The 144179-nt window shown below is 38.2% G+C and overlaps 3 protein-coding genes, 1 long non-coding RNA gene and 1 pseudogene across 4 annotated transcripts; 2 read left to right on the forward strand and 3 right to left on the reverse strand.

Annotated features, from left to right (window-relative positions):
- Positions 1 to 1475: 1475 nt before the first annotated feature.
- Positions 1476 to 48455, reverse strand: RPF2 (ribosome production factor 2 homolog). Its single transcript, XM_021008086.2, has 10 exons — positions 48314 to 48455; positions 45848 to 45980; positions 45372 to 45409; positions 41158 to 41197; positions 38880 to 38961; positions 38156 to 38232; positions 29975 to 30074; positions 15081 to 15183; positions 3867 to 4011; positions 1476 to 2006 (listed from the first exon to the last, which is right to left on the reverse strand). Exons 1-10 carry the CDS (start codon positions 48334 to 48336, stop codon positions 1812 to 1814), a joined length of 936 nt encoding a protein of 311 aa, XP_020863745.1. The 5' UTR covers positions 48337 to 48455; the 3' UTR covers positions 1476 to 1811.
- LOC144457559 (large ribosomal subunit protein eL33 pseudogene) lies at positions 10500 to 10887 on the forward strand (annotated as a pseudogene).
- A 3258-nt stretch (positions 48456 to 51713) lies between the features above and the next one.
- Positions 51714 to 63440, reverse strand: GTF3C6 (general transcription factor IIIC subunit 6). The gene is made up of 6 exons (XM_021008085.2): positions 62988 to 63440; positions 58389 to 58469; positions 56188 to 56251; positions 56049 to 56093; positions 55832 to 55945; positions 51714 to 52373 (listed from the first exon to the last, which is right to left on the reverse strand). The coding sequence occupies exons 1-6, from the start codon at positions 63438 to 63440 to the stop codon at positions 52072 to 52074; spliced, it is 1059 nt and encodes a 352-aa protein (XP_020863744.1). The 3' UTR covers positions 51714 to 52071.
- Positions 63409 to 82185, forward strand: LOC110222873 (uncharacterized). Its single transcript, XR_002328514.2, has 3 exons — positions 63409 to 63498; positions 79714 to 79812; positions 81471 to 82185. It is a non-coding gene; the product is annotated as an uncharacterized LOC110222873 (long non-coding RNA).
- Positions 82186 to 114798: 32613 nt separating this feature from the next.
- On the reverse strand, positions 114799 to 140060 carry AMD1 (adenosylmethionine decarboxylase 1). The gene is given in 10 exon segments (XM_021008084.2): positions 114799 to 117072; positions 117717 to 117781; positions 117784 to 117871; positions 117964 to 118056; positions 118158 to 118302; positions 118390 to 118432; positions 120828 to 120930; positions 122203 to 122329; positions 123480 to 123566; positions 139569 to 140060. Coding segments are annotated over 10 exon segments (1002 nt in total). The 5' UTR covers positions 139679 to 140060; the 3' UTR covers positions 114799 to 116931.
- Positions 140061 to 144179: the final 4119 nt, after the last annotated feature.

The following is a 144179-nucleotide window of genomic DNA, read 5'->3' on the forward strand; positions in this document are numbered from 1 at the left end:
TCATTCATTCATTCTTCCATTTATTAGTGGCCCTTTTAACCTGGTCTGCCATATTATTGTTTTCAGTCGTGTCTGATTCTTCATGACCCCATTTGGGGTTTTCTTGGCAAAGATACTGGAGTGGTTTACCATTTCCTTCTCCATATGGTCCCCACAAGAAATGACAAGAGGGATACTTTTCAGAGAAACCTGGAAATACTTGTGTAAATTGATGCAGAGTGAAGTAAACAAAACCAGAAGAATTTTACACTAAGAATAACACTGTGAAGACAAACAACTTTGAAAGACTTAAGAACTCTGGTCAATGCAATGACTAACCATGATTCCAGAAGACCAATGATGAAGCATGCTACCTACCTCCTGACAGAGAGATGATAGACTCAGTGCACAATGAATGAGACATGTTGTTTGGACATGGCAATGTGGGAATTTGTTTTGCTTGACTATGCATATTTGTTATAAGGGTTTTCTTTTTCTTTTTTCAGTGGCAGGGGTAAGAGGTGAGAGGAAAGGAGAAAGAAAAGAAGCAATTTGTTAATTAAAAAAAAAACAACCTAATTTGGAAATCATGTATGCTCAATACTAGCCTAACTACCTTACACAGCCCGTCCTCCATTTTCCTTTACCGTGAATTACTTCATCCTCCAAAATTACCTACTTCTACCTCATGCTTTTCTCCTCAATCAAAACTTACTTTTCATAAGTCTAGATCACAGCAAAAAGACAGAAAATAATGCCACCAAATTATACTGTGAATTAACTTTCAAAATTTTATTTTTTAAAATTAACAAAAATTCACTTTCTATCCCTCCCACCTCCCCTCCGCCCCAGTGAGGGAAAAATAAAACCAAAACCCCATGAACAAATGTGTAGTCAAGTAAAACAAATTCCCACAGTACATGGTTCTGTCCAAAAAACATATGTCTCTTTCTGATCCTCCAGTCTATCACTTTTCTGACAAGAGGATTGGTCCTTTTCCTCTTTGTTTGATCTTTTTGGGGCACTGGTTTAACAGCAATATTGGTGTGTCAAAAGGTACATACATAAATGGCAACTTTTTGAGTGTAGTTTCAAATTGCTTTCCAAAATGGACAAATTGTGAATTAACTCAACCCTTCTGCCAGAGATAGCAGATTTTTAGAAGAAGTTGCTTGTTAAATCAAATTGATTTGTTGGACTGTTGGATAACTGCTGGACTTTCAGGTGGTATAACAACTAAAATGAAAAAACAAACACAAACAATTCAGTATGAGAGCAATATTTTGGAGTGGGGGGCAACCATTAAGCAGATGCCTGAGATGTCCTGGCCCACAGTCAGCTTTCTTTTCTTTTTTCCACCTTGCACATCTTCCCTCCCAATTTTGAGTCTACAGATTCTCTCTTTATATATACATTTAAACGTGCACATATTTACATATGGGCAGATCCTGCAGAGGCTTAAGTAGTATAGATGACAAATAGAGCAAGAGTACACATTTATCCAAAAAAATATAAAGCAAACTGCATTTATTTTAAGCCCTTACACCATCATGTTCTTTTCATATCAATAGTTATAAGAATGATCATAAAATTTTATTTGGCAAACATTTATTAAGTGCCTTACTATTACAAGGCACTACATAGGCACTTGAGATACAAAGATAAAATAAGACAGGTCCTGCCTCAAGGAGTTTACAATACATTAATGTAAATTATACATTCACCATTTAATAAAAAAGCCACACACATATAATAGATCCATGTAATAATGTTTATAGTATTGTTTACATCTGACAATTCTTTCCTGTAAAATATAATAACAGCCAACTAGACTAAATTGAATCGATTTTTCTCCTCTTAATTTTCTTAGGTTTATTTTCTTGCTTATCAGTTAACTTTTCTGCAGGTCTTTTCTTCAACCCCTTCATTTTTCTTGTTTGCAATTTACTCAGATCTTGTTTCTGCATGTGAATTCTTCCGTAAGTTGTACCAAAAGTATCACGGGAGACATTTTTCTTCTTCTTTGGCTGCAAAATAAAAAAAAATTTCCTTTTACAATTTCTACTGGCATTAAATAGTAAAGACTTGGTCTTTGGCAGGACACCTTAGCAGGGTTTCCATTAATGAACATTTATTGAGCATACTTTGGGTGCTACAGGGTGTCCAAGTCATTCACAAATATAGAGAACCTTAACTAAAGAGGTTCAAGAAACCTATCAATATCCCTGCCCTTACAGGGACAGCAAATATCCAATTTATTTTTAAGCTTGAAAGATAAATCTACAAACGAGGTTGTCCACGCCCTCTGGTCCACATGTACAACTGCCTACAATTCCTAGTCTCCATGGGTCCCAAAACGATCTCCGCTGCAGTATTTGATTACTCACTCACGAAAACACACAAAAATACCCTCTTCTCTCATATCACACAGGCAATTTTTATTCTATTCTATTGAGAGCCCAAAGAAATTGGGCATATCGCATGGTAGGAATACTACTCATGATAGGTAGTAAAATGTGGTTGGACATGTGGCTCTATCAGCCTAAAATAAAAATGACCTTTTAGTCAGTTTTCATTTATGTCTGAGGCAGGCAAAAATATGGGGTTTGCAGTTTAGTGGAGAGACAGCTGGATCTGGAATCACAGGATCTGCATTCAAAAGTCAACTCTGCCACTTAGTTCTTGGGCAATTTTACTTCTGGGGGCCTGAGTTTTCCTCATTTCTAAAGTTAGGAGGTTGGCTGAGATGACCTCTAAGGTCCTCTCCAGATCTAAATCTTAGCTCTATATCTAAGATCCACAATGTCAAAAACAGTTTGGAAATGTTATGCCTAAAGAAGATTATGATGTTTTATAACTTCTTAAGATTACAAACTGCTCAGCTGGGAAGGACTCTAACAACAATCACCCAGTACAACTCCTTCATTTCAGAATATAGGAAACTTGAGATTAGAGGGGTTATGTGATTCACTTGGGTCATACAACTAACTAACTAATCAGGAAGAAAACTGGCCCCAGAAGTCAGGACAATTGACTTCCAGCTCTTTCCACCAATAGTGACCACACTCGTGTTTTCAAAATTATTCTGAAAGCTAAGTAAACTCTCAAAAAAATGCCCTGAACAAATTCATGCACAGGAGCTGGAACCACAAGATTTGTCAACCCCACAAACAAAGTTGAGCTCAGACTTTACAATTAAGTGGCTACCCAACTTGGTCAAAGAAAATTCAAGAAGTTTATAGGAATCAATTAATTATTTATTAAACACCTACTAGGCCTTAACAACTGTCAAGATACAAGAGTCATCAAATCAAGAGGGCTTTTCCAGTCATTAGATAAAAACCAAATTATTTATCTTCTCTGTTCCTTTTAAAAAAAATTACACCATCTTTCCAAATATTCATTAGTTTATACTGTGCCTCTATAACTTCTATATTACAACAAAACAGTTATGATAGAAGGTATATAGCTGGAAATTAGTATTCCACAAACACAGTGACCACAAGATGAAGCCTTCTCATAATCTGGCACATGGCAAGAAACTTGTCCAAAGGCCTTCTCTCCTCCTCAGAAGCCCTCCATTGTTCTCCTTATGGGTCTTACTCTTTATTTATGAATCTAGAGACCAAACCTTGAAAAGATATGTGGGTGGCTATAAAGCAATGAGGTCTGTTCTGTGCTCCTTATGATAATCAGCCCCCTAGCTGTTCCACTACCCACCACAAAATGCCATTCCTGCTGTTATACTTTTCAGTGTAAAGATACCATCAACATTATGGGATTCCAACCACATTCTTTTTCTAAAGTTTATTTTACAAAACCCAAAAAAACAGAGGCCATATTTTGCAAGAATCTGAAGCACTTTTTTTTTTTGGCAAGTTACATACCTTCAGGGCTTTAGGCAATTTCATAGATAACTTATAAAGATCATCTGATGCCAAATAGGTTCTCCTCATAATCAGATCCAGCGATGGTCCCATTTCTTCCAATTCAATTCGTGGTGTTCTACAACCAGATTTCTTCAGCAATAATCTTTATAAAAATGAAAAAATTAAATACTAATGCTTTTTCTCATATAAAACTTTCCAGAAAAAAATGGTCAGAAAATCTAAATTTGGTATCTCACAAGTTTTAGTCAAATGCACTCTTTGATTAACATATAGATTTTTTTTTTAGGGCAGAATACAATTAATTATAACTGGGAAAGAGCAATTCAAACAGAAAAAAACAAACAACAGTTTTCAGGAAGAACTCACCGCCCTTCCATTTCACTTACTCACAGTTCCCCAAATATGAAACATTTAAAGTCCTCATGCATTTATGTATGTATAAAACTCATTCCATATGAGTCTTTGAAATGACGTATTTATATTAAAATGAAACACAGCCTTACAGCTGATGAGTATGAGCACTGATTTATCCTGGGCAGTGTGAGCTTCCCCAGCATAATGCCACGCTGACATATTTTTATCCAGAACGGATTTAAATGTGAAGTTATAGTACAGACATCAGGCTTGTGGAACAGCACTGGACAAGAAAATAAGTGAGAAGTGTCAGGAAGAAACCCACATCTGACCATTTGAGACTCAGAAGTAAATGAATACAGTTTAAAAGACCTAACAGATCACTGAATCACAGGAATATGATGATAATCAAAGAGTTCAAGACAGAAGCCATCTATTCTAGCCCCTTTACTATACAATTGAGTAAGTAAGCTGAGGCTGAGAGAGGTAGGTGACTTGCATGATTCTAAGAACCTGAGGTCTTTCTGACATTCAATACAGCCCTCTATCCACCACACTATGCTGCTTCTCTGAAAAAAAATAATTAAATTAAATTTAAAAGACACCTGTGTGGGTCAGGAATTGAATCTAGTCCTTGCTCATGGTAAGGGAATGCTGCCTCTGAACTGCTCACTGAGACCTGATTGGAATTCTGATTGGCTGGTGAGGTCTACATAAGGCTGACCCTTCTGAGCAAAGGCTAAGAAGAGAAGACAAGAGATAAAAGAAAAATGAAAAGAAGATAAGGATGTCATCACAGAAAGAGCGCCAAACTGTGGATCAGGCAGCCTGGACTCCTCTGGAGCCATTTCTTGCACTGACCCCATTGTGCAATCACCGCCGAATCACTGAAGCTCCCTTCTCCTGTTTTCTCATCTGTAATGCTAGGGGGTTGGATTAAGATGATCATTAAAGTCTCTCACAGTTCTAGGGCTGTGTGATTAGTTGCAAAGGGAAGAAGGGGGGAAGATAAGGGGAGGAGAGGAAAGGGAGGAAGAAAAGGAGGGAGGAACGGAATTTATTAAGCTCCTACTATATGCAAGGCGCTATACTAAGCCCTTCACAAATATTATCTCACCTGATTTGCACAACAACCCTGGGAGGTAGGTGCTATTTTTCTCCTCATTCTACAATTGAGGAAACTGAGGCAGACAAAGGTTAAGTTGACTTGCCTAGGGTCACACAGCTAGTCAGTGTATGAGGCTGGATTTGAACTCAGGTCTTCCTGAATCCAGGCTCAGTGCTCTATACACAGGGTCATCTAGCTGAGGAGACTAACAATGAAGACTTTCGTGGCAGAGAAGACAGCAAACTGCCACTCACACTTTCACAGTATAATTCCTGAAGGATAAGGTATCTTACTACGTGTATGCCAGAGAAATGTGGTGGGAGTGGGGAGGAATAAACAGCTGGCCTGTGCTGGACCTCAAGAACTCCTGAAAGCATCAACATGCCAGACTGAAGCAAACAAGGTGACTGGGGAAGGAGAGATCCGCTGAACATGCCACAATGCCAAGCTGAGCTATAACACAGAACCCAGAGCAACACCACAGCCTGTTTAACAAAGTGAGCATGATCACGGACGAGTCACTGTCTGCAAAGGTCTGACCACGTCACCCCTACCCAAACTCCCGTGTCTCCCTGTTATCTCCAGAAGCAAATCTAAAATCCTGTTTGGCTGTGAAAGCCATCGTTGCATTGCCTGGCCTCTTCCCTACTTTCCCCCAAGTACTCTAACATACACCAACATGGGCCTTCTAGATTCTCCTCACATATGACACTCAATCCCTCCTGAATCTGCCTTTTCCCTGGCTGCCCCCCAGGCCTCCAATACTATCTTTATCATCTCTGCCTCCCGGCTCATGGTTTCCTTCAAGACTAAGCTCAGTCCTCCCTTCTGAAAAGGGCCTTTCCCATTTATTTATAGCTTGTAGGGATGCAGATATCCCCATTAGATTGTGAGCTCCTCAAGGGCAGGGACTATTTTTGCCCTCCTCTGAATTCCCCAGTGCCTAGCACACAGAAAGCACTTAATAAATACTTGCTGACTGACTTCTGCTCTCAAAGCCCCCAGCACTGCTCTAAGGCTCCAAGTTACAGATGAGCTGCTAATCTGCCACCTTAGAGGGGGTTTCCCTACATCAATGAAGTCACAGGTCTGTGCTGGGAAAATATCAGTGTCTGTACATAACTCTGAAAGGGTCAACCAAGGAGTTTTTAATACATCAGTACAATAGTGATCTACCTATCCTAAAAGAATCCAAAAGCGGAAGCTTTTAGAATTCTTTGCAGATTCTAAATCCTAAAGCTACGGACACAGTGCCACATAGCATACCTGCCTAGATTAGACAGTTCTGTAAAAGTGCTTCTCTTAGGGAAAAAATAGGAGGCCTCCCCTCTTCGCCTTGCCACAGGTAACTGACAAGGCCGAAACTATTCCTTAGGAGTAAAGACCCTAGCCTGAGCTGTGTATCTTCAGTGGGGTCTTCACACCAAGACACAAAACTAGAAGGCTGTACTAAACTGGTGAAAAACAGGAGACTGTAATGCTGCAAAAATTTCTGTGTAGTCCATCTCCCACACAGCCTTAGACACCGATGAAAAGAGTGGGTTTTGGCAATGCTAGCCAATGTTGGCATTGGCTGATGAGCCAGGCTTCCAGAAAGCAAAAGTTCCAATTTCACTGTTAGAGGGCTTCTGAAAATATCAAACCATCACCTGTTACTTACACTGCATCAGCTACATAGAATGGAGAGACAGAAAAAATAATTATCAATCCTACCATCTTTCTGTTCCTTCACTGATTAATTCTGGAACCACAGCCTTCCCTGGTGCCTGCAAAACTATTTGACTGCTATCATGCTACTGAACTCACCTTAAGGAAACAGGGCCAAGAAAATATTTCCCCCATGTTCTGGTCTATGAATGTTACTTCATTAACTCAGCCTATGAGCCAGGATGTTATTTAGAATGTAAAAGGTTATTACAGAAGAGTTTTGATGAGAAACCCGAACCCTCATGCAAGTACTATACAAGGCTTTCCATTTCATTACACATTAAAGACATCATTTTAAAAAGTGCTGCTTGCACTTAAAATTCTATTCAATGTCAAACATTAAAAAGAAAAATGTACCATTCTTCTTTGCAGAGATTGGGAGACTGTGGGGGTGGAACATTAAATACACTGTCAGGCACTTAATTGAGTCTTGCTGAACTGCCCCCCCTCCCCCACCTCCTATCTTGTTTAAAATGACTAGTTCTCTGAATAGAAGTGGGAGAGAGATATTTGGAAATTAAAGTGGTATGGGTATAAAAATCAGAAGCTATCAATAAAAATTAGAACATTAAAAGAAACTGTTGTGGCTTGGTATTTCATCTGCAGGAACCTCACCATTAACATGTTATTATGACAAAGAATATGCTGGCATTGTAGTCATTCACTGCCCAAAACACTAGCACAAATTCTCAATATGCTAAGGTATATTCCTCACAGTCACAAATAGTATATGAGAAAAAACACAGGTTCAAGCTGACAAGGAGGTATGTCTAGTTCCTTGGTCGAGTGAGGTAGGAAGTCCACACCTGGAATAGTCTGGACAAGTCCAAGGACTTGCTAGGAACCTGAAGAGGATACAAAGCTTCTAAAGCTTTGGAGGGTTATGTAATCAGTACTACTCCTGTCCAGGCAGCCTTGTTGTTTGTCCTCAAAGAAGACTATGACATAAGGAAGGAGTGTCATGACTTGCAAGTGAACTGGATTTAAGTGAGGCAAGGCTGTGCAAAGTCACCAGCCTCACTCTCTCCTCTGGAGCCACCTGGGCCCAGTGGCAAGATTTAGAGCAGGACAACTGGAGATGACCCCAGATAGAGTGGGAGGCCTTGGCCTTTTTAAATGCTAGCTCAATGCCGGCATTTAGTAAATTGCTGAATCCCATTACAGGCTCCTTTTTGTGCCCCTAGCATCTCCACACTGCTGGTTTTCAAAAGAGTGCCCACTGCACTGACATTAACAAAAATTACTCAGTATGATATTACTGTTAGTCACAGTGACCTGGGGTTCACAAGCTGGTAGCAATGAGGTGCTAACTTGGACCTCTGGACCTACACAAGACACCTTAACAGGGGCAGCTAGGTGGCGCAGTGGATAGAGCACCAACCCTGGAGTCAGGAGGACCCGAGTGTTCAAATCTGGCCTCAGAAATACAACACTCACTAGCTGTGTGACTCTGGGCAAGTCACTTAACCCCAACTGCCTCACCAAAAAAACCATACCTTAACATTCCTAAAACAGATCAGTTATTAAAATTGTAGGATGCTATGAATTGAGAAAAAAGTTAATTGTTTTCTAACCTTTCCTGACGATCACAAGTCAATCTAATCAGTTTCATGACCTCCAGACCATCCTGCAGCCAGATCATGCTTTCTAAAATAGTTTTCTCCGTGTCCTAACACGAGGCCCAAAAACCTTCAATAGTGTTTCACTGCCAACAAGATAGCCAAAATCCTCAGCACAGAATAGTATGGTGGCAAGAACAATGGAACAGTTATCAAGAAACTTAATTTCTAATCGACTGTCACTAACTTGTTGTAGGACTTTAGATAAGCCATTTATGTACTGGCCTCTCTGGAAAACACTGCACAGTAGCTCATGTTTCAGATTGGCATCTCTAATTGCCTACAAAATACTCCAATTGGTATTGTTATGCCGGCATCTTAAACTACTATGTCCAAAACTGGGCTCATCATTTCCCCAGAAAATATTTCTTTCTGTTTCAGCATCTTTGTCTATAACACTAGCACTCATCCCCACCTGAAGCTTTGGCATTTTCTCTGCCTCTTTCCCTCCCCCTATTATTCATATCTGCATGAATCTACAGTCCCTTCATCTTTCCCTCATCTGCTCCTCCCTCATTGTTCTCACTGTCGTCCCCTTGGGCTATCATACAAAGTTCAGAACAAGTCTTCCCACCTTCACTTCCTCTCCCCACCCCTCTAAAAGATTCTTTACATTCCTGCCAGATTTGTATTCCCGGTAAACATACTTGATCCTATCATCCCAATGCTAAAAATGCTATTTCCTACACCAAATTCAAAACCCTTTGTTTAGCATTCCCTTCCAGTCAAACTCCACCATTCCCTCTCTACAGGTCTGTACTTCCCTGGGTCCCTGCCTTTACTTTTGCTGTTCTCTAGGCCGGAAAGAACATCGTCCCCTTCCTCCTTCCAATACAACCTGTGACATTTTTACCTACCCTTAAGCCCAACTTAAATACTACCTTCCCCTGCTGTGTCTCTACTCCCTTGCCCTTTGCTAGATCTCAGACAGAGCACTTTACACTTTTCATGCATTTATCACATATTATTTTGTATTAGAGTTACAAGGGGTGTGTCATATTCTTCCCATCTACCCCCTTACTATACAGTAAATTCCACAGGGGCAGAGGTTAAGTGTTAAACTTTGCTGCCCTCAGTGCCCCACAGTGTATTATACATTGCAGGCACATGATGTTTGTTGAACTGCGTAACATGCTTTAGTCTTTGATTTGCTAATAAATTTTGCAGAAAGGCAGTTATATTACATTGGCTGGGAGGTCAAGCTACATGATTCAATCTGAGAAAAGAAGCAAATGACTAAAAAGTGAGCTGAAATGGAGTTTTTCAAGAGGGCTCAATGAGTACTGCTTTTTTTGTCCTATGTCCCACATCTTTTATATCCTCAGCACATCACAGAAACTGACATATTTAATGATTACCCTGAATCAATCAGAAAATATAAAAAATGTTCAGCATCCTCTATTAATGAGGGCAAGGAAACATTCACTATTATTTTAGAAAGATTTCCATTCTATCCCATAATACAATAATTTATATTTTGAGTATTTGGAGAGCTGAGAGTAATCCTCATTATCTGGAAATCCTGGAGAGATTCATCCACTAAGCAATCTAGATAGATGTGGTCCTATTATATTTAACCAATCCTTTGCTGTAAATTATATTTCCTTGTCCCACCACAAAGCAAGAATACATTTTCCTATACAGACCAGGAATATCTCTTTCCAATAACCTTAAGCAAATTCTATAGCTTGTCACTTTGCCAAGGAATTAAAATATGGATGTGGGTATATATAAATTTATCTCATTTCATTCAATGTCTTTAATAAGTGACTATGGACTTCCTTTTTCTTCCATCTTGGAGCCACGGAGGCCTGCCGGAAACAGGACTTCTAGAAAAGCATAATGTCTGGAAGACTGTGGTCCAAGGCCATTTTTGCTGGCTTGTATACAAGCGAGGCCTATGAAACCAGAGGGAACACACAGCTCTTCTGAAAACTGAAGGAGTCTACGCTAGGGATGAAACGGAATTCTATTTGGGCAAGAGATGTGCTTATGTATACCAAGCCAAAAAACAACACGGTGACTCCTGGTGGGAAACCAAACAGAACAAGAGTTATCCGGCAAAAAGTTACTCGAGCTCATGGACATAGTGGAGTGGTTTGAGCCAAGTTCAGAGGCAATCTTCCCGCCAAGGCCATTGGCCACAGGATCCAAGTGATGCTCTATCCCTCAAGGATCTAGAATATGAAAACTGATTAAATAAAATTACACATTTTTTGCAAATATTAAAAAAAAAGTGACTACGACCAAATAACAGTGGGTAACTTCCCGTGGTTCTTTATACACAAGCTTTATGATCTCTTTAATTAGGCAACTTTGAAACAAAGAAAGCTAGACATTCATTCAAAAGAATGCTGTGAAATACCTCTACATTAGAGGTTAGAATTTCTTCTATAGGTTTAAAATAGTCTGGAAGAAGGCCACCTAAGCACTGCCTTCTAAACATTTTACCTAGTAGGCCTTTGGAGAGGACGCCCTCCAGTCAAACTGCAAACTCTTTTTATCTCTGTGTTGACTATAGCAACCTCAGGTTTCCCCTGTGAACCAAGCAGCTGTTCTGATACAGTATTTGTAATGAACTGAGTTTTCTCTTATAAAATTAAATAAATCCCTCTTTTGTATGGCTTGCTTTGTGCTGGCAAATCTGGCTTCATGACTCAATTAAGCTGATTACAACTACTAATCCTTCTGAGAAAACAAAATTCGTATTTATCTTTCTCTCATAGAAAGGACTTCTCTCTAAAATTCTCAATCACTTTAATCTATTAGTTTCCTCAGGAAAATCCAATCAATAAATAGCTTTTTGGGGGAGGAGGGGAAGGGTTGGAGAGTGAGACTGGGGAGAAACCAAATAGACAGAAAAACAGTCTTAACTGGAAGCAGACATATGTTAGCATAAAACTGTAAAGAAAAAACCCTAGAAACATTAAACACATATACAATTTCCAACAAATCAAAACCAGTTTTCCCAAGGATTTTTCCCAGAGTCTACACCCCCCCCACACACCCCAAACACTTAAATTTTCAATGGTAATTCTAGTATCTACATCCCAAATACTAAATCTTTTTTCTACAATATTAGAAATAAAACACAAAGAGAAGGCTATCTGCTAATGTCCATAATCTTTTTTATTTGCATATTTCTCAAAAACATTAACAGATATGCTTACAATAGTAATCTCTTTATTTCCTCCCTCCCCCTCTTTCTTTGCTATTCCCTACTCTTGCTCTTCTATCTCACCAAGCATGTGCTTTAGCTTTTTCAGTATATTCCCTTTTAAGGTATTCTCCTCATAGCCCTGATGATCACAGGTCTTCTGAAGATTTTTTTTCCTATAAAGTCTCTGAAAGCCACAGCAAACACATTTATTATTATTAAGTAATTAAAGACTTTCTATGTTTCATAACAATGGCTCTCATCCTACAATGAGTAAACTAGTCTCTTGCTGTACAATGTTCATTTATGCATGATGAATTCTTTTATGGTTTACAGGAAGAGGTAATTGACCCTATACACGTAAATAAGGTTACACATCAAGGTCAGACAAGACATTATTAATATCACTTTATATTCAGAGCTCCTTTAATCTAAGCATCTTATAAGACATTAATCCTTACAACTAACAACTAAGTCACAAATGCAGGAAGTGCCATTACCATTTATAGGGAGAAATAGCTTAATAGTTCTGTATGAAGTAACAAGAGACAAAACAAGGAATTTCCAGAATGAGCTTATGAGAATGCCTCCATTTTAGATTTACCCCAGGTACTTCTGTCATCTCCCTGCCTACCCAGTCCTGTCCACACCATCTATTCATTAATGTTATACCATGTTTCCTGTAATTATATTCTATTTTGAATGCTTTCTCCAATTGAATGATGTCCTACTGTTTTTATTCTACAAGTGAACTTTCACAAAAACTACTAAGAGAATACCTTAATAGAGAATATACTGAAAAAGCTAAAGCAGTGCTTGGTAACAAGCTTCCTTTAGGAAGCTTGAAGTATAAACTACAAATCATCTTGGCATCTCACCTGGCTGCTTCACACATTTATTGATTTCCTGCCTGCAGCAGAATTTCTCAGCACTACACTTCCTTTTTTATGTCAAGGTAACAGCATACAGGTATTATAGCCAACACAACAATAGTCTCAGTCTCCTTAGCTGGATCATCAAATGGATCCTTCCCCCAAATGTGGTGTGTCCCAAGGCTCCATGCTGAACTTTGTTCTCTCTATGCTCTTTGTAATCTCTGCTCAATTGGTTTAATTATAATCTCCACGCAGATGACTCCCAGATCTATCTACATAGCCTTAACCTCTCTTCTGAGCTCTAGTACCAAACACCAACTGCCTCCTAGATTTTCCAAAATAGATGTCCTACAGGGACAGGCCTTAGGACTGGATCCAATATTTCATTGGTATAGGCAACTCTTTCTACCAAAGAAGGTCTGCACCTTCTCTGCCACTGAGAGTCTTAAAGAGGTGCCTATGGTACCGAGAGAATAAGGGACACACATACAGTCAGTATGTGTCAGAGACGGGCCACAGACAACTAGGTATCTCTAACTCAATAAGACCAAAACAGAACTCAGCAGCTTTCTGTGAAAGGCCCCCCTCTTCCGAACTTCCTGATTTCTGTTAAGGGGATTACCACCCTCCAGTCATGCAAATGAGCATCCTCAGTGTTGTTTTTTACTCTCCACTCACCCCATGAATTCTACCTCCATAACATCTCTCCCATCTGCCCCTTTATCTCTGCTCACACTGCCACCACCCTAGTCCAGGCCCTCATCCCCTCTCTCACCTGAGCTATTTCAGGAACCACCTAAATTAGTCTCCCTGCTTCAAATTTTTTCCTCTCTTCATTTTCAGGCCTTTGAAGCCCTTCACAACTTAGCTCCTTTGCTCCTCTTCATGCACTTAAAGATTCTGTCAAAATGGCCTTCTGACTGCTTCTTCCATTAGAAACTCTATCTCTCTTCTCCTTGCCTCTGCAAAGACTATCCTCCAGGCCTGGACTCCACTTCCTCCTTACCTCTATCTTTAGGAATCCCTAATTTCCTTCAAATCTCAGCTCAAATGCTACTCCTACATGAAGCTCCTAATTCTTCAGATTTTGCTAGTGCCCCACTTGCCCCAAATTATATTTTGTTATTGTATTATTTATTTCATATATATTATGTTTCTACACAGTGCCTCTTGAGAGAATATAAGTTCCTTGTGCAGTGACTCTTTATTTTTGTCTCTGTCAACCAGTACTGTGATTGATAAAGAGCAGAGACAACTGCTTGCTGATTGATCTAGAATTAGTTCCTTGCAGTAAAACTAAAAAGACTCCAAAAAATTCATATGTAGGATTTTCTGCTCTAGCTTAAACTCAATTACTATTACTTTTAATTAATTTTCTTTAATAGAAACAAGGAGGAGGGAAAGATATGAAGACACATATTGAGGTAGTTACACTTCTACTCAGCTTCCTCTGTGCTCAATATTCCCAATCACCAATTCTTCACTGATTTAACTCCACTCATCCAGAAGCTTGTTTCTTTTCTTTTTAAACAAAGCAAGATATTTTTGCTCAGGATGATTTTTGATACCATTGTGAGAAATGCCTTGATACTGGTTTACCATATATAAACTATGATGAGTTCTTTTAATACTCATTTCTACCTTCTCCACTTCATGATCTTTAACTACCCATTGGCTAGCCCAGAGTCTTTGTATTCAATCTACTCTCCCCCCACCTCAACTTTTCATAAAAAAAAAAAGTATCCATTTTATTTATTTTAGGGATATTCCTTCCTCTTTTCATAATTTTCAGTTTCTATACATTGGTTTTACCCGTTTGTTTTAGAAAGAACAACACAGGAGCTATTTTACAGATGACAACAGAAGCCTACAATAAAACTGTAGTATATCATGAACCTTGGGACCACAGCTTTAAACTAAAATACCTCATGGAAATTTTTGGTCCCTGAGACCGAATGGATGAAAAAAACAACAGCTCTAGTCACTGAGTTATTTTCTAGTTCCTTCAGACCTAACCTTTGGTTAGCTCAGGGTTTGGAGGTTTAGGCTGAGCCCAGAGTTCTCTGACCATCTTTAATTTCAGTTTATAAGGGTGAATGATGAGGCCATACAAAAAACCAGGGTGGCCTTCTGGCTTCACTAAAATTTCAGACTAAGAGATTCTATACTGGGATGTACCCCTCCTACTGGCAATGCTGAAGGGGAACATAAAACATTGTTATTTTTAATGAGTTAAGGCAAGACACAAACAACATAAAGCACAGAGCTGGTACCCCACACATGTTCCACAAAAGCCTGTGGTCACACAATTCTGGATTTGAGTAGTGGAAAATAAGCACAAAATATATTCCCCCTAAAAATAAATAAAAACATGCTGAGACACATACTTACTTATAGGTCCGAAAGTAAATCTTCCCATCCAGTGCAGCGAAATGCAAGACATACTCTAAACCAGCGAGACGAATATTTGGTACCGTAGGGCCTCTGAAGAAATCTAAAAGCAGAATGGGAAAAGGACCCGCATGTACAAAAATATTTGTAGCAGCTCTTTTTGTGGTGGCCAAGAATTGGAAATTGAGGGGATGCCCATCCATTGGGGAATGGCTGAGCAAGTTGTGGTATATGAATGTGATGGAATACTACTGTGCTATAAGAAATGGTGAACAGGCTGACTTCAGAAAAACCTGGAAAGATCTGTATGCTGAGTGAAGTGAGCAGGACCAGGAGAATGTACACACTAACAACCACACTGCACAAAGACTAACGCTGACAGACTTAGCCTTTCTCAGAAATGCAAGGATCTAAGACATCTCCAAAAGTCTAATGGAAAATGCTATCCACATCCACAGAAAGAACTATGGTGTTTGAATGCAGATTGAAGCATACTATTTGCAATTTTTTTTCCTTCTGTTTTGCTTTGTTTTCTCTTTCTTGTGGTTCCTCCTATTGGTTCTAATTCTTCCTTACAATATGACTAATGTGAAAATATATTTAATAGGAATGCATATGTAAAGCCTATATCAGATTGCGCACTATCTTGGAGAGGGAGGGGGAGAAAAAAATTTAAACTTGAAAGTTTATGGAAGTGATTGTTGATAAATCAAAATGAATTAATAAAAATTTTTTTAAAAAAGAAATCTAAAAACATATTTCATGACAGTAAAGAAGAATCTCAAGAATGAAGATTTTTTAAATTCTGCTTCAAATAGAACAAAACCATCAGCATGAAAATGCAATTTATTCTAAACACAAATCTAACAATAACATGAATATCAGAAAGATAACAGGTAGTACAAAGAAAAAAATCCCTGATTAAGCTTCACAAGTGCCCCTTCTAGCTCTTAATCTAATGACTCTCTGTGGTTAGTTCACTGAACCATGTTGCTTTTCAGTTTTAATGCTCTCTGCCAATACTTGGCATGGGGTCGAAAGTCATGTTCATCATGGACATTAGCTTCAAAGAAAAACATACAAAAACACCCAAAATGCAGTTGACAGATGTTTTTCTAGCCTGAGCAGACACACAGGTTAATTTTAAAAAAGTAAAGTGTTATATAAATTGTTGTCTAAACAACAAAAGGATCGACACTAAATGCTGTGTAATCATAATGACCAACACTTGGCCCCAAAAAAGAGAGAAGCCTCCTTTCCCTGCTTCTTTGGAGAAGTGGGTAACCAAGGGTGTAATGCACTGTATATAACACCAGACTTTTTGAGTATGTTGGTTAGTTTTGCTGAACTGTTTTCCCCCTTCTTCTTTTTCTTCTTCCGTATTATAAAGGGATCACTTGCTTGGGAAGGGGTGAGGGAAAAGATACAGTAGGAAATATAGGCAATGTAAAAAACACAAGCTGTAAATTTAAAAGAAAAGCTAGTAACCCAAGGTGACCTTTGTGATAAAGGGGAGGTCTACACTAAAAGTAAACCTTAAAGGAAATCCCCCAAAGGGCTTCCAATTATAGAAGAAAAACTACAATATTTTAGGGAAAACATCTGAACAAGACTAGGACTGAGAAAAATACAATCCTGCCCATATGCAGTCTCTCTTCCCGCACAGAACTCAGGGCAATTAGAATAAAACAATCAATCTGCCAAGAGACCATGGTGCAAATTTCACTAATAAAGAGATGGCATAAGATTTTGCCCCAAATTCACCATACCAGAGCTACCAAATCAATAAAGCTCTGGTAACTCAGTGTAATAGTATCATCACTGAGGTCAGTTTTGTTCTGGGAACAGCAAATATTTCCCTCTACTCTGAGACAGCAGAACCGTTTTCAACACACGTTGTTTTCCTAACTTTTTTAAGAATGAATGATGGATTAAGAAAAATACTTGGGAAAACAGAACCACATTTTCTACCAGGCAAAAGACTTTAGACATCAAATAGCTATGGGTCTGTGTCTCACAAAAGTTAATGCTTATCTTCCCTTCAATGACTGACTGCCCCATGAACTGCTAAACTGAAATTTCATTAGAGTTCTTGGTACTTCAAGATAATAGAAAAATATATTTAAGGGAAAAAAGGGGGAGAGATATTTGGGAAGTACACCAGTAGCATAAGCAGCAAGTCTTAGCAACAGAAATGCAAATTTGCCCAATGTAATATGAAAGTCTGCCCCATCTAGAGGAAAAAGAAACAATTCTTACATATTTGTAGTCTTGATAATTGTTGATTCAACAAATACTCCTCAAGTGTCTGCTCTACAAGGTACGGGGCAGGGGGGATGTTTGTAATAAAAGATGAATCCTCAAAGAGCTAACAAATATACTAAGGGAAGTTAAAACAACAAAGAACCAAAAATAATAATCCAAATAGAAAGAGAGACAGGAACAAAGGTTCCAGGTTGGAAAAATGAGGGACACTTTTTGGAGGAATGAAAAGAGCATAGTTTGGAAGAATAAAAAAAAGAGTGGCAGGAATAGTTGATAATACAGGGAAGGCATGTTGGGAATGAATAGTAAATTCAAGGGACTGATGGTGAAAAGCATGCCTTCTGCCTCTCTTAGCTGAGAGGTCCTAGAATATTAACGTAGAATGACACATACATTTTCAGACAAGGCCAGTATGTTGATTTGCTTTATTTGACTGAATTAATCTATTACAGGTTCCACTGTAGAGAGGGGAGAGTCATTAGGAGATAGCAATAGTGATATTTTTTAAAAGAGTATCAACAAAACTTTTTTTTAAAGTAGGTTTAGAGTCAGATCATAGAAGACCTTGAATACCAAACTAGGGATCATGGACTTCATTTTTTAAGCAATGGGAAGCCACAGAAAGTTTCTGAGTAAGGGAAGTTATATGATCAGAACCATGCTTTAGGAAGACTGACCTTGTCCACAGAGTTGTTTATAAGAAGAGAGAAAATCTGGGGACACAGTAGATAGAGCACCGGCCCTAGAGTCAAGAGGACCTGAGCTCAAATCCAGTCTCAGAGCAGACACTTGATACTGACTAGCTATGTGACACTGGGCAAGTCACTTAACCTCCCAACTGCCTCATTAAAAAAAAAAAAAGAAGAAGAAGAAGAAAAAAATACAGGACTGGAAACTAGGAAAGAGGCCAGGCCTGAATATATGGATTTGAAGCTGCCAACACAGTAATAACAGCAGACATTCAATAGTGCTTTAAGGTTCACAAAGAGCTTAAGGTACGTGATCTCACAAATGAGGTCACTAAGGGTAATGAAGTAAAGAGAGAAGGAGTATGATGACACAGAATACTGAGGAAATCTAACGAGAGGCAAGGATGAAGAAAAGAGAGGCAAAGGGCGTAAGAGAGTAATGAGGGGTAACAAAAGAGTCAAGATGGTGCAGGACCACAGAAACCAAGGAAACAGAAAACTCCAACTAAGAATAATGGACAGAAATGTCAAACGCTTGTGAGAGGTGAAGAAGGATGAGAATTAAGCAAGCAGGTGAGCACTACTACTCCCCGGGAATTTGAGGAGAAGAGGTGGAACAGCAGCACAAAAGAATATGACAGAAGGCAAGGTGTTTACCACTTGGTTTTTAAAAATCCACAGCAAATTACAAATATGAAGAATTAAGAGAAACTTGGAAAGATGTATAGAAGCGATGCGGAGTAAAAAAAGAAAAGCAGAACCAGAAGAATAAACACAATAACTATAACAATGTAAATGAAGACGACAATAATAAAGGGTGACAAAATTCACGCCAAATACCAGACAACACTAGTACCGAATTACTCAACCAAAAGCATACCATCCTTTCTTTCTGTTAAACACTAAAGCATAAAAGTAGAATAAACAACATGTGCTATCAATTGCTAACCACTCTTTTAAGTAGTTTTGCTTAATTTTTAAAGCAATGTGCTTCGTGGAGAATTTGTTTAGGATTGGTTAGTTGAGGGGCAGCTAGGTGGCACAGTGGATAGAGCTCTGGCTTTGAGTTACGAGGACCTGAGTTCAAATCCAGCCCCAGACACTTGATATTTATTAGCTGTGTAACCCTGGGCGAGTCCCTTAAACCCAATTGCCTCACCAAAAAAGCAGGAAAAAAAAGGACTAAGTTGTCATGAAACAAAAAGATATCAATGTAATTTATAACATTTGGTTAAAAAAAGAAAGAGTACATTTCTGTGACAGTTGGTCTGCATGAAGAAAAAGTGCAGTGTTTATCTAATAAGACACCTCTGCCTAATCTTGTCTGCAGAAAGTTAGAGGTAACAGCCTTGCTCAGGGGGTGCTGTTATTTATTTCCCCACAATACAAACATCAAGAAGAGCTCAATCAAATGTAATAGATACATGAGGAAGAGAAGATGTTATCTTAGGGAGCTCCCAAACTATACAGATAACTTTTAAACTGATACAACTGACAATAACAATCACCACAGGGAGTTAGCGAGATATTCTTATGATAAAATTTCAAGAAATGAATCTAAAGATGAATATTTTCATGGCCTGCTATTTTAAAAAAAGTAGCACTCACATACTTTGTGGTACAAAGTTGAACCATATGCTTGCATATTAAGAGTACATAAGCATATTAAGAGTACATATGGTAAACAGATAGAATGCAAGAAGATCCCAGATTGTCTAGCATGAGCATGCACAATAAAGACAGAAGGGATTCTCAGTTTTTCTTTAATATAATCACTAGCTGGGCCAGCTAGGTGGCACAGTAGACGGAGCTCCAGCCTTGGAGTCAGGAGGACCTGAGTTCAAATCTGACCTCAAGACACTTGACACTTACTAGCTCTGTGACCCTGGGCAAGTCACTTAACCCCACTGCCTAGCCAAAAAAAAAAAACATATATACATATAATAATCATCAGCTATAAGTGACTGCCCAGAGGAAAAACTTTATGATCTCCCCTTCCTATCACCATGAGTTCATTTGCACAAATCTGTATAAACTATATATAAACCTACCCTTTTCTTACACTTTTATATTTTAAATTATCATGTGGTATCATGTATCCATATCTAACGCACCTTTTTTTTCCCCTTCTTCCCCACTCCACTCTCTCCTTTTTTCCTTTTGCATCTCCTGGTCCCATCACTACCGAGGGAGGCTCTGCCAGTACTTCCTGGTCAGTTCTGCCATCTGGTGGCTGAATCAAAAATAACAACGTGACACAGAAGAGGCCTTTTAGTTTCAGACAAACTAGCAAACCCCCCCCCCCCAACTAATTTCAACACTGATGACATATGGCACTGATATTCTAGAGTAAGCCTTCAAATATCTGAAAACATAAATATGACCACAAGACCAAGAACCAACAGTCTGACAGCTGCTACAAGCAATGCAATTTTAAACTCCATTAATGCAGAATGTGAGAATAAGAGCAGTGGTAACAGTGCCACTCTGCTCTGCAATGGGCCATAAGTGGAGTAGGCAGTCCTGGACAACACACTTTTAGGACCTACGCTGGCAAACTAAAGAGAATCCAGGAAGGTTCATCCTCTTTCCTGGTCCTTTGCTCTTCTTTTTAGCATACTTCACAAAAGATCTAGACCCTTTTGTATAAAGAATGATCAAAGGAACTGCTGATGTTTAGCCTACAGGGTACAACTAGGTTCGCATACTGGGGATTACAGGGAAATATAGATTTTGGCTGAATATAAAAGGAAGAAATTCCGCTTCTGCACAGTACAAATGTCAAACAAGCTGCCTCAAAAAGTAGTGAGCTTCCCTATCACTGTAAGCACTTCCAACATTCCTGCTGAGGCTGGATGACACTGTTTCAAGGCTATTGTAGAAGGCATTCCTGTAATGACAAAATGGCTAGATCTGACAAATCCTAAAGCACCTTCTCTATCTCTAAAGGGTCTACGATTCCATAAATGGCTCCAAATAATTTTGTTGTATTAATTACATAGTGAAGTAAGGAGTACTACTTCAGATTTTAGCTTTTCTTCATTATAAAGGCAAAAATATATCTGTTCACACTCTGTGGCTTCCTACTGCTTACTAAGTAAAATTCAAACTCCTTTCCTGGGTATTCAAAATCCTTCACAATTCTCATTCACACTCTACTTTTCTGGGCTTATCTCAAATTTCCTCCCTCTATAAACTCATGACTTACCCAAACTACCACTGGCTATTGTGCAAACATGAGCTGTATTCTGCTTTTGCCCACACTGCTCCCTGTGGCTAGGAAGCCCTTTTCATCAGCCTCTTCATGCCTGGAAAGTCCTTCTCCATCAGACTTTCCAAATGTTAAAATCCAGCACAACTCAAACGCTACCTCTTGCACTGAAACTATCTCTGATCCTTCTAGTAAGGTTCTCTCAGTTACAAGACAGGGCTTCATTTTTTAACTCTAAAATCAAATGATATGTTTGTAAAGCAGTTAGCATAGTGCCTGGCACTATCCCTCTAAAATAAAAGATTATATGACGAGTACACTGTAGTACAACACTGGCAGAATACCGGTGATAATAAGACGAGATTTTGTGGCTGTGAGCAGCTTGAGTTCTCTGTAAGTGTAGAAGTTTCCAAATGTAATTCAGACCTAACTCCTCCGCCTATTAAATTCTAAGCTGAACTCAATAGGATTACAAACAAAACAAATTACAATGAAATAATTTTATACACACAAATATATGTGTTAATATATATACACGTTTCATATATACATGTGTGTCTGTGTGTATACACACACTATCTTTCGTTTCTGAAAAAAAAATAATGACATCACAGGGTGATATCTTGATTCCAGTGTGAATACACACATATATACAGATACACTCATATGTAAACACAAGATAATGGAGTTCTAGTTTAAGAAACCCTGCTACAGAATGACTGATTCACAGAGAAAGCCTGAAAACATTCTGGGACTTGATGCAATCATCACAATGTTATCTGCAAACAGAAGCATTTATAGAACTTCCCTGTAAATAAGAAATCCTACTTCCACTTGGATTTTGCACAAGCCATCATCCATGACACTGGTAAATATTTCTTCCTATTTTAAGGGTTGCATTTGAGAACAGTTCAATGACCTGCTATCTCTATGTCTGCATCTGTCATAGAATCTTGTATTCTCTTAATACAGTCACAGCAGAAACCTTTTTTTTTAAAAAAAGAACTTACAAAATTGAATTTTGCTCTCAGTCAAATGCTTTGTTGTAAATCAAATAGAAGGATTTTGTTTTCGCATATAGATCAGTGAGGTGATGTGTCTATAAAGATGTGAACTTCTAGGGAAATCAATCATGAAGGGCTGTTAATTTACTTTTTGTATTTTCATTCTCTTGACATCTTTAAAAATTCATTCTTAAAAATTCTGTAGAGATGAGAAAATTAAAATAGAGTTGATAATTTCTGATTTTTTTAAGCAATCTTTTAAAATTATTTTGGAATCTTCTCAGATATCATGAAAACTGATCCTTAAGTTCCTTTAAAAGTTGTCACCTCCTATACACATTTCTCCTACACTGATCTGGTCTGATCTAAATTCTTTGCCCCTTCATCTTAGAGGTGCCACTGCCACTTCTTCAAAAGGAAGGGGGACCTGAAATGGTGTTCCAGTATCACCAAAAAGAAGAGATCTGAACATCAATGATGAGACTGGATCCGAATAAAAATGACAAAGATTTGTTTCATTTCCCATCTCTTTTGGTCCTTTCAGTTTTATCTACAGATGTTCTTTGGTTGGTCTGGCTTATCTGAGTCTCATATGCAATGCTCTTTACACCTTTCCTCTTTTCAGTGTTGGAATGTAGTTCCTACTTGTTATTTTGTTATCTTCTGCAATAATTTACAAATGAGACTGTAATCCGAACCAACACTGTTCTTGACTGCAATATACTTCTGTTTGGTAAGGATTCAATTCTGTTTTAAATGAATGCCTACTTTGTGCCAGGACACTGTGCTAGGCTCTACAGATATAAAGGACAAAACACAACAGATCTTAATCCCACAGAGCTTACTATTTTCAACTGGGAAGATACAATGTATACCCAGAAAAGTAAATAGATAAAAAGAACGCTAAGGATTCTGTAAGCCAGAGGTGAGGAGGGAGAGCGTTCCAGGCATGGGAATAGTCAATGTAACGACTGTGAAGATAGAGATGGAATGTCACATACAAGGAATAATGCCGAAGGGAAAAAAATAGTAATAATAATACTCCATAACAGTAATAGAAATACTCTGCATTTTAGGCACAAATCTCCCAGAAATAATTTTTATTAACTTATCAGTACTCTTCATGACTTCTGGCCAAGTTGGTTGCCCAGGTCACACATATCTATGCCAGTAAAACACTAATGTTCAAGCCAGACTAAAGAAAAGATCCAGAAATCCAATGACTATATTGATATCTTCTACCCTAGAACTACAACAAACAAAAAAGGCAGCCAAAAGATCATCAAGAGGCCTTATGAGCCCCACAGGAGCAGCATCAATCATCATGGGGCTACTGAACTCAGACAATGACAGCCCAGGCCCAGGGGCTCTTCATTCCCTACACTATGTCCTAAGATATCTGAAGATCTAATGCTTTGATCATGAAAGATCCAGGGAGGCCTAAGCCCAGGTGGTGAAGATCAACTCAGTAATCTATGGAACCCTGAACAAGACCAAGCAGGGCTAATCACGTCCATCCAAGAAGGCAGTAAAAGGAAGTATCTGGATGTAGCACAAAGTCCCAACTCAGGAACTAAAGCTAAATAAATTAGTAAAAAAAAATACCAACCCAGATAAAAAATCATTGCAAATCTAACTCTGTAAAATCTCCAAGCAGAGACCCAAGGGGAGAAAAAATGGATTGTCCACAAGGAATTTCCATATGAATCCCTAGGAGAAACAAAGCAAGACATCAAAAATGCAATGAGAAGTATGGAGGAAAGAAATGGAAGGACAGTATCTTAGAAAAGGTTCGTGTTCAACTCTTCTCAAGAAATGAAATCCCTGAAAATTAGAAGACAATAGACTAAACAAATTCACAATAGCAAGAAAAAATCAAAAGCCTGGAAAAAAAAATGGAAGTAAATATAAGAAATCTAATATAAACAAACGATCTGGAAAACAGGTGAAGAGATTTAAAAATCACTGACACCACCCTCCTCTCCGATAAAAAAAAAAAAATCATGGACTGGACACTCTATTTCAAGAAATAATAAATGAAAACTGCCCAGCTCTAAAACTGTCTTTCTTATGGTCCAGTAATATTCCATTAACATTCATATACCATGATTTGTTTAGCCATTTGTTTAGGACAAAGTTAATGTTAAAAGAAGCCACCAATCCTGAAAGAACACACAAAAAAGGAAAAATCCCTAACCATGGCATAGCCAAAAACTCACAGTTCCCACAACAAAGAAAGATGCTACTAGCAACCATAAAGAAGTAGAGTTCAAGTATCAAGTAACTACAGTCAAGATCACTCAAGATTTGGCAACTTCTACTAAAAACAAGAGATTTTAGAATATTACATACCAAAAGGCAAAAGAGATGGGCTTATAACCAAGAATAACTTACCTGGCAAAGAGAATATCATATGACAGAAGGGGGAAAAAAATGGAATAGAGGACTTTCAAGCATTTCCGATGAAAAGACCAGAGCTGAACAAGAACTCTGAAATAGAAATCAGAGGAATCTAGATTTGAGCTGTTGGAAAGTCTCTGATTCCACAGTACTAATATTCTAATGGGAGAGGGGAAACAAGTGTCTTCAAAACCTTAATGTCTTCAATGGGTACTGAAGGAGATATAAGAAAAACAGGTGGGGGAGGAATAGTCATTCTGTTCTGAGTCTGAAGAGGGGAAAGAGAAGGGAGGGTACAAAGACAGACGATATACCAGTGAAGAAAAAAAAAGGGGGTTGCAATTTGCTGATTTTCATAATCAGGATTTGTGAGAACATACACACATGGAGAAAGGAAAGAGGGAGTGAGCATTAGATGAACCTCATTCTTATCTGGAAAGAGTTTGTAAACACACACATAAGCAGTTCAGTGTAGGAATACATCCAGCCCTGCAGAAAAACAAACAGTGATAGAGATGGGATACGGAAGGAGATTAATAGGGAGGTTAATACTCAGAGGTGGTTTTGCCAGGGTGTGGCTGCTTTGCATGTTATAGCTTCTTGGAGTCACAGGTGAGAGAGCTGAATGACAGGTGGACACCTGTGGATGATCAAAGGTGGATGATCAGCCCCAAAAAGGGTTCAGTAAGCCCCCACCAGAAAGGTGCTAGTTCTCGTTGAATACCCCATACACCCCCTTAAAAAGAAAAGCCCTACGAAGAAGAGTGCTGGAATGGTGGAGCTTGTGGTGGTGGTGCAGAGGAAATGCTTCTCACAGTTCCAAAGCAGAAAAGAGTGCTTGTGGTCACTCACAGACCAGAATATAGGCCAGGATCTTCTTTGATCATACCATCTTGAAAGAACTGAAAATTTACAGATCCGTAGAAGTATCTCTGAAAACAGCTGCACAAAACCCCTGAAACTTGGGGCAGTATATTCTCCACATTGGAAACAGATCCCTACCTTCACAAAGAGTTAAAAGGTAATTGGCTGGGATCATAAGCAAACTTTACAAAAAAAAAAAGTAAAACCACAGAATCTTTCTTTAGGGACAAAGAAGATCAAAACATACAACCAGAAGAAGACAACAAAGTCAAAGCTCCTACATCCAAAGCTTCCAAGAAAAAGATGAACTGGTCCCAGGCCATGGAAGAGCTCAAAAAAGATTTTGAGAAGTAAGAGAAGGAGAGGAAAAACTGGAAAGAGAAATGAGAGTGATGCAAGAAAATCATGAAAAATTAGTCACCAGTTTGCTAAAGGAGACCCCAAAATATACTGAAGAAAATAATACCTTTAAAAATAGCCTAACCCAAATGGCAAAAGAGGTCCAAAAAGCCAAAGAGCTGAGAAGAATGCCTTAAAAATCAAAATTGGCCAAATGGAAAAGGAAATCCAATAGCTTACTGAAGAAAATACTTCCTTAAAAATTAGAATGGAGCAATTGGAAGCTAGTGACTTTATGAGAAATCAAGACACTGTAAAACAAACCCAAAAGAATGAAAAAATAGAAAATAATGTGAAATATCTCATTGGAAAAATAACTGACCTGGAAGATAATTTAAAAATCATTGGACTATTTGAAAGCCATGATCAAAAAAAGAGCCTAAACATCATCTTTCAAGAAATTATCAAGGAAAACTGCCCTGATATTTTAGAACCAGAGGGCTAAATAGAAATAGAAATAATACACCAATCACCTCCTGAAAGAGATCCCCAAAGGAAAACTCCTGGGAATATTGTAGCCAAATTCCAGAATTCACAGGTCAAGGAGAAAATATTACAGGCTGCCAGAAGGAAACAATTCAAGTATTGTGGAAACACAATCAGGATAACACAAGAATTAGCATATTCTACATTAAGGGACTGGAGGGCATGGAGTATGATACTCTGGAAGGCAAAGGAGATAGGATTATAACCAAGAATCACCCACTCAGAAAAACTGAGTAAAATCCTTCAGGGGAAAAAATGGACATTCAGTGAAATAGAAGACTTTCAAGCATTCTTGATGAAAAGACCAGAGCTGAGTAGAAAATTTGACTTTCAAATACAAGACTCAAGAGAAACATAAAGAGATTAACAAGAAAGAGAAATCACAAGGGGACTTATTTGTTGAACTGTTTACATTCCTGCATGGGAAGATATTTGTAACTCATGAGACCTTTGTCAGTATTACAGTAGTTGGAGGGAAAAAATTATATGTATGTATATATATATAAATAGATAGATAAATAGAGGGCACAGGGTGAGTTGAAGATGTCGGGGTGATATCTGGAGAATAAAATTAAGGGGAGAGAGGGGATTATACTGGGAGAAGGAGAAAGGGAGAGGCCAAATGGGGTAAATTATTTCACATAAAACAGATAAGAAAAGGCTTTTATAGTGGAGGAGAAACAGGGGAAGGTTAGAGGAAATGAGTGAATCCTATTCTCATCGGATTTGGCTTAAGGAGGAAATAACATACACACTCAATTGGGTATGGAAATCTATCTTACCCTTCAGAAAAATGGGGGGGGAGGGGAGGGGAAGGGGACAAGAGAGCAGGGGGATAAGAAGGGAGGGCAGATTGGGGAAGGGGGTAATCAGAAGCAAACACTTCTAAGGAAGAACAGGGTCAAAAGGGAGAATAAATAAATGGGGGGTGGGTTAGGATTAAGGGAAATATACTTAGTTTTTCACAACATGACTACCATGGAAGTGTTTTGCATGGCTACACATGTATAACCAGCATTGAGCTGTGCCTTCTCAATGAGGGTAGGTGGGGAGGGAGGAAGGGAGAAAATTTGGAACCCAAAGTTTTAAAAACAAATGTTAAAAAAATTGTTTTCACATGCAACTGGGAAATAAGATATACAGGAAATGAAGTATAGAAATCTACCCTGCCAAAAAAAAAAATCTATCCTGCCCTAAAGGAAAATTGAAGGGGAAGGGGATAAGAGAAGGGGGGCGGGGGAGAAGAATAGAAGGGAAGGGATATTAGGGGAAGGGTATTCAGAATGCATGCCATCTTGGCACAGGGGTAGGGACGAGATGAGGAGAAAATTTGGAACTCAAAATCTTGTGGAAGTGAATGTTGAAAACTATAAATAAATTAACAAGACACAGAGACATATATTTTTGGACACAGTCAATGTGTAGATTCATTTTGCTTGACTAAGCTAAATTTTACAAGGGTTTTTCTTCCTTTCTCTTCCTTAACGGGGTGGGGGAGTTGGGGCAAGGTTGGCAGAAGAGGAAAGGTTAGCTATAGTGATGCCAAAAAAGAGGCAACCACTAAAACATTTTTTAAAATGTGCAGAAGGGAACAGAAGGAAATTCAAAAAGAAGAACAGGGCAGTTTTGAAAGTAACATATACCCTCAGATATAGCTCTAACACAAGAAAATTAGAAATAACATCTCTTGAACAAGGAAAAGATCACAATAGGTCAAAATACAGTTTGGAATTAACATTCTACTCCACTTAGTAGAACAGTATTCACTTAAATCTTCTAAAACTATTCATAAATTCCTTCTTTGAACATTCTCCTTGACTCAAGGGACCTCTTCCCTCTGATCAATACCCTACCTAATCCAGGGGTGGGGAACCTCCAGCCGCAAGGCCACATATGGCCCTCTAGGTCCTCAAGTGTGGCCCTTTGACTGAATCCTAACTTCCCTGAACAAATCTCCTTAATAAGAGGATCTGTTCAGTAAAACTTGGACTCAGTCAAAAGGCCACATCCAAGGACCTAGAAGGCCACATGTGGAGTCACAGGTGCCCTACTCCTACAATCCCTTCAGAATGGGGGAAAAGGGTACTGTCCTTAGGTAGGTCATACCCCTAGTTCCTTTAGGGAATGCCTGCAGACCCTGCAACTGGGGAGGCTAAGACTGGTGGATAACCTGAGCATGGGAGTTCTGAGCTGCAGCAGAGCTAAAACCAGTAAATGTCCACACTAAGTCCAGCACACACAACATGGAGTGCCTGCAGGAGCAGAGAGCCAATAGACTTCCTAAGGTAGGGCGAACAGGCCCAGGCCAGACAAAAGGAGCAACAGATTAAAGCTTCCATGCCGGCAGTAATAGGTTTAGGCCTGTGAGAGAGACTTCAGCACTTCCAGTCTGTGTGATAAAACCCAGTATCAAAAAATAAAATAAAATTTTTAAAAATTAGTCTCTGGAGTCTAGGGTTTTGTCCTTGACCTTTTCACATATCTAAAAGGAAAATTCTTGAAAGAATCTGTGATTAAAAAACACTTGCATCTTAGTATTTTCAGCTGAACTAAAAGGTTTTCTATATGCTTCCACCATAGTAGGTCAGTTTGGCTGGAAAGCAGAATATGTAAATGGAAAACCACACTGCAAGGGATTGTGAAGTGTATGGGTGGTAAGGAAGCGCCCCAAGGCAAGAAGGATGATGTCAAGATCACGGTCCTGACTAGAGGCAAGGATCATACAAACCGCGCACAAAACCTCCTATCTCTAAGCTGATCTTAGACAAACCATGACAAACCATGAAGATGTTTACTGACTGGAAGAAATAAAATAACTGGTTTTGGAAATACTAAACTTGAGATGCCAGCAAGACATCGTGGAAATATCAAGCAGGTAGCTGGAACTGTGTCCAAGTTCAGAGGAAAGGCAAAGACTGTAGGTATAAATCTGGAAGTCACCTACATCAAGGTTATAATTACTGGGAGAGAATAACAAAAAAGGGAATTAGAGATAAAGGTGGACATGAGAATAGAGGACAGACTGTAGAAGACCTTAAACACCTAGTTAAGGTATTTAGACTTTAACCTACAGGCAATGGGGTACAATAAAGTGTATGAGCAGGAAGGGAACTTGTGTTTTAAAATTTCAACAATTTCCTAACAGGTTTTAATTTAGTGATTTAATTTGAAACGATTTTAAATATTCCGAAAATAATGATCCATTCTTTGGAATCTATAGCAGAGGTCAACAACTCTTAGTTCTGGACATCCTATACAAACCTAAGTAACATCCATAGAACACAACAGCAAAAATACTTATTGAGGAGAAGTTATTTTGGAGTGAAAATGTCATGTGAAGCCTGTGGAAGGAAAAGTCTTTACCAATTTGGGAGGATGCTACTGGCAGAGGAGAGTGACAAAAGTAAAATTAAAGGGGAGAGAGGGCAGAGGGAGAGACACAGACAAAAGTGAAGAAAAGCAATAGAAGGAAAAAAAGACAGCAAAGGAAAAAACGGTCTACATGGTTGGAGGTTAGCAGACTATCACCAACCGCTGCCTAAATTTTTGATAATGAAGATTAGAAAAACCACTTACCAATAAGAAGACTTTTCAATCTTCTGTAGTCTTCACTTACATCAAAAGCATCACCAGCAAATATCAACATGGGTTTTGTTCCCTCAGGGCACTTGCTGTTCTAATAGAGAGAATTTTTTTTTTAAGTATACACCATTCCAACCATTGGTTGACCTTTTAAGCTTCCCATCCTTCCACATGATAAATTATAGCTTTTTATTATTACTATTAGCTATTATAACCATTTCTGTGAACATCTGCAAAAACAAATGTCCTCTGTCCTACTACCAGAGTTTATCCTTTCCTCCTTCTTCTTGGCATCCCTATTCTTCCCTCTGGTATTTTAGATCAACACTTCTCATCTGATCAATGCTGGGTATGTATCAGACCCTTCCTAACCAGTTCTGTCTCACTGCTGCCTATGCTGAGGCATGTTATCTGTACTTCTTGTTCAGTAATTTCAGTTATGTCAGACTCTTCATAACCCTATTTGGAGTTTTCTTGGCAAAGATACTGAAGTGATTTGCAATTGCCTTCTTCAGCTCAAAGGAAACTGAAGCAAACAGGGTTAAGTGACTTGCCCAGGGTCATATAGCAAGTAAGTGTCCAAGACTGGATTTGAACTTAGACCTGTCTCACTCCAGGTCCAGCACTCTATCCATGGTGCCACCTAGCTGAAATAAGAGCTTGTATGGATACTTAAATAACTGGAAGGACAGTCAGTGCTCATAGGTGTGCTGGGCCAAAATAACAGTGAGAATGAACCATTTAAATTAATTTACAGATTTAGTGCTATAGCAATCAAACTACAAAAGGACACTTCTACTTTATAGAAACAGACAAAATATAAAAATTCAGGGGAACAATAAGTCTAGAATCTCAAAGGAAATAATGAGTAGAAAAAGTTGGAATGAAAGGGGAATCATAATTCTAGCCCTCAAAATTATATTATAAACAATCATCATCCAAATGAGTAATGTCAAACTCAAAGAGAAATGGATCCCTTTGGATCACACTCTTAGAAAAATACAAATTAACATTTTCTATTTTATATTGTATTTTTATTTATTTTTTAAATTTTCCAATTACATTTTAATCTGGTTCATGTGGTAATTTTGTGGCAGCCAATAAGAGTTTGACAACTTTGATCTAAATTATTTGATACCACTTAAAAAACAGAAAAGTAAATCAATTTAACTCAATAAATCGGTATTCAGTAAACTCAAGAATAAGAATTACTTGGGAAAGAAATCCATATTTGACACTAACTGCTGGAAAAACTGAAAACCAGTGTGGCAGAAATTACATTTAGACCATAATTTTACACTACATACTACAATAAACTTAAAATGGATAAATGACTTAAGTATGAAAGGCTACACCACACAAAAAATTAGAAGAGAACCAGATCACAAAGTTGATGCCCATCAACTGAGGAACAATAAACAAATCATAGTACATGAATGTAATGGAATTATGTGCTATAAGAAATGAAAAAATATGAGAAATACAGAAAACATTCAAAGACTTACATGAACTGATGCAGAGTGATGTAAGCAGAGTCAAGAAAACAACATATTACAATAACTACAACAATGTTAATGGAAAGTACCACCACATAACATTCAAAAATGAATGTTTCCCAATTATAAAGAACAAGCATAGGGGCAGCGAGGTGGCGCAGTGGATAGAGTACCGTCCCTAGAGTCAAGAGGACCTGAGTTCAAATCTGGCTTCAGACATTTGACACTTACTAGCTGTGTGACCCTGGGCAAGTCACTTAACCCCAACTGCCTCACTAAAAAGAAAAGAAAAAAAAAAAGAACAAGTATAGCCTGAAACATAAATATAAAGAGACACTTCCCCTCCTCCTTTTGCAGAGGTGGAAGGTGTACATGCATGAAACACTCATCTTTTTCGGATTTTTTTGATGTATTGATCAGTTTTGATGATTTTTTTCCCCCCTTAGAAAATAGTCTTTATTACATGAGATTGGTTCTCTAGGAGAAGCACAAAAGAGAAGGAGAAACTTAGGACATGTAAACACAAAAGATATCAATTTTTAAAGAAGAGAAGCAGGTCAGGTACATTCTATAGGAAGATCAACAAGTATTTACTGAGCAACTACTATATGCTCAATAGCACAAGTACTGTACAACTACTGGGGATACAAAGAAAGGTAAAAATATCCCATTCCCTCAAGAAGCTCACAATCTAAAGGAAGACAAGGAATAGCAAGGAGGACAGTGTCACTGCTATGGCAAGGGGGAGAATTCTTAATTAAACAAAGGACAGCAGTAGTTAAAAAGATAAAATAGACAATTTGAATTACATGAAATTGAAAAACTTTTGCACAAACAAAATCAAAACTAGGATAAGAAGGTACATAGGGAAAAACTCTTTGCATCAGATATATGATAGAAGAATAAGAATCATTCCCTAACCGATAAGTGATCAAAGGATATGAATAAAGTTTTTGAAAGAAGAATGTCAATTATTAACACATGAAGCACTAATAATATGAGAAATTTGGATGAAAACAATTCTGAGGTTTCACCCCACACCCAGCATATTGGTCAAGATGAACCCCTCCAAAAAAAGGAGATTCAGTTAAAGAAAGACAGGCATACTAATACACTGTTGTAGAACTGTAAATTGGCTCAACCATTCTGGAAAGCAACTTGGAATTATGTGAAAAAAGTGTCTAACATGTCCCTCTGCCTACAAGTAGAGATCCAACTAATAGGCACAGACTCCAAGGAAGCCAGTGATAAAAAGAAAGGTCAGGATCTGTATACATCAAAATATCTACAGCAGCTCACTTAGTAGAAAATAAAGCTTTAGAAACAAAGTGGACAGACACTGACTGAGAGTGGCTCAACAAATTACGGCACATGAATGTAATGGAATACTTCTGTGCCATAAGAAAAATGAAGCTAAAGAATACTGAGAAGCATGAGAAGACTCCTATGATACAAAGTGAAGTAAGCAGAACTAGGAACTGAATATACACCATGACTATGACTATGAAGACGGTGGCAGTGTGACGCTAAGACTGCCAAGCAAGCACTCCTAGACTAATCGCTGAGCATCAAAGATGACTACTCAGCCTCTCCCCGGCACTTCTGCTCCTTGCTGGTTTGGGGAGTCTGATCTCTTCCCCTAGATCAGGCCTGTACAACGTAAGGCCCACAAAAGTGGCTCACAGGTGGTAGGTTGTGCAGGTCCGTCTGACGTCTGTTTTACACCCTCTCCATTTTTCATAGGCTGCCTGAAATCCTCTGGCAGGCTACAAGGGGAGCATAGGCTGTACGTTGTGCAAGCCTGTCCTAGATCCTCAATGACAACTATAAGTTCTGTGTATTTGCTTTAGGGTACCCTGCTACTCCTTGTACTTTGGGTTAGATCCATAATAAAAGGTCAACTGCTGGTCCTAAGTGGAATGCTTCATGACCCAGGGAAAGAGAAATACCTTAACAAAGGTATGATAGTTTCAGTAAATTACTTAGGTGCTACACCTGTACTGAAATATTTATAAAAGGTTAATTAGTTCTATTGGGGTTGTTTGGGAGTTAACTGAGGGAAAGTATAGTCTGAGTGGCTGCTAAGTAGCTCGGTACAATGGAAAGAGTACCTTTATTATCTCAGAATGTTTAAAGCTCAAGCCCTAACCCTGACACAAAGACTATGTAGTCACTCAGTCTTTCTGTGCCCAGTTCCTCACAAGATGCTTTGAAAAAAAAGTGCTTTATAAGCCTTAAAGCAGTATACATGGAAGGCTGCAATAATAACAACCTAGGTAATTATTATTTTATTATTACATAGAACTTCAGGTGAAAGGAATTATTATTTAAATGAAATCATCCCTGCTAAGCAAGAAGTGTGACTGCTAATCTAAATTACTTTGTATATAAATAGAAGTTATGTGATTATAGCAATTCTATGATCTATTTGGGTCAGGTTCAAGTGAGAGAAAGCAGGTAACAGTTAAATGAATAAAAATTAACTAGGGCAGTAAAGTAGAAATATTTACAAACTGCGGACCCCTTCTGAGAAGTCAAACAACTAGAGCTAAGCTGACCTGGCAGGAAGGGCCTCTCCCAACCCAGAAAATAATATGTTCCACTTCATTAACTTCTTGCTGTATTTGCAAGCATTAGGTCATACTCTAATCAGAAGGCTTCATTCAGGGTGTGACAACTTGAACTAGCCCAATAAGGAGAGGCAGGTTCTCAATATCCAATAGAGAAGTCAAGAATGATTGTTAAAATTGAACATTTCTCAAAACTTTTATTTTATTTTATTTTTATTTGGTAATGTCTAGGGGTTTTGTGATGTTTTTCAAATACATTCTGCCACTTGTGGGCTGGTAGGCCTGTACAGGCCACTAATCATAATCAACATCTGGAAGAGAAACTATGAAGTGCCATTAATGGCCTTGTGAACTATCACAACTAAACTAAACGGGCAGTATATCTCTCTTCCACCCATCCCCTGACCACAACACTAAGACAGGCCTCCATTCTTACCTGCCCTGGACTGCTTCCATTCTCTGCCCATTCGGATCCACCCTTCCCACTGCTGCCATATTTATCTTAGGATCACAGACTTAGAGGTAGAAGGGACTTCAGAAGTTAGAGAGTCCAATCTGAGGATCACATAACTCTAAAGCCCAATCTTCCCAACTCCAACTCCAGCATTCTCTATACTTCTTCTTCCTGATACGTAGATCTGGTCATGCCACAATCCTGCTCAAAACCCTTCAATAGCTCCCTGCTCAGTAACTCCTTAATCTGCTATTCATGCCCCTTGATAACACACAAAGAGCCAACAACAACAGTAGATTAACATTTATACAGCACTTCCTACGTACTGTGCTTTACAATTTTTGTTTCCGTTTGATGCTCACAGCAACCCTAAGAGGTAGGTGCTGTTATAATCCTCATTTTACAGTTAAGAAAACTGAGTCAGACAGACATTAAGTGACTTGCCTAGGGTCACAAAGGTTGTGAATGTCTGAGGCTGCATTTGAACTCAGATCTTCCTGACTCTAGGCCTGGTGATCTATTTACTGAGCCCCCAAGCTGACACGTCACATACAACTCCTCTCTTCATATTAAAGTCCAACTCAAATACCACTTCCTCCATAAAGTTTTCACAGCAGCCTCACCATCCTCATCTCTGAAAGGAGAAAAGAATGGTTTTTTTTCCTTTGGACTTCAAAAATGGCTTCTTTTGCACTTCATTAATGTATCTTTTTTTTGTATGGATCTGTGACTTTTCCGGTGTGGGGAGCTACTGTCCATAGCTTCTAGAATTATCTAAGGGCACTGAGAACATAAGTGATGTGCCCAGGGTCACAGAGCCAAAGTGTGTCTGGGGCAGGACTAAAGCCCAAATTTTCCTGCTTTTCATAAGACTAGCATTTAGATAGCACTAGTTTCTAAAGGCTTAATGAGTTATCTTCTCGATCCTCTACAGTGTGCTTTCTCCATCCCCATCCTCTCCATTGAGCCTTACACTGTCACTAATGTTTGATTTTGCACTAGTTTTATTTTTAGTGTGATATGTCTTTCTACTAGACTACCAACTTAATAAGAGTAGGTATGCCCTACTGAAACTTTGTATCGAACCCCTCAGCACCTTGCTTTGTCCCCTGTACACAGTACAGACATATATTCATCTTAATCAGCTGAATCATTAGCAAAAATAAGCAAGATCCCAGGTCTCTATTCAGTGCTGGCACAAGGCCCTGGGAACTTAAGAGTCCAGATTAACTCTCAAACCATAAATGCTTTACAAAATATTCCCTCATTCACCTTACAGGCACCTCAATCCCTAAGATATTTTGAAAAACATCAAATTTTCCTAAGCCTATCCTATAATTAAATTCATTTATAACATAAATTCTAAATACAGATATATTGTTGGTGTTGGTATTCAGTCCTTTTCAGTTGTGTCTGACTCTTCATGACCCCATCTGAGATTTTCTTGGCAAAGATACTAGAGTGGTTTACCATTTCCTCCTCCAGCTCATTTTACAGATGAGGAACTGAGGCAACAGGTTAAGTGACTTGCCCAGGATCACACAGCTAATCAATGTCTGAGATCGGATTTGAACTCATGAACGTGAGGCTTCCTGATTCCAACCCCAGTGCTCTATCTACTAAACCACCTAGCTGCTCCAAATGCAGACATAGCAGTAGTTATCTTCTTGGGCACTACTGCTTCAGGACAAGCAAAATATTTTTTCCCATTTGCAAAATGCTTCCTCTCTCCTCAATTTCTTACTGTTTGAAAATGGCATTTCTTAGTGCTCTAGGAAATGTGACAGATGAAATATAAAATAACTGAGGAAACAAAGGTTTGAGCTTCCAAGCATATCAATTTATTAAGCAATGCATGCCAACTGCATAACAAATCAGGACCAGGCTTCCCTAGCTTGTCACTGGACCCTGAATTCAGAGAGACAGATTTTTATGCACTAAAAGCAAACAATTAACAGGACATAAACCAGGCTACAGGATTAGGCAATCTGATTTCTAATTGGAGGAAAGATTAGGGGCTTTCCAAGTTGGGAGGGGAGAATCAAAGGAACAAAGAAACATTAACTGACTGACCCATACAGGGCCAGTTTTCAGATAAGACACATGGGTTGCTTGAGATGCCTAACTATGAGCAAACTCCTTGCATCAATCTTCAGATTTGACTTGGTTTCCACTCAGCATAACCTAGGTCCTTAGTTAAGGGTCTCTATGCAACAGGTAGAGGTGGCCCAGCTTCCTAGCCACACAGGGCTAGATTCAAACAATGTAAAAAGGTTTTTTCACAAGACAGAAATTAGACTAGATCTATAGTTGAACAGAAAAGGAACTGAGCTAGATCCAGAATTGAGTCACAAGATGGGGTCAGTTTGATTCACATAATTCTCACAATTCCCTCAGCAACTCTCTAAGCCTGTAAATCACAGAAAGGTAATGCCTGGCATTGATAACAGCAAGCTTCCTCATCTGAGGAATTCTCCCTACCAATGAAATCATAGGTCTAATTCCAATCCCTATCCCTTCAAAACAGCATACCCTGGACATGAGCTTTATGGTGGTGAATCAATCAACCCTACAAATAGTCTTGTCTACCTCTATGCTCAATGTCTTGAGCATTATTCTATTTTCTCTCTTCCTGTTGGGAAATAATTATCACCTTCTCAGAGCTAGACTAGGAATGCCTAAAAAAGGATCCCTGAGCAAAGAGTGAAATATCCAATGGTGTTATCTCCTTTGCAAAGCCTCCCAGATCTGGATCATTCACATCAAAGAGGAAAAGTGCCTAGTGAGACAACTCTGATGTACAACTGAGAAGGAGCATGACACTTGACAGCTCATTCAAGTTCCCGGAGTGTCCTTGGGTATTCGATAAACATCAAATGGTCTAGCTTTTAAACTGACACGTGGAGGTTATCCAAAAGAAGTAATGAGCAAAGAATCTTTAAATCAGCTGGATTTGACAGCAGCTGATAGTTCTCAGCCCTTTTTGAAAATCAAATAAGAATGCATATAACTTCTGCATCCTGTAAACTAGATCAATATCAGCTCTTCATACCAATAGTAAATCTTAAGTTAATACTAAAAAACAAACAAACAAACCATAAGACAAAGGAGCTGAGGTAAAAAGTTGCTCAAGATCACCAAGAAAAACAGAATGTAATTTTCAGGATTCTCCACTAGCTACAATATCTGTGTGTCTTCAAGCAAATGAAACAAACAAAACTCTCTTCCTGCCTTGGCTTCCCCATTTATGAAAACCTACACAAGAAACTGAGACATCTATGTGGAGTGAAAGCTGCTCTCCAAAAGACAAGCAATCAAAGAATATATATAAGTTTTTGAAAACTGACAAAATATGATCATTAATTATATGAAAAATCTTCCAAAGCACTAATAAAAAATATAAATTAAAAAACTCTTGAGGTCTCACCTCAGACTTTGAAATCTCTAAGATTTAGAGTCTTTCAACTCTAAATACCCTATGATTCTATAATTATGTAGATATGCCCATTTCTTATGCCTTATAGTATGTTAACAGAAAATAACAAACCTTTCTAGTCAGTTTAGTTTACAAAACTGTAATGTAACTATTCACCAGAAGATGTCACTAGGGCCAAAGCATCAATGTTATAAAAGGAATTTTTAAAAATCATCTTACCTTAATATCTTTAAGTGAGACAAACTTCTCAATACCTAGTTCAATCATATCCAGGATGTGATAATCATACATACGACCTAAAAAGGCAACACAGAAAGTTTCTACTTAAACATTCATTTCCATACATAGCCTTTTGTGTACACCAACTGGTATGCATGCTTAAGGTATCCAATAACAACAGCCTTTCCCACCCCGCTTCATTCCTGAAGGATACACTACCTCTTACTTAACCCTTTACCTCCTCTGTTTATGAGTTACATTATGTGGACAAAACTGCTAAATAACAAGTTAGAAGGATTTTTAAAACAATTACATTATTGCTGACACCTACTAGCTGTGTGACCCTGATTACCTCACCAAAATATATCTATATATATCTATATATCCATATCTATATATATACATATATATTATTGACTTAGCATTTTAGGTGTCTTCGTTTTTGAAAAACATTTTGTTATCATGTACACATGTATACCTAAACTCTTTTGAAATCATATATGCCTGAAAACCACATATACCTACTATACTAGACAATATAAGGGAGATATGTCCATTTTGTAGATGAAAACTGGAAGCTAAGGAATTATATGATTATATTCAATGGCATACAGAATTAGCTTTAGAACATACTATCTACTTCTAAATTTAGAACTTCAGAATACAACCTGAAAGATAGGGCATCATTGAGTGATGATCGTTCTCACATGCAGACGAATCTTACCTACGATGAGATTGTTTGGTCGCTTCTTATTATGAGACCCGAACATGAATAAGGAGCAGTCTGACTTCCTCGAGAAAAATTCCTATAAAGCCAAAAAAAGGAAAATGTTAAAGTTTATACATAACAAGATCACTGCAGCTAGAATAAAAGAGAAGCAACAGATTGTGAGGAAAGTTTGCATAAAGCAGCTCTGATTAAAGTCTGATATGATACCTAAAATCAACAGGCAATTGAGACACATACATAATAAAACCAAGAGCTACTCTCCAATAGATATGTGGTCTTGATCAGTGGTCAAAGCATATGAACAGTTTTCAAAAGACAAAATACGACCTATCAGCAACCATAAGAAAAATGTTCCTAATCACTAATAAAAGAGATACAGGCCAATAAACTTTGAATTTAACCTCATACCCAAATTGGCAAAGACTGAAACAGTTAATGCTTGAGAGTTCGGGGGAAGACAGGTACATGCTGTTATTGGAACTGTAAACTGGCTCTGGAAAACAACATAGAATTTGTTAAAAAACTTCAAGCTGTTCATACCCTATGACCCAGTCATCTCACTACTGGGTACATACACCAAAAAGGTTAATTACAAAAGAAAGGTAGCATATAAAACAAAATATTTACAGTAGCACTTTTTTAAAAAATTGAAACATAATAGCACTGGAACTAAAGCAGATGTCCATCAACAGGAGAATGGCTAAAGATACTGACATATGAATGTTATGGAAGTCCCAAGAACAGATGCAGATTAAAGAAAGTAGAATCAGAACAATATACAAAATGGTATTAAAATGTGAATGAAGAGAAGACTAAGAGGTAACAGAATTCAGATCAAATGCATTGACCAGTGATGCTTCCAGAAGATTGATTTTGGAACACACTTTCTTCTTGGCAGAGAGGTAGCGGCCCAGAATGGAATGGTACATACTATCAATCATCATCACTTTATCTGACAGTCTAGTTTAACATTAAAAAATAATGAGGGTACTAAGTGTTCCAAAAACACAGTGAATCAATAAAACATCTCAAAATAAAATCAAAGAAAGGGCTATTTTTGTTTTGACATCATAGTCATTTTGGAGTATCCCTTCCCTTTATCACATCTAACAGCAATGCAATGTTTCCCGCACACCTCCCTCCTCATTTCTATATATCAAAGAAATCATTATAATCACAGTTTTCAGCTGCAGAACATCACTTTTAGATAATGCACACACACATACATATACACACGTAAGGCCTCTGTGCTTCAGATCCTCTCATCTCACTTCGGGTTCCAGGTCCTCCTTGTCCCACTCCCACTAAATCCCTTTCTGTCTCATTTTCCATCATGCTTGGGGGAAACATACTATTCTCCTCATGGTGGAAAAGCTCACCTTGGCCCCTACATCAAGAACCATTTGCACTTAGATACTATGCTCTCCCACTGCACCTGAGTTAGTGTGAGTTTCTTCCTATTAGTTCATGATTAATTTCCTTTTCTAAACGTGATATCAATGACAATCATAAATACTAAAGCACCTCCCAAAACAGTATTAATACCTGAGCTAAAATATTTTTCATGAACTCCCTGCCCTTAGTGCCTCACAGTGATGTGGATATCAATGTGGACTTTTGAAGGCTAACCCTGCAGAGTACAAGGTCTGGCAGTTCCTATCAAGATGGAAATGGTTGCTTCCACCATAGACTTGGTGATATACCACATCTGTCATCTGAATACCAGCCTGGCCATGTCTGATGAGGCATCATAATGTTGGCTGCATGGTAATGGATTCTTCAGCTGTAGAAACTACCAAGGACTACTTACTAAGTCACATAAGAGCTGCAATGTATATCAGTGGAGGGAGTATAGGAGCAGAAGTGTCAAAAACGTGGCCCATGAAGCCCACAACATTTCCCAGTGTGGGATGAACAGATTAAAATGCAACTGGGCAATTTTTAACAACAGAAGTAAAATTGCAACAGAAAACAATGTTAATATGTGGTTTATTAAGTCAATATCCTACCCAAAGGGATCCTTATGCACAGTTTGGTGGCCCCCATTTCTGAGTTTGACACTGATGTGTCAAAGGTGATGAACTCACAGATCATTTAAATGAAGGAAATGGCTTTTCTCCAAAACAGATAACTACCTGTTCTATACATTCTATATATTTCATATGTAGTATGATTTGTAATTCCCCTAACCACAAATGATGGTGTACTACATTCAGCTATCCCAACAACTGCATCAGGCCCTAATATATTAGAGAAGCTGCTTTATACTTACCAGTGACGTCTGATCCTCAAAAGGTCTAGTAATGTTTTTTCTAAGGATATAAAAATGACCAAAAATATTAACATATTATTATATTTTATGCACCTTATTTTTCAACAATGACACTGAAAATTTATAACAATGAAATATGGTATATTGAATATATTCCCAATAATATATTATTGGGGTAAAAGGTAAGATTATTTGGGTGACTTAGTGTGTATTACTAGACTCCCCTCTAAAAGATATTACTAATTTGTAATTCTTCCAGCAATATACACTGTATGTTTCTCAACAGCCCTTCCAGGATTGAATTTTGTCCTTTTTTTATTATTCTTTCCCAGTTTAATGGCTGTAAACTGATACTTCAAATTACTTAATCAGTAAGTTTAAACATTTGCCCAAGAGAGAGCTTATAATATGTTCATCCTCTTTCTTATTTGTTTGCCTCTATCTTTTCACCATTTATCTAATGCAGGCCTGCGGGTTGCTTACAGGCTGTCAAAGGATTTTGGGTGGCTCATGAAAAATGTAAAGGATGTAAAACAGGCCTGTACAACATATGGGATTCCTTTGAATATACATTTTAGTTTTTAAGTTTTTATCTATTAAGTTTATAACATGTATTCTCCAACATAATTTGTTTAAGCTTTATACTGTTTGTTACGCAGAACTTAAGTGTTATGTAAAGTCAAGCACTATATCACATCATTAATTCTAATAGCTTAAAATGATTATCAATTACAAGGAGCTATAAAAAGGTACACCATTCCCCTTTCTTCTAACTTTTTATAGTTTGCTTTCTTATGCTTAATTATAAAAGCTCTAATATTATTTATAAGCAATTTTACCTGTAGCATTATATTACCATATGGAAAAACAGGTTGAATTATTATTCCTTTCTCCCCCTATGTCATCACTGTACTTAGAGAATATGGAAAATGCTTTGTTCCAAATAATTCAACTCAACACAACAAATATTTATTAAGTGACAGCCATCTCCTCTTGCTGTCTCATCCCTACCCTCTAGAATTCCTCTTGATCCTGGACTTCACTTACAATGCTTCCTATCTATTAATCTTCGGTGAGACCTAGTTCCCCTCTGACAACACTGTATCCCCTGCTATATTCTGCAGCAATGGCTGTATTTTCTCTCCCAACACCCTGGTCCACATTGGAGGGTGAGTCAGAATACTCCCTGCCCCCCCCCCCGTTAATGCCAGACTCCCCTTTTATCTCCTTCAGTCAGCTTCCTCTTCTGAAGCCCACTCAATCAAAATTTTCTACCCAATCCAAATTATAGTGACTGTAGCACATCCACCTCTAGGTCACTGTCCCTCCTGGCTCACTATCTTTCTCTCCTTCCCAACTCTTACCCTTTTACTACAAGGCCTTTAATATCCACATAGATGTTCCCTCAAACCCACCTCATTTCCCAATTCCTCAGGCACCTTAAATTCTATGATCTACTCCTTTACTTCACCTCAAACATATATGGGACAAATACACTCTGAATCTCACCATCACCCACAAGTCTTCCACTTCCTTAATTAGAAACGCCGACATTCCCCTATCTGACCATAACAGCTCTCACTCCACTTCTCCTTATACCTCACACCTCCTAAATTTATTCACCCACTATATCTCCAACGTCTTGATTTCCTCCTTCCCCCCCCAAGAACGTTCTCAGGTCATTACTCCTTAGGCAACTAAGGACTCAGTAGAGAGAGCACTGGGCTTAGGGTCAGGGAGAGCTGTATTCTAATCCAGCCTCAGACACTGGCTATATGGTCCTTTTTTGGAAATGTTAAAAGCTCCTACTGTACTGGTAGGTTCTTAAATTAGGTATCAGGCTTTATCTTCTAAAAGCAATTTACTACTTTACCACGAGGTCTGTGTGAGTAAATAAAATGTCTGCCTGTGGACAAAGTTTTTTTCGTTTGTTTTTAGTTTTTATAAACTTGAAGTAGAGAATATAATGAATTACAAAAACTGAACTCATCTTTCTCCCTAAACCCTACCTACTTCCAGACTCCCCTATTTCTGTCAAAGGCATAGACAGCAACCTTTCATTGTTCCCAGGTTCATAACCCTGACACGAATCTTAATGCCTCACTTGCCTTCACCCCACAGATCCAATCATTTTGCTAAATCTTGCTGTTTCTACCTTCACAACATCTTTTGCACCTGAACCGTTCTCCTCATGTACAAAGATACCACTCTAGTTCAGACCCTAATCACTTCTTGTCTAAATTACTGCAAAAGATTCCTAATTTAATTGGTCTACCTGTCTTGTCTCTCACCACTCCAATCTATCCAACACATTGCTTCCAAAATAATTTTTCCTGAATCTCCTATTCCATCAAATTCTGTGGCTTCCTCCTGCCGTTAGGATAAAATAAATATGAACTCCATTTGCTTTTAAAGCCCTTTATGACTTGGCCCCAATCTATCTTTCAAGCCTCACTGGACATTACTCCCCCTTTACCACTCTACTATCCATCCAAACTGGCCTTCTCTCTGTTCTTCACTGAGGACTCTCCACCTCCCACCTCCTTGTCTTTGTACATGCCTGGTACACAGTTCCTCCTCACCTTTGCCTCAGAGTCCCTCTCTTCCTTTATTTAAGAAGCTCAGTGGATAGAGCTCCAGCCTCGGAGTCAGGAGAACCTGAGTCCAAATCCGGCCTCAGACACTTACTAGATGTGTGACCCTAGGAAGTCACTTAACCCCAATTACCTCAGAAAAAAAAAAAGCAGCTCGAGGACCATCTTTGGCATAAAGCCTTTCTCTGATCCTTGCCAACTCCCAAACTATCCTGTATTTCATGACTTTGTGTATATTTGTCTTTATTCATTTTATAATAACAATAGTAGTTAGCATTTATACTACTTTTAGGGCTTGCAAAGCACTTCCACAAATATCATTTCACTTTATTCTGTCAAGAACTCTGAGAGATGGGTGCTGTTATTATCCCCATTTTATAGGTGAAGAAACTGAAGCAGACAATGGTTAAATGACTTGCCTAGGGTGACAGAGCTAGGAAGTGTCTGAGGCTTGCTCTGAATTTATCTGCCTGACTCTAGGTCTAGAACTCTATTTACTGTGCCACCTAGCTATATATTTAAAATATGGGTATATCCTTGGTGCTATCCCCATTACAGTGCAAATTCTTTGCAATTAAGATGTTGAGTCAAAATTTTCACTTGTATTCCCAATATCTAGCACAGAACAGGGAGCACATGTAGACACCTGCTAAGTACTTACTGAATGATAAAATGTGCCAGCTGTTAAGGATTGTGAAAACAGACAAGTCACGACCTTCAAGGAGCATACAGTTTACTGCGAGATTAGTTAATCAAAAGCTAATAACCATATCCTGGGTTTTTTTTCAAGCGATATAAGTATCAAATTTCAATTTTTTCTTACAGATACCATCTAAGTCTTATATTCCATATTACACCCACAGTTGTCAGACATTTTTTACATTATAAGATTAAATTTCATGAGGGTAAGAGGTCTTCTTAAATCTTTGTAATTCTCTTTCGGTACCCAGCCCAAAGCAGGTGCTTAATAAGCAGCTGCTTCTTTCATTCTCTATTTTACCTGTAAAGAAGTTGAAAGGAAATAAAAGTCAACACAGTAAGAGTGGTCCTTATATGAGGGAACAAAGAAAAAGAATAAGCCTGTAGTAAGAGAGTGAGCTGAAGTGATTCCAGGGAATAGAGGCTAAGATAAAGGAAAATAAAAGAATGGAGAATGCAGGATTAAAATGGCAGGGGGAAGGATGTGTGAGTATGAGAAAGGGGAAAACATTAATGAAGGTGCGGGGAAAAGTTAAAAATGGAGCTGTAATGAGGATTAATATGTAGATCATGTAGAGAGAAACTTAAAAAAAAACCCAACCCTTGCAGGGGATAGAACACTGGCCCTGGAGTCAGGAAGACCTGAGTTCAAATCTGGCCTCAGACCAAACACTTAACACTTACTAGCTGTGTGACCCTGGACAAGTCACTTAACCCCAACTGCCCCCCCCAACCCTCACAAGAAGCTTATTTGGTCTGATCTAGGTCCATTAATCCTCTTTAAGATGTTTTTTATTTGACCTGTCTTAAAGAAACTAGTTCTTTTTACCCTCTAATTCTACTTTCCGCATAAGGCTACTGCACAATATCAGACGCCAAATTGCATACTTGATTTTAAAAAAAAATTAAAACATTACTCACTTTTTATATAAAACACTATAAGGTTTCTTCAAAGCATACTGCAAAAGAGAATTTAGAGGCATGAAAACATCAGAATGATCTGAAATCTCAGCAAAAATTAAATTATTATAGTATTTATTGTTCAAGATTACTCCCATCCTTAGAGCCATGAGTTATTTCTTATCTGGACTACTAAATACTTCTGTCCCCAGATTTGTTTGCTGCTAAGATCAAACACTGCATCAATATTTCTTTCACCTATCACTTTTAAGATGTCATAATTTTTCAAGTATCATCCTTCCTCACATCACTTTGAATTTCCCTTCACTCAAGGTTTCAATATTCTTCAACAGTCCATCTAGTATAAATATGCCCTTTTATTTCTTGAAAGTAAAACCTTATTCTAATGAGAAATTTTAAAGAGCGATGTTGAAAACGTTCTCAATTACTTTCAGTAACTACAGAAATAAAGTTTTAGGTTTTTAAAATGCGCTCACCATATCTCTGAGTACTTGAGTAATTGTTGCATTTGCATTTCCTCCTTTAATAAGCATGGCATTTTTAACATTTTCATTGAGTTTAGGCTCTCTCTTCTCAAGGAATCTCTTCGCCCGTTTTGTTTTGGGCTTTCTGTAAAAAGAAATTGGACAATTTAGAAATCATTCTTGAATATAAGCACCATTTTTCACATTTAGGTCAAAATAATCATTTAACTAATGTGCATACGATTTCAAAAATTACATGAAGGTTAAAACATATGCTTACATTGATATTTACCAATCATGAATTACATTAATATGAAAAAATGTTTTTAAGGCAGATCAACTCTTATAAAATTGTGAAGGAGACAAATTCTCCTAAAATCCTATAATGATGATACATTGTGGAGTGGATATGCTCCAAGCCATCAAAGTCTATGAGGCAGAGAGGTCAGGAGGCAGTGCTTTCAAGACATGGGAGACAGCAAAGAGACAGAAACAAAAGATGAAGTGCAATGTATGAAAATAATGGTTCTTATGAATATGGGAAAGGGAATAATGTATAATGAGGCTGGAAAGATAGGTTGGAGCCAGGTCCTCTCACTCCAAATACTCTTCCCATTGTACCACATATTGTCTCTTTTTAACAGACACAAGTAGAGCAACAAGAAAATGACATAAGTATACTTTACCTAGATTTTGGAAAGCACTGACAAACTTTCTGTGGTGGGCTATGCATGAGTACACTAAGGCAGATTCAGAGCTAGGCTGAATGGCCAAATCCAGAACAGTAATTGATGATTCAACCAACAAACATCTACTAATTGTCAAAATGGACCATGTGAAAAGAATTACCCTAAATATTAGGCATACAAAGACAAAAATGATAGTCTTTGCCATCAAGGAGAATATGCTGGGGATGAGGGGAGGGCAAGACACACAGAATGTATGTGGAAAAGCAAATATAAAATAATTTCAAGAGGGAGAACTTTAACACTAAGGGGATTTTATGGTACCATTTCAAAATAACTTTCACAAATTAATCTAATCAAACAAAAAACAGAACATCCCCCACTAAATTTTTCGTTTCAGTCTGACAAATTGCCCAAGACTCAGCTCTTGAGCTCTGTTTCTGCTAGTCATCTACTCCCATAGCTTCAGCTGGCACCTCTAACAGATAATTCCCATATCAGTATTATATCTTTAGCCTTAGTTATCTGCATTCCAGGCCTGCATTTTCAACTAGTAGCTAAATCTCTTTTCCACTTAGATTTTCCAACATTCTTCAAACTAAACCCACTCAAAACCAAATCTATCTTACTAAAACTGAACTGCCCCTTAACTTTCCCATTTTACCACGACCCCAGTTACATAGGCATGTAATGCTGGTATCATCTCTGATTCTGCTCTCAATCATTCTGGACATCCAATCAGTTGCTGCTTTTGATAATTTTACTACTATACTCTCTTTCCTACAGGTCCCTACTTCTCCACTCTGACCACTGTACTTCAGGATCTTTTCATCTAGAATTAGGAATTAAAACTTGTGATTTCACTAGTATAGTGAACTTCACAGCTGAAACCTCGTACCAATGTACTTTCTCTGCAATTCACAGTTTGAGAAAGCTTACTAGAGAGCTGAGATTTACTTGCCCAGGATCACAAAGCTTGTGTTAGAGACAGGACTTCAACCCAGGTTTTCCTGGTTCTGACGGAAATGGGAGGGAGGGGGAGAAAGGGAGAGAGAAAGAGGATCTGAAAATAACACTTTTAATAATAATTTTAAATTATTCAATTAAATCAATACTTTGAGAATAATTCATAAAATGATTTTTTAAAAAAGATCTTAACATTTGCACTACCTATTCGGATAGACTTAATTTTAAGGAAAGGCTAAGTATGGACAGCTATTCTATGAAAGGAGGCAGAGGAGGGGACATTTTATGTTCTCCATCTCTAATCTCACATCGTGATAGAGTAACAGAGTAAAGACCTCATTCACTTATTTATTCATTCATTCACCCAACAAGAATTGAAGCGCTTATGACACACCAGGCACTCGGGGGTAGGCCCTTGGGATACAAATACAAACACAGTCCGGTCAAACACCACCAGTTCTTGCCTCCAAAGGTTTATCCAGCCAAGGATCTGACGCTCCGCAGAACGGGGGCACAAGTTGGGGAGGCCTGGGTTGTTTTTCTACAAGGCAGTTGCATGGGGGAGAAGAGAGAAAAGTGGAGGAGCACGGGATGGAAGGAAGAAGTCCGGTAAGAAGAAACCAACATCTCCCTTGGCGTCCCCATCTCATTATTCTAAGTATTGGCATCCGCCAGAGCCCCCCAGGTCTGAGGGATCGCGTCATCCGCGGGCTCCCCCAGGCTGGCCACTGCCGGACACCCTCCGGGACTAGAGGAAGGAAAAGACGCTTGGAGGGCCTACGGATAGGGTTCAAGATAAAAGACTTCCCCACCACCTCCCACTTACACTACGCGGTCCAATTCGGCCATCGCTCCCGACAGCCAGGACGCCGAGATACACGTGCGCCGCCGGGGAAAAAGAGTATAGCCACCACGGTGCTCCCACCTCGGACTCCTGGAGGCGGAACCGGAAGCGGCTTGGTGACGTCACATCCTCCCGCTCCGTTCCAGACTTGGGCGGTACCGTCCCATAAGGCTCCGCGGGAGAAAGAGAGAACTAGACATGTGCTGGCGGCCATTCTTAATGAAGAGTGAATGGCGGCCCCTGGTTGCTATGGATACCAGTAACCTTCTTCCCTACAACTGCGCAGTAGGAAACAGCCTGCTCCTCAAAGTCACTTTGGGTTTAAATGCCTCCATCTGTGTGAGTTCGAGAAATGTCATGTTTCATGTAGGGTGTGTTTTAACGTAGGCTGTCCTGTAGGGAACGAGAATAAGTATATCACGTCTACTACGAAACTGGCACTGTTCTAAGAGCTTTTTTTTTAAATTGCTACAGTAAAACAAGGCCATTTTATTATTGTTAACACTTTTCATTTCTAATTTTAACTGACTGTCTTATTCTCCTCATCCCTTGTAAGTTTTCATGTGAGCAAAATGTTTAAAAATAATTTGGAGCACATTTCTTTGTGCTATAATCAGTCAAAAATATAGAAAATAAACTTGTATGACATCAGGCCTACTTTTCTATTTTCATCATGAGAGAAATCTTAATACTTCTAAAGAAAAAAATTTACAGACACAACAAATATTTTTAAAATTGGGAGTGTTCATTTTTGATGCCTTTAGGAAGGAAAGTGAATACTGAATCAATGCATTACGTTTCAAAAACTGTGACATACCTTATACGAAGTACATTCACAGATAATTCAGCATTTTAAGAGCTTTTAAAAAATTTTATCTGATTTGATTTTCACAACAGCTCTGAGAGGCAGGTACTGTTATTACCCTCCTTTTGTATATAGCACCTACTATATAGCACCTACTAATAAGTGATTTTTTGAAACATTATCTAATTTGATTTTTTAAAAATATTTTTATTTTGTTAAATATTTCCCAATTAGATTTTTTCTTTTAACTTCCATTTATTCTGAATTGATCTTCACAACAATGCTGATAGGTAGGTACTATTATTACCCTCATTTTATATAACACCTTTTATGTGCCAGGTACTGTATTAAGGGCTTTTAAAAAAAATCTGATCTGATCTTTTTGATATGTATTTTTTTATTTCACTAAATATTTCTCAATTACATTTTAACATTCATTTTTTTAACAACTTAATTTGATCTTTACAACAATCCTGGGAGGTAGATGCTATTATTATTCCCATTTTGTATAGTGATTAAAAAAAAACCTGATATGATCCTCACAATAATCCTGAGAGGTAGGTGCTATTATTATCTCCATAAAGCAGTTGAGGAAACTGAAGCAAACAGAGGTTAAGTGGGATAAGCAGCTAGAAAGTGTCTGAGGCTGGATTTGAACTCAGGTCCTCCTGATTTCAGGGCCAGTGCTCTATCCACTGCACAACCTAGCTGCCCCCTAACTTCCCTTTTAGGATAAAAATATCAAGAGATTATGAGTCAGCTCCTCCAGCAATATGTCCACTTGATGGTCACTGGACAAGGATCTCACTTTTTAAGTACCAACAGTCAACTTAAAGTTTATTGACAACCTAAAACCTGAGGAATTTTTAGCAGCTTCTGCCCCCTGTCTGCTACTCTTCCACTGTCATTGCAGAAATAGAAGAGGGCTTCACCAGACTGAGGACCATTTTTTATTCTTCTCTTTCATGAGATACCACGGCTATAAAAGTTTCATTACTAGATGAACAGTCTACTGGTGTTAGGTCTCACCATGATTAACTAGGCTTGGTCCTTGACTGTTTGTTTTTTTGTTTAACCACGCCTCTACTCCAAGCCTTCCCATCAGGAGCTTTCCTCCCAGAGTTTGTGTTTGAGGGGCGTAGCCTCAAGCACTCACTGTAAAATATGGCATAGGACTTTAGTGAACAACAAAAGATGGACATAAACATTCTAAGTGATATATACGTAAATTAATGGGCACCTATGCAGTCATGTTTTTTCTCATTTTGTGCAACTGCACTGTTGATTCCAGGTGTTTTAATCCCTCACAATCTAGGTAAAGTGGAGGGAAATGCCTTCACATTTGAAATAGATCAACTATATAGGCAGACCCCTGTCAAAAAGTCTCCCACACTTATTGCAGGAAGATTCACTTGGATGACAGATCCTTTTTTAAAATCCATGAGCCCTGTGAGCTAACCTATTTCACACCCTAGTATCCATTACTTTAATCTGATAGTAAGATTAGCATTTAGCTGATTGTTGTAGCTTTCCAGTGGAGTTTGGACTGGATTAGGAAGACAGAGGAAGGGAAAGAGAAGAGGCACTAAATCTAGAGGCAATAAAACAACTAGGGTGTGCAAGGAGAAGAGAAATTCTGGAGGGCAAAGTGGGGTGAATTACTTAGGATAGTCATTAATTAGCATGAAGGGAGGAAAGAAAAATGAGAGAGGAACTAAAATGCTGTACTTTGTCCTTTTCTTTTTCTGGCGATTTTTCCCAAGTCCCTAGTGGCAGCTTGTGTGCTAATGGTTAAGAGATGAGGATTAATTTTGAAGACTGAAAAACCTCAAATCTTTAATTCAGTTTGTATCTCCCTATCCAATATCTAACCTTCCTCCACTGGAAGAGGAAGACTTAAGGTAAAAAGGACAAGAGATATATGAAAATGTCTCCCAATTCCCATAATTAGTCATAGCATTTGAGGAATTTGTTCTTTGTTCTCACTGAGTATCCAATGGCTGGCTCCTACCTTGACTACTGTTTTTTCTGGAAGCAGTCATATGCAAATTTCCATTACAGATTTTAGGTGCTCAATAAATATTTGGTGACTACTATGAAATTTAGAAGTTGATTGCTTTCTAAAAAATTTCATCTTTCCCTAAAAAAGTCCTAAAACTTGCTTTTTCTCTGTTCAAATGCATTTAGTTGTGAAATACATGCCTTTCCAATTAAGATTCTATGATACTTTTCTTTCTTTTTTTTTTCTATGATACTTTAAAGAGGAACTTATGAGAAGATAGCAATCTGAAGAATCAATAAGAGAATACTTTCCAAGTGGCATACTACAGCTGGCTACATGGTCTGGCTCTTTGAAAATCACTACTACATTTCATGTGAATATAAAGGACAAGAAGGAAAAACTCAAAGTAGGCACTGTGACAAAGGCATGCCAGTATGTTAATGGAAAATTATAGTCCCTTAAATGGATTGTTTGCACATTAATTAGGATATAACATAATTAGTTACATAATCATGACAAAATCAGTTGAACCTATGGCTTAACAGGATAAACCACTATTGGACAGTATTAAAAAATTTCTGAAAAACAAGACTTTATTTTATTATATACCAAACATTATTATAAACAAATGAGAAGATAGACTGCATCCTGTTCTCTACGGTCCTTTAAGCCCCCTAAAATAGTGTGTTTACCTACACACAATACCCACTACAGCCAAAAATCTCTAATTTAGAGAATCTGAAGGAGAGGAATAAAAAAAAATTTTTTTAAAGAACTATCTGGTTATTGCTTGGTCCTGACTTATCCAATATGCAGCTATACTATGTGTATGGTCTATAGTCATAGAATCCATGAATACATGAAAGCTATACATTCAATTCTCCAAAATCAGAATTCCAGTTATGCCTATGCCTAGAACCTACAGGAATGATGTCACCTAGGAGTGGCTTCTAAGGCAGGCTCCTGAGTTTCCATAGAAATAGAATCTTCTGTTTCAGAAGAAGGGCTATCAAGAAGAGGACCAGCATCCTCCATTTCCAAGTGGTCTGATTTCTCCAGTTCACTGCCCATGCCTGTGTTCTCTTTGGCTTGTATCTCCTGTTCTTCCATTTCCAAAGTTTTGTCTGGGGTTTGAGCTGCAACTTCTTCATCTTCCTTCTGCTGTGCAAAGTTACAAATCATGTTGGGTCTATACGAAAAATCATTGTCCTTGATCTGCAGCCATTCCACACCACCTGTTCCAGAAAAGAAATAATTATGCCAAGAAATAAGGATGGAGAGGAGGGAAAATTTATAACATTTTCCTCAATTAATACAATCTTTGACTGATATTCCTAAACAAACATGTCAAAGGAAACATACTACCCTAAACACATCAAGGCATATGTGTCACTGAATACTGTGTTTACCTGCGAATCTTGGAAATGTGAGTGCCTACAAAGAAAAACTACATAAAGCCAAAAAGAAATTTCAGTTCTTTTTTTTTAAAAAAAATAGGAAGATGACATTTTACCTATCTATCACAGGCCTTTTGCTAAAGCGCTTAATCCATTGTCTCAAAGTGATATCTTTAACTAGAGGTCTCCTGAAACTGCCTCTGACACCAATGATCTTCTAATCATCAAATCAAATGATCATCTTTAGAGCCTTCATCATGTTTGACTTCTTTGAAGCATGACACTATTGACACATTCTCCCATCCCCACATATTTTGGATACTCAATCCTCCCTTAGTTTCTGAAATATAACATTCTGTCCTGGTTTCCCTACTTCTTTTACTCATTCCTTCTCTCAATTATTGTTACTTCATCTTCTTTCCAACCTTTTTTTTTTATGTTTTTTTCCATATGCTTTTGAGTTGAAAATTTTTCTCCCCCCTTCCTCCCCATCACCCTCCCCAAGAAAGCACACAATCTGACCTAGGCTTTACATTTACATACCCATTAAACATATTTTCACATTAGTGAAGTTGTAAGTAAAACTTAAAACCGACAGGAGGAACTATCAGAAAGATGAAACAAAACTCAACAGAAGGTAAAAATAAGTGATAGTGATTCGACTTCCATAGTTCTTTCTTTGGATGTGGACAGCATTTTCCATCCTGAGGCCTCTGAAGACGTCTTAGATCCTCGTAATGCTGAGAAGGGTTCAGTTTAACATTCTTAGTCATTGCATAACGTGGCTGTTATTGTGTACAAAGTCCTCTTGGTTCTGCTCACTTCACTCAGCATCAGACCATATAAGTCTTTCCAGGTTTTTCTGAAGTCAGCCTGTTCATCATTTCTTATAGCACAACAGTATTCCATTACATTCATATACCACAACTTGCTCAGCCATTCCCCAGTTGATGGGCATCCTCTCAATTTCCAATTCTTTGCCACCACAAAAAGAGCTGCTATGAATATTGTTGTACATGTGGGTCCTTTTCCCATTTGTTTGATCTCTTTGGGATATAGTCCTAGAAGTGCTATTGCTGGGTCAAAGGGTATGCACATTTTTGTAGCCCTTTGGGCATAGTTCCAAATTGTTCTCCAAAATGGTTGGATCATTTCACAACTCCACCAACAATGTACTAGTGTTCCAATTTTCCCACATCCTCTCCAACATTCATTATTTTCCTATTTTGTCATGTTGGCCAATCTGATAGGTGTGATGTGGTACCTCAGACTTGTTTTGATTTGCGTTTCTCTAATCAATAACGATTTAGAGCATTTTTTCATATGACTATAGATGGCTTTAATTTCTTCATCTGAGAACTGTCTGTTCATATCCTTTGACCATTTATCAATTGGGGAATGGCTTGTGTTCTTATAAATTTGTCTTAATTCTCTCTATATTTTAGAAATGAGGCCTTTATCAGAGAGACTGGTTGTAAAAATTCTTTCCTAATTTTCTACCTTCCTTCTAATCTTAGTTGCATTGGCTTTGTGCAAAAACTTTTCAATTTAATGTAATCAAAATTATCCATTTTGCTTTTCATAATGTTCTCTATCTCCTGTTTGGTCATGAATTCTTCTGTTTTCCATAGATCTGATAGGTAAACTATTCCTTGTTCTCCCAGTTTACTTATGGTATCAGCCTTTATATCTAAGTCCTGAACCCATTTTGACTTTATTTTGGTATATCATGTGAGATTTGGGTCTATGCCTAGTTTCTGCCATACTCTTTTCCAGTTTTCCCAGCAGTTTTTTTCAAAGAGTGGGTTCTCTTTCCAACCTTTTAATTACAATATTGCCCAATGTTACATTCTAAGCCCTTTTCTCTTTCCTCTCTATATTTCATTCTGTGGCTTCAGCTTGCCTTTAAGCAGATCCAAGTCTTCAGTTCTGGCCATTCTCCCAAACACCAGATCCAGATACCCAAGTAGCTACATAACGTAGGTCTGTAAACTTATTAGGATGATGTAGAGCTGGAAGAATTGTCAAGATCATCTAGCCCAATACCTTCATTTTATAGTAAAAAACAGGCCACACAGAAAAGAGGTGATGACTAAAATCACAAAGATAATAAATAACAGAACTGGGATTTCCAAATTAATGTCCTACTGGCAGATACCTCAAACTCAATATGTCCAAAAAGCTTATCTTTCCCTTAAAACCTTTTCCTTCTTTTATAACTACTTTTATCAGTGTCACCACTGTTCGCCTAAATTCCTAGATTCAAAACCTCAGTGTGATACTTTAACTTTCCTCTTCCTCATCTTTCTATATAAACAGTTAAGATTAAATTTTTTCAATCCTATCATTGCAATTATTCTCAAATTATTCTCACATCCCTTTCTTTCTTTCTATTCCCACTCCTACTTTCTTAGCCTGTTACGTCACTGAACTATTGCAATAGCCTCCTGAAGGTCTTCTGCTTCTACTCTTTCTTGTCTGCTTAATCCATCTTTTTTAAAACTGCTGCCATACAGATCTTTATTCACAGCTCTGGTTACATGACTTGCCTGCTCAAAATCCTTGAACAGCTCCCTATCTACCACAAAAATTCAAAGTCCCTTGCCTAGTGTTTAAGGCACCGACCTTCCTACCTTCAGAGTTTTCTCCTATTACACCCTTTCATCCCCTCTAAACTCCAGCCAAAAAGGACCACTTTACAAACTCTATGCTTTCCCAACCCTATGCCTTTTCTCATATTATTTCCTATCCACAAAATGCTTTTACTCCCACTGCCTAAGGAATTCCTAATCAACTTTTAAAAGCCCAATTTAAATGCCATTTCCTCCATGAAGCACTTCTCTGGCTCCCTAATAAAGTACTTTTCGCCTCTCTGTTGCACTAATGTGTTTACACGTAACATATCGTATCATCAAAACACCGTATCTTCTCTAGGACAGAACTCTGGAAACTAATTCAAATATAATTTCTTGGTAAGCAATGAAATAACTTGTATGCTCCTGATAGGTTACTCTGTATTGAGATTTAAATCTGAAATAAACCTGAAGGTGTATATTTGTATACAGTGCTCATAGCTATTTCACTAATTATGATGCAATATGCTTGAATTAAGCATTATCCAGACTTTACTATGGTAGCTCCTTGAAGGCAGGGACTGTTTTTGCTTTTTCTTTATATCCCTAGTCCTTAGAATAGTACCTAACACAGAGTAAGCACTATAACAAATGCTTTTTGATTGACTGATAAGATATAAGTCAAGCACAAATCACTGTTTTCTGAAAATGAGGCATACCAACCTATGTTTTCTTCTCCCTCCTTCTTCTCAGTCAGAAGTGTTCTCGTCATACTCAGCTTCTTCATTGTGTGGCACTTATATTTCAGCTCTATTTTATGGTTACCTTCTGCATCAACTAAAAGCAAAGTTACCTCAATTACTATGATGTTCAATTTCATATGAAAAGTTTAGGCTCTGTGGCCCTAAATTTAACCTGGGAAATCAGAGCGATTACTTACCCTGATCTGTATTTTCTTCAAATACAACACAGGTCCCAAGAGTATCTACAGGAAAAGTATAGGACAATTTATTGAGAAATAAGGTTCTTCTCAGAGTCACATAATTAAAAAAGAGCTTTGGCCAGTGACCTCTTCCTACCTTCATATTCCCCAGCAAAGACATAGCTGTCCACTTGAAGAATAGGTCTCTCTGTATCAATGCCCTATGAAGTGAACATAATAAAACAGTCAGAACTAGAAGAGACTTTAGCAGGTTACCTTGTGGGAAACCTTTAACACATACATCCTCCAAATAAGTACTCTAAGAAATAGTACTGCTCTAGACATAGTAGTTGCAGTCCAGAGAATACTTCTTTGGTGAACTTTCTATCTATTCCATGTAAAACCAACTCTGAAAGATTAACTAAAGGACAGTTAAAAAGTTGTCAACAGTACCAGTTAACTAAAATTTCAAAGGGAGGTGGGGAATAAGTGACAACTCAGCAGCAAACAGTCCATAAACATTTATTAAGCATCTACCACATGCCAGGCACTGTACTAAGCACTAGGGATACAGAAGGAGGCAAAAGACAGTCCCTGCCCTCAAGGAGCATCATTTAGGGGAAACAATAAGCAAACAAATATGTTCCAACAAACTACAGACAGGATAAATAGGAAATAATGAAGAGGGAAGGACTAGAGTTAAGAGGGTTTGGGAAAGTCTTCCTATAAAAAATGGAATTTTAGTTGGGACTTAAAGGAAGCCAAAGAAGCCAGAAGGCATAGATGAGTAGGGAGTGTATTTTAAGCATGGGGGATAGCCAGAGAAAATTCACACACCCGAGAAATTTCTAAGAGATATCTTTTCCTACTCAGTCTCCCCATTCTTCTCCATGCTTATCTCTGTTTCCCACTGTCTCCTCATGTATCTATCCTCTCCCACCCCATTCGTTCCTCTTCAGTAGCAGCTCAAGACTAATACATATTTTACATTTTTCTATTGTCCAAATAAATTGTATTTCCTATTTTTAGTGTAAAATAACAGACCACTTAATATTTTATTATTCCCTTAAAGTCCTGATATATAGCTCTTAAATAATTTTGAGGAGGGTTAGTAGATAGAGAGAAGGCTTTACCTCAGATTAAAAAAAATGGTCTGTAGCCCTGACTTAAATTATATGCTATGGATGACTGTTAATTTTAAAGATCTATAGGAATACAAAGTCCACAACTCAGGTATTTAATCATATTTCACAGTGATTTACTATTTTAAGGATAATTATTATCTCCTACCACCTATAATTAATTTTACATAGCAATCATCACACTTAATATAGAAATTCTCTATAAACAAAATTTAGCAATAAGTATAATTAAATATTTAGCTGCCAAAGCACTCATGATAACTGCAGCTTACATTTATACAGTTCAAAAACTGCCTTGGACACTTACTCTATCTGGGTGACCCTGGGCAAGTCACTTCACCGCTGCCTACTTCAGTGTAGAGGGCCGATCTTAAGAGTCTGATACGGGTTTAAGATCCAGGACAGAGTTTGACCTTTGCCCAGGCTTTCACCCAAAGGGCTCAATAATGAAGAAGCACGGCTCTCCATTCTCTCCCTGTTAGGAGGTTCCTGAGACATTCCTTCTCACTCTTTGAACCTTAGATCTACATATTCACTCCTCTATACAGGCACCAGGAAAAAGCCTTGGAATTTACAACTCTATCTAGGAACTCTGATAAGGAGGAAATGTATGTTATCACATCCTTAGCAGATGTTTTGGGAGTGTCTCACAGGGAAGACTCTTTGAAGTTAGGATGGATTTTCTCTATATGTCCTGTACCCTCAGAAAAATAAACTGAGTCAGTTTTTCTGTTCTGCCTGGCCCACTTCATGTCTTATTTCATGCCTTTCCATTCGGGGTACTATCTGGTTGTGGGCAACACTTCAGTTTCCCCATCTGTAAAATGATGATAATGATAACACCCACCTTGTGAAGATCAAATGAGATAATAATTGTACATCATTTCTCAACTCTTAAAGTGTTACAGAAACATGAGTTACTGTTATAGTGCTTAATGGTTTACAAAATGCTTCCTTGACAAGAATTCTGTGATACGGGCAGAACAGATATTAATTCTTATTCCCATTTTACAGAAGAAGAATCTGAAGCTCAAAAAATTGTGACTCTGCCCAAAGTCGCACAACTAGGAACTCTCAGAACAAGGACTCAAATCCAGCTTTGCTGAATTTAAGTTGTTTTCTTTTTCTTTTCCCTATATTCCGCAGTTAATAAGATTTTAATCCTGTTTTCAGTTTAGGAACAGTTTAAACAAACCATAAAATGCTGGATACTCACCAAAATCTTGCATTTGTTTCCACATCTTGTTAAAAACTCTGAATCTATAATTCCTGATAATTCCACCATAGCCAATTGCTCCTGGAGGGGGAAAAGGAAAAGGTGTTAAAAGCTAGTAGTCCACAAAGTAGATGTCCATTTTGGGGGGAATGGCTAAATAAACTATGGTACATGAATGTATGCTGTAAGAAATATCAAACACTACGAATACAGAGAAGCATGAAATTTATGAGGAGGTAATCAGAGCCAATAAAACAATATGCACAATTACTACAAAAATGTAAATGGAAAGAATCACAGAACAATTAGAATGAATGTTGCAGAATTATTAAAAAAAAGCATAGTTACAAAGAAGAAAGATGAGAAGATACCTCCTTCCACTCTTACAGAAGTGGGAGATCCACAGCTGTGGAACACTACATATATTTTCAAACTTCTTTGATGTATTGATGGATTTTGCTAATTTTTTCTCTTATTCCTCTTGATATTTTTTTTCTTTTAAAAACTACTCTTTACTATACAGCATTGCCCTCTGGGAGAGGGAAGTGGAAAGAATACTGGGAGAAATGTAGATGATGTAAAAACAAAGGTTATCAATAAATTTTTTTTTTAAAGTTTGCCACTGTGGTACAATACAGCTGATGTGGATTCAGAACTCTGCCATTCACTATGTACGTAATTTCCTCTATACAGCTGCCAAATTCACACTCTTCAGAACATAAATCTTACCATATCATTCTCCTGAGCTTCAATGACTCCCTACTGCCTTCAGGATAAAATACGAACTCCTCTGACTTTTGAAGCCCTTCACAATCCAGCTCCAACATGTTTTTACATTGATTTCTCAATACTGACCCTCAGTCAGTTCCCATTCCTACCACTCCATCTCCTACCTCTGCATCTTTGCACAGGTTCTCTAAATCAACAAGCATTTATTTAGCACCTACTATGTGTCAGGCACTCTAAGAGCTGAGGATACTATACAAAGACAAAAACAGTCCCTGCTCTTGAGGAATGTCTAATGGACAACATGCAGATATCTAGTTACAAACAACACATATAACAAAACTGCAGATATCTCAAAAGGAAGACACTAAAATTAGGGAAAGCAAAAGGGCTTCTTGTAGAAGGTGGGATTTTAGCTTAGACCTGAAGGAAGCCAGGGTATCCAAGAGGCAGAGATAAAGAGAGAGAGTTCCAGTCATGAGGAACAGTGAATGAAAATGCACAGGCGTTGGGAGGTATAGCAAGAAGACTAGTGTCACTGGACCTCAGAGTACTTGGGAGGAGAACGAAGAGTAAGACTGGAAAGGAAGGAAGTGGCTAGGTGATTTAAGACTTTAAGCGCCAAAAGATTTTCTATTTCATCCTGGAGGGAACAGGGAGCTACCTGGAGTTTATCATATTAAGGGGATCAAATCTGCTCTTTAGAAAGATCATTTTGATAGCCAACTTAAGGCAGGGAAATGAACCAGATGGCTACTGGAAGTCCAAGTGTGAGGTGATGTTGGGCTATACCAAAGTGGTGGCTGTGTTAGAGGAGAGGGGGAATGTACCAGAGGTGTTGCAAAGGTAGAATCCGCAAGACTTAGCAACAGATTGAAAATGGGAAGTGAGAAACAGGAGTCAAGGATGACACCTAAGTTGTAAGCCTGGGTGACTGGGAAGATGGTGGTATCCTCAACAGTAACAAGGAAGGTGAGGAAGAAGAGAGGGTTTGGGGAAACATGATGAGTTCAGTTTTGGACATGTTAAGCTTAGGATTTCTATGGGACATCTAGTTTGAGATGTCCAATAGGCAATTGGAAAAGCCAAACTATCACCTTAAAATGCTTTCTTTACTCACCTCTCCCCAGTCAGATATGGGCAGCTAGGTAGGTGGTGGTTTGGAGTGAGGAAGATCTGTTTTCCAATCCAGCCTCAGACACTAACTACCCGTGTGATCATTTAACCCTGTTTGCCTCAATTATTCATCTGTAAAATGAGCTGAAGAAGAAAATGGTAAACCACTCCAGTATCTCTGCCAAGAAAACCCCAAGTGGGGTCACAAAAAGTTGGAAACCACTGAAATGACTGAACAAGAAAACAACCACCCCTATTAAGATCCCTAGCTGTTTTTAAAGCTCAGCTCAATCAATACCTCCCGTAAGAGGATTTCCTGATTGTGCCAGTTGTTATTGCTCCCCATCAGTTTTGGGGGTATATATCTCATATTTATTTTTGGACATGTTTCTCCTTCGTCGAATGTAACCTTCTTGAGGCAGACTCTCTCATTTCTATCTTCATATTTCCAGAATCTAGGAGAGCTCTTGGCACATAGCTATTACTTAGTAATAATGCTTATTGTCTTGAACTGACTGGAACCCAATTACATCACAGTACAGTAGAAAGAGTGCTGGATTTGAGACTATAGGTCTGAATTTCAAATCCAGGATGTACCACTTACTCTGTGACCTCTGGCAAGTCACTTACCCTCTCTAGCCCTCATCTGTAAAACGAAAGTTTTTGACCCAATAATCCCTGAGAATCCTTCTAACTCTAATAATCTCCATAAACTTTCTAAGGATCTTATTGGAAAATTAAGGGAAAAGTTATATTTCTACATACCACATAATTTCATAACAAATTAACTCTGTTAAGTTAGGTTAAGCAGAATGACCTTACAATAATTTCACTATGACTTTTCCATTCTGATTACAAATGTACATTTAGGACAAAGTGCTAAGCCCAGTATAATGGAAAGGATGTTGAGTGGAAGTCAGGATATCTAGACTAGAGTCCTTCTACTGACTGGTTGTATGACCTAGTCAAATCATAAAAAAAGTTTAATTATTTTTATCTGTAAAAATAAGGTGTGTTGAAGAGGGGTAAGGGAGATTATACTAGATTATTATTTCTCAAAACATGTTTTACAAAACCTGTTCCCAATAGCTGTGAATAGAAGGGTTTCTTGAGAACACTCTTGATGCTGGTTATGTTTTACCAAGGAAAAAAAAAAACTTTCATTCCTGAAAATGGTCCTAGGTTCTAAAATACTATATTGCCTTGTAGCATTAAGTTCTGGTAGATCCAAGCAGGAAAAGAATATAGGTTGATCCCACAGCAACAAGAGGTAAAGACAATAACACTGGTAACCCAAGAATCTTAAGAGGTATTGAAAAGTAGTCCAATCTTGTGCTAATCCTCTAAGTAGAAGGAAGGATGGATGACAACAAACAGATGAATTGTGATCTACATGACCAGAGAATACCATGATCAAAAAGATTTCTAGATATATATTTTTTAAAAAGTTGAAGTTATTTTGTCCCAAATCTTCCTGACTTTACCCCCAGACTAGACCACATTTATGACTTTCATCAATATTTCATGCCCTAAAGTTCCATGCTAGTCAAGCAAGGAGAAACCACTATGGACAGGGGGTCCACCTCCCTTATCACCACCAACAGCAACAATTGCTGAACCAACTCCTGCACAGAACCCTGGTAGAGGGCAGCGCCGCCCCCCCCTCCTCCTATGGAGAAGAGGCTACTCACCTTAACTGCCATTCCCCAGGCAGGCAAGCCAGCCTAGCTTCTTTAGCTAGGCACCGAGAGAGTCATGAGGCAGCATGTGTGGTAAGTTAAACCACCATCAATCACCACTTTGACCACTATCTCTCCTGATGGAGACAACCTCGGACCCTGAACCCAAGAGTCCTGGGAATATCTTTGCTGTCAGCCTAGTACCCTCAGCCATTATCCTGGGAAGCAACAGCTGTGGAGATGCATCCTGGCCACTGCTCCTGCAGGTGATAGAGACATAGCTACTTTTTTTTGGGGGGGGGCTAGGCAATGGGGTTAAGTGACTTGCCCAAGGTCACACAGCTAGTAAGTGTTAAGTATCTAAAGCCAGATTTGAACTAAAGTCCTCTTGACTTCAAGGAAGGAGCTTTATCCATCCCACCATCTAGCTGCCCCCTAAGCTATAGCTACTTAAGACCTGGACGGGAAAGTCCTTGTCACCAAAGTCCTTGGCAATGTCAAATGGCTCAGCATCAGAGACTGATGCGACTGAGGCACTAAGATGCGCTTTGTCAATAATACAGCCTAAGACCACGGGCCTTACTTTTCTATTTGTATCTCCAGCACCGAGCACAGCACCTGGTCCCTCGCTGTTGTTGTTCAGTCATGACCCCATTTGGGGTTTTCTTGGCAAAGACACTGGACAGGTTTGCCATTTCCTTCTCCAGCTCGTTTTACAGATGAGTAACGGAGGCAAACAGGATTAAATGACTGGCCCAGGGTCACACAGCTGGTAAGTGTTTGAGGCCACATCTGAACTCAGATCTTAAAGATTCCAATGGAGCCCAGCGCTCTATCCGCTGCATCACCCAGCTGCCCCGTCTGGCACCGAGTAAGCGTTTAATAAACGTTTCCTTCGTTCGTTCCTTCATTCAAGTGGCGCCCTGGAAGGAGCACGGAGCGAGTCCCCGACCCCCCAGAAATGCCATCCTGCTCCTCTCCCTGGGCCCCAGAAACCCCGTTCTAAAAGCCAGGGCAGGAATTCCCTCTTCCCGAGGCACGCTCTACCCCGAGGCCTGGGCCATCGGCCGCCACTTACCTCCTCTTCTTCGTCCTCTTCTTCCTCGCGCCCCGGAGCTAATTCACCCAGGGCAGCAGCGGCCATAGTCCCAGGGCCTAGGACTTGAAGTGCCTTTTCCCCCCAGCAACCCCCACCAGCGTCACGTGATCGACCACGTCCCCTGCGCCGCCATCTTAAGGGCGGGCTGCTGAGAAGCGACTTCCTGGTTCTCCGGTTCCGGTTCCCCCTCTTCCGGTGAAAGAACCCTGCCCGGCCCTTCCGGCGGAGCGGAAGGAGAGGCGCTCCGGAAGAGGGCGATCGTGAGCTTGACTGCTCAAGTTTTCCCCTCCTTCGTGTGCCAACTCTGCCTCCTGAACCCGGCTTGTGTCCGTCTGAGGAAGCGCCGGGCCTGGGGCGGCGTGGGCCTTGCTTATGTACCCGCCCAGGCAGCCCTCCTGTCAGGAATAAACGAACAATTGAGCAAGCATTCATTAAGCGCCTACCATGTGCCCTGGGAACTAGTGTATCGTGTTGGTAGTGTATCGAGTCGGTAAGCATTTATTAAGTACTTGCTGTGTGGGAAAGGCAAAAATAAGGTCTCCTACGTCCCAGATTATGTACATATACACGATGGCAGCCAGTGGGCCCCCCACAAAAGGAGAGACGTGGAAGAAGCCAGAGGCAGAATGCAAGAAAAGGCACTGGCCTGGGCTCCCCCAGCTGTAGTCTCAGCCGTCTCCGTCAGGGATTCGAACCCCAAACTTCTGACTTCACCTCCCAGCATTCTCTCAAGTCAATGAGCTTTTATTAACTGGCAGCCTGTCTTCTAAAGGCTTGAATTACCCCCTAAAAAAGAAGCGAAATGAACACCCACTTCTTCCCCAGTCTACGCTGCCCTCATCAAGTGAGATATTAGGTGAATGGAAAGGGAGACGAGTTGAGTAAGGAGAGAAAAGGAAGGAGTCTGGGCAATTTGTAGAAGATTGTTGATATTGTATAATTCAATAAAACTTGTATTAACCACCTGTTTTGCACCAAGATGAAACTAAATAATGTATATCAAGTACTTTAAAGTGCCATATAAATGCTAATTATCACTAGAGTTGTCATTACATCCCGAATGGCCACTGGGATGCAAAATGGGGGGGGGGGAAATGATATATCTTTGAAACTTAGCAATAGCTTACAATCACATTTGGAAGGGTCTAAACACAGATAAGCATGATATAGAGTGTCCTGTGATAGGGCCAAAGGAAAGGTCCAGACAGTGCTCTGGAAAAATTTCAAAGAGGGAAAGATCATTTCCAGCTAGGGGATTAGGGAATACTTCATGGAGGAGAGGACACCAGAACTGGGCTAATAATAGCCTTCTGTCTATTGAACTACTGAAAGGATGTTAGAAAGAAAGATCTTTCGCCCATCTGGCTTCTAGGTTCCCACTCCATTCGTGGCAACCCCATTCCAGCTGAGATTTCAGATCATGAGATATTGTTTAAACCTTGTTGGATGATATCTTTAGTTTAGGCCAAAGTTCTGATGTTCTACTTACCTATGGTTCTAGGCATGTCTGGAACTATAAAACACAACAGATCAAAAAGGTAATCCTCTTAAGACTCAGGCAGAGATGTGAGCTCATGGAATAGAAATGATTTAAGTTGAAGGAGGTGAGGGGTATATATATATATATATAGGCCCTGGAAACCCTCCCAGCCCAACTTCCCCAGAACTCTTCCACAAGGCCCTAGCATTTGCCTGAGCCTCAACACATACAAACCTTTCAACTGTGCTTGTATTGTGGCTTTGACCCTGCCCCAATCTCCAATTCTCTGTTACCTCTAAGCTCGCCCAGCCCTTCATTGTCTGGATGGCCCAGACCACTTCAATTCAATTCAATCTAGACCTCTTCCGTTTGCCTGGGGCACCCAGCCCTTCCGGATCATTCTTTGTTACCTCCCAGTACTCAAGCTATTATAGGTCACATCCTTGATCACATCCAGATTCTTCATTAAAACGCTCAGACTCCCTAAGAGTCTGTCTGGCCCACTTCTTTTGGCGATATAATAAACCTTGTCTCTGCTCAGATTCTTAAAATCTGGCCAATAGTGCAGAGTCATTAGGAATCTCGCTCACCCCAATCAGTGTTTTAATGAACCTTGTCTTTGGCTGAAAGAAGGCTTGCGTGGAATTCATTCGAGGCTGGACCCGCATCTTCTGCTCTTGAATTTTGGGGTTCCTAGCACACCTAGACCTCAGAGGGTGTACAATTGACTTAACCCTGGGTAATGTAATTGCAGTATCTGAGAAATGGAATTGGTGTTTAAAATAATATTTTCAACTCTGCCACTAGGAGGAGACAAATGAATTAAAGATTACTGTGATTCTGCTTTTAAAGCACTTGAAAACAATAAAATACACGAAGATGTAGTTCATCTTAAATCAATATTTCAGATATCCATCATTTCACTGGTGTGAATAGACAGATCATCATTTCTCTCCTGCTTTAGTAGACAGTCTTACCAAACTATTCCGACAAAAAAAAAATCACCTCTCGGTCACCCTTCTGGTAATGATATTTTCTGAATTTAGCCAGACTGTTGCCCTAACTTAGCTGACTTAGCTTTCAAGAATCCAGAGTTTATTTCTTAGATAAGATACAGCATTGGCATGGGACTTTAGTGAAGAGCAGTACCTCATTTTATTATTTTGTGTGACGAATCAAACATTACCTAAGATTATCTTTTAATGAACGTTAACATTTCACCTTAAAATCACATTCTACATTTGTATACCTTTTATTTACTTTAAGGATACCAGTCTTTCACAATAAAATGAAATCAAAGGAAATATTACTTTGTAAACATTAAATCACCCTGTGAATGCCAGCTAGTATTATTAATTATATCAAGTCTCATTGCCACAGTTCAGTGAACTAATATTTAGAGCTAAAAACTGAATGTAGGACTCAGTACAGAATTATATAGCCCAAATCCCATTTTTTAAGTGCTAAAGCAGGGTTTCCTAAAATGTAATTTGGAGGACTTTCAAGAGTTGGAATTCATAGTCTGGAGAATGACCAAGGGTTGGAGTACTAGTAATGGGTGAAAATGTGGGAAGGAGAGGACTGGACACTATGGCATTAGTAACCAGAGATATTCTAAAGCTAATTTTCTTTTGAGGATTTGGTTGCATTAGTTCCATATTGTATGTTGAGGCTATAAGTTGCAGAAGTTGTCAGTCTGCATCAGTAGAGAAAGCTTACAAATTGGGAGTTTCCTGTGTGAAATCACAGGTGTATACAGCTTCCCCCCTTCCTCCCCTACCCCACCAAAAAAGAAAAATTGCTGTGTAGAAAGACAGTCTCAAAGTCAGGAAGATTTGGGTTCATTTCTCACTACCAAGCTGTGCGACCCAACAAGTCATTTATCTCCCAATTCCTCGGGCAACTAATTTTCTAAGACTATAATTTGCAGAACAATTGCCTCATCTGCATTCCCTGAGGAAGTTTCCTCAGTAGGAATTTCCCTACATCAGTGAAATCACAGGTGCAGACCATGATTATTACTACATAATTTAGGGAGAGAATAATTATTTACCAAGGAGGGAAAGGATGGGCAACAGCCCAGAAGTATCCCAACTTTGATTTAAGGAAAAGAGAAAATTATCAACAATACCGAAATTAAAGCTGGTTTAAGAAAATTTTGTGGTATCCTTAATAGCTTTAAAAATTAGAAACATCTTACAAAACAACACTGCCTTCTAATATGTGACCTTGAGTAAGTCACTCAGCTTCTTTTAAAAATGTTTTATTTTTAAATTTTGAATTTAAACTCCAAAAAAAGAACATTTCCACACATAGAACACAAAACAAGGATTGTATATGAAATCATAAGTCTATATTTCATACTGCTTTTTTAAAAAAGTTATGATAAATTTCATGAACATTACTTTATTTTTGTATTTAAAATGATTTATTGATTAAAACATTAATAAGCACTTACTTTTTACAAAGTACTAGAGATATAAATATAAAGGGAAGACAATTCCTGCTCTCAAGAGCTCTCTTTCTAATGAAGGAAATAATGTATGTGGAAGGTTTCATCTGCAACTCAGATGGAAATGTTCCATTGTCTTTAGGCTGCATCAGCAATGCAGATATCTAATACTTCTTTAATGTCATTAAACTAGAAAAACGGTAGCAGTTTTGCATGTTGAACTATTTGATAATACCAAGGACGTTGGTGGCAAGAACTTTCTTTTCTAGGTCTTCCCTAGCTGTGGCTGTAACACCTACATGAACAGTGTCCAGGCTGTTTCACCATAGTGTTGCTTCCCAGGGTGATGGCCAAGGGCTGTAGACTGAAAACTTCTGGTCAGGGTCCTGGGTTGTCACCCTCAGAATTTGAGAGAAGATAGTGGTCAAGATGGTCATGGTAGTTTGACTTCCCTGACAAATGCTGACTCCATTGTTGGTAGCAATAATGAAGGTGAATCCTTTCTCCACAAGTTCTTTCTTTAACGAACGCAAACATTACTTTCAAGACTGTGTGGGGTGTTTATGAACCCCCTTTTAATAATCAGAGACTTTTCTTAAGAAAGGCAAAAAGGAGTTTTATTGCTTTCTCATGAGAAAGGACACACCCCATGTCACTTAAGATGGCGCCAGCAAGGGAGTATGTGGGCATATAGCTTAGAGCAAATTTATATAGACCCTAACTCAGAACCCTGCCCACCCACTGGCTCTTCTTCCCATTGGCTGGGCTTCAGAGCTCACAGTCTAAGCATGGAAACTTCTCCCCAGCAGCAAGGGGACAAAGGACAAAAAAGGGCACAGAACAAGGAACAGTTTGCTTCAACAACTAGGGAGGGGGCCTGAGGAGGGATAGAATCCAGATGAACAGAATGTGGCTCTGTCACCTGATCTACTTGTGACACTGCTTTCTCGGCAAGGCAGCTTCTAAGAAATATAGGGCAGGGTCAGCTTTTATCCTACACTGAGAGGGCTTCTCTATTTCAGCATTCCATTCAATCCTGTTCTGCTTCTGTTTTTTCTTTTGAACTTCCTTCTATACTATACATTTAAAAAAGCCTGTTTCTGGGGGCAGCTATGTGGCACAGTGGATAGTGCCTCAGCTCTGAAGTCAGGAAGACCAGAGTTCAAATTCAGACATGTGATACTAGCTGTGTGACCCTACACAAGTCACTTAACCTGGACTGCCTCATCAAAAAAAAAAAGCCTGTTTCCATGACACTTTTTTTTCTTTTGGTATCAGTCATTGCTAACCTCCCTCTCTACTTCAAATTCCCCCCAATTAAAAAAAAATCAAAGAAAAAACCCTCATGTCACAAATAAGCATAGTCAAGCAAAATGAATCCAAATGGAAGCATGTTGAAAAATGTCTCTCTTTCTGTATTTTGAGTCCATTACCTCTCAGAAGGGGACTAGTAACATTTTTCTTTCTTTTCTTTTTCAAATTAATTTTTTTTTCAATTATAAAATTTCATTTTCCTCTTCCTACCAATCTTCCCATTGAAAGGACAGAAAGAAAAACAAAACTCTTGTAACAAATATGAATGGTCAACAAAAACAAATTCCTACATTGGCCACATGCAAAAAAAATATGTCTCAATCTGTACTGTGAGCCTATCACCATTCTGTCAAGAAGTAGATATAGGGCAATAACCCTGGAATCAGGAGGACCTGAGTTCAAATCCAGCCTCAGACACTTATTAGCTGTGTGACCTTGGGCAAGTCACTTAACCCCATTGCCTCAAAAAAAAAATACAAAAGAGGTAGATATGATGCTTGTGTCATCAGTAATCATGGCTGGTTTCATGCATCGGTCATAAATCATATCTTTTCAGAATAATTTGTTTTTATAGTGTTATTTTATAAATTTTCTTTGTTCTGCTCACTTCATTCTGCATCAACGCGTCAATGAAACATTCACTGTAATCATTTCTTCTGTATTTTTTTTTTTGGTGAGGCAATTGGGGTTCAGTGACTTGCCCAGAGTCACACAGCTAGGAAGTATTATGTGTCTGAGGCTGGATTTGAACTCAGGTCCTCCTGACTCCAGGGCTGGTGCTCTCTCCATTGCACCACCTAGCTGCCCCTGTAATCATTTCTTGTGATACAATAGTATTTCTTCATATTCAAATACCATAATTTATTCATCCATTCCCCAATTGGTGGACACTATCTTAGTTTCCAGTTCTCTGCCATCACAAATACAGCAGCTATAAATATTTTTGTACATATGGGTCCTTTTCCTCTTTCTTTGATCTCTTTGGAGTATAAGTTTAGTAGTAGCATCACTGGATTAAAGGATATGCATAATTCAGTAACTTTTGAGGCATAATTTCAAACTGCTTTGCAGAATAGTTATATTAATTGACAACTATACCAGCAGTGCATTAATGTGCCTGTTCTCCTGCAGCCCCTCCAACATTTATAAATTTCCTTTTTAAAATCACCTTTGCCAATCTGGTGAGCAAGACGTGGAACCTCAGATTTCTTTATTTCTCTAATTATTAGTGATTTGGAACATTTGGGTTATATGTTTCACCAGAGGCCTTCTGGAGTTGTACTTGGTCATTGCATTGATTAGACTTAAGTCTTTCCATTATTTCTCTTTACAATTTTGTTATCTGGTCTAAATTTCACTTGGTTCTGCTGACTTCATTTTTAAAAATTATTTTTATTTTGATTTATCAAAATAAGCTTTTGAGTTTAAAATTTTTCTCCCCTTCCCTTCCCCTCTCACTCCCCAAGATGGCACACAATCTGATATAGGCTATACATATACATTCCTATTAAACATATTTTCACATTAGTCATATTGTAAGGAAGAATTAGAAGCAATAGAAGGAACCACAAGAAAGGGAAAAAGACAAAACAGAAGAAAAAAAGAGCAAATAGTATGCTTCAATCTGTACTCAAACTCCATAGTTTGGATGCGGATAGCATTCTCCATCATGAGGTCTTTGGAGATGTCTTAGATTCTTGTATTGCTGAGAAGAGTTAAGTCTGTCAGTATTAGGCATCGATCAACGTGGCTGTTACTATGTACAACATTCTCCTGGTTCTGCTCATTTCGCTCAGCATCAGAACATACAAGTCTTTTCTGGGACTTCTTTTAAATTTGTCCTCTAGATCTAATAGATCTGTACAGTTTTCTGATTTATGATTTCTTGAAAAATGAGGTCCAGGCTTTAAAAACAACATGTCTTTCAGGTTGTCCAGTGATTCTTAAATTATCTCTCCTTGACTTGTTTTTCAGGCCAATTTTTAAAAAAATATCAGATCTCTTACATTTTCTTCTATTTTTTCAAACTTTTAATTTTGTTCTAATATTTCTTGTTGTCTCATGGGGTTATTTATTTCTTTTTGGTCCATTCTAGTTTCCATTACCTAGGTATGAGAAACACATAAAGGTAAATTTGAGTAAGCAAACATAAGAGACTGGACAAGAATAAATTGTTTACATTTTAAAATTGGGAGTTGATATATGTGTTTCCTCAGAATCCTAGCATCATCAGTTTGGTATGGGAGTCTAATTAGAGGTCCCAAGAATGATCCTGTTATGTGGTTAAATAATCTTAAAATAAGATTGAGAAAGGGGAAGAACAATATACTGGGTTGGGGGGGAAGTGAAGAAGGATGGGGGAAATTATCTCAAATAATCAAGATGCATAAATAGAAGTCTACACAAACAAGGAGGAAGGAGTGGGTGTGTAGGGGTGGGGGAAGTGGTTGATACTTGAGCCTCCCTCTCAGCAGAACTGGCCAAAGGAGAGAAAAATGCACATACACACAGCTGGGTTTAGAAATACATTTTATTCAACAGGGAAACCAAAGGAAGGGGGAGAAGAAAAAAAGGGTGAATAAGAAGGAGAATAGATTTAGGGAGGGTCTAGTGTTGAGCCAAACAAACAATTAATGAGAGTACTTTCAAAGAGTTTTTTTTAAAAGAAAAAGGAAAAAAATCTGGTTTTGGTCTCTGAGAGAGCAAAAGAGAAGAGCAACCAGGGAATAGATGAATTACAGCAAACCTAGAGCACCAGTGATGAGATCACTCCTTTCTCACAATCCTCTTTTTCTTTATAAAGAAGAAGGGGGGGGGAGTATGTAAACAAATAACGATGAAGGAAAAAACCAGAATTAACAATCATAACTATGAATGTGAATAGGATGAAGTCATCCATAAAGTAGAAAAGGATGACAGAACACATTAGAAAGCAGAATTCAACAATATGTTGTTTATAAGAAACACACTTGAAATCGAAAGATGTACACAGTTAAAATAACGGGCTGAAGCAAAATCTATTATGTTTCAACTGAAGAAAAAAAGGCAGGAGTAGCAGTCATGATTTTAAACAAAGCAGCAACAAAAATAGATGATTAAAAGAGATAAATAGGGAAACTACATATTGCTAAAAGGTACCATTTGCAATGAATTTATATCATTACTAAACATATATGGACAAGTAAAAGCCCACACCAAGAAGGAGGAAAGGGTGAGAGGGAGCAGTTGATACTTGAACCTCACTCTCATCTGAACTGGTCAAAGGAGGGAAAAATTGACACAATCAGATACAGAAATACATTTCACTCAACAGGGAAACCAGACGGAAAGGGAAGAAGTAAGAGAGGAGAATAAAAGGGAGGATAAGTTAAGAGAAGGAGTAGTCCTGAGTAAAACAAACTGTACAAAAAATATTTATAGCAGTTCTTTTTTTGGTGGCAAAGAATCAGAAACTAAGAGAATTCCCACCAATTAGGTAATAGCTGAACAGATTAGAGTATATGAATATTATAGAATACTATTGTGCTATAAGAAATGATAAAGGGGTTGGCTTTGGAAAAACCTGGGAGCACTTGTATGAAGTGATGAAGAGTGAGATGAACAGAGCCAGAAAAGTTTATATATACAATGACAGTAATATTATGAAGACAAACAACTTTGAAAGACTTAGGAATTCTGATCAACAGAACAACCATCCACAATTGCCTAGGACTCATGACGAAACATGCTACCTACCACCTAATGGAAAAGGTGATGAATTCAAAGTGCAGATTGAGATGCACAGCTAGGTCCCAATATGTGTAAATAATAATTACCTGAAGTGGTCACATTATTAGAATTCACACTGAATGTTTTCAGTGGGCTGGAGCCAATTACCATGTAAATACACAACTATAACTTTGAATAGTGTGAATTAGAAAACATTAATCACTTCAGGGGATTCATTATTTGCACTAATGGGGACCTTACTATTTTGGGGGATGTGATTAACGCAGGAATTTGTTTTGATTATACATGTTTATAACAGGGGTTTTGTTTTTCTTTCTCAATGCAGGTGAGAGGGAGAAAAGGCATTATTTTAGTTAAGAAATAAAATTAAACTGGAAAAAAAGAAAAGGAGTTAGTGAAGCTTGTTAAAATTATGTTTAAACTAAGAATATTCCTTTGCCCTTTACTGCAAGCCTGTGAAGTAGGCAGGGCACTAATTATTATTTCCATTTTATAAACACAGAAACTGAGGCTCAGAGATTAAGGGATTTACTTAAGATCACATAGCTAAGAAGTATCAGAGCCAGGACACGAAATGGATTATTTTGACCCAAAGTATAATGATCTATTATATCGTGCTATCTCTGCATTAGGGGACTGAGCTAGCTAGCAACTAGAGCTATGATTTCCTGGGTATTGGGAACTCCCAGATAAGGAAATTCCCTCTATCAATGCAGGTCAGCACCTTCTCTACAATTTATAGAGAGGTGCTTACAGCACTGAGAAATTAAATTATTTGCCCAGGGTTACCCAGCCAATATGTGTCACAAAGCAGTGCATTATCTCCACCCTACCAAATAAAAATAGTTGGTTTAAATCTGTAATAAAATGCATATCTAGGTCATCACCTTTACTCCTAAATAGTCACACCTTCCTAACTCTATCATCATCCTAAGTTTTCTTTGTCCTCCATATTCAATTTGATATTAAATGCTATTAATTATCCTCTCTGTTTCTACAATGATCACCCTTGTTCCTAATCTTTATCTCCTTGTACCTGGATTACTGCAAAAATTTTTATTTGGTTTCCTTGCCTCTAGTTTTGCTCCAGCTTGGCCTATACCAGGCACACCTGCTACATCATCATCATCATCATCATCATCATTCCCACTAGTGAATGATCCACCTCAGATGTTTTCATTAGAGTTGCCTCAAGTGACTTTCATTCCTTGTCACATCAAGTCCAAAGTCAGCCTTACATTCAAACTCAGGGTCCTTACTGAAATGCTCTCCCCCTCCATCATTTTTCTAAACTTCCTATTTTTAATATTAAAAATACTAACATGACCTAAGTAATAAAAAACAAAACATAACAATACAGATAACTTCAGCAGGCATTGCGAAACATAACATGTAATTAAGATAATAATGTTACCAGAGATCATCTTTTGTCATCTCATCTTATATACGAAAGAGAAGCAGCAGTAAAAATAGTAGAAAGAGCATTCCACAGCAAGTAAAAACTAGGTTTTAGTTCCAGGTCTGCCATTAGCTAACTGTATGATATTGTTTAAGTCACTTAATTTCTTTGGGGCCTTATCTGTAAAATGAATGGATCAACTAGATGATTTTTAAAATTCCTTTCTTTAAAACTTCCTTTTATTAGTGCTTTATATGTAACCTGTGCCTACTCATTGTTCTCTTGAATCACATCTATTTAAATTATTATTTTTTATGAGCCTAGGATGATAATGATGATTCAGTGAGAGAGACAGAAAGACAGACAGACTGAGACAGAGACTGCCAGAGTACATTACTTGTAAGTACCTCCCTATCCCTTTCCTCCCTGGAAGTTTCAAGGATCACATACTTGAAACAAGAACAAAGAGGAGCTAGATATTGGTGTATATATATGGAGTTCATCTTTGATCAGGAAAGATAATATATGCCTATGCAACTATATACAGAAGAAATACAAAGTAAATCATCATAACCTGTTATATTTTATTGGACCACCCACTTTAACTTTTCGAAATCATTTCTTGCTTATTCTCAACATTGTTTTACTTTACTCAAGAATATACCTACTGTCCTCTGGACACATTCTGCTAATTCTTGCCTTTGTTCCTTTGTGCCATTTGCTCTTACCTGGAACCACTAACTTGATTCCTCTTCCATCAGTTCGTATCCACCACTTCCTTCCAGATAGGACTGGAGGTTTACCTCTTCAAGAAGTCTTTCTTCTTAGATTCATATAACCATAGAAGTGTAAAGTACCTTAAAAGTTCACCTAGTCCACCCGTCCACCCCACTCATTGACTCATTTTACAGATCAAAAAACTGAGATAAGGGTTGAGGAGAGGCGAAGGGACTAACAAGGTCAAACAAGTAGTAAGAGGTAAAACCAGCATTCAAACTAAGGTCATCCAGCTCCAAATGCAGAGTTCTTTCTACACGAGATATCTGTAAAGCAGTTAGCACTCCCTTTGACCCAGCAATAGCACTTCTAGGGCTGTATCCCAAAGAGATCATACAAATGGGAAAAGGACCCATATGTACAACAATATTGATAGCAGATCTTTTTGTAGTGGCAAAGAGTTGGAAATTGAGAGGATGCCCATCCATTGGGGAATGGCTGAACAAGTTGTGGTATATAAATGCAATGGAATATTATTGTGCTATAAGAAATGATGAACAGGCAGACTTCAGAAAAACCTGGGAAGACTTGTATGGACTGATGCTGAGTGAAGTGAGCAGAATCAGAAGAACATCATACACAGTAACAGCCACGCTGTGCGATGACTAATATTAATAGACTTAGCTCTTCTCAGCAATACGAGGATCTAAGACATCTCCAAAGGCCTCATGATGGAAAATGCTATCCACATCCAAAGAAAGAACTATGGAGTTTGAATACAGATCGAACCATACTATTTGCTATTTTTTTCTTCTGTTGTGTTTTGTTTCCTCTTTTTGGTGGTTCCTCCTATTGGTTCTAATTCTTCCTTACAACATCACTAATGTGAAAATATGTTTAATAGGAATGTATATGTATAGCCTCGATCAGAATGTGTGCTGTCTTGGAGAGGAAGGTGGGGTGGGAGGGGGAGAAAAATTTAAAGTCCCTGCTTTCAAGGAGCTCATAGTTTAATGGCAGAGACAACATGCAAACAATTCTGCACAAATGATATATACAAGATAAATTGAAGAGAATCCAATTTTAAGGTGAGAATGATGAAGGAAGATGGACAGAAGTAAGAAATATAGTTCCATGCTGGGTACAAAGTATATGGTAAATAAATAATTTGCAAAGAAAAATTAGCTTGCAATGGCCTATATCTTAAGATATGGCACAAAAAATATACCTTCTCCTGATTACAATATTGTTCTTTCTCTAAGTGTAGAACAGTACTTGAAAATGCACAAGCAGTTGGATTCTAATATTTTACTACCCTCTGATACTCAAATCAGCACATTTTGCATTAGATCTACTGATTTTAGAAATTTCTTGGGGGCAGCTAGGTGGCACAGTGGATAAAGCTCTGGCCTTGGAGTCAGGAAGACCTGAGTTCAAATGTGCCTTCAGACACTTGACATTTACTAGCTGTGTGACCTTGAGCAAGTCACTTAACCCCAATTGCCTCATGAAAAAAAGAAATCTCTTCTCTTTTTCTCTGCTCTATCCCTATACTCAAATAGGGAAGAGTTTAACATAAACTGTTTTTCCTCTTCATTACAATGTAAGATAGCACAGACAAATCTGGGATAATTTACTTTGTACTAATAATGAACTGGTGGAGTACTTACCAGTTATTGCTACCAGTTCCCAAACCAAGTTCTCATAATTAAATCGCATAAAAAAGGAAGTGTTGCAAATGAGTCTAACACGTTTTTTCTTTTAACAGAAAGTGCTTGCTTGGTCCAGTGAAAATGACAAACAGAAAGCCTGTTGTTGTAACAGCAGGTCAAACATCAAATTGTCTCTGGTTCCAAACATCCTGGAGAGATTGTAATTCCCTTCTCCTATTCATCCCTACCCTATAACAAGCCTGAAATGACTAGAAGTAAAGCTGAAAGCAGGCTAAACTCCTAAAAGAGTAGACAGAATAACCTGCTGTCCCTAGTATCCTTGAGAATGGGGATTATCTAGGGTGATTCTGGCCTTGGGCAGCTATCCAGCCTGGTACAATGAGCTGCTCGTTGGATGGTGAGTCCAAATTGTATCAAATATTTTAGACTGCTTTTTTTTTTTAACCAGCCCTCAGTCTTAACATGGGACTTCTGAAAAGTAACTTAAGTTATTTAAGATCTGTGTTTCAGTTTCCTCATTCGTCAAACGAAATATTTATTGTTTACCCATGTCACACAGATTTTAAAAAGAATAGTAATAATAATAACTAGTTAACTAGTAACTGTCTCCTTTTGGATAAAGATTCTCTGAAAGTAATAACATTGGTCTTAGAGTTTGGCATAGAAGCAAGGATAATCAACTCATCTATTATAGGGAAACCCCAAGAAAGGAGAGTTTCCCTTTCTGGAGGACTTTAGTTTGCTAAAGATGACATTCAGAAATCCTGAAAGTCTTGCTCAGAATTCCAGTGTAAATTTTATTGAGATTTGGTCTTTAGATATTGACTCATTTATACAGAACTAGTCAAGAGAGTATTAGGATATTTTTCATAACAATTTGAGAACTCTGTATTATCTTTACTGATCTCTTGGAACTAAGCCCTAATTTTTGTTTTCACTTTTAAAAATTCATGCATTTATTTATTTTTAATTTTCAACATTCACTCTTATAAGATTTTGACTTTTAAATTTTTTCACCCTCCCTCTCCTCCCCAAGATGGCATGCAATCTGATATAGGTCATACATGTACAATCATATTAAACATATTTCAACATTAGTCATGTTGTAAAGAAGAATTAAAACCAAAGGGAAAAGCCACGAGAAAAGAAAAAACAAAAAAAGGAAAAATAGTATGCTTGGATTTGCATTCAGACTCCATAATTCTTTCTCTGGATGTGGATAGCATTTCCCATCATGAGTCTTTTGGAATTAATTGTTGCTGAGAAGAGCTAAGTCTATCAAAGTTGATCATCATATAATGTTTCTGTTAATGTGTACAATGTTTTCCTGGTTCTGCTTCCTCCACTCAGCATCAGTTCATGTAAGTCTTTCCAAGTTTTTCTGAAGTCTGCCTGCTCATTATTTCTTGTGGAACAATAGTATTCCATTACATTCACATACCACAACTTGTTCAGCCATTCCCCAATTGATAGGCATCCCCTCAATTTCCAATTCTTTGTAACCACAAAAAAGCTGCTTTAAATATTTTTGTATATGTGGGTCCTTTTCCCATTTGTATGATCTGTTTGGGATATAGACCTAGAAATGGTATTGTTGGGTCAAAGAGTATGCACACTTTTATAGCCCCTTGGGCATAGTTCCAAATTTCTCCCCAAATGGCTGGATCAGTTCACAACTGATATTCCAATTTTCCCACATCTTCTCTGACATTTATCATTTTCCTGTTTTGTCATGTTAGCCACTCTGGGTTTTTTTTTTGGGGGGGTGTTAGGCAATGGGATTAAGTGACTTGCCCAGGGTCACACAGCTAGTAAGTGTCAAGTGCTTGGTCTGAGGTCACATTTGAACTCAGGTCCTCCTGACTCCAGGGCCAATGCTCTATCCATTGCAGCCACCTAGCTGCCCTGTGTTAGCCACTCTAATAGATGTGACGTGGTACCTCAGAGTTGTTTTGATTTACATTTCTCTAATCAATAGTGATTTAGAGCATTTTTTCATATGGCTATAGATAGCTTTAATTTCTTCCTATGAAAACTGCCTATTCATATCCTTTGACCGTATATCAACTGGGGAATGACTTGTATTCTTATAAATTTGACTCAGTTCTCTATATATTTTAGAAATGAGGCCTTTATCAGATACTGGCTACAAAAATTGTTTCCCAGGTTTCTGCTTCCCTTCTAATCTTGGTTACATTGGCTTTGTTTGTACAAAAACTTTTATATAATATAATCAAAATTATCCATTTTGTATTTAATAATGTGTACTATCTCTTGTTTGGTCATGAATTCTTCCCTTCGCCATAGATCTGACAGGTAAACTATTCCTTTCTCTCCTAGTTTGCTTATAGTATCAACTTTTATATCTAAATCATGTACCCATTTTGACTTTATCTTGATATAGGGTGTAAGATGTTGATCTATGCCTACTTTCTGCCATACTATTTTCCAGTTTTCCCGGCAGTTTTTGTTAAATAGTGAATTCTTATCCCAGAAGCTGGAGTCTTTGGATTTATCAAACAGTAGATTATTATAGATATTGATTATTGTGTTTTGTGTACTTACCCTATTCCACTGATCTACCATTTTATTTCTTAGTCATACCAAGCAGTTTTGATGATTGCTGCTTTATAATACAATTTAAGATCTGGTATGGCTAAGCCACCTTCCCTTGCATTTCTTTTCATTAATTCCCTTGATAGTCTGGACTTTTTGTTCTTCTAGATGAATTTTGTTATTATTTTTTCTGGCTCTATGAAATAATTTTTGGTAGTTTGATTGGTATGTAGTTGTTTTTTTAAATGACACCATAGACTTGCTGGACATTTGACACAAAAAGTTATTTATCTTGATACTGTTGTGAGGACTATGAGCAGCTAACTGCAACAGATAGGCCATAATGACTCTTGGCATTTCCATAGAACATTGGATTTCTAAAAGGGCATACCTTTGGAATGGTATAGAATTATCGGCAGACTTCAGAAAAGCCCGGAAAGGCTTAAATGAACTGATGCTGAGTCAAATGAGCAGAACCAGGAGAACACTGTACACAGTAACTGCCACATTGTGTGATGATTGACTTTGATAGACTTAGCTCTTCTCAGCAGTGCAAGAATCTAAGACAGCTCCAAAAGACTTATGATGGAAAATGCTACCCACATCCAGAGAAAGAACTTTGGAGTCTGAATGCAGATGGAAGCATACTATTTGCTCTCCTTTTCTTTCGTTGTTTTGTTTTGATTCTTCTTTTTCCTGGCTCTACTCATTAATTTTAATTCTTCTTTATGTCATGACTAATGTGAAAATATGTTTAATATGAATGTGTAAATAGAGCCTATATCATATTGCATGCCATCTGGAGGAATGGGGAAGAGAGGAAGGAGAAGAAAATTTAAAACTCAAAATTTTATGGAAGTGAATGTTGAAAACTAAAAATAAATTTAAAAAATTTTTTTTAAATTATCATGACTTTAGAAATGAAGATAACATAATTGGAGAATAATTTGTTGTTGTTGTTGTTGTTGTCAAGTTTTTTCAATTGTGTCTGACTCTTTGTGACCCCATTTGGGGTTTTCTTGGCAAAGATGCTGTTGTGGTTTGCCATTTCTTTCTTCAGCTCATTTTACAGATTAAGAATTGAGACAAACAGGGTTAAGTGACTTGTCCAGGGTCACACAGTCAGTAAGTGTCTGAGGTCAAATTTGAACTCAGGTCCTCCTGATTCCATCCACTGTGCCACCTATCTGCCCATATAATTAGATAGTAAAATAACCTAGTTTTCATGATGCTCCTATTAGTGTCCTCCTTTTTTAGTATGTAGACAGGATGTTGTGGAGTTCAAGTTAGATAACAAATGTAAATCATTTTGTGAACCTTGAAGCACTATGTAAGTGCCAGTTATTATATCATTGACATTATTGTTAATTGTTTTTATTATTAAGCTCCAGTTACTAGGCTTCCATTCCGATGATGACTTCATTCTCCGAGCCTTCTCCTGTACTCCTGCTGAACTCAAGCAAGATTTATAGAGCAGTACAAGGGTATGTTGGTACATGCTTAATAACTGGGCTCTCTGGGGTAAAAAAAATGTATGCACAAACTTTTAGTTTAATCTGCATTATTAACACTTTCTTAAGACAAGCCAATCAAGAAAACAATAAATCAACCCTTAATTTGTAGTGATTACAGGTTTTGGAAGTATAAATTTTCACAATGAAGATTTAATAAGTGCTCTCACAATTAACTTAGAGTTGGCTCCAATACAGCCCTTTCATCCTTCCCTTTGTATTTATTTTGTATTTATTCTGTATGTAGTTACCTATTTACATGTTGTTTCCTCAGATAGACTGTAAGCTCCCTGAGAGAGAACTTGTCTTTTTTTTTGTCCTTATATCTCAAGTACCTGTCCACAGTAGGTGGTTAATAAATACTGATTGATTGATGTCAAAAACCAAAGTCCAACACAGCTGATGTGTAGTTGGTTTTACTTAACATTTTTCCCTTTTCAAATCTTTGTCTTAATAAGGGAAGATTTTGCTGTAAAAACAAAAGGCCTCAATTGAAAAAGATAATGTGAACAGAAATAAAATGAATTGCGTTGTGTTAACAATCTAAAGGCGAATGGTAGGGGAAAAAACTTTGCTGTAAGGATGCAGTACCATTCAATTCACATTTGGTGAGCATCCCTTATGCATGGTACATTCCAGTGTGGTTTAAATGAAAAAGCTGACCATACATTTTGATGAACTCTAAAATACAGGAGGGAATTCCCATGAAGAAGCACATATTACATTCAGTTCATCAGACAAGATTAAGTGCCTGCTGTTTGAGAGACCACTGTTTTAGGTTCTGAGAAAACAAAAATAATAGGAATATCTGCCCTAAGGAGTTTGCAATGTAATAGAACTTTGTTCATGATAGCAAGCTGAATTTAATTCAGAGGAGGAAGAGATCACTTCTGTCTAGGAGATTAGGAAAAGCTCCATGGAGGTGGTGGCTTCTAAGTTAAGTCTTAAAGTGAAGGAACAATTTCAGTAAATAGAAATAGGAGTTGGGGGATGGTTGGGAGGTGACATAGAATTTCTTTTCATAGTTTATAATCAGTATTGTGATGCAACTGCCTGTATTCTTTATGTATTTATGTAGTATGTGTTCTTTACATGCCTCTTGTTATTCACTTGTGTTGGACTCTTTGTGACCCCGTGGACCATAGCACTCCAATACTGTCCATGGGTGGGGTTTTCTTGGCAAAGATACTGAAGTGGTTTGCTATTTCCTTCTCCACCGGATTAAGGCTAACAGAGATTAAGCAACTTGCCCAGGGTCACAGTGTCTGAGGTCACATTTGAACTCAGGTCCTCCTTGGTCCAGTCCCAGCTTTGTATCTACTCAGCCACCTAGCTGCTTTTAAGGACCTCAACACTAGGTATAATTAGGAGTCAGTAGTATCCAGTGTTAAACCAAAAGTCTCTGATACTCAAAAGAAATGAGAACTAAAAGAATTACATAGACTTCTCCTTTCCTCTTTCTTTCTTTTTTCTTTTCTTTCTTTCTTTCTTGCTTGCTTTCTCTTTCTTTTCTTTCTCTTTCCTTTCTTTCTTTCTTTCTTTCTTTCTTTCTTTCTTTCTTTCTTTCTTTCTTTCTTTCTTTCTTTCTTTCTTTCTTTCTTTCTTCCTTGCTCTATTTTTTTGTGAGACAGGATACAACTGAGTAAGAGTTTAAGTGGAGCCTCTCCTGCCCAAGTCTTCTGGCCTTGAACCACTTATCAGGAGCTAACACTTACACAAGAAACAGCCTGTTTAGGAAGAATGTGCCTTCTTCCACTGCTACAATTCAATAAAACCAATACATCATGATACATCAGAGGATCTCTCTGCCAAGGGAAAATCATGGGAAAGAGGAAAGAGCGAAGATGTTGAACTCTGGTGCCTTGCAACAGGAAGCTGAGCATCATTAATGGCATCATTATTATCATTATCATTCTTACCCATTGTGGGATCATTAGACTCAGAGCATAGATTTGGACTTGAAAAGGGACCTTGCTAGAACAACCACCTCTTTTACAGATGAGGCCTGGAGGGTGGCTTGCCTGTGGTCATTGGGTCACACGGTTCTAAGTGTAAGTGTAAGCTCTGGGATCTGACTCAAAATCGAGTGTTCTTTTTGTCATAATTAATTACTATTGGTAGTTCTTTAAAAGTATTTTAAGAAAAAATCCAGTGTTAAGCACATTAATTTAGGCTATCAGGATCTCTATTTTTGTGTGTGTTAAATTGATGCATTTGTGTTGTTTTTATGCACAATAAGGTGCCAGAATTCATTCAATAGTTGGAGCAAGAAAGAACGAGGATTCCTGAATCATACAAAAATTCAGTTTCATTTGTTCACAATAGATGAATAAAACAACTAACAAACTTTCAGATTATATAAATCTTTACCTTGAAAAAACGTAACCAAGGAAAAACCCAAAAATTTTTTTTTAAAATGTGCCTTTTTAATCCCTTGCATATTGTTGTTTTAGATATTGTTAAGAATACACTGGAAGTCCTGACAAAGACTATTTTTTAAATTAGCACAGACAGGAAATATTGCAGTATGATATTGTTATCATCTGGCACACTCCCTCTTTGGTAGGGGCCATGGGGGGACAAAAAGAATAATATGCTAGATAAGGCATTTGATGACATCAGTTCTAACTTTCTGCCACAGATGTCTTAGTCTAGATTAGTCATAAAACAGGCAGTTCCAAAATATTCTATAAATGATCAATATAAATTCGAGTTAAAATACTTAAACACTAGTGGTTTTCTCATGTTTTTGTAAAAGGCTATATGACTCTGGGAATATCTTAACATCTCTAGACTTCAGTTTTCCCACCTTTAAAATGAGGGGGTTGAATCAGATGATTTCTAAGGTCTCTTCCAGCTCTAAAATTGTTTGATTATATGAATTCTCACCCATTGTGGGATCACCAAGTATGAAAAAACTTCCTGAGACAGGAGCTTACCACTTACATGTAAAGTTAGGGATGCTGATAGAAAATGATGCAGCAGCATCATTCATTAATGTTTATTAAGGACCCTATAACAAGTATACTATAACAAATATTATGGGCTTCCTTTTCTCTCCTTAATTTCATGCATGTTAATTAATTTTAGCCAGGTTTAGTCAATAAAAAGCTTTATGGTATGGCTTAACATGTTGCTAGTTTCACGTATTTGAAACTGACATTTTCTATAGGAATGGCAATAGTTTTTATATTTTAATATGGTTTACTACGTGGGGTATCTAGGTGGCACAGTAGATAGAGCATTGGGCCTGCAGTCAGGAAGACTGAATTCAAATCCACACACAGTCACTTATTAGCTATGTGACCCTGGGCAAGTCACTTAATTTATTGGCCTCAGTTTCCTCATCTGTAAAACAGGGCTAACAACAGAACCTACCTTCCAGGGCTGTTGTGAGGATCAAATGAGATAATAATTGTAAAGCACTTAGCACAGTGTCTGGCACCTAGTAAGTGCTAAATAAATGTTAGCTATTATTATGCTATTATTCTTCCTACAATATGCAACATGACTCCCTTATTCAACCAACTCCAATGATTCCCTATTGCCCCATAGGATAAAACTACTCCATTTAGCTTTTAAAGCTCTTCACAATCTAGCCCTAACTTCCTTGAATCTTCATGGGACTTTACTGCCCCTCCCTCATTCTACAATCCAGCCAAACTGCATCTCTCTGTTCTTCACTTATGATACTCTTAACTCCAGGCCCTGTGCCTTTGTACTGGCCATGTCCCATGCTGGAAATACTCTCCCTACTTACCTATGCCTCATAGACTCCTTTTCTTCCTTTAAAATGAAGGTCAAGTACATCTCCAAAGGCTTCATGATGGAAAATTCTATCTACATCCAAAGAAAGAACTATGGAGTTTGAATACAGATCGAACCATACTATTTGCTATTTTTTTTCTTCTGTTGTGTTTTGTTTCCTCTTTCTGGTGGTTCTTCCTATTGGTTCTAAATTCTTACTTACAACATTACTAATGTGAAAATATATTTAATAGGAAAAATTTTTTTTTAAAGAATAAAATAAAGAAAACTTAAAAAAAATAAAAATGTGATCAAAATAATGCTTAAGGATTAAGACTCTTGCTGCTATATATAATACATATAAAAGACAGGAAAAAACTAGGCTTCCTAGAAAGCTAAAGCTATAATCTATGTGAATGAATGAATGAAAAAAGCATTTATTAGTTGTGTACCATGTGCAAAACACTGGGGATACATATAGGAAAGAAGACAGTCCCTATTCTCAAAGAACTCATGTTCTAATAGGGGAGACAACACACATGGAAGATTTCAGCTGCAAGTCTGAGGGGAAAGGTCCCATAGTCCTTAGGATATAGCAGCAAAGCAGAAGGTAATGCCTCTTATTTGATGTCATTTCCATTAATTAAATTATATCAATTTCTGATGTTGAACCATTTGACATTGCCAAGGACTTTGGTGACAAGAACTTTCTTTTTCTGGGTCTTCATTAGATGTGGCTGTTAACACTTACAGTAGCAGTTGCTAGGCTGCCTTTCCACAGGAATTTCTTCTCAGAGTGATGGTGGTAAAAGCACTGCTATCCCTAAGACTCTTGGGTTTAGGGTCCTGGGCTGTCTCCATCAGGGTCATAGAAGAGGTGGTGGTTTGACTTAATTGGTCTAAGAAGCGCCGATATAGGGCTATGGTTATAGAAATAGAGGAAGGGATACCTTGATACTTTGATAGATTTGTGATCTTATCAACATGGCTACTCTATCTGCTGATGCAGCCTACAATCCAAACCTTCTTATCCTAGGTATTTCTTGTCCTCTTATTCTTCCTCTGTATGCCTACCCGCAAATCCTCCAAAAAGGATCTACCCAACGTACTGAAGGACTTCCTTAAAGTCTTTTGAGTATTCTATGTACAGTATAGCAATGCAACCCTTGTTTTTGTTCTTGCTTCATGACTGGTCCATATGTTTTATGATTGTGTATTTCCTGAATGATATTCCTCTTCCCTCCTCCCACCCCCCTCCCCCAGAAGACTGGGTCTCCAGTCATCCTGATCTATATCTTGCCACTGAACCCAGATGGCTCCAGAGGAGAGAGTGAGACTGGTGACTTTGCACAGCCCTGTCTCACTTAAATCCAATTCACTTGCAAGTCATGACATCTACTTCCTGATGTCATGGTGCTCTTCAAGAATGAACGACAAGGGGCAGCTACGTGGTGCAGTGGATAAAGCACTGGCCCTGAAGTCAGGAAGATCTGAGTTCAAATCAGGCCTCAGACAAACACTTGACACTTACTAGCTGTGTGACCCTGGGCAAGTCACTTAACCCCAGTTGCCTTAAAAAAAAAAAAGAATGAAGGATAAACAAGACTATTTTAACCAGGCTGTTAGTGCAGCAGCCACTCATAGGTCTTATCCCAATGCCGATTATTATGGAAGTTTTAACCTGTTTTGTTTTTCTGGCTTGGGCCAGTTAGCCCCTCTTTAGGGAACCTGGTGGTCCTTAGCCCCCAGGGGTTTACCACATTAGTGCTGGACTTAGTGCAGAAACCCAACTGATTTTAGCTCTGCTTCAATTTAGAATTCTCCTGTTGAATCTGCCAATCTCAGGGATTATACAGCAGCATGCCCAGATCTGGATGCTATCTTTTATACATCTTACGTGTGTAACAGCAGGGATCACTGAATAGAGAGGTTTAGGGTAAAAAGAAAACTGAAAATTAAAACCACTCCTCTTTCTCTCTCTTTTCCTTCCCAAAGCCGACTATGAGTCAGTAATGAAAGTTAGGTTTTGTAGTCTTTGGGGGGTGAAAGGTCCTCTTTTATAAAGTTCTGCTTTGTGGAGCTTATGAGGTTATAACAAGAATACATGATTAATGACTCATAAAATATTCCCCTGTTAGAGATCTTCTAATAATGGGCCAGGGATTGGGCCCTCAGGCCTAAACTAGGAAGAAATGTTCCTAATCAGTTTCCTCCAGAAGGGACAGAACTACCAGAGCTGCCCCACCACACACTCAAGACTGAAAATAAATGGACTCAAGGAAATACATAATTGGGTGAACAGCAAATGTTTATAAGTAAAACTAGGTCAGTAAAGGGAAAAAAAACCCACCAAAAATAAAGAAATAAGCTCATAAATGGGCACCAGTCACACCCAGCTGAGGCAGGATAAGGGGAGGGGATAAAGGAAGGCTTCATTTTCATATTCCTCACATCTGCTTTTATCAGAGCTCCAACCACACCAGCAAGTCTCTCTGGTCACCCCCATTGTTTTTACTTCTTTGCCTCTTGGGCTTGGAAAAGGAAACTATCAGCCACTGTCTTTGGCTCTGCTGCTGTTAAATTGTTCCCAAGTCTTTTCTCATCCACTTTCCCTTGATGCCAGCACTGGGAAAGGGAAGAAGGAGCCGCCTTTCTTTACCTTCTTTTTCTTTCCAGACTCCTTTTCCACAGGTCTCTCCTCCAAGTCCTGCCCCTGTCTCAAAATCATGTCATTATTTTCTTGGTTGGAGAAATGAATGAAAACTCAAGTTTCAGAAGTCTGTGAGGGTCCAGGCTATTTCTACCTGCAGGAGATCAGAATCTGATCCCCTGCTTTCAAGAGGTCTGCTTTATGAGTAGTCATTGCTGTTGGTAATATGTTGCAACCTACTTAGATCCACCATGCATCTTTCCACTGTATTTTGAGTTCCCCATGATTTTGAGTCCTTGGAGATTATGGTGCCCCGTCATTTACAACCATATAGTATCAACTGAGAAATATTGATGTTAAAAAGACAGGTCTTTGTTTCAGAGAAAAATGTTTCTGAGACAGAGCAATCAGTAGAATTGCTTTGCAATCTAATCAGTAGAACTTCATAATATATTGGATATAAAAGTAAAGGAGATCAAAGAATCAAGGAAGGAAAGGACTGAAGAAGGACTGGAGGATAGAGAAGATGATTTACATTCCTATTGCATGTTAAAATTCTCACAGCAATTTCCTCACAAGATCCTGTGAGGATATATATGTAATCACAGTGTTATATATAACATTGTGTTATATGTGTGTGCTATTATCCCCATTTTACAGCTGAGAAAACTGAGGCTTGAAGTGCTTAAGTTTTCTGCTTTAAAGGCAGCATGGCATCAGTGCATAGCATAGTATGGAGGCAAGAACCTGGGTTCTGAATCTATGATCCTGGGATTCCAAGACCTTGTTTTGTTTTGTTTTTTTTCCAAAAACACCTTATGACCTTCTAAAATGGTAGTTAGCACAGTGTATGGCACACATAAATGCTTAATGACTTATTGACTGTTTTGGATAAAGGCATAAGCCTAGGAAAAATTAATTAGATCAGTTTTTAACAGATTATGTTAATTCCACTTTAGTTAGACTGGCCTTGTAGGACCTTTGACCAGGATTAGCATTCAAAAATGCTAATGAAAAATGAACTTTGGTTCATGAGAAAATAGTGGAAATAATGTTTTAGACATTTGTCAAATATGAGAAAAAGTAGACAGCTCCTGAGCTTTTGCAGAGAAGTTATCAGGAAGAGCCTAAAGCAGTTTCAGGATGTATAGCAGGATCTGTGCTGAAACATGTTTTTTTGCTGGTGGCTCAGTTTCACCCATGAGCAATGTATGGGAGTTTCATGCTCTCTTGTGTAATTGAAGCTTGGTTCTGACCTGACAGCTTACTCTATCCTTTGTTCTATGTTGGCCCAAACACTTGGATCAATTTGTAAAGATGGAGGAGACCTCAGAGCTTAGTTAGTCCACCTTTCTCATTCTGCACACAAGGAAACTGAAACCCAGAGAGATTAAGAGACTTGTCCATGGTCACACAGTTATTAAATGGAAGAGCTGGGATTTTAACCCTGGTCCTTTCACTCCAAATCTAACACATTTTCCCATCCTGCTCCATGACTTTCTGGTACAAGGATGATCCCAATTTGATATAATTTAGCTCTCTCTAATCAAAATATTGCTGCCAGAGATTCGTAGACTTAAATGCTTAAAGGATAAACATTATGCTCCAACAAATATCATTTGATCAACAAGTATTTATGTAGCACTTGCAATGTGCCAGGCACTGGCTAAGCTAAGCCTTGGGGATACAAAGGAAAAAAAAAACAAAAACAACTTCTGCCTTCAAAAAGCTTAAATTCAAATGAGAAGAAATATACATAAATTGATTGGTAAATACAAAATAAATGGGGAGTAGATAGAAAGTGATCTTAGAATCCCAGCTGGTGGGACTTGGGAAAGGCTATATGGAGGTATGGAGCTTGAGCTGAGTCCTAAAGGAAGCCAGAGAGTTTAAGTGTAGGTGAAGAGGAAGAGCATTCCAGGCATGAGGGTGTAGCCAGTGCAAAGGAATGGAGATGGGAGATGAATTATTCTGTGTCAAGAACAGCAAATAAGCCATGAAGGGGAGTAATGTATGAAAAGATTGGAAAGATAGGAGGAGGCCAGGCTGTGAAGAACTTTATTTTTTTTCCATTTTATTTTTTTTTACAGAGGCAACTGGGGTTAAGTGACTTGCCCAGAGTCACACAGCTAGGAAATATTATATGTCTGAGGTCAGATTTGAACTCAGGTCCTCCTGACTCCAAGGCCGGTGCTGTACTGTAAAGAATTTTAAATGCTAAAGGAATTAATATTTGTTCTTAGAGATAAACAGAAGCCTTTGGAATTTACTGAGTGGAGAGGGAGATGACATGGTGAGACCACCCTTTGAAAAATCACTTTTGCATTGTGGAAGATGGATTGAAATGAGGAGAGATGAAGCAGGGAGACCAATTAGAAAGCTATAGCATAATGACAACATTATAAAGAATTAAGTACTCTGATCAATGAAATGACCAATCATGAGTCACTCTAGCGTATTGATGATGAAGCATGCCACATATCTTCTGACAGAGAAGTACTGGATTCAAGGTGGAGAATGAGATGTATTTTTTGGATATAGTCAATTCATGCACATGTTTTGTTTGACTATTCACATATGGTACGTGGGTTTTTTTCTTTTTTTCCCAGATGGGGGAAAGAAGAAGTGGTCAGTAGAGAAAAATAATTGTTAAGTAAAAAAAAATAAAATAAAATTTCAAAAAGGTTATTTAATAGTCCAAATGAGAGGTGATGCTCAGGAGAGAGACTAATACATCTGGGAAATAATATTACCCTTCCTAGAATACTGTTAAACTGAAATGGTTTACCCAAATTTGAATGAAATGTTAGCAAACATGGCATCCTTCATATCTTACTCTGCTTCCAATATTTAAAGCCATAAAGCTCTCTTAAAAAAACAAAAACAAAAACTTCTGTTTTCATGTTTTACTTGAGAGGTCATATAAGAAGCCATTTTGTAGGGAGCAGAGCCAAGACAGTAGAGTAAAGGCAGGGACTCATTCCCAAATTCCCCTCCAAAGAATTTAAAAATAATGCCTCAAAATGAATTCTGGAGTGGCAGAACCAGCAAAAGGCTTGGAGTGAAAGAATTTCCTAGCCCAAGACAACTTAAAAGTTTGGCAGGAAAGGTCTGGAGTGAGAATGGAGTGCGCCTGGCAAGCCAGCAGCAGCCTTGGAGGTGACTAAATCAGTAGCATAGGCTTCTGGAGCTTGGAGCTCTCAGCCCTCAAATGGTAAGAAGGTTGGACAACTGGTCAGAAGTCTACAGGGTACCCTTTGCTGGCACTGAGTGCAGGACTCTGTTGCATTACCCGTACTTGGTTCAAGGTCATAGACGCAGGGTGAGAAGGAGCTCAAGCACACTAGAGCCTGCCACTAAGGCAGGGCAGGGACCCTGGTCATAGTCTGAAGGCAGAAAAGAGTGCTTATGGTCACTTACAGACCAGAGCTCAGGCCAGGAGAGCAGTGACCACACCTCTCCCTAGATCATACCACCTTGGAAGAACTGAAAATTTACAGACCCCCAGAACTAGCTCTGAAAACAGCTGCACAAAAAAACCTGAAGTTTTGAACAGTGCCCCCTCAAGCCCAGGAACAGAGCCCAACTTTAACATAAAGTTAGAAGTCAAGTAATATGCTGGAAAAATGAGCAAATTTAAAAAAAAAAAAAAGAACCTGACTGTATAGTTACTATGGTGACAGGGAAGATCAAAACAGACTCAGATGACAATAGTCAAAACAACTACATCCAAAGCCTCAAAAAAAAAAAAGGGGGTGAATTTGTCTCACGCCCAATGAAGAATTTCTGGAAAAGCTCAAAAAAGGATTTTAAAAATCATATGAGAGGCAGCTAGGTGGCGCAGTGGATAGAGCACCAGCCCTGAAGTCAGAAGGACCTGAGTTCAAATCTGACCTTAGACACTTATTAACTATATGATATTGGGCAAGTCATTTAACCCTCATTGCCTCTCAAGAAAGAAAGAAAGAAAGAAAGAAAGAAAGAAAGAAAGAAAGAAAGAAAGAAAGAAATCAAATAAATGAGATAGAGGAAAAATTGGGAAAAGAAATAAGAGTAACACAAGAGAATCATGAAAAAAGGGCCAACAGCTTGATAAAGAAGGCACAAAAAAAATTGAAGAAAATAACACAGAATGGGCCAAATAGTAAGAGGCACAGAAATCCACTGACGAGACAGACTCCTTAAAAAGCAGAATTGGCCAAATGGAAAAGGCAGTACAAAAGCTAAATGAAGAAAATAGTTCCTTAAAAATTAGAATTGGAAAAGTGGAAGCTAATGACTCCATGAGATATCAAGAAACTATAAAACAAAATCAAAAGAATGAAAACATATTAGAAGAAAATGTGAAATTTCTCATTGGAAAAACTGATCTTGAAAATAGATACAGGAGAGATAATTTAAGAATTATTTGACTACCTGGAAGCCATGCTCAAAAAAAGAGCCTAGATATCATCTTTCAAGGAATTATCAAGGAAAACCACCTTGATATGCTAGAACCAGAGGAAAAAATAGCAATTACTAGATCTCAAAAGGAAAACTCCCAGGAACATTATAGTTCTCAGGTCAAAGAGAAAATACTGCAAACAACTAGAAAGCAATAATTCAAATATTGTGGAGCAACAATCAGGATAACACAGGATTTGACTGCTTCTACATTAATGTATCAGAGAGCTTAGAATGATATTCTGAAGGGCAAAGAAGCTAGAATTACAAACTCAGGGGCAGCTAGGTGGCGCAGTGAATAGAGAACCGGCTTTTTAGTGAGGAGGACTTGAGTTCAAATCTGCCCTCAGACATGTGATACTTATCAGCTGTGTGACCCTGGACAAGTCACTTAACCCCAACTGCCTTGCCAAAAAACCAAAACAAATAAACACAACAAAAAAAGAATCATCTACTCAACAAAACTGAGTCTAATCTTTCAGGGAGGAAAAAAAAGGTATTTAATCAAATAGAAGACTTTCAAGTATTCCTGATAAAGAGACCAGAACTGAACGGAAAATTTGATTTCGAGAGAAGCATCAAAAGGTAAACAGGAAAGAGAAATCATAAGGATTCCATAAAGCTAAACTTTTTATATCCCTACATGGGAAGATGATACCTGTAACTCCTAAGAACTTTATCATTATTAGGGCAGTTAGAAGGAGTATACATAGACTGAGAACACGGGTATAAGTTGACTATGATGGGATGATATCTTTAAAAAAAATTAAGAAGCAAGAGGGAGAAGGGGGAAGGCAGAGGTAGAATGAGGCAAATTATCTCACATAAAAGAGGTACAAAATAGTACAGTAGAGAGGATAGGAGAGTAGCAGATCACACATGAACCTTAGTCTCACTGGAAATGGCTCAAAGAGGGAATAACATACACACTTAGAAATCTATTTTACCCTACAGGGAAATAGGAGGGGAAGTGGATTAGAGAATGGAGGAGGGCTGATGGAAGGAAGGATGGATTGGGGAAGATGGTAGTCAGAAGCAGGAGGAGGGACAGGATGAAAGGAAAAAGAAAGACAAATAGGATGACAGGAAAAACACAGTAATCATAACTGAAAAAAATTTTACAGGAACTTTCTCTGATAAAATTCTCAAATATATATAAGTCAATATATATGTTATATGTAAGAATATACATATTCTTATAAGTCAAACTTATTAGAATACAAGTCATTCCCCAACTGATAAATAATCAAAGGATATGAACAGAGAGTTTTCAGATGAAGAAATCAAAGCTATCTATAGTTGGATGAAAAAATGCTCTAAATCACTATTTTTTTTTGGCTAGGCAATGGAGTTAAGTGACTTGCCCAGGGTCATACAGCTAGTAAGTGTCTAAATCACTATTAATTAGAAAAATACAAACACTTCAAGGTACTACATCATACCTATGAGACAAGCTAATGTGACAGAAAATGAAAATGATAGATGTTGAGGGGATGTGGAAAAACTGGGACTCTAATGCACTGTTGGTAGGGTTGTAAACTGATTCAACCATTCTGGACAGCAATTTGGGTCTATACCCAAAGGGCTATAAAACTGGGCATACTGTTTGACCCAGCAATACCACTACTAGGTCTGTATCCCAAAAGAATTTTAAAAAAAAAGGAAAAGGACCCCTATGTACAAAAATACATATAGCAGCTCTTTTAGTGGTGGCAAAGAATTGGAAGTTGAAGGAATGCTTATTAATTGGGGAATTACTGAACAAATTAAAGTTTACAATTGTGATAGAATATTATTGCGCTAGAAGAAATGATGAGCAGGATACTTTCAGAAGAACCTGAAAGGACTTACATGAACTGCTGTAAAGTAAAATGAACAGAACCAGAAGAACATTATATACAGTAACAGCAGTACTGTATAATGATACACTGTGAATGACTTAGCTATTGACAGCGATACAATGATCTAAGACAATTCTGAAGGACTTATGATGAAAATACTATCCACTTCCAGAGAAAGAACTGATGGAGCCTGAATGCAGATCGAAGCATACTTTTTTGCTTTATTTTTCTTGTTGTTTTGTTTTGTTTTGTTTGGTCTGTGTTTTCTTTCACAACATGACTAAATAGAAATAAGTTTTGCATGATTGCACATGTAAAACCTGTATCATATTGCTTGCCTTCACAATGAGGGGGGAAGGAGGAAAGGGAGAGAGAAAATATGGAACTCAACGTTATTAAAAACGAATGTTTAAAATTGTTTTTACATGTAATTGGAAAAAATAAAACATTAAAGAAAAAGAAGCCATCTTATAAATTTGTGACAAAGTAATGTCTTTGAAAGGTGAATCTTCTGTGTTCAGTTTTAGCACTTTGACATGGAACAGAAAACTATCATATTATTCAGTTTCCTAAGGGAATGATACAATTAGTTACTAGATATGAATAGGACTTCTTGTCCCCTCACTGATTTAAGTGTTGCTAAGGGGATCAGATAACTGAAGCAACTGCTTCATTATGTATTAGGATGTCCTTGAGACCATATCCATGATAAGCTACCCTTTCTTTTCTGGAAAATAGACAACTAACTTTTCTGACCTAGGAAGTGAGAATATTTTGTCCTGAGAGGAAGTATATGATGCATCCTTATAAGATCATATTTTCCAAACATATATTCATGTAATCTTTTCCTGTCATCATCCAGAGTTGGATTGCTTTTGCAAGTCATTGGTAGCACTCTCATTGATTTACTTTGTAGGTTGCCATAGAGTCAAAGGATCTCCAAGTTGGAAGAGATCTCAGAGATCATAGAGTCTAACCTGTCAGGAAGAGAAAAGTTATTCTTGGATGGAGTTGTAAATAATGGTAGTATTTGTTCCCCAAGTCCCATACATGGCTCAGTCTCTTCTTTAGAGTCAGACATAAAGGAGATCAAGTGAGTTCCCATGATGTCAGACTGTAGAGCAGAATTCCCACACCTTTTCTTACACATTTGGTGGCATAGTAGAGTGTTGGACTTGAAGACTGGAAGGTCCAAATCTGAATCCTGCCTCGGATGCTTATTAGCTATGTGACACTGGGTCATCTGTAATATGGGGTTAATGATAACAATAGTAATACCTTACAGGTAAGAATGTCTTGAGGATCAAATGAGGTAACATATGTAAAGCATTTTGCAAACCCTAAAGTGCTATATAAATGCTAGCTATTATAATTATAGCTTTTTACTTACAGAATACTAAAAAAATAAATACTTTCTGACTGCTTCCAACTGACCTTTTGGATATCTTAGTATCACTGACTTCATTCTTAGCTGTTTCTGCATGGTGCCACTTCACCTTTGGTGTTAGCCTTACCCATCACTCCATAAATGAAGTGATAGTTAAGAACTAGCAAAACTCTACTATGTGGCTCAAGGGTGTGGGTGAAAAGAAAGGTGGCAGAAATAGGAATAGCAATTACCAGGGTAGGAAAGGAAAAGTAAGGGAACACATAGCAAATGGATGCCATCACTGGAAATAGTGAGTGATAGAATCAGTACAGATCTGGGCTTTCACTCTTGATTGACACTCTAGCTATGTGAACCCAGGAAGACTACTTTACTTCCTAGGGACTCAGTTTCCTCATCCACAAAACATTTCAGGGAAAGTTTTTGTAAGCCATTAAGTGCTATATGGATTACTGTAATTATTACCTGGAGACATGGGTCAGGAATATTTGAGAATGGGAAAGATGCTCTTGCAGATTCTAGGATACTGCATGCCAGGAACTGTCCTCCCTGAAAACCAAAGATATACCTATAGTCTAAAAACCAAAGATGTACTGAGTGATAAGGGAACTGCATAGAACAAGGTGAAAAGAGAAAGGAGGAGAAGACTGAAACCTATAACATTCAGGGAAAGGGTAGAGGAAGGGCATAGATCAAAACATTTAGCCAGAAGCTGTAACCCTAAAGTTTTAAGTGATGACAGAAATAAAACAATGTAGTCTGAATTTGTTACTATGGATCTACAACTAGCTACTGAAATGTCAAATTATTAAAATACAATACACCTAAGACCACATAAAACTATACCACCACCTAAAACTGCTTCCTTTCTATCCTTTTCTTTGCCTTTCCCAAGGAGCAGAGGGATTGGTTTTCACTTCTGATCTACCTACCTAGTCTTCATATAAATTTTGATCACTGAAACCCAGTAAGATATCTTGGGTTTTAGGGGGTAGATTTCTTTTCTATGGACCAGGCCTTTAACCCAAATCACACTAGCTCTCATTGATTGGCCAACAATAGGTCCTAGCACAAGCCTCATTTGATCACTTTTTGGGTTCTGATGGCTCTCTGAGTGTAAATAGCAGTTGTTTCTGTTTTGGCCAGAAACCCTGAGGATCTTCCCCTCCCAGATTGATTTTTTTTGTCTTAACGAGCCTTAATCACTGAATAAATGGGCCTCAGACAGACTGAGACCTGGGAAAGATCTTAGCTTAAAAAGGTCAAGGACTCCCACTGCATCTGGGGCCATCTTCGTTAGTCCTGATCTATATCTTGCCACTGGACCGTGATGGCTTTGGAGAAAAGAGTAAGGCTGGTGACTTTGCACAGCCGGGCCTGGCTTAAATCCAATTGACTCATGAGTCATGACAACACCTTTCTGACAACATGGTCCTCTTCCAGAAGAAGGACAAACAACAACCTAGACTTCATATGCTAATTTCAGCCTTTCTCTACCTCTCTTTCCTTCTATTTACAATTCTCTACCTCCCACTAAAAAAAAAAAAGGCTTTCTCTCCAGAAGACCACTTGGAGACCACTAGGTCCTAGACTGGATCTAATTTAAATAACTTGTCAGGAAAACATGAATAGTGCATTCTTCTTCTTTTATATAACCTTAATTTATATTTTTCCCAAGTCAAAGAGAGGTATAGGTTTCATTTTTCTTGTTTATTGTTCACATCAACTATTGTGTGCCTTATTATTCATATTTATTATTGCAAATTGAATGACTTGCCCACACAGTATACATTTGAAAACATTTGTTGTTTTGTGTATTTTTGAAGGTAATTTTACAGTTACATTAGAAAATCTAATGATGCTTTATTTTCTCAACCAAACACAAATGAAGCAAATATGTTTGAAGTTTTTGGGAGGCTGGTTATCTCCAAATCATCAAGCTAATCATGTATAGATGTTTTGGGGATAATTTTGCCATACTATATTCCAAAAATGATAACTATAATTAAAAATGGATTGAGAGACAGCTAGGTGGCACAGTGCATAGAACATCGGCCCTGGAATCAGGAGGGTCTGAGTTCAAATCCAGCCTCAGATACTTGATACCTACTAGCTATGTGACCTTGGGCAAGTCACTTAACCCCATTGCCTTGCCAAAAAAAAAAAAAGATTGAAATAATTTTATATAACAAGAACAAAATGCCCATGTATTCTTGACATTTTGGGCAGAAGTAAATTATAGTTTATATATATACATATATATATATATATATATATATATATATATATATGTATATATATATATACACACACACACACACACACACACACACACACACATATATACATACATGCATGTATATATACATATATATAAAATAGGCATGATTTTATACTGAATTTTAAATTATTTAGTTTATTTTTTTATTATTTCAGCTAGATACAGAGATAAAACTTAAAATAATAGGTAATATAGTTAATTCTGTCTTCCTCTTCCTGTTTACTGATAGAATGACTAGTTTATTATTATATTTATTATTGTAAATTATGTGACTTGTCACACAGTATACATTTTCAAAAATTCATTGTTTTTTTGCATTTTTCCAAGGTAATTTTACAATTACATTAGAAAATTTAATGATGCTTTGATTATTTTGTCAACTATGCACAAGTGAAGTAGATACATTTGAAACCCTTGGGAGGCTAGTTTCCCAATTCAAAAAGAAGTATAGGTTTCATTTTTATTATTGTTTTATTATTCATATCTATTACTTCCTGTTTTTTCAATTCCCAAAAGATTTCTCAACTTAGAATGAACATAATCCGTAGTAAGAAACCATTCTACATAGAATTTTCTTTTTTGGGGGGAGGGAGCAGGAAGGAGAGTAGAACCTGTGATTTCATCAGTTTGGAAAACTCCCACTCCACTAGGGATATACAAATTGCTCCGCAACTTATCCCTAAAGAGTTGCCTGAGGTCTTGAAAGATGAAATGATTTGTGCAGTCACACAGCCTGCATGTGTCTGAGACTGATCCCAGTACCAAGTCTCCACCATGAAATGCTTCCTCTTGAAATGAAATTTGCTAGTCTTGAAAGTTAGATATTCACATCAGTAATCTCAGAGGAACCCAACCACAAATTTCTTTAATATCTCATCAATGAACACATATTTCTTGAATAAACAGTTCATTTGAAATCCTGAAATGTAATAAAGTTATCACCATGAAAAATCAGTTAGAAAGGACCTTGGAGATTATTTAGTTCAACCTCCATTGAGGTGAGGAAACTCATACCCAGAGACATTAAATGATTTGCCTAAGGTTACACAAGTAATAAATGAGGGTTTGAAGTCAGGGGCTGAGACTCAACATCTAGGGCTTCTTCCTCTCCACCATGGTGGATGCACATTTTGAGGGCCAACTATGGAGTACTGAGAATAATGATTTTAAAAAAGGGAGTTTGAAGACATTGCATGGGCTGCCGTAGCATCAAGTTATCTGGTACAATGTCTTGTATGCAATGGGTGCTTAATAAATATTTATTGTTTTTAATGATGAAGCAGGAGAATGTATTTCTTGGGGCAGTTAGTAGTGAATAGCACTCTGGCCTTGGAGTCAGGAGGACCTGAGTTCAAATCCAGCCTCAGACATTTAATACTAGGTGTGTCACCCTGGGCAAGTCACTTAACCCTGATGGCCTCATTAAAAAAAAATTAATGTATTTCTTGTGGTCTTTCTTTAGTCTCCACTTTCAGTTTTTGATAAAATTAAAACTGCTTATCAAGTGAGGCTGTATTGATTATATTGCTAGAGCATAGTAGAATTACTCACTTGTGATTCTTCCAGCCTTTTTATTCATTCTTTCCTTTTCTTTTTCCTTCCTTCCTCCCCTCCCTCTTCTTTCTCTTCCTTCCTTTTTTTTTCTTTTGTTCTCTACCTATCCCTATCCCCATTCTCCATCTTACCTCCTTCACCACTGGAAAACAAAAGAAAAAGAAAAACAAAGCCCTTGTTACAAAGCTGCCGTTGAATAAAATTAGTTTTCACATTGGCTGTGTCTGAAAATGTTTATCTTTTTCTGCATACTATCTCTCTGTCATCAGTCTTCTAGAATAGTTGTTGGTCATTGCACTGATCAGTGTGAGTCTTTGAAAGTTATTTTGCTTTATAACATTCTTGTTACTATATAAATTGTTCTCCTAAGTTTATGCTGCATCAGTTCATACAAGTTTTCCCAAATTTCTCTTAAAGCATCTCTTTCATTATTTCTTTCTTGTTTCAGTCATTTCCAATCCTTCATGACCCCATTTGGAATTTTTTTTGGCAAAGATATTGGAGTGGTTTGCCATTTCCATCTCTAATTCATTTTACAGATGAACAAACTGAGGCAAACAGTGTTAAGTGCCTTGCCCGGGGTCACACAACTAGTAAGTAGTCTGAGGCCAGATTTGAATTCCGAAAGATGAGTCTTCCTGTCTCTAGGCCCCTTGCCCTACTCACTGTGCCACCTAGCTTTGCAATAACACTCTATTAAATACACATAACACAATTTGTTTAGCCATTATCCAATTGACCGCTACTTTGTAAGTTTCAAATTCTTAGCCACTAAAAAAAAATAGCTGCTATAAATATTTTTATACATACAAGTACTTTTCTTTCTTTGATCTTTTTTGTGCTATAGGCCTAGTAATAGTATCTATCACTGGGTAGAACAGGGCATGTACAATTTAGAAACCTTGGAGGCATAGTTCCAAATTCTTTGCAGAGTGGCTGAACTGATTAACAGCTATACTAATAGTGCACTGATGAAGACCTTGTTTTCCTACAGTCCCTCTAACTTCTAACATTTTCTTTATCAGCTTTTTTATGTCTGGTTTTTTAGGGTTTTTTTTTTTTACTTTTTGGTGAGGCAATCAGGGTTTAAGCCCAGGGTCACACAGCTAGTTAAGTGTCCAGTGTCTGAGGTCGGATTTGAACTCAGGTCCTCCTCACTCCAAGGCTAGAGCTCTATCCACTGTGCCACCTAGCTGCCCCTATTTATCAGTTTTACCAATCTGATGGGTATGAGGTGGAACTTCAGTTTCTTTTTCTCTAATTATTAGTGATTTGTAGCATCTCTACAACTCTGTATTCCTGGGATACATCTAAATCAAACCTCGTCATATTATGTGATTTTTTTTTTTTTTGGTGAGGCAGTCAGGTTTAAGTGACTTGCCTGGAGTCACACAGCTATGTGAGTATTATGTGTTGGAGGCCACATCTGAACTCAAGTCTTCCTTACTCCAGGGCCGGTGCTCTATCCACTGAGCCACCTAGCTGCCCCATATCATCTTTTTGATACGTTGTTGCAACCACCTTTAAACTAAAATTTTATTGAATATTTTTGCAGCAATGTTCATTAGGGATATTGGTCTAAACTTTTCTTTTTCTGCTTTGTCTTTCCTTGCCTTTGTTAGCAAGACCATGTTTATATCACAGTTTGGAAAGATCTTAGTTTTATCAACATTTTATGTAGTATTGGAATTAATTTTTGTTTGAATGTTCAATAGAATTCACTCACTTATAAATCCATCCAGTACTGGGTTTGGTTTTGTTTCCTTCTGGTTGGTCATGCTGGTAGTTTGATGATTCTTAGATGATCTCTCCTTGACCTATATTTTAGATAAGATGTATTTGACAGTATATACATTTTCCAATATTTTTATTTTTTTGGAGGCAATTGGGGTTAAGTAACTTGCCCAGGGCCACACAGCTAGTAAGTGTCTAAGGCTGGATTTGAATTCAGGTCCTCCTGACTCTAGGGCCAGCATTCTGTCTACTATGCCACCTAGCTGCCCCTTGATTTTGTTTTAATTTTGTTCCCTCACATTGTTTTTCCTCTTCTTTTGGCCTATTCTAATTTTTAGAGTGTTCCTCTGTAAGGTTTGCCACCATCTAAATTGCTAATTTTCCTTACCATTCTTTCCTTCTTAGCTGTCATTTCAATACCTCTACCACTTGGGCTTCTCTCTGTCCCTGAGCTTTCTTTTGTGTTGGGTATTTTTGTTTGTTTACTCAACTCTCCTGCCAGTTTCTGGATGGGGGGAGGGAGTTTGTGCCTGGGTCAGCCTCCATTCTCTCCCACTCTTGGATGGTATGGGCAAGCCCTGCTAGATTGCATATGTGGCAGTTAAGACTAGGGCCCACATTCTGTAGGTATCCTTAGGCTTTAGCTCCTGCTTTGGTTTTGGCCAAAGCTACCTGGTTCTGGGTCAGGTTCAGTCTGCCTAGGCTGTGGTCTGGCCCTCTTCCTGGAGGTGATTTGCATGCCACTTAGGCTGCAGCTAGTACTAGGGGAAGCCCTTTTGGTGGCATTGCCCCATCTCCTGGTCTCTGGGAGCTCTGTTCTGGGTGCTAGTCTGGCCCTGTCACCTGCTATGGGACTGGGCTGCTTTGCTTGCTTCACCTTCTACCCACCTCACTATATTCACTGTGAAATTTCCCAGGATCTTTGCAGTCTTTTTGTGCAGTTCTGGATTGGATGGAAAAATTTATAGCTGGTTTTCTCTTTGGTTTTATACTGTTCCTTCTAGCACATTTGTAGAACTTGACTGTGAGGGATAGTTCATTCGGGTTTCTCCTCATCTTTCAACATTTAGGGGGGATCACTGGTTACTGCTGACTACTCTTTCATTCTGGATTTTCTTTCCTCCTTTAGAGCTTTCTTCCTGGTTCACTACCTACATACCTGACTGTTCCCTCTTCCTGGTATGCCATCTTCCCCTATACCCAAAAATGTCCCTCCCACTACCACCACCCAAAGCTATGTCCTCAGTCCTTTTTTATTCTCTTTACAAAATTATTTCCCTAGGCAATTTCATGGGCTCTCATAGTTTCACTTCTCTCCTCTATCCAAATAACTTCTATATTTCCATATCCAGCCCTAGTCCCTCTTCCATGTCCTAGACTTTCATTCTCCCCCAAAACTGCTCCTCTTCGTAACTTCTCTATCTCCTTAACAACACCACCTCCCTTACAGTTACCCATACTCAAAACCTCAGAATCGTATTTAATTCCTTCCTCTCTTTCATCCTCCAAATCTAATAATTTATATTCTTTCAATTCTACCTTCACAATATCTCTATTTGTTCCCTCTTTTTTCATGTCAAATCTGACTTGACTCCTGCTCAACAACCTTGATTGGCTCCTCTTTGCCTTTAGGACAAAATACTAACTCCTTAGCAATGGCATTTAAGGCTCTTCACAACATGGACACAATCTAATCGTTCGAGACTTTCTTACTTACTCCTCTTCCACATACTCTACTCAGAGGTCGGGAACCTGAGGCCTCAAGGCCACATGTGGCCTTCTAGGTCCTTGGGTGTGGCCTTTCATTAGGGGGATTTGTTCTGTGAATTTTAGATTCAGTCGAAGGGCCAAACTTGAGGAGCTAGAGGACCACACGTGGCCTTGAGGCCCCAGGTTCCCCACCCCTGTTCTATATCCTAGCCATGATGCATTACTAGTGCAATTTTTTTTGGGGGGGAGGGGGGTTTAAGTGATTTGCCCAGAGTCACACAGCTAGTGTCTGTAGCCTTATTTGAATTCAGGACCTCCTGACTCCAGGGCCACTGTTCTAGCCACTACATCACCTAACTGCCCCTATTGTAGTGCAATTTCCACAAAATCTTTCCTAATTTCCTCAGCTGAAAGTGACCTCGCCCTCCTTAAATTTCCTTAGAGAGAACTTTGTCAGGATCTGTCCTTTGCCCATACCACATTCTACCTTGATATACATATACACATATATATGTATACACACTTGATATACATATCTATTTAGTAACCTATATCTATATATACATCTAACATGTATGCTATAGTCTTTCCCTCTTCATTTTAGATTGTAGGGTCGTGAGGGGTAAGGCCTATACTGGTTTTTATCTGTGTAAACATGGCAATTGGTTTAACTTCTTACTTTTGGGGTAAGTGATATCCCCTAGATATAATAAAAGCAGCTATTATTTATATAGATCTCTTTGCAGAGCTCTCTATATTATCTCATTTGATACTCTGAGTGTAGCTGCTATTATTATTCCCATTTTATGGATAAGGAAACAGAAGCAAACAGAAGTTAAGTGACTTGCCCAGCATTGCACAGCTAGTAAATGTCTGAAGCGGCATTTGAATTCAGATCTTCCTGACTAAAGTCAAGTAGTCTCTATCCATTACACCACCTCGCTTGACTGCAAGCCTAATTTGACAGACTGCCTTTCCAGATAGATGTCATAGTTTGAATAACACGTTTTTCATCCCATTGTGTTCTTACAATGTAGATGGTTGGAGTGCTAGCTAGACTTGGAGTTGGGAAAGCCCCAGTTCAAATCCAGCCTCAGACACTTACTACCTATGATTCTGGGCTTCACCTGTTTCAGTTTCCTCAGCTGTAAAACAGGGATAACAAACTATGCTTCGTAGGGTTGTTGTGAGGATCAAATGACATTATTTGTAAACAGTACTTAGCAGGGCCACATATAGCAGATGCTACATAAATGCTTGTTTTCTTCTGCTTCCCTTCCCTTTTTTGTTGCTATTTTACTTGGCAGGCTTTAGTTTTGTAGGGGTTCAAGTGGTTAGTACAGAACCAACAGGGAAACTGCATATGTGATGCTCTATGGCTATGGATCCTGGAATATCACCATTTTTTTTTAATTTAAAAGTTTTATTGATGTTTTGCTTTATATTACATTTACAGAGGACTCCCACTTCATGAGATTTATTTTAACAAAGTAAAACAGTTAAGAAAAACTAAACAATACAGTGATCTCATCTGAAAGTGCATGCAACATTTCACATTTGTAGCACTCCTCCATTTAAAAAAAATACAGAGAAATCTTTTTTTCTCCCTCCCACCCACCAGGCTATTGGGAAAGAAAAACAAATTTCTTGGGACAAAAACACATAGTCAAGCAAAACAAATTCCCTCAATGGCTGTATACAAAAATAATTTGCCTTATTCCATACCCTTAAGCTATTATTTCTGCACGATAGCATGTTTCATCCATTGATCCTCTGGAATACTGAATGATCATTGTACTGATCACAGTTTTTACAAAGTTGTTTTTGCAGTGTTGTTATTGTATAAATTGTTCTGATTCTGGTCATTCCATTCATCAACTTAAAAAAAATTTCTCAAAGTTGTTCATTTTTGTAATATTATATGCCAGTGTAAATTATTCTTCTGGTTGTGCTTACTTCACTCTACATCAGTTCATATAAGCCTTTTCAAAGAAATACCAGCATCTTGGAAGAATTAAATTACAAATAACCCAAGGGGCAATGGAAAGACATGGATGGTGGGTGAAAAGATCTGCAATAAACAATGACAAATTTGGGGAGATGTGGCATAAATATTATCAAGAACATAAAGAACCGAAAAAAGAGATGGTAAATTAGGTCTCTTAGCAGAATGAAGCCTAAAATGAGGAGAACTGATTAGTTTTCCTCACCCATTTCAACTCCTACTTTGGTATCAAACGCCTCTCCAAATAAATGACTCTCCAAATGTCCTCAACTAGGTAGGGGAAAAGGAAACCCAAACACAATGTTTGTATACAAAAGAGATTATTAACAGTCTTTATCTGAAGCCTGAAACAGACTGAATCTAGATTTAGGTGATGTCTCCTCCCTAGACTGTGCAGGTATGGCAGCTTCAAAGGTGGCTTCCCAGCTTCCCCTCTTTGTATATAGGAAAAGTCCCATCTCTGACATGTTACAGATGGGAAATTACTTATTAGTGACTAATGGTGAGAAGGCTAGTTTGGCTGGATTTCAGCATGTAGGAGTGGTATGTAAAGAGGCTAGGCCAAGTTGTGAAGAGCTTTAAAGGCTTAATGGAGTAATTTATATTTTATTCTAGAAGCAAGAGAGAGCCACTGGAATTAAGTGAGAAGGGGAGTGGCATGGTCAGATCTGTGCTTAGGAAAAACACTTTGGCAGCTGTGTGTAGGATGGACTGAAATAAGGATCCCAGAGTGACTACATCAAGGAAGCCATTGTAATAATCTAGCTGAAAGGTACTGAGGCCCTGAACTTGGGTAATAGTATAAGTAGAGAAAAGTGGCAGGTAAGAAAACCCATTTAGGTACAAATAGAAAGTCTGTTAATTGATGGGACACATAAGATAAGGGAAGAGTGAGGAGTCAAGGATAATAAGGCCAAGGTTGCAAACTGGGAGAAGAGGACAATGATACCTCAATCAGTAACAGGGAAGTTTGGAGGGGTGGGCTTGTGAAGAAAGATTCTATCTGTGATTTCTCTAGGACATCCAGTTTTAAATGTCCAATAAACAGTTGCTGATATGAGACTTCAGTTCAGGAAGAGATGGGGCTGGATTTTTTTTTGGCGCCATCTCCACAAAGAGATAACTAAATCCATGGAAGCCAATGAGGCGACCAAGAAAGGGAATACAGAGGAGTTAGGACAGAGCTATGTGGGACACTCACGGGGACACCCACACTGAAGGGGCATAATGTGGATGCAGAAGTAGAGGATAGTAAGTAGGAGTCAGGTAGACAGGTAGCAGAGCCAAGAGTGTCATAAAAGCCCAGAGAAGAGAGAATGTTCAAGGGAATGGGGTCAACAGTGTCAAGTGCACTAAAGAGACGAAGACAACCAATGAGAGAAGCATCAGATTTGGCAAGTTGAGCGCCCAGGTCAGAAGCCAGATGTGCAAATGGCTGAATGAGAGGGATAGAGAAGTGGGCACAATGAGGATAGATGGCTCTTTTTTTTTTTTAGAAGTCTGGCTGAGAAAGGTAGAAGAGAGACAGATCTGTAGGCACATTGAGTCTCTTAAGAACTAGCTAGCTACATGGACCTGTCCTTTTTTTGTCTCAAGGAACAATCTTCCCAGCCCAGGAAGAGATAGGAACAGTTGTGCAGTTTGGATTGAGTGAGCCCATACCAAGCTGAGAAGTTTCGTTCTAATCTGTAAAGGGGTAAGGAGAGCAGAGACCACAACTGCAGCAAGCAGTTCAGCAGCAGGACACTGCAACAACAAACAAAACTGATTCTAAATCAATGTATCGACTGGAGCCCTCCCCACTTCTCCCTTCATTAACTATGGCACTTTCAGAGAATCTATCAGGCAGTGATTAACTAGGCCTACCCAGAGGAACTGATGGTGAAATCTACTTCTCTCTGCTTCAACCTATTGCTTTACTGCTAATGCACAGGTGGCATTATTTACTATTAAGTGTATTTTTAATTCTAGCAACAGGCTGGTCTGAACAAGGGTACCTTGGACTTCCTCCAAATCCCCTCTCATCCCTGGCTCCCCACAAGAAAAAGGATTACAATGTAAGGCCACCCCTCCAGTGGGAGGAGACTAAGGGGCTCCTCAGCCTTAATCTCCACATTGACATCTTCCGGGTAGTGACAGCCTGAGGAGAGTCTAGTGGTTTTGTTAAGGATGGAAAAACTCAAGTATGTCTGAAGGCAGTGGTGAAAGAACCAGTAGGGAGAGGATGAACATTTCAGAGAAAGCACGATTAAAGGAGCACTTTTGTTTGCAAAACATGGGAAACTTGTTTTGCAACCCCATTTGGAGTTTTCTTGGCAAAGACACTGGAGTGGTTTGCCATTTCTTCCTCCAGCTCCTTTTACAGATGAGGGAAACTGAGGCAAACAGGGTTTAAGTGACTTATCGAGGGTCACACAGTAGTGTCTGAGGCTAGATCTGAACTCAGGAGTAAGACTATGACGATGGGCCCCACACTCTCCACTGTGCCATCTGGCTGCCCCTGAGACCACAGTATCAGAGTTCAAATCTGGCCTCAGACATCTTAACTAGCTGTGTGAGCAAATCACTTAATCTGTCTGCTATCAGCTCCCTCAACTGTAAAATGGGGATAATAGCACCTGCCTCACAAGGTTGTTCTAAGGATCAAATATTTGTAAAGTGCTTGCAACAGTGCCTGACATGCAGTGTGTGCTTCATAAATGCTCGTTCCCCTCCCCTTTCCCACAAGTAGAAGTCGGCCTCATCAAAGGAAAAAGCTATCTTGTTGCCAGAAATTAGGCAGAGGGGTGGGGAACCTGCAGCCTCGAGGCCACATGTGGCCCTCTAGGTCCTCAAGTGCAGCCCTTTGACTCAATCCAAACTTCACAGAACAAATCCTCTTAATACAAGGAATTGTTGTGTAAAACCAAAATAAGGGACGCCATCAACGGGTTTGGGGATGGAGAAGTGGAAGAGGGAGCTCATAGCAACTAGCCTCAAATTTTCTCAGAAGCTTGAGAGAAATGAAGATTTGGAATAGGTTTTTTGTGGAAAGTGGAACAGGGAGCCAATTAGGAATAAAAGGATTGCCTTGCTGTAACAAGTGCACCCAAGTCAAAGCACATAAAATGAATTTAGCATTTAGCACCAGTTAGCATAGTTGTATTACTTGTTCCAGCTCTATTTAGATACACGAATAGGAAAAGAAACAGATAGCAGGAGTAAACCAGGGCTGGTTTTTGGAAGGGGAAAAGGGACAGGATAAAGGGATGGGAGATACAAAAGTAAAGGGCAGTGTGGAGCTGATTTGGCTAATCGTAGGGTAACAAGTTGGGATGGGATAGGGAAAGAACGGGGGTAATGGCCTGAGAAAGTACTGAGGGGTAGAGATGAAAAGTCACAATGAAAAGTGAAGATAGGCTTAGGAGTGGTAAGGCATAGGAAGGAACCATAGTTTTCTGTGAGATTGAGGAATATCATAATTTTTTATTAATGTAGAACACTTGTGGGTAATGGTAAAATCTAGGGTGTGACATCTTCTGTGCCAAGGTGGAATGAGTAGGAATTTTAAAAGATGGAGGAACTGGGGAATTAGGGAGTTTAGAGGAAGCATCAACATGGATATGCAAGTGTCGTGGTCTATACAGGACTTGGGGGAAAAGGAATATAGAGTCAGATGCTGACTCCTAGGCAAAGAGAGAGAATAACCTGGGGGCTAGTTCACAAGTGCCAACATGATTTGAAAAGGGTATAAATTTTTATTCCAATTAACCTCAGGGAAGTCTGGAACTGGCCATGTAAACTCTGTGTGCGAGTGTGTTAAGGTCAAATCACAGTTAGACGGGGGTGGGGAGCGAGTGGGCTAGATGGCTCAGTGGAAATCAGGAGGACCTGAGTTCAAATCCGGCCTCAGACCAAACACTCAACACTTACTAGCTGTGTGACCCTGGGCAAGTCACTTAACCCCAATTGCCTAAAAAAAAATAAAAAATACTTTTTTTTAAAAAAAAGGATGACAGGGAAGCATTGTCTTCTGAGGTAAGCTAAATCTTAGTGAAGACAAGTAAGATGGAGTTTGTTTAGGAACAGGAATACTAGGGCACAGAGGAATGGGTAGGTGAGGTTGGAATGAGACACAGGTAGGATAGGGCTGAAGACGATGGGAGTTATGAGGTAGAGGCAGGGGATAGTTTCTCTTTTGGTGCCCAGTAATTAATACCGGAATGGATAAAGTAAAAGGTAGTGGGAATTTGCTACATGTAGTAGTAGAGGCAGTTAGTTGATAGAGAACCAGCCCTGAAGTTAGGAGGACTTGAGTTCAAACTCAGCTTCAGATACTTACTGTGTCACAACCTCAACTGCCTCAAAAAAAAACCCAGTAGTAATGGCAGATAAATTGTGTTTACAATCTCAGTAGGTTGTTGTTGCCAGGTTAAGGGCCAGGAGCATAGGCCTTGGGTGCAAATACGGCAGTGTTTGCACTGGTTCCCACGTACATCTGTTAGTCGTGGATGTAAAGTATCAACATAGTATCAATGGCGATAGTAAAGTGGTATTGCTCATAAGGCCAAAAGCAAGCTCTAAGTCTGGTTATCACAAAGTCTAGAAACAGGAAGCTTGGAAATTTGCATGCATAAAGACTTTGGGTGTTATGTTTGTGTGTGACCTGATTGACATGAGTAAATTGACAGTATACAAAGATTGACCTGTACAGAAACCATGCCTGTATCTGACACATATAGCACTAGTCACTAGACTTCTGAATCCAATATTAGCTGCTGTTTTCACAGGTATACATTGTCATCCTTTTGTGTTGCATTATTATAGTCATTGTGCATATTTCTGCAGGTTCTGCTTACTTCATGGCCACAATTCATACATCTTACCATTTCTCTTAAAGCTCTTACACAAAATATTCCATTTTACTTATGTCATTTGTTCAACTATTCCCCACAAGATGGGCACTCACCTGTTACCAGTTTTTGCTACCACAAGTACCACTAAAAATATTTTGATATATATGGGATCTTTTTGTTTTTTAGTTCCTCAGGGTAGATGAGATTTGTTGGGGTTTGTTGGGTTCAAAGGGTATATGGACGAGTTTAGTAACTTTTCTTGCATAATTCTAAATGACCAATTTACAATTTCATAAATAGTGTATTAATGTGCCTGACTTTCAAGAGAACTTCCAGACTCTTTCCATCTTTTATCACCATTGCCAATTTGAGGGCTGTGAGGTGTGCAATTCTCATTTCATTTTCTTTGCTATTTTTCTGCAATCACCAAGCAAATAGCTTAAGCTTGTAATATTCCAATGTCACTCATCCTTATTCCCCATGCAAAATCATTTGCCCTGGGCTTTTCCACCTTCTGAGCTGCCTTAATTCTTATATCGTCATTTTAAGTTTGGTCACTTGCTCCACCAGATACCCTCTTTCCATTGTATATTCTTCTAGACTATCTCCAAAAGAAATAAGTAAAATCTCTATTGTCAAATTTCTTTGTGCAGCTCCAAGAGGTCTTAACATACTAGAGAAGGCAAAGTCTGGGAGCCTATAACTGGAAATGTATGGTGGCTCAGGCCAGATTTCCCATCCTTGTCCTTAACTGCAACAAGGTGAAACGTTTAGACTAATGTTTAACAATGCAACAGTATAACAGAAATGTTAAAAACAATACTTTTCCCCAAGCCTCAGCAGAACTGGCATTGGGGAACAGATCATCTGACTCACAGAATGTGAGCAGATGTGTTTTAGGAGAAGACAAGCTTGATCTACACAGTATAGAAATGTTTACATTTAACTGTTATAATGGGGATCTATAACTTGGTGTCGGGGGACAAAGATTCCCTGAGTTTAGTTTGCAGAATACAACATATCAACAACAATAACAAAGTATTTATTGAGCACCTAATATGTGTAAGGCACTATAGAAATACAAATATGAATTTGACATTGTTCCTGCCTTCCAAGACACCACAATGCAGTTGGTGAAACAAAACACAAGCAGAAAAATATTAAACAACAATGCAAGAATCAAGTAAGAGTGCAAGACAACATCACACAAGGCAGCACCTGATTAACTGCTAAGCGTAGCATGAGTGAAGTGGGAAAAATCACTTCCAAATTTAGAGACTTCTTGTTCCCCAAAGTTCTCTGGTGCCATGACCCGGAAACTGACCGGTAGAGCTAGTGTTACTTCCAGCTCTACTGTCAGCATTGGGATAATCTTTTTATTTCTCATCTACTACTTCCATTAATTGCATAATGGATCTCTGAAGCCAAACACTCAATTTTAGAATCAAGCAGCTAAGACAGGGTGTTCTTTGGTATCAACAGGACTTTGCTTTGATCTCAAGTAATGTGACCTGAGGTCAAAATCAAATATTTGCAGACAAGAAACTCCTTCTATGTGAAGCAGTTTTTACAATGAACAAATTAGAGCTTGCCCTCGTGATCATCACTTCGTGACAGAAAAGCCTCTTTGGAATAAACCTTCCAAAGTCAAGAGATAGACAAATTCATCAAGGCTAGGTTCATTTACCAAAACTATATAGTGTTAAAAAAAAAACACAGCCAGTACAATAACCTGGTGGCCTTGCTTGTCTTCCAGATATTAAAGGGTTGCACTCAACTGTTGACTCCTAAGTTCTTTCAAGTAAAAAGTTCTATCATTTGAACTAATTTAGTGGAAAAGATAACTTACTGTTAATGGTCCTTTCTTACCCAAAAGATAACCATTCCAGATAAAATTGCTCCAAATGCAGATTAAATTCCTCTTCTACATAAGCATTCCCTGACTACTCTACTCCTCACTGATTTCCCCCTTCCCCAAACTCTTCAAACTATAGTCTATATCACACAATTTAAGCATTTAGTTTTATAGGATCTTCATAAAGTTCTCATGTACTCTGAATCTTCCAAAGCGTGGAGATATAATCTAGAAAGACCAATGAAAGGCAAATTTGCTGAAGACTTTAAGACAGTATATCATACATATATTCAGAACTACCATCCATTGTGATTTAAGATATAGCAATAAGAAAACAAGAAACATCAAGACAGGTTTGGATTACCCTAATGAGAGAAAGGAAAAGGGGCTCAATTTCTACAGAGACTGTCTCACAAACTAACCAGGATTGTAAGCTGTAGAAGACACTTAGACCTACAGTATAAGAGGACTATAAAAAAAAAAAAACGCACCCCAGGTGGCCTTGATAGTTTTATCAGCAAGAGCCAGATACAACACAAGACCTGTTTCAGGAGGTCAGATCCTCAAAATGCAGTGTTACAGTAACTAGACTCAGAACATGCTATTATTATGTATTTTTGTTTCTTTTAGAGCCCATTAATAACCATAACTTTGCAAAGCACAAGGGAAAATGAAAGGGCTGGAAGAATGTTCTCCCTGATAAAATCCAGAGTACGGGGGGGATTTCTTTCAAGAAAAATGGAAGAAATGCTTCTAGAGGAAAATCAATGGGGAAAAAATAATCTCAGGAGGCAAAAGAGAATCTAAATTTCTGATAAGACGTTAGAGGGGCAAATAATGAAAATGGCAGAAGAGAACCACTGTACCAAAACCAAAGCATAATAAATTGGTTTACTGATAGTTGACATTTATGTCATGTTTAAGGTTTACAAAACACTTAATCCCTGTAAGTTAGATGTGATTAACAGACGAGGAAACTGAAGCTCAAGAGTTTAAATGACTACTTAATCTTCTGAGGAAGGGCCTCAAGGAATGATAGAAAATGGGCAGCTGCTAGTATTTGAGCAACAAGCCTGGTAATTGCCAGTTCTCATGAAGGGCTACACCAGGGCAGTATTGATAACCTGACCAACAATAGTTAATCCTTTCTCACAAATATGCACCCAGGATTTGAAGGAGAGATGTTTGAGACTTTTCAAGACCTGCCAAACCAAATCCCACTTTCTGGTTAACCATGGCTTCAGACACAACTGGTAAAAATACATTTGACTGAAGACTTGGTGATCTGACTTAGAGAAAATGGTGAGGACAGGGAAACAAAATGGCCACATATAACCACCAAACCAGATAACACAGTTGCAGATTTGATGTAGAAAAAATACAATCATCAAATATACCCAGAAGTTCACAGGAAGCCTTTATATAGTCTAAAGGTATTAGATTTAAGATATACACAAAGAAAATTATTGATCTTAAAAGGAAGTACAATGACTTGAGTTTGACAATAGAAGGATTAACCTTTTAAGACCCCAAAAACATTTCTAAGTGGTGGTATACCATTATATATCAAACTACACTTGTAAAAAACTGAAACCCTGAAATGCCTGAGAGCTGTCCAAGTTCACACAGGTATTAAGTAGCAGATTAAGGATTTGAACCAGAGTTTTCTCTCAGAACAAAGCCAGGTAAAGAAGGGACAAAAAGAATTGTAGGAAAAAGGAATGCAGTGTTTGCTATGTATCCACTAGGGCCTGCTATACTAAGATGCCTGACAGAGGGTCAGGGTCAGCAGTCTTTGCTATGTATCCATTAGGGCCCCGATATACTAAAGATGCCTGACAGAGGGTCAGGAGGATGGGATAGGGAGGTTTAATTGCACGTTCTTACTCCTTTCAGTTCAGGGTTCTTTCCACTAAGAGGTTATTAGTAGAAAGAAACCTGGATTTGGAATTATGAGAAACCTGGATTCAAAGCTTGCCTCCAAAAATCCCCTAGCTATGTGATCATGGTCTAGTCCCTTCACTTAGTGCTGTTAAGTTTATAAAGTACAACTGTACTTACCCCAATGCAGTGGTTGTGATGACTAAGATAATATAGGCAAAACATATTTTTCTAAAATACAAAACTACATAAATACCAGCCACTATTATGTGACCCCGAGGCATAGGGGATAGAAAGTTTCCTATCAAGATACTCAGTGTCTTGTTACAAAGACTTGTTTGTGGTGGACTCTTGGCCACCTTTTTGTTTTGCACCAATAAAAAGGGAAAGAGAAGTGATATTCCAATAGGGTTATAGCCCTCTAGCCCAGGAGGAAATAAATCATACAGTCTTGATATAATTATGACAGGAAGGACCCTCAGCTTTCAGGACATTTGCTACATAAAGGCCTCTGCACTAAAAGTAAATCAGCTGATAAATTCTTTAAGTAGAAATGATCAACAGGAACTCTGGAAGAAGTGACCCTTTGAGTTTCTGATAGATGGAGTATAAGGTAGGCATGATCTTCCTACAATTCTGGAAGAACAGATATCAGAGCAAGTTGTGGGCTAACGTTCTAAAGGATGTTGGCCTAAAAGGAATAAGTCCCACAATAGAAAATAAAATTCTGACATACATGTAGAATGAACTTGCTAAGAAAAAAGGGACCCTATTTAAAGACTTAGGTGACTATATAGGGAACGCACTGACAACTTTTGAAATGATATACGGAAGTATCAAAGCAAAAATATATGTAGCAAGGATGAATACAAAGAAAAGCATGGTCCTGTAAGAACAGTTGTTGGGAACCAAATCTTACAGGCCGAGTTTGTTGAGAAAAAAAGGTATTTTTATCTACAGTTCAGTGAGAAAAAAGGAAACTCAATGGGATAAAAGAGGATGTCCCATGTAGGTGATAAAAATAATAGAAATGAGACCTACTCACTTCCTATTTTGCTTGTTTTTCCTCTGAAAGAATGACCTCTCAAACTGTTTATATTTGTATCCCCAGCACTTAGCACCAATTAAGTTGGCACTTAATAAATGTTTGTTGATAGAAATATAGTTATCAGAGAGAGGACTGAAATCCAAGACAATACTGAACACCACCTAGCTTTCTAAATCAAAGGACTGTTAACCAAATATCCAAATATATAGTACTATATCAGATGGCATTAGATCATTTATGTGGGTTGCTGAAACGAGTTTTGAGAGGTTGTAGACACCAAGAGACATTCTCCAAAACTCTGGACCTGTAAATCTTTCCATTTTTAAGGAGGGATAATAAGGTACACATTGTTCAAAATATAGGCTAGTAGCCAAACAGAAGGGAAAGGATAAGACTGGTTACTACATGGTATGGCATTATCTTTAATTCTCTATGAAGTCTTCATGCTAAAAAGCACCAAACATCTCCAATTTAGCATGTAAAGCAGAGCCATGTGTTTTCTAGTTCTAGTGGGAAGGCAAAAAACTTTTAATGGACAGCTTCTGCTTGTTTCAGTAAAGACCACCTCACCATCCCAGGGAAAATTTAGGTTTCTGTAAGTTTAAATTCTGTACCAGTCACCACTTTCTACAAACCTCATTGTAAGTCCACATTTGTTGCCCAAAACATGCCTTTATTTATCCCCACTCCACGTGAGAATGATTTTTAGGGTAAAGTGTTACCTTACCATACCACGTAGGGAATATGTTTAGTTTTAACTTTAGAATTAAGGCCCTTTTCCATTATCCTCCCCCTTTCCCCAAATCAGAGCAGAGAGGAGAAATTTGGCAGAAAAACTCTTTATAACAGGTGTATTTGTTGGCTTAGAAGGTAAACCTGGATCTACTTCTAGGACAACAGGGGTATTTTGGATGGGGCAGTAGTATTTTGTAACTTTACTGGCTACAGCAGAAGTTTCCTAGAGGAAAAAGCCCTGGCTTTAGAATTAATGGACCTGGGTTCAAATTCTGACTCTGGATCCTTATTATCTCTGTGATCTTGGGCAAATCATTTAACCTAACTTCTCTGAGACTTAAGAGCATAGACTACAAGGTTCCCTCCAGTTATAGATCTATGATTTTATTGGAAACTGGAAAAGCTCAGAATTTGCACAGGTCAGCCACCAGGTAATGATTTTTTCAGCCAATGACAAACTATTTAAGCTATCTAGTCTACCCTGTCTGCTTGAAACATTAAATACTGAAAAGCTACCATAACTTGTTTGGTAGCTATCTTAAAATGTACCCATAAGTTGATGAGCAATGGGCATAGTCAAACAAGAAGAGATCACTAGACATGTCTAGAAGGGGTGTAAGCAGACTAATTTATTTTAAGCAAACATTAAATACTTACATGCAAAGTACTAGACTAGGTGCTAGGGATACAAAGATAAAGGTCCTGCTCTTGAGCTTACATTCAAACTGGGGAGAGTAAGATACAAGGGGAAAATATGATAGGCAAAGCAAGGAAATGTCCAGATAAAGTGAGCTGGCCTTCCCCTTGAAGGGAAGGATTACAAATGTTAAGAGATTAGGAAGAGGGGTCAAAAAGGGAAATCCATTCCAGGCCAGAGAGAAGGGATAAATAAAAGGCACTGATACGAGAAGAGGCTGGAGAAGACCATGGGTGGATTCTGTGTGGATGAAAAAATAGTAAACTGGAACTGCTGGGTGTGAATACCAGGATTGTCTATTCATGAGACAATGGGAGCTAGGATTCAGTCTATCAGATTGAGGGCTGAATCAAAGTTAAGGTAGTTGTAACAGGAATGAAAAGGAAAGGACAGATGTTGAAGATGCTTCAGGGGCAGAATAGCTCCATTTCCTGCATCAACTCTGAAAATTAAAACATCAAAGAATTTGGTTAACAGGGCCCTGGTTATTTTTAGGACAGTTTGACATAATATCATTTATATTTTTTTAAAAAAATCTCTGAATGTCACTAAACAATGAATTAAGCAAACTTTTATTGAAGCATTTAGTTTTGTGGTACAGATTTTTAAAATACATTTTAACTGATTAAAGTCCAACAGCATGAAGAGAGAAATTATGACACCAAAACTTCCCCTCTTCTAATCATACTAGATTAATTTAGATTAATATCCATTCAACAGCTTTCACTTATCTATCAGAGCCTTATGTTTTCATACTCATATAAATTTGTGCATTTTTCAACTAGTTAGGAAGGGATCTTCAGTATATCTTAAAAAAAAAATCAGACCTCAAGCCAACAAATGTTATCATCAAATCTCTTGGGAGACTGTTCAAGAACAAAATCCACCTGAATTATTGGTCCTCAAAAATATCAAGCACCAAAAACTTATCAGGTGCCACATTACTTACAGATTGCAGAATCAAACTGACCGAATTGGTAGAATGCTTCTTCAATGAAGCCTTTAGTCAATAACATGCTTAAAATAAAAGTCAAAACAGTGTTCCAACCACTTGATTACTAACCAAGTAGATTTCTTTAAAGTTTAGAAACACTAAAAAAAAGTGTTTCATTTATAAATACGGAGGGAACAAAACACCACTGCATCAATCCAGAAAGAGTCAAAACAAAATTGTGAGGACAAGAGGGAAATATCAAATTTAAGTTAATTTTGCTGGTCTCACAGCTTCTAAAATCCCAGTTATCTGCTGAAAATGCCAATTCCTGAAAGCCTGCATCTACTAGTCATCCATTAAATGACCATTTTTGAACATGCCTCATTTTTTATGAATAGCATTTTACTTCACTGTCTGTCCAGATAACCTAGACAGTTCTCACTTTGTGCAGTCATTCACTTAATGCCATCAAATCATGGTTAAAGGAATCACCACATTAATTAAGAGGAACAACAGATGAAGTCACAACACTATCAAATACAGCATAATAGTCTCATGCACCACAATATCACAGGACTTTCAGTCACAAGATAAAAAGGCATATTGATTCTGCTTGGAACAACAAAATTAGGTTAACAATATATTATAGTTTACTCACAATTAGGTTGAAATGGCTGCTAAGAAAAAAGTTATGGTGAATGATCCAAGCTGACTGGCATATCTAGTCTGGTAAATTCCATATCCTTTACACTAAATCTCCCTATTAAATTTGTTGATTTAAAGAAAAATATTAAGTGTTGAAGGTCTGTGGCCATACATTTGGTGCTCTACTAACTGTGGAGTATGGAAATGGCATAGTTACAGAGTTTTCACAATTCTGCCAATGCACTCTGAATCTTAACCAACACACACTGGAGAAAGTCTTGGTGCCCCACCCCCCTTCCCTTGCCAATCTACATGAAAGAGACCACCAAACCCACCTTGACCTGAATTAAGATTTGAACCAAGGTTTCCCCCCCAAAAGGTGAAAGGCTAATGTTAAACTCAGCGTAACAGTATACTGCTCATTTTATAAAGGGGAGGGGGAAATCACTGAGCTTAAAGAACTAAAAGATACAGGGAGCAAAAGTAATGTTCCAATACTCAAAATTCATATAATAAAGCAAAATCATCAGCTGTAATAATCATTAATTTTCTTAAGAAGGTAAAATTTCTAACTCCTCAAGTGCAAAGAAACGTTTAAGTAGGAATTAGTTTCATTAGAATTAATAGAGGAAAATGTGGTCTAGAAATTGGAAGAAGCCGCCCATAAAAAATATCTGGCAGCAATTTAACAGAACAGTCCCAGATGATTTAGGCTGAGGCCAACACCTAATGAGGACGAAAGCCTTGTCTGTGGGGAATTTTTGGTGATACCTGGAGAAAAATTACACCGTGCATAATCCTAATTGAATTGTTTTTACAAGTGTTGTAAAGTCTCATACAGTAAAAGTTTTTCTCTACATGCACTTCAAGTTCACAGCAAGAGTGGCATAGGATACCTAAACACAGAAGAGAGCAGTCATGCAAGATATCTAACTCCTTGATATAATAATGCATACAATTCAAAATGATAATACTATGATTACATCTAGGGCTTTCCGCAACTACAAGGTGGTGGGTATGGAAAGCATGGCCCCCTGTATCATTAACTAGAAAGCTGCCACCACCTTCTATTTGTGTTCTCTTTTTGCGTTTTTTCTTCATTTTTCTTAATCAACTCTGCTGCTGCTGCTGATTCTTAGCAAAACTGGTAAAAACGAAATTGTAATCATTGAACTGAGCAATCTGGCGATCAAGACGTTTAAACCCTTCAATCTTTTGGGCCGAAGAAAACACTGTGCGACATTTAGAACTCTGGCGGGGGAAAAAATTAAGAAACCATTTAGAATATACAAAAGTAAAAGTAGTTTTCAAGCAATACAAGCATTTTTTTTAAAACTCAGTCTTATGTTCTCATAAGGATTGTAATATAGGTTAGCTTCTTTTTTTTTTTTTTTGGTTTTTAGGCAATTGGGGTTAAGTGACTTGCCCAGGTTCACACAGCTAGTAAGTGTCAAGTGTTTGGTCTGAGGCCAGATTTGAACTCAGGTACTCCTGACTTCAGGGCCAGTGCTCTGTCCTCTGCGCCACCTAGCCACCCCTTATAGGTTAGCTTCTTAAAAGATACATTTAAACATGGTCATGAGATATCTTGGAACCTCACCAGGCTTGAATTATGTTGAGAAAAATAGGATGGTGATGAGACTCCACTATTAGTACTTATTCACTCTTAGAGATCTTATGATAGGTTTTTAGCTCTTTAAAAAGTACAGGATTGTTTATCTGAAGAAATATCACAGCTGTTGCTTCCACTTGCTACCTATCCAAAATATTATTTCTGAACCCAAATACTTTTTACTTCTAACAGAAAACACTAATTTCAAATAAATGGTATTCTTATTGAAATTAACTGCTCTCTACCCCAAGGTTAATATGTTAACAATAATAAAACATGTTACCTGATTTACAAAGAGGGTGGTCACAAATTTTCCAGGCTTGAAAACTTCCACTACTTTCCTGATCAGTCATCATAAGAAGTCTGACCTATGTTAGTTTCAAAGCTAACATAAGAAAATTCTGGTTCTGGAGTGATGTGAATAGTCCAATAAGTTCCCTTACAGAAAAAAAATACTTTTCTTTAATAACAGAACAGTTAAAAAATTAAGTGGCAAATGCTGACTACTCTGGCAAAGCAGAATAACTTACATCCGATTTCATTCCATTCATTGAATACCCACAAGGATTGAACATTGTAGCATCAATGACAGAACCTGGTATCAGGTCACGAATTCCACTCACCTAAAATTTTAAATCAGAAATTTAGACAATGATAAAAATAAGCAAGCAACATAAAAAAGGAAACTTAGTAACAACAACAACAACAACAAAAAGTAGCTTACACGAGTGACATCATTTGCAGTAACACCATCTTTCATGTAGAACTGGTCCATAACTGCTGGGTCAAGCTCACTCATCAGAATTTCCAGTGTCTGATCTGGCTGATTAATAACCCGACTCTCTGGAAAATCCAGAGTGTACAAGTACCTATAAAGACCAAAATTTTAATTTGCTAATGATGTAACTGACATAATTCTTTAAAAAAAAAAAGCACAAAATTATGCTTAGACGTACCAGCAATCAGAATTCATACGCCCCATACAATATGCTGCTCCATCTGTTGAGGAAGGAACAAAATTTTGAAATCCAATCCATGTTGGTAAGTCTTATTCCCATCTTTCTATAATTAATCTTGAAATAATTAGGCTCACACCCTTTATCTATCACAGGTTTACAGTTATCAGAGACAAAGAGCCATGAAAGAAAACATGTAAATAGATGCAAAGATACCCTCTGATCTCTATCATTCCTCTAATTTGATCTCTGTTATTCATGGCTACAGAAAAAGGACATGAATAAAACGAACACTATGAATAGGTTAGATATGGCCGAATTCCAAATGCTATAAAGAGGTCTGATTCATCTATATGGCATTGGTGGTGCCATTCTAAACTAAATAAAAATTTAAAGATACCCGAACTAACCAAGAAAGTATTTATTAAATGTCGACTGGGTGCCAGACACTATACTAGAAATCCCTGGCAAAGATTCACACCATATCCCCCCTTACCCACAATCAAAACCATCCTTGAACTCAAGGAATATATGTATATTCAAATGGAAAAGGAACATACATTAAAGATATCTAACAAAATATACAAAATATTCAAATATCTCAGTGCAGGTTTAAGCTACTAAAACTTAAAAGTATGCTACATTTTAAAGACACCTATATTTTATATAAATAAAACACAGAGGAAAAAGCGCATATAAAGCAAGCTGAGGGGGGAAGAATGGGTAGGGGATAGATGATGGGGGACTATAAATAGGACCAAGAAAGGCCTCATGCAAAAGAGTTAGTGTTTGAGCTGAACTTTGAAGGAAACCCAAGAATCTAAGAGGTGGAAGTGAGGTGGGAGAGTATTAGAGTTATAGGGAACAGCTAGTACAAAGGTACAGAGAAGAATTACTTCATCTGTCCAGTATGAATTTCACAGTAGGGGAAAACAGCTGGACTGGAAAGTATATAAAGGAAAATAACGTGGAAGAAAGTACAGAAAAGGGTTAACATGGGATTCAGGTTGGGGAAATTTTTAAATGCTCAACAAACATTTCTATTTGATCCAAGAGGTAATTTCTGTATATGTGTTTAAGTTTTATATCTATCTATCTATCTATCTATCTATCTATCTATCTATCTATCTATCTATCTATCTATCTATCTATCTCTATCTATCAAAAAGAGACCAAAATGGGAGTTGGGAAGGTGGGATGGAGTTTAGTGCCATGTACCTTAAAACATGAACTAGAACCTTTTTTTAAATATAACATAATATGAAACTGTAACAAATATCTCTCTTGGAAGATTCTATAATTTAAATGTCTAACCTAATTTTTGTTTGTGGGAGCAAGAGTATACCACCTGTGAATGGAATAGAGGCTTTAGCGATCAAGCACCTTTGGGCCTTAAGGTATTTATTCCCCCTTGCCTTCTTTTCTTAAGAAAAAAGATACTTCTCAATGACTTATACAACCACATCACAATTAAAAGTAACTTTCACCCACATTACTAAATTGATAATTTCATGACTTAAGAAGGCATTTGTGGTACAGTGGAAAGAGCCACAAATCAGGAGTTAGAAGGTCTGGATTCTAGTAAATCACTGTGCTTCTTTGGGCAAGTTACTAAAATTTTGGGGGCTTCAGTTACCTCATCTACAAAATAAAAGTGAATGGAATAGTTAAATCTCTAAGGTCCCCTTTTCTTAAGTATTTGATGATGTTCAGAAATCTAATTTCCCCATCCTTGTAATTCATACTAATTTAGAATGGCATAAAACAAGGTTTGAAAAAATAAAATGAAATACATATTTTCTTCATGTTTTATTTGATATTGTAGAAAGTATAACTAGTTCAGGGCAGCTAGGTAGCCCAGTGGATGGAGAATGGGCCCTGAAGTCAGGAGACCTGAGTTCAAATCCAGCCTCAGACCAAACACTTGACACTTACTAGCTATGTGACCCTGGGCAAGTCACTTAAGCCCAACTTAAAAACAAACCAATTGCAATCCTAAAAGTATGTGTAGTGGACAGAACGCTGGACCAGGAAGTAAAGACTGTTCAAATCCTATCTCTAACACTAAATAACTGTTTGACCATAGGCAAATCACAACCTTTGTGCTTCAGTTTCCTCATCCATAAAATAAGGCTATTAATTCTTAAGAGTATTTGATAATAACATGTAAAACAACTCCCAAACTTCAGGGCTAGAGATTGTCAGGTTACTCTGAATATGTATCCTGCTAAATTAAATAGTAGTAAAATTATCCCATATAGAGAAATCTATGGAACGAAAAATTTAGGTGTAGCTAATAAAAATCCTTAGAATTACTTCAATGGGGATATTTTCTGTTATTGGGTGCCGACCTTTGCAAAATTTCTAGAATTTTCTATAATTCAACACACATTAAGAAAAACTAAGTAAAATATATGCTTTGATTTAACTGAACTTACTTGGGAAAATTTCATTAAGGAATTCTACTTCTTCCTGGAAATTCCTGTGTGGGTACTCCTGGTGGGAAGGCTTCATGAAATTCTTACGAGAATAAAAGAAGCTCTGAAAAGCATAAATGCAAAATTTAATTAAAACCTCACATTAATGTTTCATGAAAATCTCAAACCATTTCACCAGAAATAATGCTAAGTCATACTGCTTTAGAAACAAAGTCTTATAAATTCCATTTCTCTCCTCCCCATAAGCTCCCAATCTAATTTATGTAATTATACTTAATTTTTTGGTACTTAAAAAATTTATGATACTTTTGATTCTTAAGCTCCTTGAGACCAGAAGGTTTATCCTGATTGCCTTCTTCTGGCCTTAAAGAATGTTGATGATATCTATAATTATTTCTGGATATTTTATTTAAAACAACAGTTTGTGATTAAAGCAAGCAACCTTTTCTTTGGGATAGAAATTTAAGCTCAGGAGGGGAGAGGAAGAAAATGAAATGGAATCAATGTTAATGCAAATGTGTGGTTTGAGGGTGGAGCAGGTATCTTGTTCCAAAGTAACTGTTGGATTGTTGAACCACACTTGACAAGGAACAACCATGTTCCCAGAACAGGACACTAATGTAAGCAGGGTTACAAAAGCCAATTTCACACACAGGAAATTAAGAAGAAAAAAACCCAACCCAATTTTCATGTCCAACCAACAACCCTAAAAATGTGTGCTGCTGATTCCCAAAGGATAAGAGAAATATGTTTGGATGACTTGGTCAAACATTGCACTTAAATTTAAAGAAATCATAGCACTCCCTTTTCTACTAACAGGTGGTCAAAGAGCATTATCTTTGTATTAAAGAACCTAATAAGATATCTGTCAATGAACATTAGCTGATCTAACAAGGTTTATCACTATTTTAATGACACAAAATGAAATATAAAAGCCAAGAATTACCATTAGTGTTGATGACCTTAGTAGAAATATAATTAGTGGAATAATTAATATCATCAGTGGAAAGAATTCTTCCTTCCACTAATCATATTAATAAAAACAGAAGATTATCATCCAAGCCCTTAACCAAAATTTTAACTATATAAAAGCCACTCTTTAAAAACTTTCCTGGAACCTACCAATAGCTTATTTTAATACTATGTTGTATGGAATACCCCTACCCACAAGAAATGTTCTTTCTACTACAAGAACACAAAGTAACTTCATGAAGGCATCCAAGAAATGGTTTTCTTTACTCTCAAACTCCCTATAATTTATATTACCTATGTTATTCATCTGTAAATATTCTACATAGCACTATTACTGACATTCAGATTTTAAAACCAGAATAAATATTTGTTCTAGAATGAAATTTTTTGGGGGTATACTTACTTGAATTGAGTCAAACCCACTGTACTCCCTAGCAAGCTCCAACAGGGGGACCAGTGCTTGCAGTAAGAGGGTGGTACCACATGTCTTCAAAATGAAACGTCTCTTGGAGACAAACATGCTACTCTCACTGCAGGTAGTAAGAAAAAAAACCCAAGACAACAGTTCAGAAGTTTAAATCATAATACAGAACATTAACAATAAAAAATGTCACATTAGGCAAGTACTTGTTGAGGGAAGAAACATTTTGTGCTCAAAGTTTTACACTCTAGATTTTGTCTACAAAGTGAAAAGTAGCATACAAGTGGCTTTTTAAAGACTAATTACCCATAAAGTAGTATTTGCATGTAAGATCACCTTGATGTAACGTGATGTAATACGCAAAACGGATTTGTTCATTAAAGTCAACAAATAATTCAGTACCTAACTAGGTATCCGGATTAGCATAATTTCTACAAATGAAAAAACAAGCAAATAAAACTAGCCATGATCTCCTTCTCCATATATTTATTATCCTCAAATGTGCTTGTGAACTCAGAAAAACCCACTTTTTGTACTTTCACAGTGGCAGAATTTTGGGGTTACTCAGGAGACCTTAACTTCTTTTCTCTATTTTGATAATCAACAGGGAAAGAGACTTGGGCTTATTTTGAATTGTACCTTAAAGAAACTGCTACTATGGAAAAGGGTGATTCGCCAAATTTCATTTACTTTTTATTGAGGAGGTGGTTCACTTAGTGAACGAACTACTATTTAGCTTTTAAATACAGGTATCCCCAAAAGTTCTAATGCAGTTTTAAGCTAATTAACCTTTGAAACCTTTATTTGACTACTCTAAGGTCTGGATCAACCAACAAGAAAAGCTTTCTAGTACAGGCTGAAAATCAATAATATAAATGTTACCAATCAACAACACTTACTTACTGCTTACTGTGTTGTTCATCACTGCTTTATACTAACATTTTGGTAATTTCAGTAATAAAATGTTAGTATAAAGAACTCATCCAAGTCCACCAGTTTTTTCATTTTAGTAGAGATTAAGTATATGTAATATATAATACCTAGCATTATATATAAGTATATATATAATATACATGTGTATATATAGGCATAAATAACCAAGATAGTTCTTAGAAATTTTTTTAATGGAAAGTAATCTTTAATACAGGATAGTCATACCTTAGCAATTCCTGTTTATATTGCAGCTTATGATTTAAGTGCTTCAGAACTAAAATGAGAAAGAATAACTATGTACTCTTTAAATAAAAATATAATTTTACCTGAGTACATAAGCTTCCTGCTTGTCAGTTTTTGTCACACTTATGATTAAACAATGCACATTCTCCAAAAGTTTGTCCCACTCAAACCTATTAAGAAAAATACACAATTAGTTTATATAACCTTAGTCTCTTGACTCCCCGCTAACACATATCATAGAAATTCATCTCTTACAATTAGGTAGGGGACTGTACCATCAATTTTCTTTCTAGTACCCAAAATCTAAATCTGGGCAACTGCAGTTCAAACAATGCCAACTAATATACTGATCATTGTTTGACATTCATGTAGTTGTAGCCAAGTTTCCTTATTTGGCTCTTGCCAGAATTTTTTTTTTTTTAAATTCTAGTCCTATACACCACCCTTTGAAAGTAATATGAGGCTGTTTTATCTATGAAAATATGTTCAAGTGTACTTTTCACAATAAGCAGTCTCCATGATACAGTATGCAAAAGGGAGCCACCTAGTTTGAAAGCTCCACTAGTTAGTGTATACTCTTATGGAGTTCAAAGATGGAAAGTTCCCAAATATGCCACATAGTTCATAAAACTTTCCTGTTTTGACAAAGAATTAGAAATAAAAGTAAATACTGATTAACTACTAATACTAACTAAATGGTAGTATACAAATATGAAGAAATGATGAATATCAAGAATTCAGAAAAGGCGTGGGAAGATATAAATGAGGTAAGCAGAACTAGGAAAATATTATACACAATACTGTGTAATTACTAATAATGATAAGCATAGCCCAAAAAGATGAGAAAATTACTCTTTTCTCCTTTCTTTGCTACTCTGGAGAACCAAATACGAATACAAAATATTCCTTATATCAATATGAAGTGATGGACTCATGGTACTGAATGAGGTTTTTTTTTTTAAGAGAATTTGTTCTTCCCAACTGCCCAAACTTGGGGGAGGGGAGAAGCTGAGAGGGTATGATAGCTTTACTAATAAAAACATCTAGTTTTTTGTGTTGATTTAATTTCACCAAATTAAACTAGTGACTAGTGCCAAAGGTAGATATATAACCAAATGCCAAAAAAAGAAAAGAAAGAAAGAAAAAACCACCATAGAAGTGTAGTTCTACTTTAAACAATGGGAAAATAACCTTCAACCTAGCACAGTGCTAGGACCAGCCTGAAAATCATGGTAAAAGCATAATTTAATGAATATAAGTCTCACTACAAAAATTAAGATTCCTTGTTTTAACTGAGGTTGATTATTTTATATTGACCAATTAAAAGTAGGTGACTGTTTTATGAAAAAGCAAAGAGTCAAATTTTAACTGTTTTACTCTAGAAATGTCTTTATTGATACCATGGACACACCCCCTTTAAAAAAAAAAACCTCAAACAATTTTACAGTTCATTTCCATCCTCTTACAATTAAATATCTAAACATTCCTCCACCAGAGACAGTTGAGGTGTTATATTCAAAAACATTTCGGATTATGTGATGAAAAGGATTTTAGATAAAGATCACCTAAGGGCAGGGAGTTCTTAACTTGGAGTCTATGAGGTCTTAAAAAAAAATATTGATAACTACATTTCAATATTACTTTTCCCTTTTGCAGTCCTGGGTCCCTGATACAAACAGAAAAAAGGTTAAGAACCCACAACATGAAGAGCAACATGTACCTGTACCAGAATCCCCTCTATGATATTTAAGCAGTCATCTAAGCTTAGACCTTGGAGACCTCCAGAGATGAGAAACCCATGGAAGTCCTATTTAACTGCCCCTGATATCTCTATTATGATTAGGAAGAGCCAAAAATCTGTCTCTACAGTTTCCAACCTAATATTCTCAGTTCTTTCTCCTGAGGACAAAATGAACTAGTTTATTCCCCAACCACAATATTGCTTACTTCCTATACTGCTCCCTAGCTTTAGAGGCCAAGAGGTCATTATATTCCTAGCTTTTTTCCCCTCTTATTGCTTTGTGTAACTGGAAGAGAAGATAATAAACCTGCTTCCCAGCTGCCAAGTCAGACAGACCAGGCCTGTCTCTCCTTCCAATTAATTAGTATGTCTTCCCTTCCCTGAGGCACTCACTACTTTTTTCACACCTCAGCACTACATTTGTCAATAACCCCTAGCCAGAATAGTAAATACCAACCAGGTGCCTGGACTCCAATGTTACCCTACCCAGAAAATTTTAGATTTGGGCTTTGTTTTCCCTCTTCTATGCCTTACCAACCCCAAAGAATATAATGCTAGTATGTCTGCCTCTGTAACGATGACTTAAGGAAATGAAGACTTTCCAGTCCAGTTTTAGAGAAGACTTTCCAATTGTTTTTCAGTTGTGTCCTACTCTTTGTGATTCCATTCCATTTGAGGGTTTCTTGGCAAAGACAATGGTTCCCGACCCTTGTACTGGAGTGATTTGCTATTTCCTTATCCAGCTCATTTTAAAGATGAGGAAACTGAGGTAAACAGGGTTTAACAGGGTCATACAACCAGTAAGTGTCTGAGGAAGATGAGAAGGCCCAATACCCTTACTACACCACCTAGCTCTCTTAGAATTTATCTTTACGCCAGCATTGAAGATAAATTCTTACTCAAATGTTGCTGAATGGTTTGTACTTGCAATAACATTGTTTACTATTTTTCACTCTACAGCTACATTTAGGTTTTACGGCCCATACTAGGAACATGACCATTTTTTATAACATAATTCTCTAGGGAAAGGTCTTCCATAGAACTGAATTATAAAAACTTGAAATGCACAGCATTTTCTTTTAAACCTGGATGAACTGGATGTTTTCTAAGGAAAGGCAATATGGAATAGTATAAAAAGTTAAGGATTTTGAATCAGGCTTTCCAAAACACAATAGCTATGAAATTCTAAACCTTTCCCTAGTGTGTGAAATGCTGTGAAGACACGATTACTGTGAAGGAAGAACTTTGCAAACCTTAAACTACTACATAATGTGAATTTTTATAGTTATTAGAAAGCTTACACTCCATACTTCTACAAAAGAACATAATTATATTTTTTCTGGCCTTTTAAGAAATTAAACTGATACTATGCATACCATGCACTGTAAATCTACATACAAGTACTGTACTATTTACTAGAAGATATTCCTTATATTACAATATAAGGATATTAAAACTCAGAAAGAGTTCTATCTGACTTGTTCAAGGTGAGACAGGGTAGTAAATGGCAAAACTGGAATTTGAACTCAGATCCTTTCATTGCACACTGCTTCCCCCTATTGCCTATGTGCTATTATAGAGGGCAACAGGCACTTAAATGGAATGGAATAAAAAAGTCAAAAATAGAACCGAAGCATTAATAATTAAAACAATCTATTTTTTTTACTGGACCCCCAAGCAGACCTATCAATAATGTTCTCTCCTTCTCTCCATACACAGTTTCACTCTAAGGCCAAATTAGTAACTTTATGCTGTTTGCAAGAATGATATAGAAGACATTTCTTGGCCTTAAAAGATGATACTTAGGGGAGGAGGGGGAGGGAAGGAAGGATGATAAGTGGTATGAACAAGGTAATTTGGTTTGGTTTTTTTTGTTTGTTTGTTTTGCTTTTAGGCAATTGGGGTTAAGTGACTTGCCCAGGGTCACACAGCTAGTAAATGTCAAGTGTTTGGTCTGAGGCCGGATTTGAACTCAGGTCCTCCTGACTTCAGGGCCGGTGCTCTATTCACTGCATCACCTAGCTGCCCCTGAACAACGTAATTTGAAAGAAGAGTGTTTCAGAGCTTCAGAGGAAGTGATATTTAAGCTTAGCAGTGAAAGAAGAAAAGAATTCAGAGTAAGATTGAGGAAGTACATTCCAGTGTATAAGGCAGAGGCAAAATAGTGTGGGGCAACTACTAGGAAATGCCTTTTGTTTGAAACAGCTTGTGTAAAAAGAGAGTAATGTAAACAAAACAAATACAGGAAGATTGATTGGGTGCTGTTATGACAAGAGCGGAGGGTAGATCTAATACAAGGCTACAGATATATTTTATCTTAGAAGCAATATTTTGCGTTGGAGCCTAGAAAAGGCCATTTCTGTCCTAGGATGAACAGAAAGTTCCATTTTAAAATATGATCTAGAAACAATTTGTCAAGTAAATGGTCAACTGTTCTGAGTTTCAACAACTTGTTTAACTTCACAAGAACACTATGACGCGAAAACACACTCCACTAGAAATTGTTCACCACGACAGTTCCACTGTTGTCACATGTATGGAAATTGGGCGCCAATGTAAAGAGTATATAGTATCCATGCTAATACATTGTTGGTGGAGCTGTCCATTTTGGAAAGCAATTTGGAATTATACAAACAAAGTGACTTAAATGTCCATACCCTTTGAATCAGAGACTCCATTGCTAGGGCTTGTACACCAAAGTAAGCCAACAAGGAAAAGTCCCCACATTAATCCAATGCTGGTGGAGTTGTGAACTGACAACTATGTACATGCTGGAGGTGACAGGAAACCACCACAGTAGGGGTGGGTGGTGGGTGGAAGTGACATAGTCAGACCTGTGGTTTAGGAAGATCCCTTGACAGCTCAGGGGAAGATGGACTTCTGATCCACTTGGTTAAAAGAGAACTGTAGTCAGTTCTTGGTAACTATTGACTTGATAAAATAATATATTTACTGAGAGGACTAGACTTATAGTCAAGAAATATCTAGGTTCCTAATTGTGTCTCTGATACTTACTAGCTTCATGACCAGAGACAAGTCACTTGACCTCTACCAGACTCAAGTTCTGAGAAACATGCTTTGTATACCTAAGAACACTATCTAAATGTGAGTTATGGAGGCAGCTAGGTGGCGCAGCGGATAGAGCCCTGAAGTCAGGAGGACCTGAGTTCAAATCCAGCCTGAGACACACAGTATTTCCTAGCTTTGTGACTCTGGGCAAGTCACTTAACCCCAATTGCCTCACCAAAAAAAAAAAGTGAGTTATTAAGAAATTATCTGCTAATGTTTTAATACCTTTGTATATCAATGTACCTTAGATTCAACTTATACACAAGATTATTAAGGATATTCTACATATAACACATTAAGTATAGAGATAAAAAACTCAAAGAAAGCTGCTCATGCCACCATGTTCGTGCCATACAAGATTATCACTGTCGCATGAACTATCTTGGATACATTACGTTTAGAAAAAACTTAAGCTAAAATATTTAAAGCAACACCAATGAAGTGGGCTGTAGATCAACTGACCTCCATGGTTCCTTCCAATCTTATGATATCAAAGTAGATGCCACTTTAAATGACAGAGTGTCACAGGGCTCTGCAACTATACCTGTCTCATATCTGAAAAGCAATTTTAATAATGTATGAAAAGCACTACCATAATATATACTGGGCTCAGATTCCTTAAGAACCTAGCCAACAGCTCACAAATGTTCAGATTTCTTAAGAGTCTGGACAATATGGCAGATCTTTAATAAACCTTGTCTCTGGCTGAAAGAAGGCTTGGGTTGAATTCTTTCGAGCAGGACCCTTGCTCTCAATATTTTGGGGTCCCAGCACCCCTAAAGCTCTAGTCCTCATCAGCATGAGTAGCTCGCCCAGGAATCCCTGATCCCAAACAACTGGCTCAACTGGCTCCTACATTTCTGAGGGAACACAGGGAGGTCTGGTGAATAGAGGGAAAAGGGAAATAATTGACTCTTATAATATATACTGTTTTAGAGGAGTATGAAAGATGCTATGCTTTGGAAGGGAAATATTTTCCTGAAACACACACACACAAGTTGCAGTGTTTCAGACTGTTGATCAAAAAACTAATTTCTAACTGACTGTTGCTATTCCTTAATCCAAGCCACTTCTGTTCTGGGCAGCAGCTCTTTGACTTTACGTGGATTTAAGTACAGATCCATGGAAGTTAAAATGCTGTTGTGGGGAATACTGAGAAACCTCAGCTCTTTAACTGGGAAAGCTTTTTTTATTTCAAAACTTTTTTGCTAAAAGGTTTTTTGGCATAGGTTGTGGATTCCTTTAATGTAAATCATTAATGCTGTAAAGCTTGAGCAATGACGTAGTCAAGTATGGAATGAGTTCCGGGAAAGTTAATGCTGAGGTTTCAATTACTATATTTGCAACTACTGGTCCTCAGCCTTTACTGCAAATTTCTTTTAACCGTAAAAATCTTGGTTTCAATGTCTTAAGTGCTGTATAAAAATTGCAGAATGATTGCCAGATTTAAATTTAATTTCCAATGCTTTAGTACAACTATCAAATTAACCTGTCTTTCAGTAACAAATAAAATACCATTTAGTGACAAAATTTTCACATGTAAACTTACTCTATTAAAGAAATGAACAATTTATGTTCCTTACACCTTGTGTCTAACTGCACTTCATAAATTCACTGTTTTTGTGACTACAAGAGACCCAAAAGGATGGCTTATTTAAAAAACTATACTTTGACAAGATCAACCTAGTTTTTTCTCCCCTAGGTAATTTGCAAAGTGCCTTAAAATATGAAGTGACAAAGTTATTGACCTGTCTTCAGATCACTTCAAGAAACAAACAAATCACAAGTAATTAGATGTTTGTATTGGCACATAATTAACATGTGGAAGTCCTTTCTGTAGTCTGCACATTCAGCATTCTACCCCTGCCCAATCAGTCAGAAATGTCCTTTACTTAATCAGCAAAGTACTAAAATAAGTGCTTCATTCTCATTTGACAGGAGGAAAGAGGCTCACAGGTTAAGGGCCTGTCTTTATACAGCAAAAGACTTGAATTGGAGGTGGGGTTTAAAGTCAGGTCTCCTAAAGTCCAGCCTTCAAAAAAGCCAGCAGTTTCAATGATTTACTAAAATCTCCTCTTTCATTTCCTGCAACTTAAATCTTAAACTCATATCCTAAAATAGATTACTTGAGGTGGAACTTCTGATACGACCCAGTGTAAATTGCTCACATTGTAACAGGTAAGAAATTGACCCTGGAGTATTCTTTTCACGGGAAAAATTGAACATGCACAACTTATATACAAAGTGATACAGTGAACATACAAAATTGCTTATAACCTTTCATGAAAATGGCAACATGAATTTAAGGTACTGATATTGAGATTAATTTATAATCTTTAAAGGTATAACTTAGTAAATGATTCACCTCTTGATATTTTTAAAATTTAGATGGCTGCCCTTTTCTGTGAACTAAAGTAGGTTACAAAAGCAGAATGAATTCACTTCAACATACACAAATCCAGTTCATGAATCAAAAAATCTCTGAACAGGTCAATTTGCTCTTTGCTTCAGCTTATTTTCAGAGGTACTTGAAGATCAGCCTCCCAAGCTGAATTCACTCCCCCATTCAACAAATATTTATTCAGTTACTATGTATAGAACAAACATGTTAGTGCTATGGAGGTCATTTAATCGGGTCATAATATATGCACATACATACAAAATTAAACAACACAAAAGTATATTCTACACTGGTATAATGGGGGTGTGGGGAGACAGTTGTACTAGTTGATCCCAGTTTCCCAAGAGGCAGCCCCCCAAGCCTTCAAAATACTAATCATACTTCATTGAAGCCCAAACTTTTAAGTAAATGAAACCTATCCATTTTACATACGTACATTCCTAGGGGGAATAAGAGATACACAAACCAGTTATTTCAACACTTCAACTTAACATTTCAATCACTTCCCACAGTATAAAATGCAGGATATCAGGCTCCAAGTTAATTAGCTTACAAAGAGGAGGAGGGAGAGGGCAGCACAAATTACAGTCTCAATTATCCTATCAATAAAGATCTGAAAATTATCAAATACTTTTCTATTACAGACTACCCACCCTTCTAAAAGTTGCCCCAGGTTGAATGTACTCAAAAACATGCTGTTTTTCTGGTCCGCATTTATCTGGGTGAAAAAAAAAAAGTAGAGAAATCAATTCACCTCTAAGGCTGAAACTGACAATGCTCAATATCAACAGAAAGTATTTGTTGACGATCTGAAAAAAAAAAAATCCCCCACTGAATTTGGCATACCATGTTCAGATGACAAACTACTGAAAGAAAGAATAATTCCCTCATCTTCTTAAAACTAAGACTGGTTCCTGAATACATTCTTCAACCTAACTACTTTAAATGTGGTAGAGAAATTCCTAATTACAATAATTTTGTAAAAAATTGTTTTGTAAGTTTGAAGAGCAGATTCAGGTTAAGCAAAGTCACACACTGAGTAAAGTGGAATGGAGGTTACATAATTTAATTCCACTCCATACTGTTTTAAAAAATGAGAAACATCATGCCTCTTAACCTTTCTGGATTAAGATTCTACAACGAATTGGCATCAGAATCAGGACTGTGACTTGGTTCTCTGAACTTCCCGTCAAATATAATCTTCTTTCCATTATACAATAATGGACCAACCCACAGTTCCTTTATATTACCCATATCTCCAAGGTCTCTATACCAGGGGTGACAGCGTATATCTTCTCACTATTACACACAAGTGTTCCACCTCCACAAACCACAACACTAAAATTCCTGACAAGAACGAACCTCTCAACCCGAACCTCTCAACCCTTTCAAGTTATTTCTCCCTGAACCTTAAGCCAATATAGTCTCCATTCTCATGGAAACTTCTAGGCCCTGTAGTCTTCACAGGCTCTTGGATTTCTTTGGCTCCACTTTATTCCCTTAAAAAGTTCACTCTCAATCAGTTCAACTTTAACATTGTCCTCAACAATTCTGAGTCCCTATGTTAGCCAATGTCAAGTGGACCCTTCACTGCTGCATTCCAATCCAGCAGAAGCAAAGGATATTTACTCCACAGTTCCTTCTGTTGATACATGTGTACTACAAATTGTAAATCCAAGTACAAATTTTTGGTAAAGACAACTCTGTCCACAATGGATGGCCTTATACTTCACTGAAAAAAATCAAGGCTATCCCCAAAATTCCACATCACCTCAGCACCACATCCCAGGACTTTTTCCATAAAGATCAATTCCTCTAACTTGTTACGCTCTCAATCCCAAATCTTAGCCAAGGTCCTTCGTAGCTACCTTCAAAAACATGTCCAAATCTTTCTGCTTAAAATGTCCATGCCATTTAACCTCATGGCATTTACAGGCCCCTCCTAGGCCAATAAGATAAATCCTCAAACTTACCAAAATACTTATTGCAGCACTTTTTGTGTTAGCAAAGAACTGGAAAAACAAAGTAGACATCCACTGATTGAAGAATGGCTAAACAAGCTGTTGAATGTATGGGAATGTTAATGGTTATGATATTACTGAAATGATGAATATGATGAATACAGAGAAGCACAGATTTACAGGAACTGATACAGAATAAGGGCAGAAGTAAGCAAAGCCAAGAAAATACACAGATTACAATAATGTAAACCTAAATAACTACAAAACAATTAAAAATGAATGCTGCAAAATTATAAAGAACAAGAGAATAAGCATAGATCCAAAGAAGAGATGCAAGAACACACCTCCCTTTTTTTTGCAAAAGAGAGAGGTTCACAAAGGTGGAAAAACTGCTTAATTTTTCAATGTACTGATCAGTATTGCTGCCTGCTTTTCTTTAAATTTTGTTTTGTTCTGTTCTATGGAATGGCTCTCTGGGAAGGTAAAGATACAGAGGGAAATTTAGACAACGTATAAACAAAAGACTATCAACAAAAACTTATTTTTGTAAGCTGTATGAAATGGAGGAGAACACTCCTTTATTTTGTGTATGGAAATGGTTTTTTTGTTTTGTTTTATTTTGAAATTCAGAATAATGCCGTTCAGTTGTGTCAGACTCTTCATTACCCCATTGGGATTTCTTGGCAAAGATACTGGAGTGGTTTGTCATTTCCTCCTCCAAGGTCATTTCACAGATGAGGAAAACTAAGGCAAATAGGATTAAATGACTCGCCCCGGATCACACAGCTGGTAAGTGTCTGAGGCTGCATTTGAACTCAAGTCTTCCTGACTCCAGGCCTGGCATTCTATCCACTGTACCACCCTAGCTGCCCTTCAGAATAATCCCAAGGTGTTCCCACAACCCAACCCTGATAAATTACCTTCACTATATACTATCCCCCTTTTCCAAGCACCTGACCTATAAATATAAGCTTACTGTGTTCCTCCTTTTCACAGGTTGTATAGTCCCACTGACTGCATTTTCTCACCTTTAGTTCACTTCTTAACCCCCTTGTATTTTCAACTAAAACTACTCTCACCAATGTCAGCAAATATCTTCACTGCTAGATTCAGAGGCCTTTCCTCAGTCCTCATCCTTCTGGATATGATCTCCTTCCTCTGGGACACTACTTTCCATGGTTCTCCTTCTTACCTGGGGCTCCCTTTCTTTTCAGTCCATTCCTTCCCCTCCATTCACCTTTTTTCTCAGGGTTCAGTCCTAGGGCTTCTGTCCATATTCCTTACTAAGTCAATCTTATCAGATCTGGTAGAACTCAACTATTCTCATATCTCTATACGAATACCTCCAAATCTTCTGGTCTCAATCCCCCAAGTCCAAAATCTCCTACTTGGACATAACCACCTGCAAGTTCCATATGTTTATCTCAAACTCAGCAAGTTCAAACAGAATTCATTATCTTCCCTCCTAAACACATCCCTTTCCTTCTAATTTCCTTATTTTTATCAATGATGTCACTATTCTCCAAGTCATCCAGAACTTCTCTTTGACATTTAAAGGCCCTTCATATTATGACTCTAGACTTTATTTTTTTTTTAAAAGAGGCTCTTTACACACCACACAGGATCTCATTTCCTACCTCTATGCCTTTGCAAAGGCAGCCCACAATCATGGGCTTGACAGCTGATGGCACAAGTGCATAAGGCATTACAACCGGAGCCTCCCCTCTGAGTTCAAATGTGGCCTCAAGACACTTACTAGCTGTGTGACCCTAGGCAAGTCACTTAACCCTGTTTGCCTCAGTTCCACATCAGTAAAATGAGCTGGAAAAGGAAATGGCAAACCGAATATTTTTGTCAAGAAAAGCCCAAATGGGGTCATTTCCCTCACCCTTACTCACTCCCCTTCTTTTGATACCACTCTTCTTGTTCAAAAATTACCCTGGGACCTTGGGCCATAGGATTATGGATTTCAGGCTGGAAGGGAATTTAGAGGTCACCTAGTCTAATCCTTTCATTTTATAGATGAATTGAGCCTTAGAGATGATGTTAAATGATTTATTTAGCTAAGGTCTGGAGAGAGCTCCAATTCGAATCCATGTCCTCTGACTCCAAATCCAGTGTTCTTTCCCAATGGACCTCAAGGCAAATGCTGAATCAAATTACAACAAAATCCATACAACACTTTCCAAACTCTGGGCAATGATAATTCTTACTTAAGGCTACATAATTTGACAAACACTAACAGCACTATATAGCTAGTGTAACAACTCAGTAAAGTAGGTAATGCAAACATAAATAGGTAAATTAGGTGGCGCAGTGGATAGAGCACCGACCCTGAATTCAGAAGGACCCAAGTTCAAGTCCCGCCTCAGACACATAACACTAGCTGTGTGACTTTGGGCAAGTCACTTAACCCCATTGCCTAGCCAAAAAACAAAACCAAACCAAAAAAAGGTAAATTATAAATATCATTCCACTTCACAAATGAGTTAACAGCCTCATAGAGGTTGAATAACTTTCCCATGATCACAATAACCTTCAACCTGACTCTGCTCTTTATAGTCAAATATAACATTTTCAATTCAACATATCGATGGACAGACATCTATGGTTATACAATTTAACCAGCAGTACAATGATTCCACAAACATTTTTAGAGTTCCTAAAAGCCACTTTAATTCATATACTTTAATTCCATAGACATGGATAGAAATATCATTCAAGCTCACCACATTTTATAAGTGACATAAATTTTCTTGGAGCCTCCTTTTCTTTTTCTTTAAATTTTTTTTTATTAATTTATTTTGATTTATCAACAATCACTTCCATATGCTTTTGAGTTGAAAATTTTTCTCCCCATTCCTCCCTCCCACCCTCTCCAAGACTGGCACACAATCTGACACAGGCTTTACATTTACATACCCATTAAACATATTTTCACATTAGTGAAGTTGTAAGTAAAAATTAAAACCAATAGGAGGAACCATCAGAAAGATGAAACAAAACTCAACAGAAGGTAAAAATAAGTGATAGCGATTCGACTTCCGTAGTTCCTTCTTTGGATGTGGACAGCATTTTCCATCCTGAGGCCTCTGGCGATGTCTTAGATCCTCATAATGTTGGAGCCTCCTTTTCGAATAACTCAGAAACCATATTTGTCTTCTTTACTCAAGTTTCACCTTCTTAACCACTTGACTAGATCGCTTAAACTAGGACCGAGTTAATAAAAACCCACATTCAAATTATGAATTAAGCCTAATAACCAAAATCTGTTCTAATTTTTCATTAAAAAGATGAATTTATTTATTCACTACAATATTAACCTACAAGCATGTCACAACTTGTTTGGTGCATAAGAGATACTCTAAAACTTGTTAAATACTAAAGACTAACAAGGTAGATGGGAAACATGCCAGTAGAATGATACTATTTTGTAATCATCATTCTCTTTTTACACACCCTGGAAAATTTTACTAAGACAATTTACTTCTTTAACGATACTCCTCAGCCTTCTCGGCTTATACTTCCATGGCCTAGGGTCAGAATTTCATTATGGCATCTACATACATATTCCACCCCCACCCCCCATAAAGTAAGGTTAAGTAGCCAGGCTAGTATATAACTAACAAAAATCTTTTGTCATACTATTTAAATTTATAATATAGGTTGAGTAGCAATTTAGTGAAGTTTAAAAGCCTGCTGAACCTGGAAGTTCAGGTCAGAGAGATGAGAAAGTAAAAACTAGGTTAGTGGGCCTGTGAGTGAACGCATGCAGGCATGCACTTGGGTTTAACAAATGCTTGTTAACTGACTACCAGTTGTTTTAGAAACTGATTGGGAGTGTCTCAGAATATATCAATGAGGCTCTTCACCAAAAAACATGCCCAAACTACTTTAAAAAAAAACCCACTTCATTCCACAATTTCTAAGCAATATAATATAAAAGGATTCCACAGTTGTCTTTGAGTTTCACAAGCTGCTTTACAACTGTACTCAGCTGGATCAGCCATATATTTTTCCCAAATTGGTAATCCTATTGCTTCCAGAGTCTAGAAAAATGGTTCTACAACAAACATCTGAGGGCTCTAGAAAGATTCAGGGGTTTGCCCACTTGCCTGCATAGCTAATAAGTGTTGGGGCACAGACTTGAATCCATTCTCCTAATGCATTTTCTTGAGAAGTACCCCAACAGCCAACTGAAAGGCAACTTGGTATCACAGTGACAACAGCACTGAACAAAAATGTCATAAATCTGGGTTACAATCCAGCTCGATCTTCCACTATGAAACCTTAGTTATATATAAACAAATCACTTCACCTTTGTGGGCCATTTAGACTAGATGATTTCTAAGGTCTCCTTTTCATATTCAAGTTCTGTGATCTAGGAGATAGATGTAACTAATAGCTTCTTGGGGGAAAAAAGTTTCATGGTCCAAAATAAGGGCCTTTCTTATTCTTTCTTGTACGATGGGGTCTCCTCGGGCAGTCTGGTGAAGCCTATGAATCCCTTTCTCAATGTTTTTAAATGCATAGAACAAAATAGTATTACAAAGTAAACCAGTTATTTTGAAATATAGTTTCCAAAAAAGCTTCAAAAAAAAGTTCACGGACCTAGATTAAGAATCTTTGCACTATAAATTAACTCTACTCTTTCTCCAAGGTTTCCCTCAAAACAAAGATCCTACAAAATGTGCTAATCTATCAGGTGATCCTTTCACAGGTAGTTAAATTCTACACTAACATCACAAACCTTCACTAAAGGATAATTCAATATATAAACTATTCATGTCAACGTGCTTCAAATTCTATGATTCTAAATTTACCTATCACCTTGTGAAGGAAAAAAACACCTTTACAAAGACTAAAACATAGCTCATCCATAAAATTCTTCTCCAAGGAACTATCTGAATTATGGGGGAAATGTTCAATTTGTTGGCCAAGGAAATCTGTTGTTATTCCGTAGTTAAAATTTCTGTAACTCACTTCCATTTAGTTACTGTTCTCGAATAACTGTTTTTCTTTAGACACTTCTAACCACTCAGTTTTATTAATCACTATGGACACATACATAGGGAGGTTTTGTCATCTCTTTTTAAGTTGCTTTTTAAGCAACCCTGAGGTTAAAAGTCTTAAGCATCACACAAAACTTAGGAAGAGCCAATGTATTTGTAGTCACAAAGAAAGCCCAGAAATCCTTCAGATTTTATTGCTGGAAAACGAGCTACAAATAAGTGCCTAAAATGCCTCCGTAGCACCTCCTAGTTTCCCCTAAACCCCGGGTTGCTCTTTATCAGAGGATTATAAGGCTGAGCGGCAGCCAACATTCTTCAAAATTCCATTGGCTGACAGCCTTAGGGCCCAACATTCTGCCTACCCTAAAAGCTCTCATTGGTTCAACTTTTCAATGAAGAGGAGTCTGCTAGACGATAAGGCAGAGCTAAGAACCTCACGTGTAATCGTAGTTATGGCCACTGGGGCGGGGTGAGGAGATATAAGGGGTGCTGCAGAGAAATGAGGGGAAGGAAAGAAACAGCACGTTGGACCTCTGGAGACATTAGGTCGCCCGACTCTAGGTCAAGAGCAATTTCTTTCAGTTACCTTTCATTATTACCACCTTGCATAAAATACAGGCCAGGATTTCCAATACTGCCATTGTTTAAAGAAAAAAAAAAAGGAAATAATTAGAGCCAGTTTCTGAATTAACCTCCAAAGAAGCCTCCAGTCGCCATCCAGGAAATGAGTTTCTGAAAAAGCCTCTGGCATTGGTTCTGTGCCCTCAGGTGCAGGGAGCCCGGGGCCCCAGATCTCCTTGACCGCTTAAGGCATTAGGTAGTATATAAATACGTTACTCACAGAGCATTATGTCCCCAGGCAGAAATAATTGCGGGATGGCCATCTATCCTATTAAGGCTGCATACTGCTCCCCATGCCCCCGATCTCACAGGCTCAAGTAACAGGTTATACTATACAAGGTCAGAAGAGCCTCTAACCAGTACTTCCCCTACTAACCTACACTCTGGGGCCGTCATGCCCGTAGGGGCAGCCACCCACCAAGAGCAGCTGCACACCAGCCTCGATGGCAAAGACGGATCTCCCAGGCCGGCAGGCCGCGTAGGCCATGCGCTAGGCCGGAGGTTTTTTGGTGCAGAGCATTTCAAGGCGACAGCGGCGCCCCCCTTCCCCGCCCCCCATCAGAGGCCGCCCGGGACACTGCGACACCGCCGCCTCCCACTCACTCCCCAGCACAAGAAGCCAGCCAGTAGGGACCCGATTAGTACACAGGGGGGAGGCCTCGGGAGGCGGGTTTTTATGGCGGCTCCGCAGGAGGCTTGCTTAAACGAGACCCGTCTCCAAGGAGGAACCAGGAGGAATTCCCCTTCCTCCCAGCAGCGGCGGGAAGAGCCTGTCTGCCCTCTTCCCCAAACTACACTAGGGGTTGAGGAGAGCGGTGGTGGTGGTGGGAATAGCTGGACCGAAGTCACCTAACGCAGACAGAAGAGCCGCCCGAGATAGAGCCCCAGCCTTATTAGGCTCGAGCGGACGGCGCCGATCACACCTGACCCAGGAGGAGAGAGTAGGAGACCAAGCCACAGACCTGCTCCCCCCCTTCTCTCCCCGTCCCTCCCTCCAGGCGGGGGCGGCGCCCAGTAGCCCGGATGGGTGAGCATTCCATTCCTTAATCACCTGAAGCCCGCGCTCCCCCACCCCACCCCCGGCCCGCGGAAGGACGTTACCTGAGCGCGGCCGGCACGAGGCAGAGGCCCCACCGCAAACAGCGCTCCAGTCCCCTTCCCCTACCCATCTTTATCTTCATCACCACCACCACGAAAAATTAGAGCGCCGACTACCGAACACAGGATTTTACCACCTGACGGCGGGCAGCTAGTCCCCGGCCCTCTCAACACCACTGCCCCACTCCCTTCCTTCAACCCCCTAGCTCGGCCCGCTAACCGCTTATCCCGTGCTTCCAACCCCTCAGCCCCCCACGCGCAGCCCCGACCTTGGGATGGTGCGGAGATCCCCAGATCCTTTGCTCTCGTCTGGCTGCTGCCGGGAGAACCAAACCTCCAGCAGCTTCTCGGTCCCTTCGAAGAAGTGTGCAGCTTCCATCACTGTGAGACAAGCGAACAACCAACAACCACAGAAAATCAACTAAATTAAATCTCTTCTCCCGCCGCCGCCGCCTCCGCCGCTGCGGGTTGTTCCTGCTGCTTCTTTAAAGTTCAGGAGGTTTTTTTGTTTCTTTTTTTTTTTTGCGTGCGTGTGGTTTTTTTTTTGCTTCTGTTATAATTTTATATTAACTTTTTTTAAAAAAAGATTAATAAAATTTTTCCCGGCTTTTTTTTCTCGTGCGAAAGTTAAACGTGAGTCTGTTGGAAATAGAGGCAGATGCTGTTCAGTCTCTTTTACTCCGCTAGTTCCCGTTACAGAGAAGAGCATAGAGCGAGCGCTAGCTAATGTCGCCGGCCATACTGTGTAAGCGAGGGCGCTGCGTGAGCAAGTCCCTTATATAGCCCCTCGCCCCGCAGGGTCAGGAAGTGACGCATACGGCCCCGCCCCTCCCGCTCATAGCACCAGCCGACTGTCAATCATTTGCCGTCTTAGGTTGGGGGCGGGCCTCCCGCGCGCGCCGGAAAGCAGTTTGCCTGGTCAATCTTTTGCCATGGCTCCCTCGAGCCGGAGGTGCTAAAGGGGAGACCGCGTTTGCACTTAGCTGGGGAGACTAAATCGGGGTGTAAAAGGGAGAGCCTAGGCAAGAGTTGGAGAGGAGGACTCGTCTCTGACTGCCGAGCTTTTAAAAATTCAGCTAGCGTGGGCGGGTCCTTGTCCCGGAGATGGGCTGGGCTGGGCGGTGTGCAGGGCGGTGCAGGGCTGGGCTGGGCTCCGCTGCGGGGGAGCTGCTTGTTCCCTTTTCCGTGGAGTGTACATGGTCGCCCATGCTTCTGATTGACCTGGCTATTCTTCTCAGACTATTTTTCCGAGGCAAAAAAAATAAAAAAGGAAGCATCCACTGTTTTAAAACTCCACACGTCGTCCCTGACGCATGCACTTGCAAAGAGTGGGAGAACAAGGCATTCGCTTCATCTTTTGCTCCAGCCTTAGCCTTGCGGACGAATAGGAATGAATTCGTATAGCTTTTACACAATAGGCAGAAGCTGTTGGGTTTTTGCTTTTTTTTAAAAAGGGGAAAGAAACGAAGTGTGGCGCCCAGCCCTGGAGGGCTCTGGGTCTCCCGCCAGCAGCGTCCATTAACCTGTTTTTGCATTAGAAAAAGCTTAATCTAAGCCTCGTGAGTTTGTGGACCTTGGAGCCCCTGCAGCTGGCAACTTCATGCCTCAGTGGGTCAGATTTTTAAGAATAGGAATTTGTACTGCAGAGGTATTCCTTTCACCAAATCGAAAATTACTAAATACAAATACGACATTAACTTTATTGGTAAATCTAATGTCTGATTTGTTTCTCACAAATTTCAGCCAACTGTAAAATGATCTATGGGAAGAGGGGCGTTGGCACCACGTCTCAGAATTCAGCAGGTATCTTAATAAATAGAAAACACAGTGTTCTAGAATAGGTCAACTAGGACTATTAAGAAATACATCATTGTTGAGAGGACCAATTCAAATAAAATGAATATATGACTGACAATGGCAAGACAAAGTTACCTCCTACCTTGTCTTGCCATTGTCAGTCATATATTATATTCATTTTATTTGAATTGGTCCTTTCAACAATGTCACAGTGAACCTTAGCCTTATTTTTTATTTTGTACTTGGGAGAACTTGGAAGATTAAAAAATGTATGCCATTTGAAGATAAATGTGTAATGAGACAAAATAAATTCCTCTTAAAATCAGAAAAGACTTTTTTAAACTGGGCTTCAAGATGTTGACAGCATGGGGGAAAAAAAGCAACTGGAAAAGAGGTTTGAGCTTTCGTTCCAGATACCCTGCAGGGTTGTATACTTGTCCAACAAGTATAGGGGTTTGTTCACATTTCTTCATGAAACTTGTTGAAAGCAGCTAGGTATTGAGGTTGTTATTATATTTACTAATAGTCTTGCCACCTTGTACAAAAACATCTGACTGTTTAAATTGGGGTTATGAACTCCCAGATCATATAGTCTATCTTTCCATTAGTTGAGGTAAAGACAAGCAAATGGGTAGGCAAGTCAAGGCTTTTTTTTTTAAATGGAAAGATGGCTTGTAATACTAATTGGGATGAAGATGAAAGTAGTACTGCCATGTTTTTACAAGCCATTCCATTCTTTGGCTTTAAGCAGTTGCTTATAGACATGGAGAATCAGTGTCTGTTAAACTGCCTCAAACTCTACTTGTAGTATAAACATTATTTGTCTTATAATTGCTTGTAATTAGTTGCTTTTCAATTGCTACCATATTATTTTTTCCAATGTAATTTAAGTCTTAATGTAGTGATGAGAATAATGATACTGTAAAACCTTGTTAATTTGATGGAGGTTAATTCAAAATAATGTGTAAATTAAAGCAATTACTGTTTCCTAGCCAAATGCCTTACGGAATAAGTTTTAGAACTGGAAGGATCATAGGATCACATAGATTAGATTTGTAAGGTCATTTAATGATCCAAGGGATTTTAACCTGAGGTCCATGAATTAGGTTTTTTAAAAAATATCTTGATAATAATACCTAAATGTAATTGGTTTCCTTTATAATCTCATGTATTTTAGGCATTTAAAAACATTATTCTGAGATGAAGTCCATAGGCTTCACCAGACTGCCCAAGGAGTCCAGGAGACAAAAAAAGTTTAAGAACTCCTGATAATCCAGTTACCTCAATTTAGAGAAAAAGAACAAAAGCCCAAAGACCTGTACAAGGTTGTGAAGCTAGTTATGTACACAGTAGTAGAGCTGGGATTAGAAACCTTGTGTTACTATCTATAGGCTATTTTAAATCTTGAAGCTGAGAATCTCCATGTACTTAGTTCTTAATTTGTTAATCCATGCACAGATATAATACACCTTTTCCCAGAATCAAGAAGTCCAAAACTGAATTCATCTCCCCTTCCACTATTTGATTCCTTTCCCCAACTACTCCATTCCTCATAAGTGAAATTATGGCACTACCAATCATTTTTATCATAATTTCAACATCTGGCTGTCCCCTATGCCTCTCCCTTCTCAGCTCTGCCTATTGCCTTCCCAAGTTTCCTGCAAGTTCTAACTAAAATCTCATATTTTACAGAGAGCCTTTCTCAACCTCTCTTAATTCTAATGCCTTCCTGCTGTTAATTATTCCCTATTTGTCTTGTAGATAGCTTGCTTTGTATAAGTTTGTTTGCATGATATCTCCCCCATTAGATTGTAAACTCCTTGAGGGCAGGGACTGTCTTTTTTTTTTTAATGTCCTTAGAACTTAACACAGTACCTGGCACATAGTCTGCATTTATTAAATGTTTATTGATTGATTGATGACTGAACCCCAAAAGTAGTATTAGGTAAAGTGAGGATATTGAGTGCCCCAAGAATTTGGCCTCTTTATATAGTTAGATAATTTTTCTGTTCATTGATTTTTTTTAATAAGTTAGATGAAGACATAACAATTTTCAGATAACATGAAGCTGGGAAAGGCTAGATAACACATTGGAAAATGGACTCAAGATCCCAAAAGATCTTGTCAGGCTAATGAACTGAATCTAATAAAATGAAATTTGATAGGCATAAATATAAAATCTGCCACTCATGTTTAACAAATTAACAATCTAAGGAGGTAAAAATAAAAACAACCTGGGAGTTTTAGTGGACTCTAAGCAAAATGCAAATCAACAGTATGCCTCCCATACCATAGTGCTCCAGTGGGTCTGTGATTTCATCAAAGTAGATATTCTTATTCTCTTTAACAAAACAGACTTCAACTCATTCATGCCTGTTCATCTGCTTGTCTGTATATATTCACCACAGAGTGTCCGCCTAATATGTTAGAGGCCTTTTTTGATTTCTCTTGCATGGATACCAATGGATTACATTGGCTGTCTTTCAGTTACAGTTATCCCTTCCACATAGCAACCTTCCTAATCACTGTTTCAATATATCACATGTCAGCATAAACAATTAAATGGGAATTTGGGGGGAGTTTGGCGGAAGCTGCAGAAGGCACATGAAGGCTTGTAGATGACACAGAAAAAGTTTAGAAATTCAGAAATGCTATTATGTAATATCAACATATCTAATCTTTTAATACCATAATAATTTCAGGCTTTTTCTCTGGTACAAAAGGGAGAGCCAAAAATTTTTGTGTGGGTGCTGGGCTCCTAACCCCTGCAATGTGGAAGAGATAACTATTTCTTTGCTGTTGCTATGACTAGCCATTTATATATTTGTTATGGCATCCTTTATACAGTTTCAAAATTCTTTATTTGTAATAAATTACAGCCTTCTCATGGCCACAATGAGCCAGATCACCATTTACCTCCATCATATTGACTACCACTTTTGGTGAGTTTATGTTTTACGCCTGTGGGAAAATAGCTCCTTTAGTTATACGTTGGCTGTGTTAATGTCCAAGTATGCAGTCTTGGCAGGTTAAAATAAGGTCCAAGGTGAAGGGGTTCTTATGATAGTTCAATTGCATTTTCT

The sequence above is a fragment of the Phascolarctos cinereus genome, unplaced genomic scaffold, assembly GCF_003287225.1.
Source record: "Phascolarctos cinereus isolate Bilbo 61053 unplaced genomic scaffold, phaCin_HiC Scaffold_5;HRSCAF=322, whole genome shotgun sequence".
NCBI classification, from domain to species: Eukaryota; Metazoa; Chordata; class Mammalia; order Diprotodontia; family Phascolarctidae; genus Phascolarctos; species Phascolarctos cinereus.

What these genes read in the sequence shown, in the direction of transcription:
- RPF2 (XM_021008086.2), bottom strand. Translation starts at nt 48,336, where the DNA reads ATGGCCGAATTGGACCGCGTAGT. An exon ending in CTCAAGTACTCAGAGATATG is followed by an intron (nt 45,410 to 45,847) that starts GTGAGCGCATTT and finishes TCTCTTTTGCAG; the next exon opens with TATGCTTTGAAGAAACCTTA. An exon ending in TATAGTGTTTTATATAAAAA is followed by an intron (nt 41,198 to 45,371) that starts GTGAGTAATGTT and finishes TTATATCCTTAG; the next exon opens with AAAAAACATTACTAGACCTT.
- GTF3C6 (XM_021008085.2), bottom strand. Translation starts at nt 63,440, where the DNA reads ATGAATGCTTGCTCAATTGTTCGTTTATTCCTGACAGGAGGGCTGCCT. An exon ending in GAAACAAATGCAAGATTTTG is followed by an intron (nt 56,252 to 58,388) that starts GTGAGTATCCAG and finishes TTCACTTCATAG; the next exon opens with GGCATTGATACAGAGAGACC. An exon ending in GGAGGGAGAAGAAAACATAG is followed by an intron (nt 52,374 to 55,831) that starts GTTGGTATGCCT and finishes TTTCTGGAACAG; the next exon opens with GTGGTGTGGAATGGCTGCAG.